Here is a 144,179-nt window from a genome sequence, read left to right as displayed (position 1 = left end):
CTGCCTATTTGGCTTTTCTCAACCAATGTAGTTCAGAACACCATGGTTCCTGAACAGTCGAGTCAACAGTTAGATGAGTCTAGAGCTGCCCACCAGCCTTCTACTTCCTATAATTCTTCCTCCAATCCTTTATCTTCAAAAAGTAGAGCTGGCAAAAGTCAAGCTCCCATGGAGAAGAAGGAAAAGAAGAAGAGAGAGAAGAAGAAGAAGGAGCCTAAGGCGACTGGGGGCAAGCAAAAGACATCTAACAAAAACCCACACACAGCACAAACCGGGCCTAAATCGCCATGTGTCATATGTAGAGGAGACCACTTCCATAGAGATTGTCCCAGTATTCCCCGGATACTAAGGGACTGGTCCCCTCGGTTGCATAATTCGGGAGCATCAACCTCTGACAGCCATGTTGAATGCTTACCGTCAACCAGCGAAAGTGAAGGTTCAAGACAAAAGGGAGGAGCTAGATCCCCCTGTAGACTGTGTGAAGGCGATCACGCCATCCACCGTTTTCCCTTCTTAGACGAAGCGAAGAAAGTTTTGGAAGATCGTCCGGTTTCACCGTTGAGACTTCCTCCTGGATACAAAAAACTCGTGCCAAGTCCTTCGTTGGTTGAAAACACAGCTGGCCCGCTCAAGTGGTCAGCTGAAGCGTCAGTCATTGAAAATGAACCTACTGAATCCAGACCAGACGAAAGTCTAAAGGTCGATACGGCAGTTGACCCGGTTCTTCCTTCAGAGGTTTCATCCTCAAATGACACCGTCACTGAAGATTCATCTTCAAATGACACCCCCACTGAAGAGAACAAGAATGACACCATCCAGATTCTTTTCATCAACACAGATTTTGATGAGCATCAGGGCAATGCGCCCATTCCTTTATCGCAGGAAGGAACATCGTCAGGGTCGTATCCGGCCGTGTATTCGGTCCCACCACCAAGCAACCTGGTTGTGTCCTTTGATTGGAACCAACTGGGCAGACCCCGGTTACCAGCCAGTATACCATTCAGAATCATAGTCCAAATCTACAGAATGGTAATGGATGGAACTATCATTGATGAAGGGGCATCTGTGAGTATCCTTTCCTCTGTTGCTTGGAAAGCACTAGGTTCCCCGGCGCTTTTGCCTGAGATAAGAAATCTCTCGGGCTTTGATAAAGGAACCAGTCGACCATTAGGGATCCTCCCCAATGTGCCTATTACATTGAAAGGGAAGACTATTCAAATGAACGTGATGGTCGTTCAAGGACCCTTGGATTATAACCTACTCCTTGGACGGGACTATATATATTGCATGGGAGCTATAGTCTCCTCACTCTTTAGAGTAATGTGTTTTCCACATGAAGGAAAGGTGGTCAAGCTCGTAGACCAACTTTCATTTCTAGGATCACGCATCGCAAATAGTCAGATACCAACCCTCAATGGTCTATTCACTCAAGAAATGTCTCCACCCCCAGTCCTCCTTCCCGATGAGTGCGAGTGATTCGGAAAGATGGGACTGGAACCCAGGGGGCATGCATCTTGGTCTGCTTCGGGCAGAGGAAACCCTAGGTATAAGGTAGAATTTCCGCGAAAGAATATGACTAGTCCGTACCCCATTCGTGGATGGAAGAGGGGTTGTTCTAGAATAGGATTCTTTTGTTAAGGTCAAGTGTTTGACAAAGGTCATTCACCATTGTCTACTATGGGAGGCAGTGCCGAGGAAGTGTTCAGTTTGAAAGATTAACAGAACAATCTTTGGGTAACCAGAAAGAGGTAAGCCTCACCCTTTAAAGCAAATGTTTTATCGGATAAGTAGGGGCAGCCTTGAAATTGTACTTTATACCTGGGGGCATGCAAACCTTTTGGAGTGCAAGCTAAGAGCGGTTATTTATCTGTTTTTAGGATTAGCCGTTTCCGAACTTGCATGAAGAAAGGATGAGAGGGAGCATAGCTTTGGTAAGGCGCAAGCTCTATAAAAAATGGGATCTTTCAGGAGACATTTCTTATCTTACGACTGGTATTTCGAGCAGTTTTAGCATAAAGTTCATGCTCGTTAAAAAATAAACGCAAAGATTCGAGCAGTTTTACCGTGGAATTTATGCTCGTTAAAAAATAGAAAAGCGTGAGCAAGGGTTTCCACCAGAGTTCAAGCTCATTAAAAAATGAACCTATCACGATAAATAACCATTGTGATTGTAAATTTATTATCCATAAAAGCCTTGGTCGTGTTTGCACCTGCCACCTCCATTCCATTTGGCCGATCGTTCACCTCCATATGATTGTTTACCCATTTTGAGGAACAGCTGCGAAGAGTGATTTCACTTAGCCGTCCTTGTGACACTGCCGTGATTGGAAAATTCCAACCTGTACCTGGAATCTGCTGTTATCCCTGTTTATCACTCATTCCTCAAAAGACGAGTCTTCTTTGAGCTCTTTTCAATTGACTCGTAAAATATGAAAAGTTTGCCGAGTTTTGGCCTTCCAGCTCGTTAAAAGGACCGGAAGAGCTATCCCTCCTCTAGATTTTAATCTTTTTGGACCTGAGGGATTATTGCAAAAAAAGTTCGAGCGCTTGTTTTATTCGGCTCGTTAAAGTTATCGAAAACTCATCCATTCTGTATTGTTTTATACTTTTTCGGACTTAAGGGATTAGATGACGAAAAAGGAATTTTGGAGTTAACTTTCTGTACCTTTTCAGACTCTCTAAAAATGAAAAGGACCGAGTTGTCTTTGTCGCTAGACTCGTTAAAATGATTAAATAGCGACAAACTTGTCTTTAGACGAGAACGAGTTTCCCTATCGCTAGGCTCGTTAAAACATAGCGATGGGCTTGCCCGAAGGGCAGGTTATAGAACAAGAATATGTTATCCTCCTCAAGCTTGACAAAAATAAAGAGGTAATGGTCAGAAATGACTGGGGAAAAATTGGGAGAACCTCAAAGCTTTAATGGTAGCAAGTCGCTCTTGAACATGACACTTTGTCCTCCGTATCACATCGGGTTGGGTTGTTTCATTCACCGGTCTCATCACCATGGTCTTCGCCAAACCATCCGTATTTGGGGTAATGCTACCGATCCATCACATCAGTGTCGTTATATGTTCAAGAGATGTTGTTTAGAAAGAGTCAACCGTGTCCCATCCACTGCCATACATTATCCTTCATCCACCCATGATCGCCACCCTGAATCATATCTCACAGATTGTTTTCACCTCCACTAAAATCATTAGCTCCGTTCCGTGTCACTGATGTGGGATTCATTAAGGCCCTCCTTTGACAGATCGCTTATTGTCGACTTCAGCTCATTATCCAAGAAGTTGATCTAGGAACACCCCCCCCCAGTACTTTGAAGCTTGCGTGCCTCAATGGCAAGTTTCTCACTTCCGGCGACAGGTATACATCAATGACCTTCGACCAGAAGATTTTGCGTGGTGTTCGACGCCAAGTCCTATATTCACACCACGTGAATTGTACTGTAGTACCTTGAGGGTCATTATCATTATCGATGATTCCTCTCGCGCTTGTTAACGGTTTACATTATTGACCGGTAATCAAGCGATGTCTTTCCATGTTCGACTTCAGCGTAATTCTCACATGGATCGACTTGTACTTAGAGTGAAGATCGAACAAGTTTGAAGACCCCGGATCTAGTTTCATCCATCCGGGCTGCGATATATATTCAGGAAATATAAAGACATTTGATATGTACATCATTACAGTAGATGATCATCCTACTCAAAGGATGATAATTTCAGCAGAGAATTATCATTCTACCATCAGACGGTCGTCTGTTATATGTACCAAAATGAATTTATAAAGCTGAGCATGGGAATGCCCGCCTCAGCTAGATCATGAAAGCAGAATGAAAAATAATGTATTGTATTGTATTTTATTGCAGGACACCTCTCAGCGATTGAATGAACTTCGGATCCTCCTGATAAAGCATTTCACCCAATAAACGACCTCATACTTTAGGGGGCAACTGTTATAGAAATTTTTGTGCCTAACAGCATGAAGCATGAAATGTCGATAATCTGAGGGATCCAAAGTCCCTAAACATGTTGTTCTTACCCCTAGAGGAACAAGGTCAGCAAACCACATCACTGAAAATCAGTTCTCCACCTGAAAACACTCAAAAACAAGCTATTTCTGGATCATGTCAGTTGCTCCACTGAGCATTTGCGCTGAATGTCAACTGCTCCACTCTGTACCTGCGCTGAATGTCAAAATGAATGAAGGCTACCTGCACTGGGAGAGATTGGCCAAGTGGCACAGTCATTCTGCAAGGTGTCAATTGCCCAGGAAGCTTCCAAACTGACACTTGGGTCAAGGAATTCGCCTTGTGATGAGTAAGAAGGTCTTGATCTCCAAGTGGAAGCAAGAATCTCCAAGTGGACTCAAGAACTGAAGAATAACTAAAGTGGGAGAGGACACTAGTCAGCTTCATGCCAGCCTCAAGCTGACTCATCCTTTCTCCAAAACTCCTATATATAGAGCTCTCTCATGAGGTCTAGGGAGGCTGGAATTTTGTGCAAGTAAGGAAGTGTTGTTGGTTTGAGTATAGAACTATTGGGTGATTTCCTTGAAGGAAGTGAAGAGGAGATTTCTTTCTGCTGGGAGGTGTTGCTGGATTGGGCCTATTATGGTTGTAACACTCTCAGAACTTTACTTCTTCCATTAATAAAGCATTTGAGGTTCTTCTATATGCATGTGTCTCTGTGGCGTATTGATGCTTGTATATTTGATTTATTCTAATCCTTGAATCAATTATGGATGTATGCTTCTTGTAGTTTCCTTTTCTTGTGCTTTTACAGGATCTTTGTGTAGCTGGGCCGGTGAAAGAGCAAGGAGGTAGGAGCAAGCAGCAAAGAGGGAAGATTGTATCAACCATTAGCGGAAGATAACGGTTAGTGGATCCTCTTTCTCTTCTCTCTCTCATCTCATAAAGAAGTAATCTTGAATAGCTTTGCATTCAGTTGTTGCTGAGGTACTATCACCCTTAGAGTGGGATAGGGTCATTCCGTATTGGATACTTTTCCCAACAACAGTCGGGATAGCAACCGTCCTAGTCTTGCCTTTAGAAGGTCAACCTTCAAATGATACAGTCTCCAAAGAGAATGAGAATGACACCATTCAAATTCTTTTTGTTAACACAGAGTTTGATGAACATGGGGGAAATCTACCCATTCCTTTACCACAAGAGGGAAGTTCCCCATTTCAAGAGATTCATCCAGCCATTTATTCGGTCCCTCGTCCAACCAATCTAGGCGTTTCCTTCGATTGCAATCTACTAGCGGGACCCCACCTTCCATCTAATGTACCATTCCGAATCATAGTACAAGTTTACAAAATGATCATGTCTGGCACTATCATAGATGAAGGGGCTTCCGTGAGTATCCTTTCCTCAACTGCTTGGAAAGCGTTTGGTTCGCCATTGCTTCTGCCTGAGAATCAAAATTTGTTAGGCTTCAACAAAGGAACCAGTCGACCGTTAGGGATCCTTCCAAATTTGCCTATAACTTTGAGAAGGAAAACCGTTCACTTGAACGTGATGGTAGTCCAAGGGCCAGTATATTACAATCTACTCCTTGGGCCTGACTACGTTTATAGCATGGGAGCTATTGTTTCCACACTCTTTCGAGCGATGTGTTTCCCATATGAAGGCAGAATGGTGCAGCTTGTCGACCAACTTTCATTTTCAGTTTCAAACACAGTTACGAGTCAAACGCCATCCCTAAATGGTCTCTTTGCATCAAGAATATCTCTTCAACGTCCAGTTCATCCACCTAATTACCACGAGTAATTCGTTGAATGTAATGAAGCTTAGGGGGCATGCACCCTAGTCTGCTTCAGCAGGTGAACCCAGATGAAAAAACAAATTTCCTTGTAGTTTATATGATCAGTCTAAAACGCCATTTCTGTGTAGGATATGGGATCAGTCTGAAACATTTATCTCCTCACACGTTATGTTATTGGAAGCTCACACCATTCACCTTTGTCTATTTCGATGGATAAAGCCAGGGAAGTGTTTTGTCTGCTCCGTAGACGAAATGATCTTGCTTAAATGCAAGAACTTCCATTAGGTAACTAGAAATTCTCGTTTTCTCAGCAGTTGGGGTCATGCAAACCTTTTTTATGCAAGTGAAAAGCAACTAGTTTAACTCTAACCTCGTAGTGTTTTAGCCTAACTTTTAGTTCAACTGCTTAGGTTAGGTGAAGTCTGATCCACTATTCACCTTTGTTGGTGGCATGCAGGCAAAGAAAAGGAAACATTTTATCTAAACTATCCTACCTATCCTCAGTAGTTCATTAACTCTTAGTGTAGTTATTTTTGTAGTTTGGTCATTCCCAGCCTGCATACAAAAGGCAATTAGCAAAGTTTCGCATGGGGCAAGCTCACTAAAAAATGAACCTACTAATAAGAGACATCTTTAAAAGATGACTGACATGAGCAATTTTACCGTAGGGTTCAATCTCGTTAAAAAATAAACCCACCACTGAGCATAGTTTCTAAAGATTCAAGCTCATTAAAAAATGAATCCACCCTTCATAAATAACCTTTGTGATTGCATTGCTATCAGCCTTTTGAGCCTTGGTTGTGTTCTTACCGTCACCTCCAATCTTTTGGCTGATCATACGCCTCCACTTGATTGTTTACCTTTTAGAGGAATAGCTACGATGAGTGATTCTATTAGCCACCCTTGTTACACTGCCGTGTTTGAGAAGTTCCAAACTTACCTGGAACCAGTTACTACTCGAAAACATCACTCGTTCCTCAAAAACGAGTCTCTTTTAAGCTCTTTTAGACTCGTAAAATATGAAAAGATTTCCAAGCTACTAGCCTTTCCAACTCGTTAAAGTAAGGGGAAGTGCCATCCCTCCTCTACATTTTAATATTTTTGGACCTGAGGGATCATTCCACAAAATGATCGAGCGCTTGTCTTTTTCGACTCACTAAAGCTATCGAAAAGTCATCCCTTTTGTATTATTTTATACTTTTTCAGACTTAAGGGATTATGCCATGAAAAAGGATTGCTAGAGTTTCCTTTCCATCTCTTTTCAAACTCTCTAAACATGAAAAGGACCAAGTTATCTTTGTCGTTAAACTCGTTAAAACAATAGCGACAAACTTTTCCATCCGGACAAGAGCGAGTTTCACCGTCGCTAGGCTCACTAAAACATAGCGACAAGTTTGCCCGAAGGGAAAATTATAGAACAAGCATATGTTATCCTCCTCAAGCTTGACAAAAATAAGGAGGTACTGGTCAGCAATTATTAGGGAAAAAGGGAAGAAAACTTGAAGAACTTCATTGGTAGCAGGTCGCTCTTGAACATGACACTTTCACTCCATCACCATGATTGAGTCGGGTTGGGTTATTCCGTTCACCGGTCACATTACCATTGGTCCCCCATACCATCCATTTTTGGGGTTAACACTACCAATCCATCTCAGTGTCACCAATATGTTCAAGAGAAGTCATTTAGAAGATTCATCACCCAGCTAACGCCTCATCCATTGCAATACCTTCACTCTCCATTTTTCATGATTGCCATTCCTAAACCTTGTATCATCAGATCGTTTTCACCTCCAGAAAATCATTTGCTTCATTTCGTGTCGTAGATGTGGGATTCATTAAGGCCCTCCTACGATGGGTCACTTCTTGTTGACATCAGCTCATTATCCAAGAAGTTGACTTAGGAACAACCCTTTCAGTACTTTGAAGCTTGCATGCCTCAATGGCAAGTTTCTCACTTCCGGCAACAGGTTTACATCAATGGCCTTCGACTGAAAGATTTTGCATGGTGTTTGACATCATAAAATCTCCAAGTCGAACCAAGAACTATCAGTGAAATGACACTAATAAAAAACCCAGAAGCTAACTCACCCCTCTGCAAATATCTATAAATGGATCCCTCATCTTAGAGATCCAGGGGGCTAGAATTTTGTAATTTGTAAGGAAGTGCTATTGGTTTCTCTCTGAGAAAAACATTGTATTGTTGGGTGATCTTGCTTTTCATGAGGTGAAGAGGGCTTTCATGCTAGGAGGATGATGCTAGATCAGACAGCTGGGTTGTAATCCTCTCTTCTACTATCAATAAAGTTATTTGAGTTTTCCTCCATATACTTGTGTATTTGTGAATCTTGCTATTTGTGAATGCAATTGTATGGTTAATGTATTTCTGATTCTGCATTGTTTATGGTATTATAGATCTCTATGCTTTGATGGTGTTTTGTTGCTTTGCCTCTACAGGTATTCTCTAAAGCGGGACAAGTAGGAAAGGAGTGGCAAGCTCTATCAAGGGAGAGAGGAAACAAGCAAGGAGCCAAGCGAAAGATTTAGGTTGGTGCTCTCTGCTTCTCTCTTATCTATCATACATAAAGGAAATCACAAGTTACTTTGAATTGTTTGTTTCTAAGATAGCTACCCATCTTAGTGGGACTAGCAGATCGTGAAGACACTAGTTTTCCCAGAAACATACATGGAGGATTTGTTGGTAACCATGAGGGAGCTCTCTCAATCTCTGATTTTGATGTCTTCTCTTCATCAAGTGCAGCCTATGGTTCTTTGATCTCCTCTTTTGAATATTATTCTTTTGGAGGTGGTCCTTCAATGATATCAATTTAATCTCTTTTTTGCAATACTCTTCCTGAGCTATGGTGAATACCATTGAGCTCAAGAGGAGTTGTTTGGAAGTGTTGTACCTCAGCATTGTAGATGGGTTGAGCTACTTCAATGTGTGGTTTTGGAAATGGTGGTACAGGTAGTTGAGTGGGAGTGTATATTTGGGATGGATGTGGATGAAATTGTGGTTGGGCAGGTGGTGAAGGCAGAAAAGCATGAAGAGAGTTGTATTGGGGCCTCCACCCCTGATGAGATGCAATCCATTGAGGCTGTGGCTGAGCATAGGATTGAAATGAATGGGTGGCTGGTTGGGCATGATATTGAGATGTGAAGGACCAAGGAGGAGGCATGGACTAGGAAGGATGAGCAGGGGGGCTCCAAGAAGGTACGGAGGTGACTTGGTTGGGGTTGTAGTATGCCTGAGATGTCGCATCCCTTGCTAGTATGGTCTAGGTCCATGCAGCATCTTTTGGTTTATGTAATAGATTTATTCAGTGACTCCTTTGGCCCCTTGGTATACAGCTTTAAGTCCGGAATGATCTTCTTCACAAACTGAACAAACCTCTATAGAGTTCAATGGCCATTCATTCCTAGGATGCCTTCTGGTGCATCTAGGACAAAACATGGCCAAAGCCCTCTCTGCTTCCTATTGTTTTCTTTGGATATGTAAGGTATCCATTTGCATGGCAAGAATCTGCAGCATCTCACTCTTGAAGTCTTCTAGCATGTTTCCAATTTCACCTTTAATGGATGAATTGGAAGAAGAGGTATTGCCCCCAACATTTCTATTTTCAGCCATTGGCTCCAAAGGAATGTTTCTTCTTCTTCTTCTCCCACCTATAAGTTTTTCAAATATGTCTGGCTGTTCACCTAAGGGTTCTTCTTGATCGCAGCCACTGAACAAGAGAGAAGGTTGGCTTTGTGAAGCAGTGGGGGTGTTGGGAAAAAATTTTCTTGAGTTATATCTATTCCTATGAGGCATGAAAGGAAATCTTTTTGGTTGGTTTTTATTTAATTTTCCCCACACTGATGGTAACTACAAAACTAAAATTGATTGAACAAAACAAATTGCAACTAACCGAAATGAAATTTGCAGAATTGAAGATGAAAGAAAGGAAATGTAGAACTGAAGGAAAAGGAATGACTAATCTACTTTTGTTGAAATGAAATTTGCAGAATTGAAAAGGAAAGAAAGGAAATGCAGAACTTGAAAGAAAAGAAAGGACTAGTCTACTTTTGCTAAAATAAACTATTAGCAGAATGTTGCAATAGGAAATAGAAGAAAGAAGTAATCACAGAATACTCTGACACTCCCCTGGAAACGGCGCTAAAAAAGTGGTGAGCACCAGTATTGCAGCAATAATGCTGCAACTACTGGGCTGCCTACTTTACTCTTATCAACCTGGTAGTTCGTAACAAACTTGGAAGCGACGGTGCTATATGCACAAGTACTAGTTCTTACTGCAAGCTGTCACTTGGTTAGCTGACGCAAGATCACTAGGAGCTCAAGCCAAATTCTATGGATTCCAAAAGAAGCTCTATATGTGATGAAAGAAAGGAAATCTTACTCTACAGAGGTTACTCTAATTGCAGAAATGGAAAAAGACTGAAATGTAAAGTAAACCTAGCAAACCCTACTTAACCAATTAATCCTAGTTTTGTAGAAGGAACTATGAAAACCATGAAATGAATGTCATTATATATTCAAGGAAGTAAACAACATCTAACTATGCTATTTCTAGAAATAAATAAGCAAAAAACATATTTTTGGATTTTTATGTATTTTTATGTGAATTTGACATGCATGGATTTTATTGTTTGTGGATGTGGCAGCGAATAGGTGGCATTGGAGTGTGGTTTTGGGACTTGAGAAGATGTGGGATGGTGTGTATGGCTCTTAGGATGTCTTAGGTGGCCTTCTAGAGGCTTTTCCCACACTCGGTCTTCAAAATAAGGCCTTCAGGAAAATCTACAAGAGGACACAGGGGATCTACAGGAGGTCTACAAGAGGTCTACAGGAGGATGGGAGAGTAGTTTTGAAGGTTTTGAAGGTGTGAGAGTGGGTGGAAAAGGTAGCTAAAGGTTGGGATGATGTGTTAGGGTGCCTAGGGTCCACTAAAGATCACTAGGAGAGGGAAAGATGATTGGGAGAGAGAGAGAAATCTAATGGAAAAAATGCAGAAAACTATGGTAGATTTGAGGTGAACTTTGGGCGACCTGTAGGGCATGGATCAGGGAGAGATTGTGATGGCTGATAGGCTGACTTGCTGTGAGAAGAGATCTGTTGCAAAAGAACTGGCAGTCAACCAATGAGATCAAGCAAGCAAGGAAATGAGTACATAAATAAAAATTAAAAAAAAAAAAATTGCATCAAGCTAGTCTAAATTATGAGCTATGGAAGTAAATGTTGAAAAATGCTACAAGGAGAGAAAGCATGAAAGAAGAATTATTGAAAAGACATAAATGAGCATGGTGGAAGAGATCTAAGGCAAAACATTAACCTTCTAACAAACTGCAAACACTAGAAATCCTATGGAGAAGGAAAATCTATGTTTTTGGGGCAGCAAGATGGTATTTGCCTCAGTTCATGGTCCCAAAGGGAGGAAAAGAGGCCAAGTCACTGTTGCTAGTCTTTTGAATCTTATTTCTATCACTTCTTAACCTGCTATAGAAAACACAAATGGAAACAACCTTCTCAATCACCAAAAGCAACCTATTCTTAACCAAGAAAGAAATTCATCTAACAACAACTAATCCATAAACTGAAACAAAACATATAAATACAAACAAGAGGAGCTTGGCTATTTGGATTGGACCCTAACCCAAGAGCTTCAGCCTTATGCGGTAACTTAGTGGTAACTCGAAGAGGATTTCATCTTTATTTCAAAACCATAGCAAAATTACATGAAACTGTCACAAGAAATAAGCTCAAAGTTGAGCAGAGAAAAAGTACAACAAAAATCCAAAAAAAATCCAACCCAAGTGAGGCCCTAGGCCTCTCTACTTATACAACTGAAGCTCCCAATATCTTCCTTAAAATCAGGGAGGCTTGGCTCCCAAAACTCGAGATAAACGTACATTATCCTCCACTTGCTTGGTTGCCTCCTAGTGCATTGATTTGGTTGTTTGTACTCCGATCTGTATGAAAGGGATTTCGAAGTGGGGAATAATAAGTGAAGGGGATTCCCTCCTATAAATCCTCTCCTTTTTCCACTCCGAATTATTGTTGCCAATTGTCCAGAATCTTTCACCTTGTCTTCAAAATTCAACAAAAAATTGCATTAAACACATATTAGACCTCATGGCATCATAACTAACTCAACTCACCCCATAAGCATAAATATAATCATATAACATGGAATAAGCTAAGAGAATGGTTGATTTAACTATGTTAGGAGGTAGAATGAGCCCATATAATTACCCATTTATGGGGCTCATCAGCTACTCAGATTCACCTCCTTCTACACTGATGTACAGATGATCTTATCATCCACGTATGAGTTTCTTTCAACTTGGTTGCTAGAATCAATGGCCATGAGATTCTTCTTCTTATTATCTTTCTTCTCGTTATTTAGGTTTATCTCTAGATGCAACTTCCATAACTTCTCATATGTATAGCCATCAATGTTGCAATGGTTGCAGTGGTTGCTAGGATCTTTGCACTGGTGTGTTGTGGCTGCCATCTTTTTATCTTTTCCCCCTTTTTTCTTCTTCTTCCCATCCTTAGAAGAATCTTCTTGCCCCTTTTTCTTCGATCCACTTGATTACATTCTTATATTTTTGGGCTTGAACAACATACCTTAATCATGTAGATGGCGGTATAGAACCCCCAAATACTTGAGGAGTACATTTGGGTTCTTTGGAGAGATGCCCAACATTATAGCCATCTTTCTGAATTATGTGGTGTACTCTTGCACGCTTTGGTCCAACTTTGCCTAAAGTAATGCCACCAGATCTATTGGTCTTCCACGTACCCAAAGGAATAAAATCGTGACTTAATGAGGGTTTTAAAATCCTCGCACTTAGTTACTGAAGGTTCTCCCTCCAACCTCATGGTTTTCGTGTGGCTTCCCACCAAGTCAGTACATGGCCCTCCGATTTTAGTCGTGCGACTAAGATCTTCTTCCCTTCCTCAATGTAATGGACACTGAAGTAAAATTCCAGTGGTTTAGATTTAGAGCGTTGGTCTCGCCATGGTATGGATTGATATCAACTATTGCTTCCAATTCAAACAGGGATTGGTTCACGACACTCGAAAGGTAATAATGTAAAATTAATGATGGTAAGGGTAATGATACTAAAAATGACAAAGATTACCATAATGGTAAAAGTAATGATGCTTTCAAGGTCTAATTATACATTATTATGGTAAAGTGAAGTGATTGTTCCTCAAGTCATGTCTAATTAATTACAAAAGTCATCCTCAACATGTGCAATATAAAAATTCATATCTAATGCCATAATGAGGAGAAAAATATGATGTTACAAAGGAAGCTACAAAGGAAGCTAAACAGGATGATAAAATGGATGTTAGAAACAATGCCATAACCAAGAGAAAAATAAGATGTTACACAAGAAGCTATACATGAAGCTACATCAGGAGCTAAAGGAGAGGTTAAACTAGCACTAAAGCTAGTGCCAAATAACATCAATCGTATGTGACCGGTGTAAAAAACACCAAAATTTGCACCATCGTGATAAATAGTGCTGGATTTTTCAAAAAGGTGGAAAAAAATACACTAAAACAACCAATGGAAGAAAAAAGGGGAGTTAAAGAGGAAGCTAATCACAGTGATTTGTTGTAGTGGTTGTAGCTATGATTACTCTATGGATGCTCAAAAATTGAAATTATTTCCTGCAACTTTGAAATATGTGGCCCTCCATTGGTTCATGGAATTTTGGATTTGACTCTTGGGATGATATGAAGAAAACATTTTTGAAGAAATATCAAGACTATTGCAAGGTCTAGGATATTAAAGAAGAAATCTTCAAATATTCCCAAGCATAAGATGAAAGTCTAGAGGATTATGTGGAGAAGTTCCAATATAATCTATAAAGAAAAACAAAATAATCTAGAACCATAAATTTTGTGTATCCTTTTTCTTAAAGGTATATAGGAGGATTACCTTGAAACATTAAACCTTCTGGGAGCACGAGATGTTTCTCTATTATCATATGAAGGTATTTGTGACCTGTGTAAGAAATATTCTAGAGGAAGCTCAAAATAAGGAAAGAGTTCTTAGGATGTGGTCTCTATAATTAGTAGGACAAGAGGGACTGGGGTGACTAAATCCAAGCTAGGGAACTTGTTACATAATTTTAAAACTAATATTCTTAGCACACTTGGCTCCCAATTAGACACCCTGCAAGCTAATGGTCAAACCATAAGTCAACTCTGGTTATAATACTTCAACCATACACAAAATTTGAAGAAGGATCATGGCAGCATCCAATGAGCATGGAATTAGATGAGAAGGATCATGGCAGCATCCAATGAGCATGGAATTAGATGAGAAGGATTTGGAATCGAAGGCTATGATGTTCCAAATCTAAATCTTCTCATGATTTTCTCTTATCGTATCAAATCATGAGAAGAATGGTTCCAAATTCAATTTAATCTCTTAGTTGTCAAAGTGAAAACTTGCTTCTCGGCTTATACTTCTTAAGGCTGTTATTCAACAAAAGACTATAAAAATCCTTGGAGCAAATAAATCGACATCATTATTCTCTTTTAAGTTTCTAATTATTTTCTATTGAAGAATTCGACATTTAATAGAAGATACTTTGTTCCTTTAGTGTTCAATGCATGGGTGAATAGTTTGATAATCGATTTCATGCTTACACTCAACAAGAGGATCCCCTGAAGAGTTGTGAGTTAGATTAGTATTTGGTTATGTTAGTTGATGATTTAATCCATGAATATTTTCTTTCTCGTTACCATTAATTAGATGTTTTCAATGGTATTTTGTTAAATGATCTCATGTTTGTTGTGATTTAACATTCATTAATTTGATAGGTCATGCGCTCATAAAAGACAAAAATATTTCCCTTTCATAGTTTACTTCTTTCAGTTGTTTTGTTTTCATTTCATGGGTAATGGAAAGATTGATTATAATCATAACTTCGCACATCAATAATCCTTCAAAGTTATATTTTAGATTGTCTTTTTCTAAAGCATTTAGATTAAGATTTCCTCTTCTGTTGAATATAATAGAGACCTCAATTTCCAAGAGTATTTAGAATATAATTTCAAGTTGTTGAAAGTAAAAATTGATTTAATTCTATTCATTAGAATAAATTTCTCAATTTAGTTCAAATAGAATATTTTTTAATTCTTGTCACAATAGATTAAGTTTAAATTCAGTTTGATAGCTAGAATTTTTAACTAATTTTTCCTTGTAGTTTAATTTTATTTCAAAAGAGTAATTTTGATGGAAATAACAGGTGTTTGAATGATAGGAGTTAATTTGGTTTCATTTACATTTTATCTCAATTTCATATCTTAAAATAGAAAATAGAACTCCTATCATATCTTGTGCACATGCACTTCACAAGTACACAAACCTTGGTTGACAATTACTGAAGAATTTTAACCATCAATTATTTACCTATCAAGCTCATTGCTCATGATGTCAAAGATCCCTGAGAAAAACTCCACGTACCAATCATCTGGAATTAGACTTTTGTTTTTCCACATATCCTCTCTTTTACCCAGAATTCACCTTTTTTCCTATTCAATATAGAAAAAAAAAATATTTAGCTTCTTCTAATAAGTATCCCCCCCACCCTCTTCATAATCCTCAAAACAATCTAATTCATCCTCCACAACTTTCGCAGTTTCTTCATCCCTCTTCTTCTTTTCTAAGGCCCATATAACAACAATTTTTTTTACCCTTTTCAAATTTGTTGCAATTTGTTCAGAACTTGTTTCCCTTTGGTTAGGATTATAGGGGTTCCAATTCTTGACAACCAACTCATGAAATAATTCATCTTTTGACTAGGAAGAATTAAATTTGAAGGGACTATTGGGTTTATTTTGATCCCCTTTAAGTTCTAAGAAAATAGTGTGATGGTCAGATTCACCTCCAAATCTTATCCATTCATGGAAAAGAGGAATTATTTCCATGAAACATTCTTGCATTAGAAATCGATCAATCTTTCTTGTCAACTTTGCTTCACCTAAACATTGATTTCTCCATGTTGGCATTTTTTTTTCCAAATCCATCTCACATAGCTTATGTCTCTCTAATAAATGTATAAAATACACAACTTACGAATCCAAATGTGCATGAGGACCCAAATTTCTGAGGCCCCTAGCGAAAAATTCATATCTCCCCTACAATACTTTCATCACTCATATAAGATATTGATATTAACACATCCTATAGCAAAAACCTATCCTGACAAGGGCCAGAGGTGTTTATCACCTTGATTCCCCTTAACCATATTCCCTTCCCTCAATGTCTCTTCAAGAAAAATAACATCTAGTTTAGTTGAATTCACCAATATTCATAGAGCCATTTTTTTGACAAACTAGTTAGACCCGTACAGTTAAAGGAGAAAAAAATAATAAGGATACATGATCGAGGGCTTGCAATGCTCTAAGAGCCCCAACAATCGATTTCTACTTCTCAATTGCCACATCTTGGTTGGCTTTCTGTTTATCCCTAGCCATAAAGGATCTCCTACCTCGCATATGCCCACCAAGATTTATTGAGGACAATATAACCATACCACCAACACATCAAAAAATGTCTCCTTTTGTATTTTGAGAATGGACATGGGTAAAGAAGGATCCAAAGGTCTGATTGAGCTAAACAAGATGTAGGCATAGGGGAGGGGAAACAAGTCGAGGATAGGGGAATGGAGCATGAAACCATATCTACAAGGGGAGAGGGAGGAAGAACCATAGGAACATCTACATATTGTGTTAAAACCCCAAAACCCATATCAATTGATCCTAGAGAATGTGTTAGAATATTAACTAAAAGTGAGGGAGAGAAATGATCTAGCAGAGAGGTTCCCGAATTGGGTGAAACACTATCTCGAACCCTCTGGGACCCCACACTAGACTGAGCTCCTTTTTCCACACCATCATCATCGATCTATGATGTAGGCATCTAATAATGTATCATTAGTCTAATGAAACCTCCCCTATCTTGCACCCCTTTTAAAAAATGAAGCTCCATTAGTTGCCCCATTTCGCAACCCATGACATCCAAATTTTTACCCATATAAGGAATTTGGAATTCCCTCAAGATGTGCCCAATCTTATGGCATCAGTGAAATTGGAAGGGTTAACCTTAATATTATATAGGTTGAAAATGAGTGTAGCCTTTGTAACTAATTATCAATTCTTTCAAAAAACCCTCTCTCGTATTCATGTTCATAAGAATCCTCACTGTCATATTTCTCCCATCAACCAAGAGAGACATGTCAGACTCTTGGAAATTTCCCAATTTGTTACAAATCCTTTCAAGTACATCTAACATCAACAACTAAGGAAGAATATTTGGCATCGTCACCCATACCAGGATAATGTCAACCTTTTCCCGACTAGCATGAAACATAGAGTTCCATCTCTTCATCACTATTGGAGTGAAGTCTATACTCCAATTTATACGAAGATCCTAACTTGCTACTTCAACAGAAATAAACTCAAACATAAACCATCCATGTGTCAGTATGCTCACATTTGGGGTGCCTTCCATGACTCCTCCCCATAATTTTTGGGTTTCTTAGATTTAATCAAGAATTGTCTTCCTCTTTCTCTACTGACCATTACCTTCTCTGTCATGTCCATTACTTCGTCCAGTAACACATCATCCCCTAGAACCATGTTTTTGTATGCCTCTTTTACTTTATAATCCTTTCCTTTCTTTCTTTTCCCGCTCGAATTGGGAAGGCCCCTTGAAACATCTGGCTCGCTTATGGTTTTTCCTCCACCACTTATTACACCATTATCATCCAACCCACATATATGCTCTATTATTTCTAGCTTGCAAAGGTTCTCATCCATATTATCCCTTCCGGGTTCATGGGAAGAACGGGGTCCTGACTTAGTTAGAGTCACCACCACCTTGCTTAAAACCCCTCTTTCTTCTCCCCTACCTTCATCATCATTGAGCACCTCATACAAGAATTGGGAAGGATCTTCTAACTGAGCCTCAAGAGTAAATGAGAAAGGATTCACAGTTCTATTAGGGATAAAATCCAAATATTTTGTTGCAGGGATGGGGCCATGAATTTATACACCCTCACAGACCACCTCCAAGTCATCTCCTCTAGGAAAATTCTTAAAAGTTGTCGACTACAAAACTATTGGGTTATCCCTAGTGAAAACCTTAGATGTTCTTTGTTCTCAACCTCTAGAAGCACATTATCCAAACATTGTTGCATTATTGAGTCGTCTCCCCTTGCCATGCCATCTATATTCCAAATTTCCACATCATTTGTTTGAGGTGGCTACTCCTAAAGATAGGACCCATCATTGGGGTTGTTTGAATAGTCCACTTGATATTCCATCTTACTGCATTCTCCAACCATTTTTTGCTTCCATAATCGCCTGTCAAAAGAAGACTATCTACATTTTCCTCAGCCTACAGATCAAAGAACCCTAGACTTCAAAACCCACCGAAAAACTGCAAAACCCTTTGCAAAACCACAAAGCTCCAAACTTCTTTATAGTTAATATTCAACTTACTTGTTTATATTAATTGAAAATTAGTAATGTTTTAATAGCATGAAAACAATCATATAGTTATGCACGATTGTGTGTTTTGATAAACGAAATTGTAGGTTACTTGAGTAAACCATATCCAAATAAATATATCGTTTATAATAAGTAGCATTGTTTTTATGGACATACAAAGAATACTAGTATGTCATTAGGCATTAATTTATGAATTAATTATTGTTCTCAAGATTACTATGATATGTGGGAAAGTAAAGCATGATGTACCATGTGTAAACTAGTTATTCAATCCCATAGCTCTAAGAACAGTAATGGTAGCAATGAATGGATTTAACTCATAGTTCTATTAAGTTGGTAAAGGTATTATTGACCATGTATCCTCTAAAACCTAGAATAGTAAAGAAACAGATTTGGTGTAGCATATGTAAATAGTGTTAAAGGATTTTGATTTCCTTAGATCCTACCATGTTTGAAACACTTGTTGGATTCATTCTTAATAATTTAAATGTGAAGGTCAATCTTTAAATTGTTATGATTTGGTTAGAAAAAATTATTATATGATATATTTGCTTAATTTACCATGCACTAAAAATCATAAATTTTCACATATATTATATTAATTTATGTTTCTCTAGGATTCATATTTTTTTTAATTAAATTTTGTTTTAACCAATTTTTTATTAATATTATAAAAAACTTATTTTTTTAAGTTAAGGTCATAAAATTTTAAATTTGATTTTAAATTTATAAATACATGTCATATAGAAACATTACTTATCGTAAAATATGCTTAACCATTTTTTAAAATTGAACAAATTCGAAATCTCAGACAATCCAGTTTAGCTTATTCTTATCTTCTGTCTTTTAAGATTTTGAACTTTGTACAACTAATCACTTCCAAAGAAAAATAAATTACAAAAACTCCATTATAATCAGTTGTTAAGGAAGGAAGACATGTATATTTTCAAAACTATATCAATCTATAGTTTTGGAAATATATAGTGGTGTGGCGAGACAGCTAGGGTTGAGACACATGGAAGAAAGGAAAGGTGGTGTGTTTATATAAAGAGTAGAAGTGGGAAAATAAATAAGAGGAATTAATGGAAATATATGGACCGGTGAGTTACTCTGAAATGGGATGGGATGAAATGTGTTGTTGAAGGCGGTTGAGTGGACCTAGTCTTTCCGTGAAGCATTACTAGGCATAACTTGTGCCCATTTCTTTTAAATTTTGTATACTTAAATGTTTTTATAAGGTCGTAGTCACTACCCGAAGGAATTGCTTGGAAAGTTATGAAAATTCCGGTTATATTTAGAGAAAATTTGATAAAGATTTTTGTAAATCCAAGTTATAGTTGTTAAACTTCAAAATTTTAGGTGTCCTAGACGTTTTTGATGGTGCTGAATCTATTTCCACTATCAAAAACACGATTCAAACACTGCCTCTACAAGATTTTTTGAATTTTTTTTGCCTGGATTCCGACCACTTTTGGCTGTCCGGGCAATTCCTCTGTCTAGGTAGACCACTCCTTTTTTAAGCAGTAGTCTAAAAATTATGCTTTTTTGGCCTGAAAGTTATGGAAATTCTGACCATATCTTCGATAAATAGGCAAAGATTTTTGTAAATCCAAGTAAAGTCTATCAAAATTCATAATTTTAGGTGTCTTAGATGTTTTTGATGGCGCTGAATCCATTTCCACCATCAAGCACATGATTCAAACATGGCATATACAAAAAATTTTGAAATTTTTTTGCCCAGATTCTAGCAACTTTTGGCCATACAACAATTCCTCTGCCTCAGTAGACGACTCCTCTTTTTAAGAGTAGAATTAAATGTTTCTAGTGATAATCTAGTAACCATATATTTCAATGATGTGTAATAAATGTGATCAGTTACATTAAGGATAAAATAAAGTGATTTTCTTCTCAAGGAGAGTTAAAAAAATTGTAAAACTTTGCAGATCTTTTCTTAAAAATGTGAAAAAAATTAAGAAATCCATCAAATTTAAACCGATGACTCTATTTTGAAATTCCAACCTAATTACACCTATTTGTATTTTATTTTTTTATATAAATAAAAATAAATATGGCATATTTAAATTTTTATTTTAAAATGTTAATTTTTTTAAGAGGGAATTTTTTCGGCATAAATCACATGATATTTCATTTGTCGCATTTCGAACCAATCAATCAGTGTGGTTAAAGAGTATTTTATATTTATATATTTAAAAAAAACTTGACCAGTTTAAATTTTTACTTTAAAAAATGATTTGGATGGTTAGAATGTAATAAATATAATTTTGAATTAAATTTGATTTTTTAAAATTCGATTCCGTTAATTCTGAGTTTAGACTTCTATTATCCATATTAATAATAACAAATTCTTTCGGAAACAATCACATAGGAGAAATTTCGTCGACGCATTTGAACCATCCGGTGTGGTTCATCTTCAAGACAAGATGATGAATTAGCTCTAGGCAATGAAATAAATAGATGAAGAGAGCAACTAATTAGCCGTTAGAAAAAACAGCTAGTTTGAAAAATATATTTATATTTATATTTTTTTTATTTTTTTTTGTTTAATTTTTGGTTGTAAGGAATTTTTAATTATTAATATTTTTATTATTAATTATTTAATATTATTATTATTGTTATTTATTTATTTATTATTATTATTTTTTGAATAAATCAGTTTAAGTTAAAATGCTATAATAAAATCAATAAAATAAATAAATAAATAAATAATAAATTAATTAGTATTATTTTTTTTTCTAAGCAACACTATCTATTTTTGTATTAATATTTACAGCTGAAACTTTACATTCGAGATTTCTTGCTGCCCATGTCCATGTGTGGCTCCATGGGCAGCTGTGACATAGTCCAAAAACCAATTACATCTCTGTAAAACCCACCAACAAAAAGTCCCTAAACATCTCTGTAAAAACCACCAACAAAAAGTCCCTAAACATCTCTGTAAAACCCATGCAGGGGCAGAGTTTGCCAATTGGATACTCAGACATCTACAGGGCATGTGGTTATGGCCCAAAACAAAAAAGCTACTATCCATATCGGAAGAGAAAACAAGTGACAGTGTTAGACACATAAGACCCAGTAACATCATTGAACAGAAAACACTAGAAAGACACATGACAACATGAGAGATAACAGAACCGACCACGATCCCACACGCGTCCAGGCAGAATGCGGGAGAGCCACCTGGGCCTAGTCCTCGGTCGCGTCTTCCTCTGGCCCGTCCTCTGGCTCAGCCTCACGAATCCAAGCCCAACCATGTCCCTCTGGTAAGCCGTCCATGAAGGCTGGCAATTCAGGTTCGCGCAAATGGCTGGATGGGTGGTCGTGCTCCCGCGATGCAGTGCCCCTTGAGCTTGAAGCCTCACCCTGTGGCCTCTTACCTTTGTCAACCACCCGACATTCTTCCGCCAGAGCCTGAGGCAATCTTCCTTCTTGCTCCAGGGGAATTCCCCCCTCGTTGTCCAAGGGATTTTCCATTGCAGGTGGCCGAGGCAAGCCATCCTCATTCTCCTCAGGGATCCTGGTGAATAACACAGATATGTGGGCATTGATACCCAAATTTTCTCTGGAATTGCCCAGTGTGAAAATGACTGAGCCAAACGCAGGTAGCCTTGGCTCGCCATTGTTGGACCCTCCAGCTTCCACAAATTGGCTAGCCTGCACAGGAGGATCTCCCACACGTCGATGGCAGTAACAACAGCAGCAGTGGTGATGTGAGTCAGCTGCAGGCCCGCGAGAGGATCTGGCTCGCCCTGAACCTCTGCCTCTACGACATGGCATTCTCTCCCGCACCATTCTTCCAGTAACCTCTTCCTCAGACAGAGTTCCCTTCCAATTCGGCTCAGGGTAGCAAACAAATGAATGCAGGCATGAACCAGGGAGGACCAGCAGTCGGCCAGCCTCCCCCAAATCAACAATAACCCCGTAATTCTCAGAATTCTGAGCATGAACACCATAGCTTTGGGTGTCAACTGCCCCCAAATCGCAGTTCTTATCGTCTCCCTCATTCTTTCGAAGTTCTCCCGCATTGAATGCGGCCATCAACCTCAGCTATGGTCCCTGCGCCTTCATTAAGGCTGGTATGCTACATTGCTTGGCGAAGGGAGGTGGCGGCGAGGAGCCTTAAAGAACTCCGTCCGTCGCGTGTCCTATCGGCCATGGCAAGTGGCCCTTCCTGGCTATGCGAGGTGGCACCCGCATCCGGGGAAATTAATTAGTATTATTATTTTATAGATATTATTTAATTTTATTATTATAATAAAGATATTATCTAATTTAATATATGTATTATTTAATATAGATATTCAAATAAATTATATATATATATATATATATATATCTATATATATATATATATATATATATATATATATATATATATATATATATATATTAAAAGATCAGGCCAGGGATCCAATATCTGCTGATGCTCCAACCATCGTCTCTGTTAAGGTTGACGGGCCTTTTTTTCAATTTCCAAGGCCTCTTTGAATTTACGATGATGAAATAGCCCACGGGGCTTTGGAATGACGGTGAATGGGTGCATTGTTAAGGCACTCCTTGTGATAGGTCACTGGTTCAAATCCCCTGTGGGTGCTTACCTACCCAAAAAAAAGAATTTATGATGATGAAAATGGTCAACCCTAGCTATGACTTTAGCCTCTTCTATACAAATGTGATGATTGGTCTTTTTAGCAAGTTCTGCCAAGGCTGAGGAGTGAGACCTCCCATGCTTGATGTCTGCAGCATGTTCACAAATCCTCTGATTTATTAATCGACCAGTCTCTCCAATGTAAGGAGTCTCACAGGAATAAGGAATAATAAAACTTCCTTCACATCCTTGGGGTCAACAGGATCCTTAACCGATCGAAGAGAACTTCGAATAGTGCGAAGGGGTCTGAAGGAAGAAGGAATATTATGTTTCTTCAGGATCTTTGTTATTTTGTCCATGGTCCCTTGAATAAAAGAAAGATGAACCCCATAAGTTCGATCTTTGGGATCAATCCTCTTTTTAGGACCTCTTTCCGCATTATGGAAAGCTCTCAAACCCTGGGATTTTCTATAACAATTCTTTTTAAACACCTTAAGGAGGTGGGTCTTTTCACCATCAATATGATTATCATTAGAAACTCGCAAAGCCCAAGTGGCTAAGGTGTTGAGAACACCTAGTTTCTAAGGTGGGAAATGGTGGGAATTAGCATGAAGATATTTCTTTGTGTGAGTTTTCTTTCGAAAAACTTGGTGAGAGAAAGAACCATCTTCCTTTTTTGAAATGAGAACGTCAAGGAAAGGAAGGCTACCGTCAACTTCAATTTCCATGGTGAACTTTATGGAATCTGACTGATTGTTAAGGTGATGGAGAAATAACTCTAACTTCTCTTTACCATGAGACCAAACGGAACAAGTGTCATCTACAAACATTTTCCACAACCTAGGTTGGAAAAGTGCCGATGAGAAGGCTTTAGACTCAAAGAATTCCATAAAGAGATTGGCAACCATAGGGGAAAGGGGGGAACCCATAGCAACACCATAGGTTTGTTCATAAAATTCGCCCTCAAAACTAAAGAAAGTAGAGGTAATGCAAATCTTGACTAAAAATATAGTATCTGGATCCATGATACGACTAACAACATCAATGGCCTCATTAATAGAAATATTAGTGAATAATGAGACCACATCAAAACTAACTAACATATCATTCGTATCAATTCTAATATCCTTTAATTCTTTAATAAAGGAGGACGAATCTTTAACGAAGGATTCAGTCCGACCAACAAGAGGTTTAAGCTTATTAGCAAGATATTTAGCGAGAAGATAGGTTGACCCTCCTATAGTTTTGATTATGGGGCGCAGGGGGGCCCCTTCCTTATAGATTTTGGGAAGATCATATATTTTATTTTAATTTTATAAATCAAATTTTCATTGTAAATATTATTTATAAATTTTGATTATATTAAGATCATCTTTAAAAAGTGAATTTGATTTTGAATATAGATTTAAAAGAATATTTTATAATACAATAAATTTTATCTTTAATTCTTTTAAATTATGTAAATTATTATTTTTGTTTCAAATAAATCTTAAATTTAAATGCTAATTAAATTCAAATATAATAAAAATTATTTTTTATAATTTATACTTTTAAAGTGAAAAGGATAATGATTAATTATATTTATTTCAAATAGTTGAAAGATAGTCCACAATGTATAGACTAGATTCTGATGGGATGTATTGTTAAGTTACTCTGTGATGTGAAGATTATTTGTTCAAAACTTAGTGGGCAAAAATCCAGTCATGTTAAGGATTGGTCATGTTAAGGGCTAACAAACAAAAAATTAGTTGAAATTTAATTATCATCCTCTCTATCCACATTTAATGAACCCGTGTCTTCACATCAAGGAGTGCCTTATCAAAGCACGACCCAAGTCAAGCCTAATTTAATCTCTGATGGAACTCACACCACTTGAAACAAAAAAACAAAAAAATTAGTTGAAAGATAATTATCATCCTCTCTATCCACATTTAAAAATTAGCTGAAAGATAATTATCATCCTCTATATCCACATTTAATGAACCTGTGGCTTCACATCCAGGAGTGATCACTGTCTATCCAAGACTCACTAGACAATTTGTATACCTATTACTTAAAACATAAGAACTTAAACATTTTATTTCTAATTCTAAATTTTATATTTTTGTTAATCATATATAATGGCTACACAGAGGTGGGTCACTTGTCCCACAATTTGGTGTTTGGCTTAAGTGTGACCTTAAAATTGGATTATATATCAAATTAAAAAAATTATATCCTCTCAAACATCTTAAATTTTAATTATTAATTAACATTACTTTCCCCTAGATTAGTTTGGATCACACCAATCCATAACATGAATGGATTTTTATCCATGGAGTTCTGAACCAATGACCTTCGCATGAGCAAGTGACATAACAATACACCTAATCGTCATCTATTCTACACCTCGTGGGCATTTTTTTTAAATTGCTTTTTAAATGCATGAAATTGTTATTTTTAATAATAATTCTACTTTCAAGTATTTCAAACCTAAGCTAATTATGTGATATTAATATAAAATACATGAAACTTCATCTATTTAAAATAGTTTTTATAAAAAGCTCTTGGGGCACAACTCTATTTGTGATGGTTGTGAAAATAAAATGTTATGTGGGAGGAGATTCTAGGTTCAAATTTATTTGATTCACCTGTGCCTATGGAAGGGGCATATATAGGCACCGAGAAGTTATAGTGGTAGCAGTTGGAATCAACCATGTGTCACATGAGAAAAATACCATCTAGTTTTGGGTCCCTCTAGATACAATATAATAATAATAATAATAATAATAATAATAATAATAATAATAATAATTATTATTATTATTATTATTATTATTATTATTATTATTATTATTATTATTATTATTATTATTATTATTATAAAATGGATTTTTAATTTAAAAATACCAAAATTTCTTTTTGTTATCTTTTTTTTGCTAATTTGTGTGAGATCTGAGATGATTACATGCTAAAACATTCGTCTTGAGAAACCACGACCCATGAGCATCTAAGTTGTCAAAATCACCTGGGTATGGAACCTAGGTATCGCACCTGGAATGAGCCACACCATCCCTTGATATGGATGGATTTTTCTCATAGAGTTTTGAATCGGTGACATTCACGTCATGGATTTCCTTAACAATACACCCTATCATAGCTAATTCGACACCCCATGGGCTTGTCTTTATTATTTTAAATTACGGGGAAAAAATATCAATTTATTAAACATTTAAATTATAACAAATATCCATAAAATTAAGAGTTATAAAGTTTTTTTTTTTGGAGATTTGATATTCTGTTACTAAGTCAATAAATTATATCATGTACAACTATACAAAGAGCTGTGTTGTCTCAGTCTATCACTAGGGAAACCAAAATGGCGATGAAAGAGCAATGTTTTTGTCCAAAATTTTACAACCATTATGCAATGTTTATATTGTTGTTTAAATAGAGAGACATAAAACATAACAAATAACATATAAAATCTCAAATATGAGAAACTAATACCAAAACTAAAATCATGAAAGCTATTAGGTCGAGCCTAAGACATCTATGGGTGCCATAGGAGTGCCAGGGGAGGTTGGTCCCTTTCCTTTAATTAATAGTGCTTCGATTCTTGCAAGCCTTAGGGTCATGTCTCGATGTTCTAAAAACATGGCTTTGTGCTCATCCTATATGTTGTCCTGTTAGTGAGACGGATATCACTTGGCTTCATTCCTTTCTAGAAGATTTTTTCTAATTAAAGTCTTCATACTCCAGTACAACTCTATTGTACATATGTAAAGGCTCTACCTCCCATGGGTATGTCTATGATTAGGAATCCAATTAGCCACATAATTCAAATCTTCTAAATCAATGTGATCCTCCCTTTCTACTGGGGCTTTTGAAGAGGCTTGGCGAGCTCTTAATTGAATTTAGTTTGGAGAGAAGTCATGATATTTTTGGGCGACATCATGAGCTCATTGGCAGCCACTTGAGTTACCTTACCCCTGAGAAGAGGAGCCATGTTAACACCTAGCACTAGAAATAGTGCCAGAAATTGTTTCTTCCCTTATTGCTTTCGTTGTTGCATCCATTTGTACTTCTAGTTTTTCTCCCAGTTGTGCTTCATGTTTTGATTTTGGCATGGCATAAAAAATAGCTTCTTTTTGGCTTCCTAATTAACACCAAGTTATGTTGCCATAGTAACATCAAGTTTTCCTTCCAACATGGCGTCGCTTATTGCATCTAGCTTTGCTTCCATTATGACATATTCTTTAGTTTCTAACATAGATTCCATTATTTCTTCTTGGTTTTCTACCTAAATGGATTCCTTGTTTGCTTCTTTGGGAATGCTAGGTTTGGCTTCTAATATTGATTCCATTATTACTTATTTGTTCGCTGGCTGGATTGATTTTGTTTTTGCTTCTCAGGTAACGACAAGTTTTTCTTCCACAATTACTTATTTTTTGGCTACCAGAATTGTTTTTTTTTACTTCTCAGGTAATGCTTGGTTGGGCTACTAGTATTGTTTCCATTATTAATTCTTAGTTTACAACCTAAACTGCTTCTTTTTAAGCTTCTTAGGTAAGGCTAAGTTTTTGATCCAAGATATCTTATGGTGTGATTCTAGTTTAGCTTCCATTGTTGCTTCCTTTTTTCTTCCAAAACTGCTTCCATATTAGCCTCATGGTTTGATTCATGTTTAACACTTGCATTTGCTTATTTTTTAGGTCCAGGGTGCCTCCTTTTAAGGTTGGGTTTTTCTTTTGAAGTAGCCTTCAATTTTTCTTCCTATTAAGTAACCAATCTAGCTTCCTATTTAGATCTAGTAATAACTCCAAGTATGGCTTCCAATTTAATGTTGACTTTTACTTTCATTTTACATCCACATTTTTCTTCGATTTTAACAACTCATGATGTTTCCTTTATAGATTACATTTATCAATTTAATATTTTTTATTTCAATTAAATTATTTAAGTATGTCATGTCTCTTAAATAACTTATATGATTATAGAGTAAGTCATATTGCATTTGAAATATGTTATAGCATACCACTTATAAATATTTTTTAGGGAAATGGACATTCATACAAACTAACAACATTTTTTTAAACTATAATCGATATTTGTATATTATTAATAAACAAAATTTCTAGTTATGACTAGCTACACATAATGAAAGTCTAGATTCACATCATAGATATTTCTAGATTAGAGCTCTTTTAAGTTTCTTATAGTTACAACCATACCATAGCATTAGAATAAAATAACAATATAATTTCTTTTTAACTATAACTTGTATTTTTATATTATTAATAAACAAAGTTGTTGGTCATGACTAGCTACACATAATGCAGGCATAGATAATGCATGTCCAAATGATAATTCAAAATTATACATGTCAAAATGATACAATTCAATATGGTACTATGGGTGAAAATGACACATATGATAATAAACATGAAAAGAGGCATCATAACAATTTATCAACAACGATACATAATGGTGTCTACATGATTAATGCCACTGGATACTACCAGCAGATTGATCGTCATCATCATCATTATCGTCATCATCATATCTATCATCATCATCATCATCATCATCATCATCTACATCATCATCATCATCATCATCATCATCATCACCGTCATCATCGTTATGGTCTGCCTTAGTGTCCTTTCCATCTACCTCATCGCCTTTGTCTCGAATGTTTGAACCAGGCCCTACATAATCTGATTCAATTTTAGGATCATATATATCTTCTGGAAGACCTATGTTCCATAAAAAGAAAACATTTAAAATGAAAATTTATTATTTATTTCATGCAATATTTAATATTTATGGTATATTTCTAATATTAAAACATATCAAACGGAACCATAATCATATTACATCATATCAAAGTGCACAAATATACCATAATACAATTTCAATTAAGTTACAACTAATATGTCATTCCAATGATCTAAAACATGCAAAAAAATTAATAAATGTTAGTAAATTGTGGAATGGTGCCATACCTTTCTGTTGACTAGCTTGTGTGTTGTGTGGTGCTAGCCCATTAGGGAATTTTGAGGTCTAAAATGGGCCTCTCAAGAAAAATGTACAACAAAAATAAACTTTATAAGAACCAATAGGATTCAAGATGGTGATGTCAACCATGGGGGATGATGATTCACCATTTTTTTAATAAAAAAGTACAAAGATTAAAAAATAATAAAATAATACAACTACTTTTTCAACTCGTATTTTCAACTTATCTCCCTAAGTTTTTACTCAAATTTCGAGCGAAAATACTCGTTGGATGCAAAATTTAATTCCTCATCCAAGGAGTACCAATGTTGCATACTTTCAATGCATCCTACTAGATGAAAAATGAGAAATACATGAAAAAATGTGATTGCAATCACATTTTTCATGTATTTCTCTTTTTTCGTGCAGCAAGGTCCATCAAAAGTATGCAATGTTATGAAACCAGCTCACAAAAAGATAGAAAAGATAGATCAACGCCTTAGAATTTAGCCTCTTCAAGGGGGCAACCTCCTTTACATTACATAAATGAATGATTCTTTGATGATTCAAATGACGAAACCTCCTTTCTATATATAGGAGTCTAAGGAGTCACAATATAACCCATCCGACCTAACAATAATAATATAAAGGCACAAAAATAACAATAGAGGGATTCTATGGGGCACAGTAATAACAATATGGGGAAAATAGGGGCACAACAATATTAATAAGGGATACAACTACAATAGTAATGGGGTAATCACTAGTATTATAGGGACCTAACATGCAACATGGGTACTCATTGGAGGAGGAACCAAATTATGCATCCAATGAGCGTTTCCAATTGAAATTCGAGTAAACCCATATGGATATACATTTAAAATACGAGTTGAAAAAATAGTTTTGTCTTTTTTCCCTCTAAAATTTGATGATGTAATCTAATCCTATTTTATTATTTCCACTATTATTTTATAGTTTCCTTAGGAGGCCCATTTTAGACCTCAAAAATCCCCTAATGCCCTACTAGGAAGGAAGGGTCCTCCTTCTGAGTAGGGATCATTGGTTAGGAAGGTTCTATAGTTGTTTGATTTTTTTCCTCTCATTTATAATTCATGTTTCAGTATTGTTATTGTTATTATTAGTCTTATTGATTCTTTAATGATTGCATAATCCTAACCTTTGTATTGTGTAACAACATAGGTCCTAGATCAGTCCCTTTTTTAGTGTGATAGTTATTTACTTCCCATTACAGTTTGATGGTGTGTTCATTTCATTTGAATGTTAATTTTAGAATTTGTTGAGAGAATGGTTTCTAGGAGTTCTCTTCTTTTTTGAATAAGATTGACAATGTGACATAGTGGTTTTATTCTGCATTATGTGTTTATTCTTGAGAGTGTGAACAAAGTTTGAGAGTGTAACATCCAAAGTGTTGAATCGTTGAGAGTGTGATTAAAATGATTGAGATCATTTTCCCTCGCATATATTTTTCATAATATCCTTGAAATAAAAAATCCTACCCGGATTGAAAATCAATGTGAAGAGTTGGAACTATTGCTCTGAATTAAAAGGATAATTGTTCTACCCAACAGCAAGTTGAAGCAAAACCTATGCACAACTTTCACAGAATGCAAATCGAAGCAAAACTTGGAATGTCATATGAAATCATAAGAAGAATTATTTAAAGGTCAGAGTAAATTTATAATAATTCAAAAGTGTGTAAATTAATTAATTACATAGTCTACAAATTGAATCAATCAAATTGACCAATAAAAGAAGTATGGGCATGCATTTTAATGAAGCACAGAAATTTTGGCTTGTTTCACAAAAATCCATCCTCAACTTTCATTTCAAGGCCAAATTGAATGATTCAACTTTGAGATTATGGTTTTACTCATAACCAACATTGTTTTTTCACAAAGAAAATTTTTTTGTGCAAGAATATGCCAAATTGGAAAGATTTCATAGGGTTAAATTCAAGGTTTGTGTGCCTCAAATAAAAGCACGTCGGGACTTGTACTTAATTGACTATACGATAATGATCATTACAACCTAAATATAAGGCCATTTTATGCAACATTGAAAAGTTTTTTTCATAAAACAAATGTTATACACTGAAATCAAAGTCTGTCAGAATAGCAATTTATCGTATCTAGCAATGATCATAGTTGGAACAAATATGCACTCCCACGCCAAACCAATTACACTCTTGGTAATGAAATTTGAAATGGGACATGACTGGAAAATTCCTAACCTTAGTATATAACCTTGCATCATGTATGACAAATATCCTACATAACTATATTTCCCATTTATACACAACTTTGACATAAGACAATTCAAAGCAAAACATAGAATCTTGTATGCAATTTGAATTCTAAATATTTAAGCTCAAAGTAAAGATAAAACAATGAAAAAGTGTGTAAAATCATTAAATAAACAATCTGTAATTTTAATCAATCATATTGGCCAATAAATGAAGCATGTCCATGCAGTTTAGTGAAGCAAGGAAATTCTGACCAGCTTCACAAAAATGCATGCCCAACCTTCATTTCAAGGCCAAATTGAATGATTCAACTTGGAGTGTACTTTTTTACTCATAGTTAACATTAATTTTTCACATAGAAAAATTTTCTTGTGCAATAATATTTCAAATTGGATCAATTTTGTATGGTTAAAGTCAAGGTTTGTGTGCCTCAAATAAATGCACACTAGGACTTGTACTTAATTGATTGTGAGATAATGATCATTCTAACCTAAATATAAAACCATTTATGTAACATATCATAGTAATTTTCATAAAGGAAATGTTATACACTGAAATTCAAGTTTGTTAGAATATCAATTGATCATATATGCTAATGAGCATAGTGTCACATGGAATAAGTCGATCTTGCGGACAAGATAGACTTCCTAGAATCTAAAGAAGACCTAATGACAAGCAAACCAACCAGACACTATCTTTCTCTAAATATGCTTTTATAAACAATGGCAGAAAAGTGTTTTTAGGGCCTACCTTAGGTCCAACGCAAGTTTGTGGATGCCCTCGCTCCTTTGATCCAAATGAGCTCCTTTGTCGCGAATCTGCAAACACAAACAAGGTAAAAAAATTAAATAGCACCTGAAAGGCCAATATCATAAAACATATTTAACATGAAAGTCAAGGAGTCCATGAAACAAATAACATAAGATACTTGTTGAGAAAAATGAGTTTGATTGTATTAATTCAAAAGAAGAAGAACTTTACAACCTTTGCCTTGACGCTGTACAAGCTCCTCCCAGGGTCCAGGAAGAAGTCTCCTCTACTTTGACAAGTTTCACTCACTTCCTAATGAAGCCAAAAAGGTATGTGATCTCTTCTCTTAAGCTCAACTAGGAAGTCTTAATTTCACTAGCATTTACCCTCAAAAATGTTCAGCTTCTAACCTCCCCAGCAACTAGCCCAATTCCTGTATTTATAATGCAATGGAGGGAGGTTACTAGGTCCTCCTTCAAAGGGATAAATCCCTCCTTCAAAGGGATAGCTCCTCTCATCAAGGGATTAGCTCCTTCTCTTTTGGGATGCATGAACCACCTCAGAGCGAACAATCCACGTCAAAATTCCTTCTAGAATCCTCTAGAATTAACCCAAAGTGATTCTTTTAAGATAAATCTTGCGCCTTTTGACTTTCACAGGGGTCCGCACCCACATCGTTAGGGACAGAGCGGGTGGGTCCGCAGTTTTTGTAAACAAAAGGTGCGGGACCGCAGGTGACAGTGAGAGAATGTGCGGAACCATAGTTTCATTGATTTTCAATGTCTTTCTCCCATTTTCAAAGCTTGACTTAAGAGCTGAGGTCTGAGACTTGCTTAGGAGGAGAGTACAAGTGATGATAGACCCATACTGACTGCCAATAATCATGGTGACAATATTTTTGTGTAACAGATTGCCCCCTAAAGTGTGAAGTCTGTAGTAGATGAGGATTTCATTGATCATTTAGGAAGAGTGAAGTACTTTATCATTTCGAGGATCATCTTGTGGAGAGCCCGGTTGGAACCTGTAAAAACATTCAATGCAAGATATATATATGAGATCATATCATCGCTGAGGTAGGCATTCCCATACTCAGATCAAAACTAACTTAGAAAACTAACTACTGCTCTGATATAGGAATGATCTTGTAAATCATCACAAGTATAGACTCATGTGGACACAGTATGGACGCGGCCATCTATTTATGAATAGTCCATCATATAATGAATACAAAATTCCTCGCAGCCTGGATTGTGGAAACTAGATCCAGGGTCTTCATTTCTACTTCCCGAAACAGTACAATTCTATCCATGCGAATGAATGTGTTGGAGTCGAACATGGTAGAAACCACTTGATTACCAGTCAATGATGTAAAGTGTTAACAAGTGTGAGAGAAACCACCAGTGATGTCAATGGCTCTCAAAGTACCCAGTACAATCCATGAAATGTGAATAAATGTGTTGATGTCGAACATGTCATGGAATCCTTTGATCGAAGGTCAATGATGCAACCTGTCGTCAAAGGCAAGAAACCTGCCATTGAGGCATGCAGATCTCAAGGTAGTGACGATTTCTAGATCATCTTTCTAGATAATGAGCTGAAGTCAATAGAAAGCGATCCATCGCAGGCAAGCCCACAACACGAAACCATAGATCAAGTCGAAGAAATTTAGTTACAAAGACTGACTCAGGGATGGTCAAGATGGATGACAGATATTTTGCAGATGAATGGCTTATTGGCAGTGATCTCTTGAACACATAACGACACGACAGATGGTTTGGTGACAATTGACCCAAAGTTAATACCCAGAAACCAGCTGAAGAATTTCAATGTGGTTTGATCAACTGTTAGGCAAAGGATTTCCCAACCCAAGTGAATAAAAGTATCGTGTTCAAGAGTGGTTACAAAGTATGACAAACAGGCTCATTTTTCTCTCTTTTCCTCCACCATTTCTGGCAAGTACCTCTTTATTTTTGACAAGCTTGAGGAGGATAACATATGCTTGATTATAAGCTCATCCTTCGAATGAGTCCAACTTAGTTTAAATTCAAACCCTAAGAAGGAGTGGTTCGTTCCTATTTGTAATTGAACAGGTCCTTTACTGTGAAATTTTAACGAGTCCACTATAGGAGAAACTCGACGTTTTCCAATTTTAGAGAGTCTGAAAAACTTAAGAAGACTCCAGGGTTGACCTTTTTTGTAAGTTTGTGTCTCCCAAGCCCGAAAAAGTATAAAATAATACTTGAGAGAACCGCTTGATCTTTACGACCAAGGAGTACTTTTTGTAATTAGTGCCCTTGATCCAAAAAAGTAAAAAGTGATCAACGACACATCGTTTTATAACCAAAATCGAATTTGAAATGACAAAAATCTGGCAATCTTTTCATGTTTTTACGGTCGGAAAAGAGCTGTAAGTGGACCGTCTTTTAGTTCCATTTTAACGAGTTTAAAAGAAAAACTCGGCGATCTTTTCATGTTTTAGGAGTTAGAAAAGATCTTAAAGGTGACTCTAAGGTTTCACTTTTTTTGTAAGTTTTAAAGAGTTCAAAAAAATGATAAAAATGTACTCATATGGCCAACTTTCAATTTAATTTACGAGCAAGAAAAGATGGAAAGAACTCGGCATTTTCATTTGTTTTACGAGAATGAAAGATAGCAAAATAATATCGGGATTTTCATGAGTTTAACGAGTCTTGAAAATAATTGAAATTGACTCGAGATAGGTTTCATTTTCGCAAAAGCTTGAAACGGAGAAAAACTATGCTTCAAAGTAGTTTCATTTTCACACAAGCTTGAAACAGAGAGAAAACTGTGCTTGATGCCCCCTAAGCATAACTGCTAGAGCGCATTCCCCCCAACTTCATTTCATTCAACTAAGTACATTAATTAATAGCTCAATGGAATGAAGGTTTAGTTACGAGATCATTTGAAAGACTCGACCTAAAACTGTAAGAAAATTATGCAAAAAACTGAAATAACTAACCTGAATATACAACTTAACATTTATGAGATCTAGTCAAACTCTCGACTCAATTAGAGGAGGATTTGTTTCATTTTTTAAAGAGCTTGACACAGGAAAAGAACGATGCTCAAATTCAGTTTCATGTTTACGCAAGCTTGAAACGAAAAACTATGCTTGTTATAAGTTCACATGCCCCCAACATAATGACGCAAATCAAGGTACATGCCCCCCAAGCTTCATTGCATTCAACTAGGTGGATGAAATGAAGGTTTACTTTCGAAATCTTGGAAAGACTCATGGGAGTTGTTTCATTTTTTAGTGAGGTTGAGACAGGAAAAGAATTATCCTCAAAACCCTTGTTTCATTTTTAAAACGAGCTTGGCACAAGATAAGAAACTATGCTCATAACTACTCTCTACAATCTACCTAACATGGAACTATACTCTAAAAACCTTGATTCATTTTTTAATGAGCTTGACACAAGACAAGGAACTATGCTCTCTCACTGATTCATTTTTTAACGAGGTTGACACAGGAAAATAACTGTCCTCAAACCTAATTCATTTTTTAACGAGGTTGACTCAGTAACAGGAACTATCCTCTGACCAACTGATTCATTTTTTAACGAGGTTGACACAGGAAAAGAACTGTCCTCCAACTTGATTCATTTTTTAACGAGGTTGAAAAAATAATAGGAACTATCCTCTGACCAACTGATTCATTTTTTAACGAGGTTGAAAAAGGAAAAGAACTGTCCTCATGGTAGCCTGTTTCATTTTTTAACGAGGTTGATACAGGAAAAAACTATCCTCGCGGACACCTGTTTCATTTTTTAACGAGGTTGGCACAGGAAAAGGAACTATCCTCTTGACTCACGGATCATGGCTTCCAACTGGAAGAAAGACATGTCAATGGACACACCTTGATCATGGCTTCCAAGAGGTCTTCATCAGAAGGAAGAATAGTTCTCTGGAAGGAACACATGTCAAGGGACTCAAAAGTGATAAGAACATCGTGTTCAAATAATCCCATAGAGTTTTCCATGTCAATTACCGGATCTAAATCAAAGGAAGATGAGCAAACAGTGAGAGGCTCACTTACATTGGTAACTGAAAACATGGGACTAGTTGCCACATAATTAACCTGTGGCGGGGTAGATACCATTTGAGAATCAGGAACATTTAGGGCTGTCATACTATTGCTAGTTGAAACAAGACTAGGGAACGAAAGCTAGTCGACAGTCACAATATTTCCATTGTGAGGGAAATACATCACGCGAAAGAGCGTCGATACGACAACTTTCATTGCATAAACATAGTCTCGCCCAAGGAGTAAATTGAAATCCAAGGGACCTCGAACTACCATAAGATCAATACAGATAGTTTTACCTTCCAAGGTAATGGAAAACTTAGGAAGGATCCCTAAAGGTTCACTAATGGTTCTGTTAAAAGCTTTCAGATTCTACGTAATAGGCGCAAGCTGAGGGGAACCCAAAGCTTTCCAAGCAATTGAGGATAAAATACTAACAGAAGCACCTTCATCTACCTGTGTGCGATGCATGTCCCTACCACCAACCTTGACAATGATTTGGAAAGGGGTGGAGGAAGGAAGACAAGGTTCTGTCAATCTATTCCAATCAAAGGAAAAGACCTCAGTACTTGGAGGGGGTTCTAAAGAAACAGGTGAAATGCCCCCCGACGTAGAATAATCTGATGTAACAAAAAGAACCTGAGGGTATGAAGCTCACTCTCTAAAGGGAAAGTGGGATCGACCGAATGTGAAATTGAATCGACCACTTGATCAACTAATGAATCATCAACCTGAGTGACATGAGTTTCACTCTCCAATGGAAGAGTGTGATCGACTGTACTTGAAATTAGATCAATCACTCCATCAGTTGACGGTAGGTTGGGAGAAAGTTTACGATAACCAGTTGGAAATTCTTGCTGTGGAACAGTAAGGTTTTCCAACAATTTTGAGGCCTCATCCATGTGACGGCAAATGTGAGTTTGATGACTCCCTTTGCATAACTTACAAGGAAACCTAACTTTACCCTTTTTCCCAGGAACCTGACTATCACTGGTTGATGGATCAATGGAAAGTTGATGAGATTTTTCTAACCATACTTCCAAGACCTTTGGAATACCAGGACAATTGATAAGGAAGTGGTCACCCTTACAAAGCCTGCAAGGGTACTTGGGTTTACGATGCATGTCAGAGTTTTCCTCAACACAACTAACACTTACATCCATGGTTGGTTGGTTGACTTCTTTCTTATCTTGCTTCTTGTTCTTCTTCTTCTTCTTCTTCCCTTTCTTCTTCTTCTTAGCCACCTGGTTACTAGCATCAAGGCTTTTACCAAGCAAAGAGGAAGAAATGGAGGAAGAAAAATTAGGCGAAGAAGGTAAAGAGTCAACAGAAGGTTGGTGATGTTGAGATGGTGAACTCTGTTGAGGTGAAGCATTCGGTTGAGGTGGAACAATTGGAGTATTTGGGGCCAACGAAGTTGAAAATAACCATATCGGTAAACCTATTGTAAATCCGGGTAATGACAAAGTACCCATGTAAGGAGGACCAACATTTCCAAAGTAAGGAAAAGTACTAGGATTCTCATTAAGAGGGGTTCCTTGGTTGGTAAATTCCAAAACATTTTCCATTATATTCAACTTCAGTGAATTTTATTAACAATTTAAAACTAAAATTAACAATTCGCAATTCACACTTAATAATTAAAATTCACAATTCACACCTATGGTCTCTAAAAGTAAAAACAAACAAATTAACATGCACTATCAAATCTAGGAGTCAAACCACACACAAATAGTAACTTTTTGTACCGAAAACACTAGTTGGTGATGAAATCCAACGTCGCAGAATTCAATACAGAAATGGCGGTTGGAACAGTTACCCTGAAAACCTGCTTAATGAATAGACTGGCACAAGTTCCTCCACTAAACCGTCTCGAGTGAAGAGAACCCCCAGAAAATCCAAGTGAGTCTAGCCGATGTCTGCTCCAGGTATAGTGGGATCTTCCCTCCACCGTCACCTTAGGAAAGAATCCTATAAAATATGGTCACTAAGGTTACCAACAGAAACAAATATACCTGGGGGAACAGTCTACAATCTGATACACATGCAAGGGCAAAGTAACAAAGCTCAATCCCCTTGAAGGCCCCTTAACATAATCCAAGGTTTACCAACAGGTGACCCCAGGCTCCTCGACAATGGTTAATCCGAGGTTTACCGTTTTTAATACATGAATATCTTCTATCGTTCCCAATGAGGAAGGATTGATTACCTCACTAGTTCATATATGATCTCGTGCTTCTCCTTTAAGAGGAGCTTCCCCAAAGCATAGATGCAACAATTGGATTTTTCTCCTACCGCAAGATACAGCTACTTGTTTGTTTTACTGTCTTGGAGAGTTAACTAAAGCCTATTCCAAGGCACTAGCCTAAGCTAGATTGGTGGAAAGAGCCCTAAAAATGTAAAAATTACTAGATGAATTTTAATTAAGCGCTGTGTTATTTAGGTTGTTATTACTCAAAGGGGTAAATGGATACGAAACCAATGGTGTTATTACTTGACTCAAAACTGAATGCAATCGAATATGATAATGTAATCCTTTCAATTCGATGAATCCTAACTAAAGTAAGGGGAGAGTTTCCATTCACTTCCAACAATGCAAAAAATTGATCACTAAGAGAAAATATAACAAATTCTCTAATGCACTAATTTCATCAAGAAAAACTAATGCAAATCAATTCCAAAATAGTTTTTATTTTTTTTATTTTTTTGTAAATTCAAATCAAAGAAAATTGATCTAAATCTACGATTGATTTTTCAGAATATAAACTATGCAATTGTAATCTATGCACAATTCACTTGAAAAGTATGCAAATGTAATCTATGCACATTTTTCATTCATATTCTGAAAATGAGAATTCTAATTATGCAAATTTGATCTATGCAAGAGAATTCTCAAACACAAGATGATTCTAATGTAATCTAAGAATCAATCAAGTGCAAGTCAAGAAAATTGGGTGAGTTCCAAAGATCAAAAAATAAAAACACTAAAAGGCGATTAACACGCATACACAATTTAGGCCCCCCCCCCGACGAATGAGGGGGAATTTTTTTTGCAAAAACAAAAGCAAAAATATGCAAAATTGTGAAAAGACTGAGACAAACCTCCAAGTAATGACCAAAGGAAATCAAATTAATAATTTCTCAAAAAAGAGACTCAAAACACCCAATTGATAAAAGCTTAAAACAAGAATGCCAATGGAATTAACCTAAGAAAAGCTTCTGACAAGTTATATGCAGGTCTGAGCAGTGGATAATAAATTCTAAAAAAAAACTAAGCTGATTGACAGAGGAAATCTTAGGTTTTTCAAAATTTTGACAGGGTCTGCAGGCCCACAGTTGACACAGGTGCGGTCCCGCTCTGTGCTAAAAGCCAGGCTGCGGATAAGTACGCACTGTGTCAAACGGCTAGGGTGCGGTCCTCTCCCAAAGCTATGAAAAACAAAAAATAACCCTGGATCTACAAACTCTACCCAATTTTACACACAACAAGCCAAAAACAGAAACAAAAAACAGTTTCTCAGGTCAAAGTAAAAACAAGGAAAACAATCAAGTCCCCAGCGGAGTCGCCATTTTGTCACACGGAATAAGTCGATCTTGCAGACAAGATAGACCTTCCTAGAATCTAAAGAAGACCTACTGACAAGCAAACCAACCAGACATTATCTTTCTCTAAATATGCTTTTATAAACAATGGCAAACAAGTGTTTTTAGGGCCTACCTTAGGTCCAACGCAAGTTTGTGGATGCCCTCGCTCCTTTGATCCAAATGAGCTCCTTTGTCGTGAATCTACAAACACAAACAAGGCAAACAAATTAAATAGCACCTGAAAAGCCAATATCATAAAACATATTTAACATGAAAGTCAAGGAGTCCATGAAACAAATAACATAAGATACTTGTTGAGAAAAATGAGTTTGATTGTATTAATTCAAAAGAAGAAGAACTTTACAACCTTTGCCTTAACGCTGTACAAGCTCCTCCCAGGGTCCAGCAAGAAGTCTCCTCTACTTTGACAAGTTTCACTGACTCCCCAATGAAGCCAAAAAGGTATGTGATCTCTCCTCTTAAGCTCAACTAGGAAGTCTTGATTTCACCAGCATTTACCCTTAAAAATGTTCAGCTTCTAACCTCCTCAGCAACCAGCCCAATGCCTGTATTTATAGTGCAATGGAGGGAGGTTACTAAGTCCTCCTTCAAAGGGATAAAGCCCTCCTTCAAAGGGATAACTCCTCTCATCAAGGGATTAGATCCTTCTCTTTTGGGATGCATGAACCACCTCAGAGCGAACAATCCACGTCAAAATTCCTTCTAGAATCCTCTAGAATTAACCCAAAGTGAGTTTTTTAAGATAAAACTTGCGCCTTTTGACTTTCACAGGGGTCCGCACCTACACCGTTAGGGACAGAGCGGGCAGGTCCGCAGTTTTTGTACACAGAAGGTGCGGGACCACAGGTGATAGTGAGAGAAAGTGCAGAACCAGAGTTACATTGATTTTTAATGTCTTTCTCCCATTTTCAAAGCTTGACTTGAAGAGCTGAGGTCTGAGACTTGCTTAGGAGGACAATACAAGTGATGATAGACCCATACTGACTGCAAATAATCATGGTGACTATATTTTTGTGTAACACATAGTCAGAACAAATATGCACTCCCAGGCCAAACCAATTACACTCTTGGTAATGAAATTTGAAATGGGACATGATTGGACAATTCCTAACCTTAAGATATAACCTTATTATCATGTTTGACAAATATCCTACATAAATATGTTTCCCACTTATACACAACTTTCACATAAGGTGAGTCGGAGCAAAACTTAGAATGTTGTATGGAATCATAAGTACAAATATTTAAACTCAAAGTAAAGATATAAAAATTCAAAATTGTGTAAAATCATTAAATAAACAATATACAATTTTAATCAACCAAATTGGCCAATAAATTAAGCATGGGCATTCATTCTAGTGAAGCAAGGAAATTTTGGCTTGCTTCACAAAAATGCACACCCAACCTTAATTTCAAGGCCAAATTGAATGATTCAACTTAAAGAGTATTTTTTCACTCAAAATTAACATTAATTTTGCACATAGAATTTGTTTTTGTGCAAGAATATGCAAAATTTGATAGATTTCGTAGGGCTAAAGTCAAGGTTTATGTGCCTCAAATAAATGCACCCTAGGACGTGTACTTAATTGATTATGAAATAATGATCATTCCAACCTAAATATAAAACCATTTTATGAAACATAGAATATACATTTTCATAAAGCAATGTTATACATTGAAATCCAAATATGATGGAATAACAATTGATCATATCTTCCAATGATCACAGTTGGAACAAATATGCACTTTCATGCCAAACCAATTACACTCTTGGTAATGAAATTTTAAATGAAACGTGATTGGACAATTCCTAACCTTAGGATATAACCTTGCATAATGTTTGAAAAATATCCTACATAGCTATTTTTTCCCACTTATACAAAAAATTTCACATAAGGAAAGTCCAAGCAAAACTTAGAATGTTGTATGAAATATGAAGTTTAAATATTTAAGCTCAAAATAAAGATATAGCAATGTAAAAGTGTGTAAAATCAATAAATAAACAATATATAATTTTAATCAATTGAATTGGCCAATAAATGAAGCTTGGGTGTGCATTTTAGTAAAGCAAGATAATTGTGGCTTGCTTCACAAAAATGCACGCTCGACCTTCATTTCAAGCCAAATTGAATGATTCAACTTGGAGAGTAATTTTTTACTCATGGGTAACATTAATAGAATTAAATATTTTTAATGTTTAGCATGTAGGTTTGTGTTTTTCAAAAATACTCCAAATTTCATGGATTTCAAAGGGTAAAAGGCAAAGCTTATATGCATAAATGCACATGAGGAATATTTCAGAACAAGGTTATGGAATATGAAAAATAAAACTTGAATTTTAATAGTTGAAACTTGTAGTTTCTTGGTTGAAATGCTATAACTAAAGGTTGTATGACCTAATTTTATTAGTAATTAGGTTTAAATGTTGCCAAGGGATAGATAAGGAGATAACACTCAGGATTTGCAAGGTCTATTTTAGGGTTTTTCTATATTGTACATTTGTTTTAGAGTTCTAAGTTTAAGATTAGGTCAAGTCGCCTAGTTAGGGTTTGAAGATAAATAAGTAAGGAGAATGGAGACAATATAATTTGTAATAAAAGGGTGGAAATTAGGTATGCACCTGATATTCATGAAAGTAGACAAAAACTTGAAAAAATGGAAAAATCAAGAAACTTGGCCATGTGGCAGGGTGCAACAAAAAATGGATGTTGAAACCCCGATGGTAAAAGAGAAGATTTTTGAGAGGAATTCTCCTAAGCTGATGGTTGTTGATATGTTGTTGATGAATGAAATCTTTCAGTTGTTGGAGTTATTAGCACGTTCACTTCTACTCATTTCCCTCATCATTGTGGACATTCGAAAAGTAGTAATGAAGCGAAATTCACAATATACTCGAAGGAACTCTATGCTACAACAGTTGGTACATAATCACTGGTGTTGTTGCTAGTGTGTGCAATACTACTTGTAAATGGTCGTTTCTATGTGTGCTTTTGATGCTAAAACCTTAGGGAAGTATTGTGGTGTAAGTTTGATTCTAAAACATTAAGGTAGTATAGTGGTGTTGGACAAAGATTCATCTACTCAATCTGCAGAAGGGAGAACATACAATAGAAACATAATCAACATTCAATCACATGAACACATTTTTTACTAGGAAACCCATCTGGAGAAAACCCCCCCTCTGTTTTTATTATATCATATAAGAATAATGAAATATTACAATTAAAGCTTCAATGATTGAAGCTCCCTTTGCAGTGCAATACTAATCTCTCTCTTAAGTCTACTTTGTCCAATACTTAGGAAAAATAGGCTTTTGCTTCCTCCTATTTCCTTGCACAATTTTCATCCTAAACAATAAGGAAAGCTCCTATTTCCTTATGTAATTCCTAAGGGAAGTAGCTCACCTACATCAAAACAAACTCTATACACTCACTAGTTTACAATAATAATTACAATTTGCCTTTTCCCCCCAACTTCACTAGGGAATTCGAATTGCATGCATGACTAGGGCTATTTGTAGTAAATGAACTAGTTAACTTAGATTTAATTGAGTTTGCAACAGTTACACTACTCAACTGAACTCTTAATTGACTCTATTCTAGACTATAGCTTATTCAACTATCAAACACTAAAGATAACACAATTAGACATCTAGAACTTAGCCATCAACTTGTACACAACTCCACTATTCTCCCACAAACTCAAATTGACTAGATTAACTAAGTGATTTGGCCATACCACTCCTGCTAACTACCTAATGATTCATCTCACTTGAGGTTTAATTCGGATTTCCTCATTTGACTAAGGCATAAATCAAATGAAGCCTTTTCTTGCTACAATTTAACACTCCCTCTCAACAAGTAAAGGATTCTGAACAACCCCAATATTTCTCCTGTGGAACTCAAACTTGCCTCTTGACAAAGCCTTTATCAAGATGTATGCATCTTGCTCCTCTGTAGGAATGTATTGTAACATAAAAATCCTCCTCTATACACAATCTCTCAAGCAATGGTACCTTATGTCTATATGCTTGGACCTATCATGAAACACTGGATTTTCAGAGAGTTTTATACAACTCTGATTTTCATAGTGGATAAATGTAGGCTCCATCCCCTGATTGAAGAGAACAACCAGGATCTTCCTCATCCAAATATCCTCGCATGTTGCTTGACTAGAATCCACATAGTCACCCTCTATTGAGTTGAGTGTTGTAGATCTTTGTTTATTGCTTTACCAGGAAACTATTGTTGACCCAACACTGAAGACTGCTCCTGATGTGATCTTCCTATATGAGGGACTCTGTGCCCAATTTGCATATGTGAATCCTTGGAGCTTCACTCCATTAGTTTTCCAGTACCATAAACCAAATTTCAAAGTCTAATAATATATCATATTCTAGTTTGATGAAACTTCCCCTATCTACCACCCCTTTCAAAAAATGAAGTTGTATTATTTTCCCCTTTTCGCAATCCATGACATCCAAATTTACCCTTATAAGGAATTTGGACGTCCCTCAATATGTGCCCAGTCTTGTGGCATCAGTGAAATCATAAGGGGTAACCCTCATAATATATAGGTTTACAATGAGTGTAGCCTCTATAACTAATTATCAATTCTTCCAGAAACCCTTCTCTCGTATTCATGTTCATAAGAATCCTCACCCTGATATTTCTCCCATCAACCAAGAAAGACATGTCAGCCTCTAGGAAAGTTCCCAATTTGTTACCAATCCTTTTAAATACATCCAACATCCATAATTGAGGAAGAATACTTGACATCCTCACCCATATCGAGACAATGTAGACCTATACCCTACTAGGATTAAACATAGATTTCGATCTCTTCATTACTTCTGGAGCGGAGTCTATACTCAAATTTTTCCAAGAACCCAATTTTCTACTTCAACTAACATGAACTCAAACATAAACCAGCCATGTGTAAGCATGATCATGTTTGGGTCACCTTCCATGATTCCTCCCCATACTTTTTTGGGTTTCTTATATATTCAGTTGATAATTATCTTCCTCTTGCTCTTCCAGCCATTACCTTCTCCGTCATATCAATTACTTCATCCAGTAACACATCATCCCCTAGAACCATGTTTTTATATGCCTTTTTGACTCTATACTCCTTTCCCTTCTTTCTTTTCCTACTTGAGTTTGCAAGGCCTCCTAAAACATCTAGCTCACTTAGGGTTTCTTCTCGACCACATGTTGAACCATTATCATACAACCCAAATAGTTTCTCTGTTATTTCCACCTGGTGAAGCTTCTCATCCAGATCATCCATCCCAGTTTCATGGGAAGAAAAGTGACCTGACTCAGACAGAGTAACCACCACCTTTCTTAAAACCCCTCTTTCTTCTCCCCTACCTTTATAATACATAGGAGTGACCCTTGGTTTCATATTCCAGGCGGTCCCTTGGACTCCCTTTGGTTGTTCAGCTTCCACACCAACCCTTAGAGGATTAGGTGTCACATTACCCCCCTTAATTTGAAGGGTTATGTATGAGTCCAAGAAGATAGATGCAATACAAAATGTGAAAAAATGCATGGCAGCACTAGGCTGAATGTGCTCTCTGAAATGTTGGTATCAAGGGAGGTGGTTTAAGGATGACTGATGAGCCCCAAAAATGGGTAATTTTATGGGCTCATTTTGCCTATTATTCTCATTTAATCTACCATTATCCATATTTTTATGCATGCTTTTGAATATATTTATGTTAATTGAGTGAATGGGAATAGTCACTTGACCACAAAGTCTAATATGTGCTTATTGTAGATTTTTGGATAGTTTTGGATCAAGATCAGGCATTTATGAGCAGATTGGCAGCCAAATACAAAGGAACAAGGCTGAGGATTTATAGGATGGGTGTCTCTTACACTAATTGGCCCCTTCCTCGAGTTCTCCACCATCAGCTCGAAGTTCAACAGCCCACCAAAGATGATTTCAAGGGGCAGCCGAGAAAGTCTAGTGAAGTGGCTGATTTAACTGCAGTTTGGGGCAGCCAAGCTCCTAAAGTTAAGGTGGACTGTTGGGAGTCCTCGTTTGCATAAGTAGGAATGTTTCAAGCCTTGGTAGTTTGGCTATTGAATAGTTTATTTTCTCACCTTAGTGTAGCTCTGCATCAGCTCATTTTCGAGCTCTTTCTATAAACCGTTTTGTGACATGATTATTATTTTTTGATCAATGAAGATGAGTTCTGCTTTGCACCAGATCTAAGATTTCTTAGGAGGATGTAGCTCTTGGGGTTGGGCCCAACCCAAGTGCTAGTACCTCCTTTGTGTACTTTTATGTGTTTTTCTTGTAATCATAGAATAATTTCTGTTATATAGGTTGAATCTTGCTTTGTTACTTAGGTTGTTTTTGATGATTAAGATAGTTGTTCATTCTTCAGGTTGATTTGATGTTTGATAACAGAAAAGATCCACAAAAATGCTACCAAGCAACCCTCGATCTCCTTTCTCCCTCCTTGGGACCATGAATTGAGACCAAGGCACACTTGCTACCACAAAATATTGTTTTTGCCTTCCAATGCAATTGCCAGTGTTAGGTTTTAAGTTGGAAAAGTTGATATCAGTTGTGTGTCATGCTTAGATCTATTTTGGCTTAGTTTCCATAGCTTTCTTGCATGATTTCCTGTTTATAAACTTATGTTCATCATGTTTCTGGTTTTTAGGTCAGATTAGGTCAGGATAGATAGATCTCTGTTTTTTTAGTCTTTTCTTGAATCATTTTCAGAAAGAAGTGTGCAGAGCACCTCTAAGACACCCCAACCCACTCTTCCTCCATCATACAACCGGCTCTAGTCTCTCTCCCAAGATTTCCTTCACCCATTCGCCATAGTTTTCCAACTTGCCCTAATTTCTACATTTTTGTGCAACATTGTTCTCTTCATCTTTGAACACTTCCAACCATATTCTTCACTCCTGAGCTTCATCTACCAGATCCTAGATCCCTTAATATCCTTATCCATCCTTCATTTCCACTTTCCCACCGTTTTTTCACCCTCAACCCTCCAAAAACCATTTTTGGCCTGTTCCTATAGAACTTCCTATAGAATTTCCTGTAGATCCCCTCCAGACTTCTTGTAGAAGTTCATGCGAGAAGTTTTTCGAGATCTGGTCACTATGGAATTCTCCAGAAGGGTTCTAGAGACCTCTTAGGCCCTCTTCTCACCTTCCCAACCTCCTGCAAATGCCCACTCCATTTCCTTTTGCCAATAAATCTCTGCACAGTAAAAAATATTTAAAACAAAAGCATAATAATTCTGCATAAAATTAATCAAAAATACAAAAAGATGATTTTTCCATATTTTCCTTCAGAAGTAGCTTAACCACATGCATATTACCTTTTCAAGAGTTAATGGCATCCATTTTAGCAGCTTTCATCTCCTTCCTTGCACAAGTAAGTTTAGTCGGTAAAACTAGGGTTTTCTAGGGTTTAAGTTTCCTTTCAGCTTTTATCTCCTTTCTACAAGTAGACTAGCCTCTTTCGAGTTAGCTTTTCTCCATCATAGTTAAAATCTTCTTCTGAGAACTCATAGAATTTGGCTTAAGCTCCTAGCAAACTTATGCCAGTTGATCAAGTGACAGCCTGTAGTAAGAGCTAATACTTGTGCATATAGCACCATCACTTCCAAGTTTGTTACGAACTACTGGGTTGATAAAAGTAAAGAAGGGAGTCCTAGGAGTTGCAGCATCATTGCTGCAATACTGGAGCTCACCATATTTTTGGCACCATTGCCGGGGAAGCGTCAGAGTATTTTTTATTACTGATTTTCTTCTATTTTCTATTGCAACATTCTTCTAAGTAGTTTATTTCAGCAAGAGTAGAGTAGTTGTTTTCCATTCTACAATTTCATTTCTGCAAAAGTAGATTAGACATTTCCTACTTTCATTTCATTTCAGCAAGCGTAGACTAGACATTTCCTGCTTTCACTTCAATTCTGCAAGCGTAGCTTAGCATTTCAATTCTACAATTTCAATTCTACAAGCGTAGATTAGCATTTCAATTCTGCAATTTCAATTCTTCAACATAGATTAGTCATTTCCTGCTTTCATTTCAATTCTGCAATTTTCATTTCAGCAAGGTTTATTTTAGTTAGTTGCAATTTGTTGTTCAATCAATTTTAGTTTTGCAGGTACAAGCAGAAAAAACAAAAATCAACCAAAAATATTTCATTTCATGCCTTGTAGGAATAGAGACAATTCAGGAAAATTCCTACCCAACACCCCCACCACATCACTTAGTCACCCTTATCTCTTCTTTGGTGGAAATGATCCAGAAGAACCTATAGGTGAACCTCCAGAGATATACGAAAATCCTATAACAGAAGAAGAGCAAGAAAACATTCCTCCTGAGACCACGGCTAAACACAGAAACGGTATAGGAAATGAGGAGAGAATAGAAGGTGCCTTTCCCATCCAAGAGACCAATGGGGACACAAAAATGAAAAACATAAGTCCCTCAACCTTACCTCACTTCCATGGATTGACCACTGAAGACCCTGATACCTTCTTGTTTGAGTTTGTTGTCCTTTGTCGAACTTATGACTATGCAGAAGATGAGCAAAAGTTGAAACTATTTCCGTCTACCCTCAAGGATGCAGTAATATGCTGGTTCATGGAGTTACCTAAAAACAGTATCACAACTTGGGCTCAGATGCAGAAAGCCTTTAACAACAAATACCGAGATTACTGTAGGTCAAAGGAAACAAAGGGAGAAATCTTTCAGATGACCATGGGAAGTGATGAATATTTAGAAGACTATGAAGAAAGGTTCCAACTCAGTTATAAAAGGGTCAGGGGCACACTTGACCCCGAATCTCTGAAGCTGGTAATGCTCCGAGGAGTCCTTGAAGACCTTCTAGATACCCTCCATTTGCTGGCTGGGGGAGACATCTACCAGCTACCTTATGATGACATAAAGACTGTGTTTAGAAACCATTCTAGGGCAGCCTGGAAAAGAGGTAGGAGGAGTCAAATTTTAGCCAATACAACCTTATCCAAAAACGAGTTTGCATATCAGATGGAAGACCTCAAAAGTGAGGTGAGACAGGCCATTGCCATGAAAATGGATACCTTCCAAATCCAACAGAAGCAAGAGGAAGTTGAGAGGGCTTTGGCCATCTTTTGTCCTAGATGCACTAGGAAGCATCCTAGGAATGAGTGTCCATTGCACTCCATAGAGGTGTGTTTCATTGGTGAGGCAGACCACCCCAAAAATCAGTGCCCATCCTTACCTGGATTTAAAACTGTGTACCAAGGGGCTGAAGGAGCCACTGAACCACTCTACTTCATGAGCCAAAGGAGGCCATATGGACCTAGTTTTTACCAGCAGGGAATGTAAGGGACATCCTAGACTTATTACAACCCCAATAAATCCACTTACATACCTTCTTGGGGTCCCCTTGCTCATCCTTGCTGGTCCACACCCCCTCCTTGGTCATATCCACATCAATACCATACTCAACCTGTTGCTCATTCATTTCATTCTCATGCTCAGCCACAACCTCAGTGGAATGCACCTCATCAGGGATGGAGGCCCCAATACAACTCTCCTCCTGCTCTTTTGCCTCCACCATCTGCTCAACCACAACCATTACCTCCTACTTCTCCAAGACAACCTCAGATACCTCCTCAACTGAATCTGAACCCCAATAACAGATAGGCCCAGCAGGAAGATACTGGAGAGACAACATGCCCTACCTATGCTGTGGAGATTCAGGGGATCAACCTACGATCTGGGAAGGTCCTCCTAGACAGCCAACCTCCTCCTAAGGAGGGTGAAGAATAGAAATAGGAAAGTGAACCCAAAGCCATTCCACCCTTTCCCGAGAGACTAACTAGAACCATGCAGCCAAAGCCAGAAGAGGTTGAACTTCTGGGAGAACTTAAACAATTATGTGTAAAAATACCACTTCTCCAAGCCATAAAAGATGTACCAATCTACAAAAAATTGATCAAAGAGAAGTTTTTCAGGCACCTAGGTAGGTGCAAGAGAGATGCCCCAAATATCAATGTCATAGGACAACTATCTGACCTAATGTTGGGACAAGTAATCTATCCAAAATATCTGGATCCTGGGAGTCCTGTAGTTGATGTCCACATCAATGGCAACATAATCCCCCACACCCTGATTGATCTAGGGGCTACCATTAATGTGATGACCAGGGACACTATGCTTAAACTCAACCTTCAAACTTCCCTAAGAAATACCTCAACAATACTATAGTTGTCAGATCGCTCCACTGTAACTCCTGAAGGGATTGTGGAAGATGTCATGGTCTCCATTGATTCTTGGGAGTACCCTGCTAACTTCTTGGTCCTTCAACCAAAGGTAAAACTCACTGGGTACCCCCTCATCTTGGGAAGGCCTTGGTTAGCTAATGTAGATGCTTACATCAATTATCAAGCTGGGAGCATGACCATTAAGAATGGGCATATGTCCAAGTAGATAGTCCTATATCCTCCTGTCCAACCTCTACTAGAACATGACTTACATCTTTGGTTGGAGGAGGAAGATGAAGATGAAGTATACTCTGCACCATTGTGCACAGTGGAAGCCACCAGGGGAGGTCCTCAAATCGAGGATGATCTTATTGAGAATTTGATTCAAAATCCACCTCCCAGTGTGCTGCCATTAGAAGAGTTGGTAGAAGAAACCCAAGCTAGTGCTTTAGTGGATCTTTGTGGGGCTGATCCGACCTCTCTCCAAGTTAAGAATGTAGAATTTGGCCCTGAAAGAACCTTGAAGATCAACTCGTCCCTATCCCCCTCTCAGGAGAAGGAGCTATGTATCTTATTGAACAGCCATTTCGATGCTTTTTCTTGGAGCTATAAGGAGATGAAAGGAGTCCACCCTTCAGTTGGTACCCATCACATTTACATTAAAGAGGATTGTAAAACAGTGAGGCAGCCTCAAAGGAGATGAATCCAGCCCTTAAGGACATTGTCAAAGAAGAATTCCAAAAGTTGCTGGATGCAGGATTCATCTACCCCATCTCTGATAGCGAGTGGGTTTCTCCTTTGGTTCTTGTGCCCAAGAAAAACAGGAAGTGGAGAATCTGTGTAGATTATCGAGAACTTAACAAAGCTACCAAGAAGGACCATTTCCCTTTGCCTTTCATAGATCAAGTGTTAGATGGCATAGCAGGGAAGAAGTTTTTTTCCTTCCTAGATGGGTTTAGCAGGTAGAATTAGATCCAAATTAGCCCGGAAGACCAAGATAAGACCACTTTCACTTGTCCATGGAATACCTTTGCCTACCAGGTCCTTCCCTTTGGGTTATTCAATGCTCCTATCACTTTCTAGAGAGTAGTACTGAGTATATTCGCTGAGCTAGTTCATGATTCAGTGGAAATCTATATGGATGATGTTACCCCTTATGGGTCCAACTTCGAAGAAGCATTGACTAACCAGGGAAAAGTATTAGCCAAGTGTATTGAAATGAACCTGTCCCTCAGTCCAAAAAAAATGTGAATTTCTAATGACTGAAGGGACCATGTTAGGTCATACAATTTCTCAGCAAGGATTACAGGTGGATCCCAACAAGATTGCTATCATCCAAGGGTCCCACCTCCTCAAAAGGTAAGAGATATTCATAGTTTCCTAGGCTTAGCAAGACATTATAGAAGATTCATCAAAGATTTCAATAAGTTAGTCTCTCCATTGTTTGGTCTTTTGGGGAAAGATGTTGAGTTTATATGGACTGACAACTCTCAAGAAGCTCTAGATGCGTTGAAAGGTAATCTAGTAACTACCCCAATCTTGAGAGGTCCAAATTGGGCCCTACCTTTCCACATTCACACAGATGCCTCGAACAAAGCCATAGGAGCAGCCTTAGGACAAGTTTAAGAGAAGCTACCATATGCCATATATTTTGTCAGTAAAAACCCGGCCAAGGCAGAGTTAAACTATACTGTAACCGAGAAAGAGCTCTTGGCTATAGTCCATTCCCTAAACAAGTTAAGACACTACATCACTGGCTATCAAACATTTGTGCATACTGGTCATCCTGAAATTGGGTATTTGATGAATAAACCTGATGTAAATGCTCGTATCATTAGATGGTTACTTCTATTGCAGCAATTTGATTTGACCATTGTGGATATGCCAAGTAAGGAAAATGTTGTTTCTGATTTTCTGTCTAAACTAGATTTGCCTACAGGTGAAGAAGGGATGGTGGATGATCAAATGCCAGATGAACACCTGTTTTCTATTTTAGTACTCTCTCCATGGTTTTCTGATATAGAAAATTATTTGGTTTCAGCTCAGTTCCCGCCATACCTGTCCTCAAAAGAGAAGAGCAAGATTGTGAGGAAAGTGCCCCATTCACTTGGATTGGGGGCAATCTTTTTAAACTTGGCCCAAATCAGACTTTGAGGTGGTGTGTCAGGGAGGAGGAAGTTTTCGACATCCTCCTAACCTATCATGATGGGCCCTGTGGGGGCCACTTTGCAGCAAATAGGACTGCTTTTAAGATTTTGCAGGCAAGCTACTATTGGCCGACTCTTCATCAAGGTGTCAGAAGATACATCAACCAATGTGACTGATGTCAAAGGATGGGGAAACCGACTCCAAGGGATGAGATGCCCCTAAAACCTCAAGTGACTTTCGAGCCATTTTAGAAGTGGGGCGTGGACTTTGTGAGTCCTATCAACCCTCCTTCAAAATAGAAATATTATATCATTGTGTGGACAAACTACCTGACGAAGTGGGCAGAAACAAAGGAAATCAAGGCAGTAACAGAAGAAAAAGTAGCTGAGTTTTTGAGGGAAAATATCTTCTACAAGTTTGGCTACCCAAGAGAATTAGTCACAAATCAAGGAAGTCAGTTTACCGCTAACCTGATTGAAGACCTGCTCATTCATCACAAGATTAAGCACAAAAATTCCACCCCTTATCATCTGCAAGCAAATGGATAGGTGGAAGTCACTAACAGAGCTTTGGAAGAGATTTTGACTAAGGTGGTGAGCATCAGCAAAAAATATTGGGCAGACCGATTGGTTGATGCCACCTGGGCCTATAACACTACTTGGAAAAATACAATAGGTTTCACACCCTATGAGCTGGTCTATGGCAAGAAGGCTTTGCTGTCCATGGAATTTGAATATAACACATTGAGGTTGGTAGCTCAGCTGGACCTAGATCTCAGCCATGCATAAAAAGAAAGATTGCTTCAGCTAAATGGATTATATGAACAGAGAATGTAGGACTTCTCCACTCAGAGGTAGTCCAAATTCAAAGGAAAAATGGCATGACTAGCACCTCAAAGAAAATCAATTTCAGCCAGGAGATTGGGCACTGTTATATGATTCAAGATACAAGGATTTCAAGGGAAAGCTGAGGACAAAATGGTTGGGACCATATAAAGTGGAGAAATGCAATGACAATGGTTCAGTCCTTATTAGGACCATTGATGAAGAAGCCATCCCCATGCTCATCAATGGGCATCGATTGAAGATCTACAGGAAGCCCCTTTCCAAGAGTTCATTGAGACTCTTGGTAAATCAGTATTGGTAGTGGAGCAGGTCCATGTCTCCACTCCACCTACACCATGAGCAAAAAAAAAAGAAACAGAAAAAAGGAAAAAAGAATAAAAGATCCTTGGGTGAAATCCTCTTGGAGGCGCCCAGGGCAGACAGTGAGGGTGAAAACCTCATGGAGGCACCCCAGTTGTCTCAGACTAAGGAAAAAAAAGAGAAGAACAAAAAGAAAAATGAACCTAATTTCTATTGAATAAATTGCAGGTTGCAGGAAGGTCATTACAGGTTTTAGGAGGATCACACAAGACACAGACAGAAGACATGACAAGGCTGCATGCATCCCTCAAAATCCATTCCTCCATGACCCTTACCCTTTCTTAAGGCTTGGTCTCATTCAGGCTAAGATTTCACCTTCTACAGGAAATTTTGTATCTTCTATAGGAGGATCCTGTAGAATCTACAGAAAAGCCAAAATCGATCTCAGAAGAGGACCCGAGGGTTGGGAATATGTATATGAGGCCTGTAAACCTCCATGCTTCCATACATCACCATATGTTTCCCTTTTTCCATCTCTGTACACCTCCATGGAGCATTTTTATGTCCCTGCACAGTCACACACAGAAATCGTATTTCCTTCATGCTGCAAACAAATTTTTTATATGATGAATCAAAGCAGTATTTTTTTTCACTCACCATACCTGATACCTTCCATCTAGATTTGTTATTATATGAGACCCTTGTCAGCATTTGCAGCCCTTCTCGTTTTAGCTCGAATTTCAGAAGGAGAAGCGTCTGCAGGAAATCCTACAGGATTCCTGTAGCAGCTGATCCCTCTGAAAGACATACTCTAAAGACAGGGACAGCAAAGTATGGTACATGACACATGCATGGAGCTCTATTTGAACATCAACAACCACCTGAGGCTGAGCATGCAGAGCGCAAGAAGCTATAACAATGAAAAAAAGGGTTCCAATATCCGAAATATGCATAACACGGCCGCGACAGCACAGGTAAGTGCCTAAACCCATTCCTCAATTACATGAATCATATTTTAAGGTTGCGTGACTATGGGAATGGTTCGGATTGAACTAAATTGGTGGCTAGGTAAGTAGCCACCCTCAGACAGTTACACATCCTTGTGGCATCCAAACGAGCCCCGTCAAATTTAAAACTGCTGGTAAGATACACAGCCAGCACATGTGGTATGTCCATTCAGGAAGAAATATTCGGGACTGGTAGTGGTGGCGGCAGATAAAGGGAGAATGGAGGTGATGGTGGTTAGATGGCATGTAGAACCATTATGACCGTGACATCAGATCAATGGTCTGGCTCGGCCACCTCATCTCCTCACCACGAATCACGCCCGCAGTTAAAAGGCAACTCAGTCGGAACATTCACCACCCTTTGTTCATTCTGCACTCATGACGTTCCCGACTGAAGTACACATCTAACACTTCCAGAGCAGCTAACCATTCGTCCTCTGCCAGTTTTCTGCTTGTTTTTGAAAATTTTCTGCCTATCGGGCTCTGCAGGAAGCACAGTTTCATTCTACAGGAACCGAGAGATTTCTACAGGAAGGGTTCTACATGAAAGGTAGAGTACAGCTCTGCAGAAAGGAACCCTGGGATTTTCATCGAAATCCAAGCTCAAAACAAGGTAGGCTCGGGAAAAAATCTCTGTGCATGATTTGTTTGAATGAGGTGGTGAATCGAACATGACAATAGATTGAAAAAGAGAGTGAAAGTCTGTTTGTGCATTGAAAAATTGAAAGTTTGCCTGCCTACTTCCCTGAGTCTACATAGTTTCTTTTTCTCTCTGCATCTGAAATCTCCTCATCCTTTTTCAAATTCTTCTGCAAGAAAGATACATTGTTACAAGGAAAAGTGTCTTCTCAGAACTGCTTATCCCACTAAGGTGTGACAACTGCCTTAGAAACAGACAAGGTAATGCTACTTTCGTTTTTCCTTTATGAAGTATAGATAGAGAGGAACAAAGAAGACCAACCTCTGTCTTGCGCTAATCTCCTAGTTCGGTTCCTCTCTTCTTTGATAGTCTTTCGCTACTTGTTCCCTTGCACGCCCAGCTTCATAGAGTACTTGTAAGATCACAGTAGCATAGCACTATACAAAGACATGGATCTATAATCATAAACAATCTAGGATCAGATGTAAATTGACCATACAAATGCAGCAAACATGAATGACACAAAAGTATGGAGGAAAACTTGAATAGCTTTTATTGATAAACAAGAAAAATCCAAGAGGAGTTACAACCAGTTGTTCTTACCCAGCATCAACCTCTCAGCAAGGAAGCCCCTCTTCACCTCATACAAAGCTTAGATCACCCAACAATCTAATGTTTGTCTCAAGAAACCAACAACAATTCCTTACAATATGCAAACTTACAGCCTCTGGATCTCTGGGATGAGGGATCCATATATACATATCTGTAATGGAGATGAGTCAACTTATGATTTTATTAGTGTCTTCTCTCTGATAGTTCTTTCTTCCACTTGGAGATTGATGATCGCTTACTCATCCTTGGTCGAATTCAGAGAGGCAAGTGTCACAGGAGAAGTTTCTGGAAGCTTCCATTGCCTCTCCACCTCGCGGAATGACACTGCCATTTTTCATTTCTTGCCTATCGCACCCCATAGAAGGGCTTTTTGAATTTCAACGCACCCTCACAGTGTACTTAGGTGAGATGCAATGCACCTGGCCTGTGGAGCAGCTGAAATGATCCTGTTTTGACCAATTCTGAGCAGTTTTTCATGGAGAACTTCTAGGAGAATCTGTAATCAGTTGACCTTGTTCCTTTAGGGATTAGAACAACACTTTTAGGGACTTAGGAACCCTTGGTTTATGGACATTTCATGCTTGGGGTTGTAGGGCCCAAAAATGTCTATAACAGTTGCCCCCTAAAGCATGAGGTCGTTAATCTTTTGATGTCGGGTGAAATGCTTTATTATGAGGATCCGAAGTTATTTCAAGCTGGGAGGAGACCTGTAATAAGATACAATACAATACATTATCTTCATAATATTTTCATGATCTAGCTGAGGCGGGCATTCCCATGCTCAGCTTTATAAATTCATTTTCATGTACATAAGACAGACAATCGTCTGAGTGAGACTGATGATTCTAATAGAGCCATCATCCCTTTGATTGGATGATTATCTGTGCAACAATGATGTACATTTGATGTCTTTACTTTCCTGAATATATATCGCAATCCGGATGGATGAAACTAGATCTGGGGTCTTCAATCTCGTTCTATCTTCACTCGAAGTACAAGTCTATCCATGTGAGAGATGTTCTGAAGTCGAACATGGAAAGACATCGCTTGATTACCAGCCAATAATATAAGTTGTTAACAAGTTGTTATAGACATTTTTGTGCCTCACAGCATGGAGCATGAAATGTCAATAATTACAGGGATCCTCAATCCCTAAACATGTTGTTCTTACCCCTAGAAGAGCAAGGTCAGCAAACCACAGCACTTCCCATCAGTTCTCCACCTGAAAACACTCAAAAACAGGCTATTTTTGGATCATGTCAGCTGCTCCACTGAGCAACTGCGCTGAATGTCGACTGCTCCTCCTTGTACCTGCGTTGAAAGTCAACTCCAATGAAGGCTACCTGCACTGGGCGAGATTGGCCAAGTGGCACAGTCATTCTGCAAGGTGTCAATTGCCCAGGAAGCTTCCAAACTGACACTTGGTTCAAGGGATTCGCCCTGTGATGAGTAAGAGGTACTTGATCTCCATGTGTAAGCAAGGATCTCCAAGTGGACTCAAGAACTGAAGTTTAACTAAAGTGGGAGAGGACACTAGTCAGCTTTATGCCAGCCTCAAGCTGACTCATCCTTTCTCCAAATCTCCTATATATAGAGCTCTTCTATGAGGTCTAAGGGGGCTGGAATTTTGTGCAAAGCAAGGAAATGTTGTTGGTTTACAGTTAGAGCTATTGGGTGATTGCTTTTATAGAGGTGAAGAGGAGATTTCTTGCTGCTGGGGAGGTGCTGCTGGATTGGAGCCATTGATGGTTGTAACCTTCTCAGAACCCTTTTACTTCTATCAATAAAGCTTTGAATGTTCTCCTATATACTTGTATTGCATTGATGTATTGTATTTACTTGTATATCTGATTCACTCTAATCCATGCATCAGTTATGAGTACATGTTTCTTGTAGTTTCCCTCTCTTGTTTGTGCAGGATCTTTGTGTAGCTGGGCCGGCAAGGGAACAAGGAGCTGGGAGCAAAGGGACGAAGAGAGAAGACAAGATCGACAAAAGCGAAGGATATCGGTTGGTCAATCTTTTCTTCCTTCTCTGTACTTTCATTAAGGAAAATATCAAAGCTTTACTTTCAGTTGTTGCTAAGGAACTATCACCCTTAGAGTAGGGATAGGGTCATTCCGAGTCGGATACTTTTCCCCACAAAAAACTGGCGACTCCGCTGGGGAGCCTAGTATCTTGTTGGTGTTTGTAGTATCTTTGCTATTCATTTCCTGAACCAAAGAGTACCAAATCGAAAAGCTTTTGACTATATCAAAAGCGAAGTAGAGGGCCTGCTACTCTTGCTCATTTTCTGAGCAGATTCATGATTTGAAGAGCTGATCTACAAAAGACTCTTGTACTCTTTGTGATAGCTTTTCATCCTCTTGATCATCCCTTAGCTTGTACTTGACCTATAGCTTTTTATTTCAGCAAAAACAGTGAATTTTTGAGCTTTTTATGACCCGGAAATCCTTGTAAACGCAACTCTCGTGTCTCAGTGCAGGCTGTCCACAGGCAGTCTGCATTTCAGCATAGGTACTCCCTTCGGGAACTGCGCTGAGAGTCAATTTGACAGACCAGAGCCTGCGCTGATCCAGTTAGGCTATGTCTTCCTGAGGTTTCCCACTGTGTCTTAGCCCTGTTTTCACTGTTATTTTGCTGTTGATTGCTTGTCATTGTACTTGCTGTAAACCAACTTTCCTTGACATTATTCCGCCTCAGTTGTGTGATGAAACTGTGATTGTTCTTTCAGTATTTCTTACTTCAGTTACAGTTTCCCATTGTGAAAAGCGAACCAGTATAGCTGTGGCCTCTTAGATCCTGAACTGTAAAAGTGTATTTGTGATCTTAGGAGCTAGTTTTGTTACTGTTCATGGTTGTTTCAGTTTGTTTGTTTTTCATTTTATGGTTTGAATCTATACATTTCCAGTGTCTAAACAAGTCAATCTTAAGGTGTCTTTTGATTTTGGACAAGCTTGTTTATTCTCGCTTGAAATTAGATTCAAAATTATACAACAGTTTCCTTTCTGTCTTACATCAACATTAAGGAAAAAGAAAAGAAATATCTGCATTGTGCATTTTGCATTTGACTGTGTGCTTGACGATTTAGGAAAATTTGCATTTTAGTGTGTGTTCTATGATCTGTGAGAAAAGTTGATATCCTCTTTTCCCTCAGTAGATTAAGGTTTTCAAAGTTGAAAGATTGAAAAGTTTTGCTTCTCATCTTAGATTGCATTTAGGAAGTTGTATATATACATCTCGTGGTGATCCTTAAAGGAAAACTGCTAAGCAAGATCAACATTAAAATAAATCCAATTTACATAACAACGCTTTGTAACATAACGCAAACATTTAGAGGTCTAGGTAGAGACGTGTTCCGGCGTCGTTAAACGTAGTGACTGTCGATCTCTACGAAGGTGGGTGATTCCTCCTGAGAGTCGGTGGCACTAATACGGACTTGTGCTCCCGCGTACCGTCGCGTATATTGGGAGACCCCTATAGGCATTTATCCTTTATCCTTAGGAAGCCGTGTCGACCGCCCTACTGATCGCGATGCAGTGAACACAGCATTCACGAAGATCGACCACCCGTACCGTAAAACGTATTCTGTGGTTTCGCGAAAGGTTTGGCACACCCTCTGCCTAGATCTCCAGAGCAGTTTCTTTTGGCCTTTTTCAAACTCTATAACTGAAAAAGTCCAACCGAGCATTTGTCACTTCGGGCTCGTTAATACATCGAAGGTGACTAGAGTCATCTTTAGCTTTTTCTCGACTCTTAAAACATGAAAAAGCAAGTTTGTGTCTAAAAGCGTCGTTAATAAAATTTATTTTAAGCGGAACATAATCACCTGTTATTCCCACGTTGATCTTTCAGTTGAAAAGTATGGAGCCCACCAACCAAGGAAGCAACCTTGGCGGAAGTCCAAATCCCTTCTCCTCTTGGGGAGATGTTGGTGCGCCTCATATGGCAACATTGTCACTTCCAGGATTGACAATCGGCCTACCTGTATGGCTCTTTTCAACTAATGTAGTCCAGATCGCCACTAATCCTGAGCAGTCGAATCAACAGTCAGAACAGTCTAGAACTACCCACCAGCCTTCCACTTCTTACAATACTTCCTCTGATCCTTCATCTTCGCAAGGTAGAGCTGGCAAAAGTCAACCTCCTAAGGAGAAGAAGGAAAAGAAGAAGAAAGAAAAGAAGCAGAAGGAGCCTATGGCGAAGGCAACTGGGGGCAAGCAGAAGACAGCTGACAAAAACCCACACACTGCACCGACCGGGCCTAAATCGCCATGTGTCATTTGCAAAGGGACCCACTTCCATCGTGATTGTCCTTGTATTCCTCGGATACTAAGGGACTGGTCCCCAAGGTTGCACAATCCGGTAGCATCAACCTCTGATAGTCATGTTGATTGCAGTCTGTCAACTAGCGAGAGTGAAGGACAAAGAGGGAGACCAAGATCACCCTGTGTATTGTGTGAAGGCAAGCATGCCATCCACAAATGTCCATTCTTAGATGAGGAAAAGAGAGTTTTGGAAGATCGTCCGGTTTCACCGTTACGACTTCCTCCTGGATACCAAAAACTCGCGCCTAATCCCTTGATAGTTGAAAATCCAGCTGACCCGCCCAAGTGGTCGGCTGAAGTGTCGGTCATTGAGAATGAACCTACTGAATCCAGACCAGACGAAAGTCTAAAGGTCGAAACGGCAGTTGACCTGGTTCTTCCTTCAGAGGTTTCATCGTCCAATGACTCTGTCATTGAAGACCCATCTTCAAATGACACCGTCGCCGAAGAGTCATCTTCATGCGACACCCTCACTGAAGAGAATAAGGATGACACCATCCAGGTTCTTTTCATTAGCACCGACTCTGATGAGCGTCAGGGCAATGCACCCATTCCTTTATCGCAGGAAGGAACATCATCAGGGTCATACCCGGCCGTATATTCGGTCCCACCACCAAGCAACCTGGTTGTATCCTTTGATTGGAATCAACTAGGCAGACCCCGGTTACCAGCTAGTATACCATTCAGAATCATTGTCCAGATCTATAGAATGATTATGGCTGGTACTATCATTGATGAAGGGGCGTCTGTGAGTATCCTTTCCTCTGTCGCTTGGAAAGCACTGGGTTCCCCGGCGCTTTTACCTGAGTTGAGAAATCTCTCAGGTTTTGATAAAGGAACCAGTCGACCATTAGGAATCCTCCCCAATGTGCCTATTACATTGAAAGGGAAGACCGTTAATATGAACGTGTTGGTTGTCCAAGGACCCTTGGATTATAACCTACTCCTTGGATGCGACTATATTTATTGCATGGGAGCGATAGTCTCCTCACTCTTTAGAGTAATGTGTTCTCCACACGAAGGAAGGATGGTCAAGCTCGTAGACCAACTTTCATTTCCGGGATCTCGCATCACAAATAGTCAAATACCAATCTTAAATGGTCTGTTCACTCAAGATACGCCTCCACCCCCAGTCCTCCTTCCCGATGAGTGCGAGTGATTCGGAAAGAAAGACTGGAACCCAGGGGGCATGCACCCTAGTCTGCTTCGGGCAGAAGAAACCCTGGGTATAAGGTAGAATTTCCGCAGAAGAATATGACTAGTCCGTACCCCATCCGTGGATGGAAGAGGGGTTGTTCTGGAATAGTATTCTTTTGTTAAAGTTATGTGTTTGGCAAAAAAGTCATTCACCTTTGTCTAAAGAAGTGGGCAATGCCCAAGTAGGAATTCCCTTATTGCAACAAGTAGTAATCATCTTTTGGGGAAAAGCAAGCCTCACCCATTAAAACAAATGTTTTGAAGGATAAGTAGGGGCAGCCTCCAAAGAAGGAGATTCTATTGTTGTGATAGAGGGTAGCCATCTTTGAGTAACCCAATGATAGACATCGCCGAAGAAAGAGATTGATTTGCGGCAGCAAGTAGAACCCTCTTCGGATAATAAGTAAGAGATGGCGGTATCTCGAAATTATACTTTATACCTGGGGGCATGCAAACTTTTGGAATGTGAGCGAGGGACGACTATTTATTTTTTTTAAATTTTTAGGTCCTCCCTTTAAACCTGTAGGTCTAACCCTTTAAACTCGTAGGATTAGCCGATTCCGACCTTGCATGAAGAAAGCCTGTGGGGCAAAGGTAAAAACTTGCCAAAATTGGAGCATAGCTTCGTGAGATAAAGCTCCTTAAAAAATAGCTATCTCACAGGACGCGTTCTTATTCGATGACTGGTATATCGAGCAGTTTTAGCACATAGTTCATGCTCGTTAAAAAATAAATGCAAGATCCGAGCAGTTTTAGCACATAGTTCATGCTCGTTAAAAAATAAACATAAGTTTATGAGCAGGCTTTCGTTTAGAGTTCAAGCTCATTCAGAAAAAATGAACCGGTAAATAACCTTTTGAGATCGTAAATTCATCAGCCATAAAAGCCTTGGTCGTGTTTGTGCACCGTCACCTCCACTTTTCATTTGGTCGATCATTCACCTCCATTTGTGTGTTTACCTCTTTTGAGAAACAGCTGCGAAGAGTGATTTCACCTAGCCATGACACTGCCGTGATTGGAAAATTCCAACCTGTACCTTGAATCTGCTGCTATCCATGTTTATCACTCGTTCCTCAAAAGACGGGTCTTCTTTGAGCTCTTTTCACTGACTCGTAAAATATGAAAAGTTTGCCGAGTTTTGGCCTTCCAGCTCGTTAAACGACCGGAAGAGCTATCCCTCCTCTAGATTTTAATCTTTTTGGACCTGGGGGATTATTGCACAAAAAGATCGAGCGCTTGTTTTGTTCGGCTCGTTAAAGCAATCGAAAATTCATCCCTTCTGTATTGTTTTATACTTTTTCGGACTTAAGGGATTAGATGACGAAAAAGGAATTATGGAGTTAACTTTTTGTACCTTTTCAGACTCTCTAAAAATGAAAAGGACCGAGTTATCCTTGTCGTTAGACTCGTTAAATTCATTAAATAGCGACAAACTTGTCTTTAGACGAGAACGAGTTTCCCTATCGCTAAGCTCGTTAAATCATAGCGATGGGTTTGCCCGAAGGGCAGGTTATAGAACAAGCATATGTTATCCTCCTCAAGCTTGACAAAAATAAAGAGGTACTGGTCAGAAATGACTGGGGAAAAATTGGGAGAACATCAAAGTTTAATGGTAGCAAGTCGCTCTTGAACATGACACTTTTCCTCCGTACCACATCGGGTTGGGTTGTTTCATTCACCGGTCTCATCGCCATGGTCCTCGCCAAACCATCCACATTTGGGGTAATGCTACCGATCCATCGCATCAGTGTCGTTATATGTTCAAGAGAGGTCATTCTGAAAGTGTCAACCATGTCCCATCCACTGCCATACATTGTCCTTCATCCATTCATGATCGCCACCCTGAATCATATGTCACAGTTTGTTTTCACCTCCACTAAAATCATTAGCTCCATTCCCTGTCATTGATGTGGGATTCATTAAGGCCCTCCTTTGACGGATCGCTTCTTGTCGACTTCAGCTCATTATCCAAGAAGTTGATCTAGGAACACCCCCATCAGTACTTTGAAGCTTGCATGCCTCAATGGCAAGTTTCTCACTTCCGGCGACAGGTATACATCAATGACCTTCGACCAGAAGATTTTGCGTGGCGTTCGACGCCAAGTCCTTTATTCACGCCACGTGAATTGTACTGCAGTACCTTGAGGGTCATTATCATTATCGGTGATTCCTCTCGCGCTTGTTAATGGTTTTCATCATTGACCGGTAATCAAGCGATGTCTTTCCATGTTCGACTTCAGCGCAATTCTCACATGGATCGACTTGTACTTAGAGTGAAGATCGAAAGAGTTTGAAGACCCCGGATCTAGTTTCATCCATCCGGGCTGCGATATATATTCAGGAAATATAAAAGCATTTGTCATGTACATCATTGCAGCAGATGATCATCCTATTCAAAGGATGATAATTTCAGCAGAGAATTATCAGTCTACCATCAGACGATCGTCTGTTCTATGTACCAAAATGTATTTATAAAGCTGAGCATGGGAATGCCCGCCTCAGCTAGATCATGAAAACAGAATGAAAAATAATGTATTGTATTGTATTGTATTACAGGGCGCCTCCTCAGCACTGGAATGAACTTCGGACCCTCTAGATAAAGCATTTCACCCGATAAACGGCCTCATACTTTAGGGGGCAACTGTTATAGACATTTTTGTGCCTCGCAGCATGGAGCATGAAATGTCAATAATTACAGGGATCCTCAGTCCCTAAACATGTTGTTCTTACCCCTAGAAGAGCAAGTTCAGCAAACCACAGCACTTCCCATCAGTTCTCCACCTGAAAACACTCAAAAACAGGCTATTTTTGGATCATGTCAGCTGCTCCACTGAGCAACTGCGCTGAATGTCAACTGCTCCTCCTTGTACCTGCGCTGAAAGTCAACTCCAATGAAGGCTACCTGCGCTGGGCGAGATTGGCCAAGTGGCACAGTCATTCTGCAAGGTGTCAATTGCCCAGGAAGCTTCCAAACTGACACTTGGTTCAAGGGATTCACCCTGTGATGAGTAAGAGGTACTTGATCTCCATGTGTAAGCAAGGATCTCCAAGTGGACTCAAGAACTGAAGTTTAACTAAAGTGGGAGAGGACACTAGTCAGCTTTATGCCAGCCTCAAGCTGACTCATCCTTTCTCCAAATCTCCTATATATAGAGCTCTTCTATGAGGTCTAAGGGGGCTGGAATTTTGTGAAAAGCAAGGAAGTGCTGTTGGTTTACAGTTAGAGCTATTGGGTGATTGCTTTTATAGAGGTGAAGAGGAGATTTCTTGCTGCTGGGGAGGTGCTGCTGGATTGGAGCCATTGATGGTTGTAACCTTCTCAGAACCCTTTTACTTCTATCAATAAAGCTTTGAATGTTCTCCTATATACTTGTATTGCATTGATGTATTGTATTTACTTGTATATCTGATTCACTCTAATCCATGCATCAGTTATGAGTACATGTTTCTTGTAGTTTCCCTCTCTTGTTTGTGCAGGATCTTTGTGTAGCTGGGCCGGCAAGGGAACAAGGAGCTGGGAGCAAAGGGACGAAGAGAGAAGACAAGATCGACAAAAGCGAAGGATATCGGTTGTTCAATCTTTTCTTCCTTCTCTGTACTTTCATAAAGGAAAATTTCAAAGCTTTACTTTCAGTTGTTGCTAAGGAACTATCGCCCTTAGAGTAGGGATAGGGTCATTCCGAGTCGGATACTTTTCCCCACAACACAAGCGCGAGAGGAATTATCGATAATGATAATGACCCTCAAGGTACTGCAGTACAATTCACGTGGTGTGAATAAAGGACTTGGCGTCAAACACCACGCAAAAACTTTCGGTCGAAGGTCATTGATGTAAACCTGTCGCCGGAAGTGAGAAACGTGCCATTGAGGCATGCAAGCTTCAAAGCACTGAATGGGGTGTTCCTAGATCAACTTCTTGGATAATGAGCTGATGTCGACAAGAAGTGATCTGTCACAGGAGGGCCTTAATGAATCCCACATCAATGACACGGAAAGGAGCAAATGATTTTAATGGAGGTGAAAATGATCTGGTGATATAAGGTTTAGGGTGGCGTTCATGAAAGAATGGAGTATAAATGTATTGTAGTGGGTGAGACACAGGTGAATTCTCTGAATGACTTCTCTTGAACATATCGGCGACACTGACGTGATGGATTGGTAGCATTAACCCCAAATGTGGATGGTATGATGGGACCATGGTGATGTGACCAGTGAAAGAAACAACCCAACCCGACTTGGATGCAGAGTGAAAGTGTCATGTTCAAGAGCGACTTGCTACCAACAAAGTTTCTTCAAGTTTTCTTCCCAATTTTTCCCCAGTCATTGCTGACCAGTACCTCTTTATTTTTATCAAGCTTGAGGAGGATAACATATGCTTGTTCTATAATTTTCCCTTCGGGCAAACCCATCGCTATGTTTTAATGAGCCTAGCGATAGTGAAACTCGTTCTCGTCTATAGACAAGTTTGTCGCTATTAAAATTTTAACGAGTTTAACAACAAAGATAAATCGGTCATTTTCAATTTTAGAGAGTCTGAAAAGGAACGTAAAGGAAACTCCAAAATTCCTTTTTCGTCACTTAATCCCTTAAGTCCAAAAAAGTATAAAACAATACAGAAGGGATGAATTTTCGATACTTTTAACGAGCCGAACAAAACAAGCGCTCGATCTTTTTGTGTAATAATCTCTCAGGTCCAAAAAGATTAAAATTTAGAGGAGAGATAGCACTTCCGGTCCCTTTAACAAGCTAGAGAGGCCAATGACTCAGTAATCTTTTCATATTTTATGAGTCGATTGAAAAGAGCTTAAAGGAGACTCGTCTTTTGAGGAACGAGTGATAAAATGGGTAGCAACTGATTCCATGTAAGGTTTGGAATTTTCCAATCACGGAAGTGTTACAAGGGTGGCTAACATGATCACTCTTCGCAGCTGTTTCTCAAAATGGGTAAACAATCAAATGGAGGTGAATGATCGGCCAATGCAAAAGTGGACGTGACGGTGCAAACACGTCCAAGGCTTTAATGGTTGAAGTATTGCATTCACGATGGTTATTTACCGAAAATTGGTTCATTTTTTAATGAGCTTAAACTCTGGGGGAACATGTGCTCACTACTTATGTTTATTTTTTTACGAGCATGAAGTCTGCACTAAAAATGCTCGATTAATCCAGTCGTGTGATAAGAATGTCTCATATATAAAAACGACAACTTTTAGAGTTTTGCCCCACATCCTTTCTTTATGCAAGTTAGGAAACGACCAATCCTACGAGTTTAAAGGGTTAGAGGACCTACAAATTTAAAAAATAAATAGTCGCTCTTCACTTGCATGCCAAAAGGTTTACATGCCCCCAGGTATAAAACAGAGTTTCAAGGTTACCCCTTCTTCTTTCCGTTAAAACATTTGTTTTACCGGGAGAGGTCTACCTCTTACAGGTTACCAAAGATTGTTCTATTTATGGCGTAAAAAAAACACTTCTTCGGCGATGTTTCTCTAAATAAACAACGGTGAGTGGCGATACTTTCCAACCCACATAACTTTGACAAGAGAATCTTATTCATGAACAACCCCCTCTTCCAATCACGGACGGGAGTACAGACTAGTCATATTTTCTCGCAGAAACCTACCCTATACCTGAAGTTTTCCTGCCGAAGCAGACCAGGGTGTATGCCCCCTGGGTTTAAATCATGTCCACCGAATCACTCACGCTCATCAGGCAGACGGACTGGAAATTGAGACATTTCTTGCGTGAAAAGACCATTCAGGGATGGTATATGACTATTTGCTATGTGTGACCCGGGGAATGAAAGCTGTTCTACGAGCTTGACCACTCTTCCTTCATGCGGAAAACACATTACTATAAAGAGTGAGGAGACAATCGCTCCCATGCAATAAATATAGTCTCGTCTAAGGAGTAGATTATAATCTAGGGGTCCTTGAACTACCATTATGTTCATTTGAATGGTTTTCCCCCTCAATGTTATTGGCACATTGGGAAGGATCCCTAATGGTCGACTGGTTCCTTTATCAAAGCCTGTTAGATTTCTCATCTCAGGCAAAAGCGATGGCGAACCAAGCGCTTTCCAAGCAGTTGAGGAAAGGATACTCACAAAAGCCCCTTCATCTATGATGGTACCAGCCATAACCATTCTATATATTTGAACAATGATTCGGAATGGTACATTAGCTGGTAAACGGGGTCTGCCTAGTTGATTCCATTCAAAGGAGACAACTAGGTTGCTTGGAGGTGGGACCGAATAGACGGCCGGGTATGACTCTGACGAACTTCCTTCCTGTGGTAAAGGAACGGGTAAATTTCCCCCATGTTCATTGGAGTCTGTGCTTACGAAAAGAATTTGGATGGTGTCATCCTTGTTCTCTTCGGTGACTGTATCATCTGAAGATGGAAACTCTGAAGGCAAGATCGGGTCAACTGCCGCCTCGACCTTTTGACTTTCATCTGGTATGGGTTCAGATGGTTTGTCTTCAATGATAGATGCTTCAGCCGACCACCTGAGCGGGTCAGCCGGATTTTCAACTAGTGACGGACTCGGCAAGAGTTTTTTATATCCAGGAGGAAGTCGTAACGGTGAAACCGGACGATCGTCCAAAACTCTTTTAGCCTCGTCTAAGAAGGGACAATGGTGGACAACGTGATTGCCTTCACACAGTTTACAAGGAAATCTATATTTTCCTTTTTGTCCTGGGGCTTCACTTTCACTAGTCGACGGTGTGTTTTCAACATGATCATCAGAGGTTGACGACACCGGGTTGTGCAAACGAGGATACCAGTCCCTTAAGATCTGAGGGGTGCAAGGACAATCTCTATGGTAGTGGTCTCCTTTGCAAATGACACATGGAAATTTAGGCCTGGTCGGTGCAGTGTGTGGATTTTCGCTAGACGACGCTTGTTTGCCCCCATTCGCTTTTGGCTCCTTCTTCTTCTTCTCTTTCTTTTTCTTTTCCTTCTTCTTCTCAGGTACTTGACTTTTGGCTTTACCAGCCCCATCAAGTGAAGAGGAAGGAGGAGAGGAAGAATTGGAGGAAGTATAAGGTTGGTGGGTAACTCTGGACTTGTCTAGTTGCTGACTCGATTGTTCAGGAATTGCGGCGTTCTAAACGACAGAGGTTGAGAAGAGCCATACAGGCAAGCCGATCATCAGTCCTGGAAGCGACAATGTGGCCATATGGGGTGCACCAACATCTCCCCAAGAGGAGAAGGGACTAGGATTTCCTCCAAGGGGAAATCCTTGGTTGGTGGATCCCATTTTCTCAACCCAAGATCGTCGTAGGAAATGGTAATGAATATTCCATTTAAAATAAATTTCAGACGCTTTGACACAACTTGTTTTTTCAATTTTTAAGAGTCGAGAAAAAACAAAAGACGACTCTAGTCTCCTTTGATTTTTAATGAGCCTGAAGTGACAAGTGCTCAGATGGACCTTTTCCGTTAAAGAGTCTGAAAAGGAACGAAAGGGACTGCTTTGGAAATCTAGGTAGAGGGATTACCAAACCAATCGCAAAATTACAGAATACTTTTTATGGTACAGCAGTCAATCTTCCTGAATGCTGTGTTCAGTGCATTGCGATCGATAGGGCGGTAGCCACGGCTTCCTATGGATAAAGGATTAAGCCTATTGTGGTCTCCCAAAATATACTCGACGGTATGTGGGAGCACAAGTCTGTACTTGCACTTATCGTCTCAAAGTGGAGGAATCACCCAACCATCAGTGAGAACAACAGTTACCAGGCTTTACGACGCCGGAATACGTCTCTAGCCTAGACTTCTAAATGTTGTGTGTTAGGTTCCAAAGCGTTGTTAGATTCATTGAATTTATTTTATAGTTGATCTTGTTTATGAAGTTTTCCTTTCAGGTTCATCGCGAGATGTAGATGTAATTCCTAAAATGCAATCTAAGATGATAAAAAATCTTTTTATCTTCTTTGTGCAATGAAAATCCTAGCTACTAAGGAAAGAAAGATAGAATTATTTCACAAAGAGCAAAGAGCACACTCTAAATGCACTTTCCTAAATCAAACCAATCAGACTGTCTAAGATCAAATGCACATGCATGTATTTGTTTTCGACTTTCTTAGTATATGAATGATAAGAAGAAAGTTGATGCACAAATCTGAATTTCTTTCCAAGCGACAAATATCAACAAGTTTCTTTTCGAAATAAAAAATGGAGACGATCACAACATCTTACAATTTTGAAATGAATACTTGTTTTGACACTAGAAAAATTACAAACTCAGACCAAAAACAATAGTAACAAGATAATCAACTATCAACAGCAATCAAAATCTTTCATATGATTGAAATCGACACTTGCGACAGTTTCAAATCAAAGGACGACAGTACGATTACGCTACTTTTGCAAATGAGAACTGAAAATGACTCAACAAACACATAAAAAAATTTACAGTTCTTTTGTACAAAGGAGGCGGAATAACAGCAAGGAAAAGGGGTTTCAAAAAAACATATACTGATCACAAGCAGCAAAATTCAGGAATAGAACTGGAAAGAATGAATCACAGAAACCAACTCTGCATAAAGCCTAGTCTGATTAGCGCACCTGTAACACAGGGAATTTGAAATGCAGCGCACCTTCTACACTCAGGAAGTGCGCTGAATTTCAGATTCTCTTAACAGTACCTGCGATGGGCCAGAAACAAGACTTTGCTTGGGTTCCGGGTCACAGTTTGCAGTTCAGTTCATGGGTTTTGCCTGAGCAAAAGGTAATCACTAATTCAACAATCAGGGGTAGATCTAATGAGGATCTAAGAGCTATCACAAGGGCAATCAGGGAGTTTGTGAATCAGTTGTTTAAATCATAAATAGATCTCGTAGATGGACTGAAGTAGCATTTATCTACTTTGCATTTGCTATGGCAAATGCAATTCGAATGGTACCTGTAAGTTTATGAAATAGACAACAAGGAAGATAAACAAACTAACTAATTCGTCCCTAGTGGAGTCGCCATTTTGTTACAGGGAAAAGTGTCTACTCATAACTGCTTATCCCACTAAGGTGTGATAGCTGCCTTAGAAACAAACAAATTAAAGCTACTTTCGTTTTTCCTTTATGAAGTATAGATAGAGAGGAACAAAGAAGACCAACCTCTGTCTTGCGCTAATCTCCTGGTTCGATTCCTCTCTTCTTTGATAGTCTTTCGCTACTTGTTCCCTTGCACACCCAGCTTCACAGAGTACCTGTAAGATCACAGTAGAATAGCACTATACAAAGACATGGCTCTATAGTCATAAACAATCTAGGATCAGATGTAAATTGACCATACAAATGCAGCAAACATGAATGACACAAAAGTATGGAGGAAAACTTGAATAACTTTTATTGATAAACAAGAAAAAGCCAAGAGGAATTACAACCAGTTGTTCTGACCCAGCATCAACCTCTCAGCAAGGAAGCCCCTCTTCACCTCATACAAAGCTTAGATCACCCAACAATCTGATGTTTGTCTCAAGAAACCAACAGCAATTCCTTACAATATACAAAATTCCAACCTCTAGATCTTTGGGATGAGGGATCCATATATAGATATCTGTAATGGAGATGAGTCAGCTTATGATTTGATTAGTGTCTTCTCTCTGATAGTTCTTGCTTCCACTTGGAGATTGATGATCTCTTACTCATCCTTGGTCGAATTCAGAGAGGCAAGTGTCACAGGAGAAGTTTCTGGAAGCTTCCATTGCCTCTTCACCTCGCAGAATAACACTGCCATTTGTCATTTCTCGCCCATCGCACCCCATAGAAGGGCATTTTGAATTGCAACGCACCCTCATAGTGTACTTAGGTGAGATGCAACGCACCTGGCCTGTGGAGCAGCTGAAATGATCCTGTTTTGACCAATTCTGAGCAGTTTTTCATGGAGAACTTCTGGGAGAAGTTGTAATCAGTTGACCTTGTTCCTTTAGGGGTTAGAACAACACTTTTAGGGACTTAGGAGCCCTTGGTTTATGGACATTTCATGCTTGGGGTTGTAGGGCCCAAAAATTTCTATAACATACATGCAGCAGTAAAGGCCAGCCGGTGTGTGTGTGTGTGTGTGAAAAAACGAATGTGCATATCTATCTACATGCTGAGAACAGAACCTGTGTCCTTATCCTCTGTTCTGTATAAAAATTCTTTCTTTTCAAAAACAAAAAGTCAAATTCAGGGTGAGAGTAGTTTAAAACAAGGGAATTATTTCCATTTGATGTTGTAAAAAAACACATGGGAAATTCCTTCTTAGGTTCAGGAAAAACCGATTTTAGTTGTCCTCTGTTTCAGTGATTGACTGTTTTTTTTTTCCACCTAAGCATTTCCTTTTCTGGTTAAAACACAAAAAGAGCACTCAACACCATGCCAGGAGGATTCATAACAAAAGAACCCTTAGACTCTAGCAAATTGCACAAGCACCCTGAGGTGGTGGACCTTTTCACCAGAGCAAACTAGATATCCTTCTTTGACAGAATTTTGGGTTATGATGAGGAGGTAACTGAAGAGCTTTTGATGTCCCTAAGACCACATTCAAAGACACATGCCACAATTAGTTTTAGGGGTTTGACCCTAGAACTTAAACCTCATCTCATCCGTAGAATTATCGATCTACCACTGGGGCTCCCTTGGAGCAAAGAGGAGAGATCATTGGGACAAGTTGCTAAGAAAACATTTTTCTGCCTGAGGAGCATCTTGTAGAAGATAAAAATGGGGACAGAAGGACAAGGTTGCCTCCTCTTTGGAGTGAAGTCAGTTATCAAATAATGAAGTATATCACATGTGAAGGGAGGTTCATCATCATTTATGGATATCATTTCAGGTTGTTACATGAATTAAGGTATGGGATAGACTTACTGTCACACGGAAACTGTCAAGGGTGCGGACACGACTGAGCTTCCTAGAAGTCTAAGACATTCTAATGACAAACAAGACAAAAAGGAGTGATCTTTCTCTAAATACACCTTTTATAACATGAAAACTACAAGTGTTTAGGCTTACCTTATTCCAAAACGCTGTTGTTGAAGTCCGTTCTTGACGATCCGGATGAGCTCCTCCTTCAAGTCAATTCCTGCAACCACAAACAATCAAACAATTACCAAGCACTTGCATTTCATATAATAAAACATATATCCAACATGCAGACCGAGGAACACATGAAATAACTCATTAACATAAGCTATTGAGAAAAATAAACCAGTTTGTATTAATAACGAAACAAAGAAACTCTTACAACCTGGCCTTGGTGTTGTGCAAGTTCCTCCCAGGGTCCATCAAGGGTTTTCCTCTTCTTTGACAAAGCTCACCCTCTCCCAAGTAGAATCAAGTGAAGACAATCTCTCCTCACAAAGGCTCTAATGGAAGACCTAAATCCTGCAGCATTTACCCAAAGAAAATGTATAGCTCCAACCTCCTTTCCTCCTGGCTCAATGCCTTTATTTATAGTGCTGTAAAGAGGTTATTCTGGTCCACCATCAATGGGATCATCCCCCTCTTTGGGTGGGATAGCTCCCTTATTGATGGGATAAGACTCCCCTTAATAGAGATACATGAACCAACTGGAGGCGAATCCATTTCATCAAACCGACCTCTAGAATGTTCTAGAAGTAACCACAAGTAACTTTTTCAAGATAAAACTCGCGCATTTTGTCTTTTACAGAGGGACGCACCTGTCCCTTTACTTACAGAGCGTCCATGGACGCAGTTTTTGTGAACAAGGTCCGCGTCCCCGCAGGTAAGACTAGAGAGAACCTGCGACCCCAGAGATAAACATGATTTTTACAAGACTTTCTCTCTATTTTGAGTTTGAGATGGATAACAGAGGCATAGACTTGCCTAAGAGGGTAGCATGACTGTTGATTTGAGCCATACTAACTGTAAGTAGTCAAGGTGACATTTTTTAGTGTAACAGATTGCCCCCTAAAGTGCGAAGCCTGAAATAGAATAGGGTTTTGTAATTCTAGGAAGGGTGAAGCGCTTTATCATTTCAAGGATTACCTTGTGGATGGCCTGGTTGGAACCTGCAATTTTCAACACAAAATACATGGATAAGAATATATCATCACTGAGGTAGGCATTCCCATACTCAGATTCAAAACTTTAACTAATGAACTAACTACTCTGATACAGGAATGATCTTGCAGTACATCATTTTAATAGACTTTTGTAGACACAGTATGGACGCAGCCATCTGTTTATGATGAGCCTACATAGATAATGAATACAAAACTCCTCGCAGCCTGGATGGTAGAAACTAGATCCAGGGTCTTCACTTCTACTTCTCGAATTGGTACGATCCTAGCCATGTGATTAAATGATTCGATGTCGAACATGGTAGAAACCACTTGATTACCAGTCAATGATGTAAACTGTTAACAAGCGTGAGAGAAACCACCAGTAATGTCAATGGTCCTCAAAGTACCAAGCACAAACCGCGAAATGTGAATAGATGTTTTGATGTCGAACACTTCACGGAATCCTCTGATCGAAAGTCAATGATGTAAACTGACGTCAAAGGCAAGAAACCTGCCATTGATGCATGCAGACTTCAAGGCACTGTCGATTTCTAAGTCATCTTTCTAGATAATGTGTCGATGTCAATAGAAAGCGACCCGTTGCAGGCAAGCCCGCAACACGAAATCATTGTTCAAGTTGAAGAAATGTTGCTGTAAGGACCGACTCAGGGATGGTCAAATGGATGACAAGTATTTTGCAGATGAAAGTTTGTTATTTGCAGACCTCTTGAGCACATAACGACACAACAGATGGCTTGGTGACGAATAACTCAAAGTTAATCCCCGAAACCCAGTTAAAGACTTTCAAAGTGACGTGGTCAACTGTGAGGTGAAAGATTTCCCAACCCAGGTGAATAACAAGTGTCGTGTTCAAGAGCGGTAATAAAGTTTCTCTGAGACAAAAAGTGACAAATAGGTTCATTCTTCTCTTTTTCCCCCACCATTTCTGGCAAGTACCTCTTTATTTTTAACAAGCTTGAGGAGGATAACATATGCTTGACTGTAAGCTCATCCTTCGGACGAGTCCAACCTAGTTTAAATTCGAACCCTAGGAAGGAGTGGTTCAATCCTGTTTGTAATTGAACAGGTCCTTTACTGTAAAAATTTAACGAGCCCAGTATAGGAGAAACTCGGCGTTTTTCATTTTTAGAGAGTCTGAAAAAACTAAAGGAGACTCCACGTTGAACTTTTTCGTATATTTGTGTCCCTCAAGCCCGAAAAAGTATAAAATAATACCTGGGGGAACCGCTTGATCTTGCGACCAAGGAGTACTTTCATATTAGTGTCGTTAATCTGAAAAGTAAAAAGCGATCAAGGACACGTCGTTTTATTTCCTTATCGAGTTCGAAACGACAAAAACCCGGCAATCTTTTCCTGATTTTGCGGTCAGAAAAGAGCTAAAAGGGGACCGTCTTTTGATTCCGTTTTAACGAGTGAAAAAGAAACACTCGGCGATCTTTTCATTTTTTAGGAGTCAGAAAAGGGCTTAAAAGATGACTCTGCAATTTTGTTTGTGAAAAGTTTACAATTTCCCTCGAAATCCCTCTGTCCTGCACAAAAGCGACCCATTACTCATACCTGTTTAAAATAGGCAAAAATACATTCAAAAATATCTTTTCATGGTAAAAAATGAACTAATTCATCCAAAAAACCTATAAAAAGAGCTTTTACCATGTTATTTTTACCGTTTCACTGTTGAGGTTGAAAAAAGGGCTTTTGACAAGAAAACTTCCCGTGGTTGCTGCGGAAAATCTGACCGCTGGAATCGAACGCCGTCTCATCCAGGTATTTTACACATCCTACTCTGCATTTCTATCCATTTAGAATCAATTTTTAGGCTTTGGTTTTATTTTTTGGGGGGGTTTTGGTTTTGGAATGCGCCTCTCGGCGGACGCAGGTGCCCTTCGGGTGACCTGCGTCCCCCGACTTTTTCTCTTACGGGAAAACAGTCGGAAGACGCAGCCCGCCTTCAGGCCAGCTGCGTCCGGGCGCCCTGTGCAACAAAGCCGGGGTGCGTCCTCCGAGGAACGCGCATTTCAAAACCCCAACTCTCTCAAAAAACCACCAAAAATTCCCAAATTAATTTCTAATGCTATTTTTTGATATGCAGGTACTAATCATGTTAGACTGGAGAGAAAGAGAGCACGTAGAGGAAGATGAAGTTGCAATAAATCATCAACCTTCTCTGGATGCCCTAAGAGCATGCGGTTTATACAAATATTGGACCATACCGGGCATGAGGGGCCAGGTAAGATTCTTGGAATGGCTGGTTGAGCGATGGAACGTACAGGAACAATGCTTTTACATAGGGGGGCACCAGCTCGAGATAGAGCCCTCGGATGTATACTTTCTCACTGGCTTGCCAAACAGGGGTGAGCAACTCAACCTTGCGGGGACTAGGCCGGGTGGCCAATCCCTTGATAGTCTCCGCGAGACTTGGTGCACACCGGGAGCTCACCATTCAAAAGGCATAGAGATAAAACACATCACTCTGCCGGAACTCAAAGTCATAGCGTTCACGGTTACCAGAATTTGCGGCGCGGCCGCTTTACACATTGATTCCGGATCCCAAATGCGGATGGCAATTGACTGTTACCAAGGCACCATTTTCAACTGGTGTGAAGCTGTGTCGGCTCATATGAAGAGCCAACTAACCAAGGCAAGGAACGGACGACTAAAGACCTTTGGATATGGGCCTATAGTCGTGAGCTTTGCCTTGGAGAGAATTCCATTGCTGATCCCTCAGCAACTCACAGTTGATATTCTGGGTCCTCAGCAGCCAAAGCTGATATGATGGGTTGCGGTAATGGGCCGACATCCTGACGAGGGCGCGACAGTAGTTCGATTCTCAGATAGTTATTTTGACTGGTTAGAGAACCAGCTTTTTGTGATACAGGACTTCCCGTATGCCGGAACAGATTTCAGAGGTGATCCGGACATGGTTCTTCCACAGGGAGAACAATGGGATGACAGAGGTACTTTCTATTTTCACAAGTTTTCTAGTTATGTATTTTTTTTGTATTTTTTATATATATCGTCTCAACACTAATAGTAAATTCCTCAAAATGCAGATGTTGGCCCACAACGTCCAGCCAACCTCCGGCCTTATGATAGACTACATCTAGCTGCACCGGCACCGGCCCCACAGGATGCGACGGCAGAAGTACTAGCCGACTTGGAGCATGATCTAGAGCGTCTCACGGCAGATATACCCGAGACTACTATGGATGATATTCCAATGAGGCTTCAGCGCTTCGTGGTCGCGGTCCCTGGACCATTTAGAGGTTTTTTACGTAAGGTAGCCCGCGCAGTGGTGTCGTACAGAGAGCACCACCAGTGATTGACTAGTCACTTTTGTAGTCACATGTGACATTTTGCTTTTTTTTGTACTATCATTTTGCCGATCATAAGGTGTTTTAAACCTATGATCGAAGACGATGTATATATTTTTTGACACACTCCTATCTATATATATCACTATTTTACCGGCTTATTTTGTTTAACATATGTGATGAAATGTTTTTAAATTTACTTGCATGATTATCGTAAATATCTGTCTAACATTCGAGAAGCAATTGCATCTGCTAATGTATTCAAAGACCTCGGAATATGTTGATATTCAATGTAATCAAATTCACGTTCCAAGAGACGCACTCTCAAAAACAACCTTAACAACACAGGATTTCTAATGGCATAAACTCTATTAAGCTGTAATACAACAAGTTCAGAATCTAACCTCACTATCAAACGTCGAATTCCAAATGAAATAGATTCGGATAATAATTCAACCACTGCACTGTATTCTGCAATGTTATTCGTTGTTTGACCGAGGCTTACCCCATGCATAGAAACTAACTCGTCAGAGGGTGAATAGATAACCCAAGCTGCGGAAGAGATATTCCGTGTACTACGACAAGCACCATCAGCAAATCCAATGTATGTTTGGAGAGGCGTCGACATCTACAATATCAAGAGTAAAACCAAGATGAGCCAAAATAATGACGACAAACCACACTTAGCTAAACTAAGCACACTGACTAAACTAACACACACTTGCTAGCTAGAAAGAAAATCTAACCTATCTAAAAATTTCTCCATACCCATCATTTTAAGCATAATACCTCTTTAGGTAAAGTCCATTTCTGGGTTTACCCAAAGAGTCCCCATCAAAATCAACTAACTCATAAGCCCCTTTTGCTAGCTTGCGCTTTACAATGTAGGGCCCATGCCACATAGGAACGAACTTTCCGGCACCTAGCTTATCGTTAGCTTGATCATATAATAATACTAGGTCTCCTTCTGAAAAACTTCGAGGGGTCACATTTTTATCGTACTGAGCTTTCATTCGTTTCGCGTGAGTCTCGATAGCTAAAGTAGCGTCACGTCGAGTCTCATCTAATTTAGCTAAGTATAATAACCGTTTCTCCTCTGCGGAAGTAGCTGGAAGTAATTCGACAGCCATTTGAAGTGATGGGATTTCGCATTCAATAGGTAACACAGCTTCTAAGCCATAAACTAGCTGAAAAGGGGTGAAACCTGTTGAATTTTTCACTGAAGTTCGATATGCCCATAGCGCCGAAAATAACATGTTATGCCAATTCGTTCGATGGATACCAATGATCCGCCGAATCATGACGACTAGAACTTTGTTGATTGACTCAACCAAACCGTTGGCTTGCGGATAATAAGGAGTAGAGCTATCGTGCCGCAAACCAAGCTGGCTTGTAAGCTCGGTCATCATGACATTTCGAAAATGGCTCCCATGATCAGTAATGATTGCTTGTGGGACACCAAACCTAGTTATGATATGATTGAATACGAAAACTGCAGCTGTCTTGCCGCTTGCGTCGAATGTAGGCATCGCCTCGGCCCATTTTGTAAAATAATCAACCGCGAGGATGATATACGCATGCCCCCCGGCCGAGTGAGGGTTACAAGTAATAAAGTCAATGCCCCATTTGGCGAATGGACCAGCGGCAATTATAGGGTGGAGAGGAGCAGGTGGAGCGCGCATCTTTCGATCAAAAACTTGACAGTTGTGGCACGTTCTGACAGCAAGGATACAATCTTTAAACATAGACGGCCAGAAATAGCCAGCGCGCAACACCTTCTGAGCTGTGGCATACCCAGACATATGACCGCCACATGCTCCAGAGTGACAGTCATTCAAAACTCTCTCAGCCTCTTCGTGAGTTAAACAACGTCGAAAAACTAAGTCTGCCCCCCGGCGATAAAGTGTATCTCCAATAATTCTGTATTGCTGGGATCGAAACCGAATTTTTCGACGGTCTTCCTTGGAAGCTTCAGGCCGAAAGGTTTGGGTTTGGAGATAGATGATTATATCCCCATACCACGGATCTAAAGTGCTAATAAGAAACAAAGATTCGTCCGCGATGGACTCCTCTGCCACAGTCTCTGTGTCAGCACTCGGGAAATCACACATTAATTCCGCAAAAACTAAAGATTTCTTAGACTTGGACTTCTCGAACTCCAAGTCGAACTCTTGCAGGATAACAATCCATTTAGAGTACTTGCCCCCTAGCAGTTGTTTTGTCAAAATATAAATCATAGGGTTGCAATCCGAAATAACGGTAGTCTTGCGGAGAAGAATGTAGTGACGAAAACGCTGGACAGCTTGAACGGCTGCCAGGGCCAATTTCTCCACATGTGAATATTTTAACTCAGTTGGGTTTAAGGTTCTGCTAAGATAATATATCACATGCTCTGTTTTGAATTCATCTTCTTGAACTAACACCATTCCAATGGTGGAATGCGAAGCTGCGAGGTATAAGAAGTAGTCCTGGTTGTAGTTGGGAGGATGCAATAACGGTGCATGGGTCAACGCGTGTTTCAATGCATCAAAAGATTGTTGGGCAATCTCGTCCCAAAAGAACTGTGCGTTCTGTTTCAACAACCGTGTAAAACCCTTAGTGACCTCGGCGTAGTTCGGGATGAATCGTCGTAGAAAGTTTGCTTTCCCTTGCAAACTTTGGAGTTGGCGCAAACTCGAAGGAGGAGGCAATTTGATGATAGCCTCGACTTTCGAGGGATCGACGCGAATGCCGGTTTTTGAAACAACAAATCCCAGCAATCGACCTGTTTCTATACAGAAAACACATTTGTGGGGATTCAACCGAATTCGATAATGCCTACACCTCATAAAGATTGCTCGTAGGTGGACAAGGTGATCAGCTCGTTGCAAAGAATGAGCAGGCAAATCATCGAGATAGGGTTGCACAATGTGCTTGATGTCATGAAATGCATAAGACATCGCCCGTTGAAAAGTGGCCCCGGCATTCTTAAGTCCAAAAGGTAATTTGCAATAAGCAAATGTCCCCCATGGACAAATGAATGCCGTTTTTGGTTGATCGGCAGGTAGAATATTGATTTGATTATAGCCTGAGAAACCATCCATGAAGGAAAACATCTCACTTCCGGCACAATCATCAATGATTTGATCGATATAAGGCGTAGGATAGTTGTCTTTTGGACAAGCCCGATTGATATCCCTATAATCGATACAGATTCTTATTGTTCCTTGTTTTTTATTGACGGGAACAATATTCGATACCCAATCCGTTAACGGGATCGGATAAATGAAACCTGCTTTCAACAGCTTTTCGACTTCTGCTTTGATTGCAGCCGCTTTTCGAGGGTGGATCTGACGCAACCGTTGCCGAATGGGTTTAGCATCCGGGTAGGTTTTGATTTCATGAACAACAATGGCAGGATCAATTCCCGGCATTTCCTCGTAAGACCAGGCAAACACGTCGCGGAATTCTTGGAATAGGGCCTTGTAAGTTTGGATTTCCATTTCAGTACAAGCGGCACCTATATGAACGTTCTCCTCGATTCCGGGCTTCACTGAAATGTCAATGGGAATTGTACGAGAAATATTCCCTAAATTCAGCTCTGAATCAGAATGTTTCGTTGGATCCTGAGCGTCTTTGACATATTCAGCGGTAAAGATAGATGAAAAATCATTTTCAAATGCATCATCCTTAGGTAAAAACGAAGATCTGTGATGGAGATCTTCCCATGGTAGATCATCTACGCTTAGGATTTCCCGAAGTTGTTCGTCAGATGACACTTCTTCGGGAAACGTTATCCGTTCTAAGGGTGAAGTGAAACGTGACTCTTCACTGACCACATTCATTTGGTCGGTTGAATGAAAATCGGTAAAAGACATAAGAGCTTCATAAGCAATCTCATACGGACTCAACGGCATAACATCACCGAGTGAGTCTAGCTCAGAGTCAGAGGGAACATACCAAGGATCATCGTGAATAATGTTTTCTGACGTGATCATATGAATTGTTGCGAATGAAGGGTCTACATTGAGTGGAGGGAGAGGAAAAGTTCCCAGTAAACCGGAATCCTTAACTAAACCTACACCAATGTCCCTATAAGGGATTGTCGTTTTTCCGACATGCTGGATAGTTTCTAAAGAGGTTGGGTCGGATGAAAAGTATGTCAGCTGATCAATAGTCACGATCTTACCGTTATGTGGAAATTTAATGACTCTGAAGACCGATGAAACGATCGCTGTCATAGCATATGACCAACTTCGACCCAAAAGAAGGTTGTAGTCTAGAGGGGCATCAACCACTTCCACATCCAGACTAACGGTTTTACCTTCGACCCCTATAGGTAATTCTTGTAGAATACCAAACGGACGGAACCCACGGCCATCAAAGGCCTTAAGGATGGTGGGGGATTGGTTCAATGTAGGAGAACCAAGCGATCTCCAACATTGAATCGACATAATACACGTAGAAGCTCCCTCATCAATCACAGTCCGATGAATAGGCCTGTTTTTGACTATCACTGGAATTTGGAAAGCCATTTGATGGGGGAGACGTGGTGTACTATTTTCTAGATCAAAGATCATTAGGTTCGGGTCCTGAACATCGACAGCTCCAATAGCCGACAAAAGCAATTTCCGTTGCGCTGGACATGATTGCAGCACTTCGAGTGCCGACATTGCTGAAGGTGAAACAGCTAAGTCTTCAACAATGTTGTAATTCTGGGCTGCTCTCGCATGTGGATTGAAAGCAGACCTTCGAAGTACACCCTTGGCGGGCGGCTTTATCACTAAGTCCGGGTTAGGTTTTTCGATCTGTAGTGGATCGGAACCAGGAGCTGAGGTTGATGGGTTAGAGTGAGAAGATTCTGCTTCCTTACCATCAACAGGAGCCTTACTACCATAATCTTGCGATCGAGTCGCAATCCTGACATGAGACATCATCAAAATGGGTTCTTCACTGGCATTCGAAGAAGAACCTATCATCTTATTTTCCTGCTCTGGAAATGGATTCTTTAACACAGCAGGAGTCGGAGAACCTTTGACTATTTTGACTACCTCGGCCCGATGAGGGCAGTCTCTTGTAAAATGATCTTCTTCACAAATAAGACAAGGATAGCGAGGTTTACGTTTCTCGTCATTGGCTTCCGACTTTTCCGTTTTCTCCTTTGGAGCCTTGTCTGCTTTAGCCTTCTTCTTTCCACCGTTTTTGGATTTGGCCGTAGATGACTCTACAGCGTGAATGTCGGCGGTAAGTTCAGGAGGAGAAGACTCTCCTGTCGGAGAATCAGGCAAAGTGATAATTGGAGTATTGGAGGCCTTGGAAGACTTCTTCTTACTCTTCGTAGTCACGATACCGATCATGCCATCAGCGGCATGAGATCCCGAAGGAGCAGCAGCGATTTGGTTTGACTTGGGAAGATCCGGAATTTTTTCATGTAACGTACCCGACTGAGTATAAACCAAGTCAAGGTACTGTGCCTGAGCAATGACTTGCTCCTCAGTAACTACTTCGGCCTTAGCGACATCTTCAGTAATTCTAGGTAATAACGATTTGACAAACCATTCAGCTAAGATTTGGTCTGGGATAAAAACTTTCACTAATCTCCTTCGACGTCTCCACTCATGGATGTGATCAGAAATGTACGTGGACGTCGATTGTTTTAGCGAAGTTAATAACTCAGTACCATTGTCGTATCTGACTGGTAACTGAAAATGAGTTAAGAACGAGGTAGCTAACTGACTAAAGTTGTAAAAAGAGGCCCGTGGTAACTCAATGTACCACTTGGCCGCGAGACCAATGAGTGTACGCTGGAAAAGACGTAAACGGATAGAATCATCTAGATGGAATTTGATGCACACCAGAGGTGGTAAGTCATCACGTGATTAGACGGATCCTCTCCAGACTTCCCCTCGAACTTGGGTATATCGCTGGGCAACTTATTTGGCATTGGCGGCCAAAACGGAAGATATTGAATTGGATCGTTCGTTAGGCGCGTCAAGTCGGGTAAATCTAAAGTTGCAATAAATGGTAACTGCCGGTTAGGATCTCTGAAACTCTGAGTCACAATACCAGCCCCAGGAGGAGGATATCCAGGATAACTAGGAACAGGATTCGCATTGGGGATATTGTATCCTCCTGGAAAACCAGGATTAACCGGACCGTACTGGGGTTGTTGAGGTGGTTGATAATTGTACCCAGGATACGGTTGATACTGGTAAACCGGTTGTTGGGCAGCTTGCCCAGGTTGATACTGTCCCTGGTACGGAGGTTGAACAAATTGAGGTTGAGTAGTAACAACCGTACTAGTACCAGGTTGGCCTACAGGCATCTGGACTGTGGTTTGAACCGTGGGTCCAGACAACGGTACAGATATCTGAGGAGTGGTAACAGGGACAGTAGAACTGGAGCTGCCGATACTCCGGAAGTAAACATGGTAGATGAAGCGGTAGTTGCTACAGCCGTGTGAGGTGGAGTACCTGGTGCAATTGGCGGCTGAGTAACTACCGAAGTTACAGGGGTCTGAACACTTGACTGGACAGGTTGCGGTTGCTGGGATGGACCAGGAACTGCAGGTTGTCCTGCTTGAGGTACCGACTGCATACTTGGTTGCAACATCTGTTGACCCTGTGACGGATCCCATGTTAACATTCCAGGGTATTGACTCGTAACAGGTTGAGGATACTGAGAGCCATAGCCGTATTGAGGATAGGGTTGATAACTGTAAGGTGCAGTCCCATATGATTGCCCTTGAGGTGGTTGATAACCTTGACTAGGGTATTGACCCGTAGGTTGATAACCTTGAGGTAAATACGAATACTGGGGTTGACCTTGACCTTGAGGTTGGTAACCTTGAGGTTGATACCCTTGGGGTTGATACCCTTGGGGTTGCCATCCTTGAGGTTGCCATCCTTGAGGTGGATACTGATACTGAGGTTGACTTTGGGGTACAAATTGAGGCTGGGTTTGATACCCTTGGGGTTGCCCCCCAGTCGCAAATGAAGTACCTTGAGGTTGCCCCCCAGGTATAAACGAAGGTTGCCCCCCAGGCGGTAATTGGCCACCTTGAGGTTGGTTAATGGGAGTTGAACCTGACATCATATAAACGTCACCTATACTCAATGGTACATTACCACTGTTTCCAAGTAATAACCCATGATCAACAGGTTTAGGAGATGCTCCCACAAAGGTACCAGAAAGTGATTGATACCCAGTAGGAACAGAAGGACCGCCATGTAAAAATGATTCAGGACTTTGTGAAAACACAGATGACTGACCAGACATATTTACAGGAGAATGAATACCTCTAGGTGGAACCGGAGTACGAGGTGTAGAAAAACCTACTGAGTTGTCTAACAAATTGGTTAATGCAAGGTACCAAGGTTCAGTTCTAGGAGGACTGTAGAATATGGATTCACGCTCCCTTAAATCAAGGGTAATTAGATCTTCAGAATTAGAAACGCCTATTTCTTCCTCTGGAACAAGTTCTTCTATGGCAATTAATCCAACAGGAAGATTTTCGGTGATAATTCTTTCTATTCTTGGTGAATCAGGAACACTAGGAGTTGGAGTAACAGGTTCTGAAATTTCAGGTTCTTCGCCTGTTTCACTGGCAGATGAAAAACTACCAGCAAGCTCGGAAACTTCAACAGCTTCGGGATTGTAACCTGTTTCTAAACTTTGGTAATACGGATGGACTACCAAGGAAGATTCTCCTTCTTCCGGTGATCCTACTCTACTGCCACTAGGAGGAGTTACAAGGACCTTTAACCCTTCTAAATGACCTGGGTCGTCTCGAGGAGGGGATCCCCTAAGTCTACGGGATCTTCTCAACAATTCGGCCACAGACACAACTTCAGGAGACTGGCCCGCAATTCGACGGGACCTTCTCGGTGATTCCGCCACAATTAAAGATTTTAACTACAACACACGAAAACAAAATAAAAAAGTTCAAATCAAACCACCTAAAGTCTTCTAAAGAACCAATCAATTTTGAAGCATACGCCTAAATAATCTAGAGCGTCAAACCATACACAAACAGTAGTCTTCCGGACCAAAAACGCTAGTTGGTGATTAAGCCCAACCTCGCAGGATTCAGTACAGAAATAGTGGGTGGAACAGTTACCCCGGCAACCTGCTTAATGAATAGACTGGACCAAGTTCCTCCACTTTAACCGTCTCGAAGTGAAGCGAACCCCCCAGAAAATCCAAGTGAGTATAACCGACGTCTGCTCCAGGTACAGTGGGACCTTCCCTCCACCGTCACCTTGGGTAGAATCCTAGATATTATAGCCACTAAGGTTACCAATCACAACAATTACACCTGGGGGAACAGTCTAGGCTCCAACAGCACGCAAGGGCAGAGTAGCAAGCTCCAATCCCCTTACCGGCTCCTTGATAACAATCCAAGGTTTACCGATAAGTGACCCCAGGCTCCTCGACAATGGTTAATCCGAGGTTTACCGTTTGTAATACGTACTGTCTGGCGTCGTTCCCAACGAGGGAGGAATGATCCCCTCACTGGTTCGGACACGAGCTCGTGCTTCTCCTTTAAGAAGAGCTTTCCCAGAATGTAACTGAAACAATTGGATTTGTTCTACTCAAGATAGACTATCTGTTTGGTTTTGTAGTCTTGGAGAGTTAAGTACTCACCTACTCCAAGACCCTAGCCTAAGCTATGTTGGTGCTTCAGAGCCCTAGAAAAATAAAGATTACTAGATTGATTTTAATTTAAGCGTTACTTTTAAGGTTGTTTCTTAAGTCAGAAGGTGATGGAAGTGAAACTAGTGGTGTGTTGACTCGACTCGAAACCACTACAAAATGCACCTAGAATGATTTATCCACTACTTTACTTTTCGATGAATTGCTTTAACTAAAAAGTTGAGAGAATGCAAACTTTATAAAAGCAACCTTTTAATTGAAAACAATCAAAGAAATATTTCGTTTGTCTTTTCCAAGCATAAAAACATAACTTCTCTTTACATGCACGAAAAAACTCTTTTCTTCTTTTGAAAACAAAAAGCTACTTGAAACAAGACTTTCAAGAAGATGTTTTTGTATTTTTCTTTTAATAAAGCAAGTAAATCTAATTTAAACAAAAAATCAATCTTAACAACTCTTAAAATCTATGAAAATGCACACATAAGCAAACTAAAAGTAAATTTACCCTAAGCAATCTTAATGAGGTCAAAACTAACAATGATTATTTCTAAGGTGTTTTACTTGATTACAATCAAATCAAGGGCTAGCTTATTGCAGAATCAACAACTAGCCAAAACAAACTTCTAATCTTTTTGTTCTTTTTAAAATGGAAATCAATACTTCATAAACAAGTAATTCGAAAATTGACCCAACACAACTCAAATGGCAAGTTGCACACAAAAGGAGACTTTACGACAGGCCAGACTTCTAAGAAGGTTGACTAACCAGAGATATCTAAGGCTGGACAACTTTCTAATAGCAAAGTCACTACAAAGCCTTTCCAAAAATCAAACCCTAGGTCAAAACTTCGTTGAAAACCACTAAAACACTCAAAGCTCACAAAACTAGTTTAGGTGAAAATTCTTGACAGGGTACTAAAGGATCTGGGCGGAAAACACTAAGGAAAAACAAAATCTAAGAGCAATTTGAAGCAAAAAAGGAATTTTCTCAAGTTTTACAGGAAGACGCAGGCAACCTGTTGTCACAGGTGCGGCCCCGCTCTGTGCAGACGGCAACAGCGCGTCCAAAGACGCACTGTGCAGTACTAAGAAGGTGCGTCCGTCTGGAAAAATAGAGAAAAACCAAATCTAACTAAATCTAAAGCTAAGCCACCCAAATACTAATTCGCACAGTCAATAACCAGAAAACAAAAATGATTTTCTCAAAGCCAAGTTCATATAAAGGAAAAGACTTTCTCATTAATGGCTCCCCAGCGGAGTCGCCAATTTGTCACACGGAAATTGTCAAGGGTGCGGACACGACTGACCTTCCTAGAAGTCTAAGACATTCTAATGACAAACAAGACAAAAAGGAGTGATCTTTCTCTAAATACACCTTTTATAACATGAAAACTACAAGTGTTTAGGCTTACCTTATTCCAAAACGCTGTTGTTGAAGTCCGTTCTTGACGATCCGGATGAGCTCCTCCTTCAAGTCAATTCCTGCAACCACAAACAATCAAACAATTACCAAGCACTTGCATTTCATATAATAAAACATATATCCAACATGCAGACCGAGGAACACATGAAATAACTCATTAACATAAGCTATTGAGAAAAATAAACCAGTTTGTATTAATAACGAAACAAAGAAACTCTTACAACCTGGCCTTGGTGTTGTGCAAGTTCCTCCCAGGGTCCATCAAGGGTTTTCCTCTTCTTTGACAAAGCTCACCCTCTCCCAAGTAGAATCAAGTGAAGACAATCTCTCCTCACAAAGGCTCTAATGGAAGACCTAAATCCTGCAGCATTTACCCAAAGAAAATGTATAGCTCCAACCTCCTTTCCTCCTGGCTCAATGCCTTTATTTATAGTGCTGTAAAGAGGTTATTCTGGTCCACCATCAATGGGATCATCCCCCTCTTTGGGTGGGATAGCTCCCTTATTGATGGGATAAGACTCCCCTTAATAGAGATACATGAACCAACTGGAGGCGAATCCATTTCATCAAACCGACCTCTAGAATGTTCTAGAAGTAACCACAAGTAACTTTTTCAAGATAAAACTCGCGCATTTTGTCTTTTACAGAGGGACGCACCTGTCCCTTTACATACAGAGCGTCCATGGACGCAGTTTTTGTGAACAAGGTCCGCGTCCCCGCAGGTAAGACTAGAGAGAACCTGCGACCCCAGAGATAAACATGATTTTTACAAGACTTTCTCTCTATTTTGAGTTTGAGATGGATAACAGAGGCATAGACTTGCCTAAGAGGGTAGCATGACTGTTGATTTGAGCCATACTAACTGTAAGTAGTCAAGGTGACATTTTTTAGTGTAACACTTACCTCCAGCCAGAAAACTGAGCATCCCATATTTCCCCCTTCAGTCCTTAATTGAATGTGGTACAAAGCTAAATGAAGGGGTCCCAGATCAGTTGGCCCACCATGGGCTCATCAAACTATTGGTGGAATATGATTTGCACACCTGTATTATCCCCATCTCTTGGGAAATCTTCATAAATATGTCCAGGGATGATGATATCAGAATTTTGGCTGAGAACCTCAACCTATCCAACAATGATGAAGGGGAGAAAACTGAAGAAATTGAGAAGAACAATGATAAGGGAGCAGAGGAAATTCAAGCAGAAGGAAAGACAGAGGAAGAACAGAAGGAAAGAGATGAATTTGACAAGACTGTTGAGCCTAAGATAGAGAGGGAGACAACATCACGAACATAGAAGGGAAAAAGGACACAAATTGGAAACAAAAAGGCCAAGAAAGCCCAAAAGAAGATAGCCACAGCTAAAGCCGGCACCCAACAAGAGAAGGAAAAGACACACCCTGAGATATCAGTGACACAAGCACAAACAGTGGGCATAGAGATTTCTACAGAAAGCGAAGGGAAAGAACAACAAGAAGAGAAATCCCCTGAAATGTTGGCATGGGAAGCAGTAGTTGTGCTTGCTGGATTAAGCACACATACATAACAAAAAGGAAAGAGAAAAAGGCAAACCTCCATGCGCTTTCAAGCCAGAAGAAGCATAAGGATCAAAGTGGGAAAACCCCAACCACCATCAAAGGAACCAATTGTCATTGAGGACACACCCACTAAAAAGAAGGAAGAGTCTCCTTCCAAGATATCCATCACCTATGAAAGAGGAAGCCCAAAAACCTCCACATGGAAAGAGAAAATTAAGTTGATGGATTCAAAGGCTGTTCTACAGGAAGCTGAAACATCTCTAGAGGAAACTCTAGCCAAGTTAAAAGAAACTGAGAAATTGGAAGAGGAGGCAGTGCAACAATCACAAGAAGTAGACAAGCCTGAGGAGATACTTGAACCAAGCCCTCAGCCTAGTTTGGGCTCATATTACAACTTGTTAGAAAGTGGGAAGATCATCCCACAGAAGTTTGTTGTACCACCTTTTCTTACATTGGAACAAGAATGGGTTAGGACTCACACTTGGATGAAAATTGCTAAATCCAAGCGAGTTGTAGACATAAGCCACCTGGAAGAACAGTTGAAAGAATTGAGAAGAGAGTTGGCCATGGTGAGGCACATAGAAAGTAGCAAAAGAGCCCAGCTACAAGAGGAGAATGAACTATTGAAAAGCAGTTGTAACTACATGAAGTTCATAAGGAAGACATGCTGCCCATTTTGGGAGGGAAACAACAGCAAGAAGGACCTGCAGCAGACAAGGAAACAACTGAGGAACAACAGAACAAGGGAAAATTACAAGCTGGTGTTCAGATGCTGACAAAACTGCTGCAAGAAAAGGAGTCTCAGGCAGCAGAAGAAATACAGGTTTTAAAACAACAGTTGTAAGAAAAAGAAGCCTAAATGGCCTGCATGGCCAGTTGGGGAGTAGAAGCCTTACAATGTAGGCAACCTACTAAGTCCTATGCATTATATCTTAAAGACAAATGGTTGTAATTTCAAATTAACGCACTGGCCCAAAAGGGCACCATTCCATTCTAGAATTACAATCAGTTTATGTATTTGTGTGAAAATAGCTCAGCTGAAGATAAGGCCAAGTTAACAGAATTCTATTTACACAACATGGCACTTCCAAATGTGAATCTATGGAACCCCAATGCTGCATTGGGAGATGTACAACTCATGGCTATGGCTTCTTGGTTAAGCCATGAGGAAAAGAGGGTAGTAGAAACTCGGAAGGTTATGGACAGCGAGCTAAGTGAGCCACTCATGATCAGGGCAGAACCAGAAGATCCCTCAGCTTTATTATATGCTTATCAACACCTTGCCAACAACCCTCAAGTTCTCCCAAATTATCTTGAAAGGAAATCTTAGGCCATTGCTCACTTTGAAGACATGGAAAGACTGTTTGGTGATAATTGCATTCATGCTTGCATAAGGAGATGGAACACATTGCCCCATAGTCTGAAAATAAGAATGTACCACTCCCCAACCAAAATGAGGGAGGCTTTGGCAAGAGTACCCCTTTACAAACAGTCAATGCAAAACCTGAAGGCCAACTGGATTGGCCTAAAGTTCAGTCCTCCACTACTCTTAGGGCTGTTAGAAGGGGTCAAGGAAGAAGAGGAACAAAGACAATGGGAGAAAATAGATAGAAAGGTAGAATTTCATGAAAGAGAAGAGGACATCACCTCAGAGGCCTGGGATGTCAGAGAGGTAGTCAAAGCAATCAAAGATGATGAACTAAATTAGTTGCTTAGAGGATGAGCAACACATTCAGCAGGGGGTGATGATGAGCCCCAAAAATGGGTAACTTTATGGGCTCATTTTTCCTATTATTCTCATTTAATCCACAATTCTCCATAGTTTTATCCATTATTTTGAATATGTTTATGTTAATTGATTGAATGGGGATAGTCACTTGACCACAAAGTCTAATACGTGCTTATTGCAGATTTTTGGACATTTTTGGACCAAGATCAGGCATTTATGAGCAGATTGGCAGCCAAATACGAAGGAACAAGGTTGACGATTTATAGGAAGGGTGTCTCCTACATAATTGGCCCCTTCCTCAAGTTCTCCACCATCAGCTCGGAGTTCAACAACCCACCAAAGATGATTTCAAGGGGCAGCCGATTAGGTCTAGTGAAGTGGCTAATTTAACTGCAGTTTTGGGCAGCCAAGATCCTAAAGTTAAAGAGGACTGTTCGAAGTCCTCGTTTGCATACGTAGGAAGGCTTCAAGCCTTGGTAGTTTGGCTATTGAACATTTTATTTTCGCACCTTAGTGAAACTCTACATTCAGCTCATTTTCGAGCTCTTTCTGTAAATAGTTTTATGACATGACTATTATTTTTTGATCAATGAAGATGAATTCCGCTTTGCACCCGCTCTGAGCTTTCTTAGGAGGTTGTAGCTCTTGGGGTAGGGCCCAACCCAAGTTCCAGTACCTCCTTTGTGTACTTTTATGTTTTTTTCCTGCAACCATAGAATAATTTCTGTTATATAGGTTGAATCTTGCTTTGTTACTTAAGTTGTTTTTGATGATTAAGATAGTTGTTCATGCTTCAGGTTGATTTGATAGTTTGATAACATAAAAGTATCCACAAAAAGGCTACCAAGCAATTCTTGATCTCCTTTCTCCCTCCTTGGGACCATGAATTGAGACCAAGGCACACTTGTTGCCACAAAAACACTATTTTTGCCTCAAAAACACTATTTTTGCCTTCCAATGCAATTGCTAGTGTTAGGTTTTAAGTTAGAAATGTTGATATCAGTTGTTTGTCATGCTTAGATCTATTTTGGCTTAGTTTCCATAGCTTTCTTGCGTGATTTCCTGTCTATAAACTTCTATTCATCATGTTTCTGGTTTTTAGGTCAAATTAGGTTAGGATAGATAGATCTCTATTTTTTTAGTCTTTGCTTGAATCAGTTTCAGAAAGAAGTCTGCAGAACACCTGTAAGACACCCCAACCCACTCTTCCTCCATCATACAACCTGCTCTAGTCTCTCTCCCAAGATTTCCTTCACCCATTCGCCATACTTTCCCAACTTGCCCTAATTTCTACATTTTTGTGCAACATTGTTGTCTTCATCTTTGAACACTTCCAACCATCTTCTTCACTCTTGAGCTTCATCTACTAGATCCTAAATCCCTCAATATACTTATCCATCCTTCATTTCCAATTTCCCACCATTTTTTCACCATCAACCCTCTAAAAACCATTTTCGGCCTGTTCCTGTAGAAATTCTATAGATCCCCTGCAGACTTCCTATAGAAGTTCACACAAGCAGTTTTTCAAGATCTGGTGACTGTGGAATTCTCCAGAAGGGTGCTAGGGACCCCTTAGGTCCTCTTCTCACCTTCCCAACCTCCTACAAATGCCCACTCCATTTCCTTTTGCCAATAAACCTCTGCACAGTCAAAAATAGTTAAAACGAATGCATAATAATTTTGCATAAAATTAATCAAAAATACAAAAAGATGATTTTTCCATATTTCCTTTTCAAGAGTCAATGGCATCCATTTCAGCAGCTTTCATCTCTTTTCTTGCATAAGTAGGGTTAGTCAGTGTCGTGGCGGAAAAAGTCATTTGGGCGGACACAACTGACCTCCCTAGGAGTCTAAACTCTCTAGCGACAAACAAGACAAAATGGAGTAATCTTTCTCTAAATATACCTTTTACAACATGAAAACTACAAGTGTTTAGGCTTACCTTATTCCAAAACGCTGTTGTTGTAGTCCGTCCTTGCCGATCCGGATGAGCTCCTCCTTCAAGTCAATTCCTGCAACCACAAACAATCAAACAATTACCAAGCACTTGTATTTCATATAATAAAACATACATTCAACATGCAGACCAAGGAACACATGAAATAACTCATTAACACAAGCTATTGAGAAAAATAAACCAGTTTGTATTAATAACGAAACAAAGAAACTCTTACAACCTGGCCTTGGTGTTGTGCAAGTTCCTCCCAGGGTCCATCAAGGGTTTTCCTCTACTTTGACAAAGCTCACCCACTTCCAAGTAGAATCATGTAAAGACAATCTTTCCTCACAAAGGTTCTAATGGAAGACCTAAATCCTGCAGCATTTACCCAAAGAAAATGTATAGCTCCAACCTCCTCTCCCTCTGGCTCAATGTCTTTATTTATAGTGTTGTAAAGAGGTTATTCAGGTCCACCATCAATGGGATAATCCCCCTCTTTGGGTGGGATAGCTCCCTTATTGATGGGATAAGTTCCCTCTTAATAGAGATACATGAACCAACTGGAGGCGCATCCATTTCATCAAACCGACCTCTAGAATGTTCTAGAAGTAACCACAAGTAACTTTTTCAAGATAAAACTCGCGCATTTTGCCTTTTACAGAAGGACGCACCTGTCCCTTAACATACAGAGCGTCCATGGACGCAGCTTTTGTGAACATGGTCAGCGTCCCCGCAGGTAAGGCTAGAGAGAACCTGCGACCCCAGAGATAAACATAGTTTTTACAAGACTTTCTCTCTTCTTTGAGTTTGAGATGGATAACAGAGGCATAGACTTGCCTAAGAGGGTAGCATGACTGTTGATTTGAGCCATACTAACTGTAAGTAGTCAAGGTTACATTTTTTAGTGTAACAGTCACTAAAACTAAGGTTTGCTAGGGTTTGTGTTTCCTTTCAGCTTTTATCTCCTTTCTACAAGTAGACTAGCCTCTTTTGAGTTAGCTTTCATCCATCACCATTAAAAGCTTCTTCTGAGAACTCATAGAAGTTGGCTTAAGCTCCTAGCAAACTTGTGCCAGCTAATCAAGTGACAGTCTGCAGTAAGAGATAGTACTTGTGCATATAGCACCGTCACTTCCAAGTTTGTTATGAACTACTGGGTTGATAAAAGTAAAGAAGAGAGTCTGAGGAGTTGTAGAATCATTGCTGCAATACTGGAGCTCACCATCTTTTTGGCGTCGTTGCCAGGGAAGCGTCAGAGTATTTGTGATCACTGCTTTTCTTCTATTTTCTACTGCAGCATTCTGCTAAGTAGTTTATTTCAGCAAGAGTAGAGTAGTTGTTTTTCCATACTGCAATTTCATTTCCACAAAGTAGATTAGATATTTCCTGCTTTCCTTTCATTTCAACAAGCATAGACTAGACATTTCTTGCTTTCACTTCAATTTTTCAATTTCAATTCCGCAAGCATAGCTTAGCATTTCAATTCTGCAATTTCAATTCTACAAGCATAGATTAGCATTTCAATTCTGCAAGCGTAGATTAGCATTTCAATTTTGCAACATAGATTAGTCATTTCCTTCTTTCATTTCAATTCTGCAATTTTCATTTAGCAAGGTTTATTTTAGTTAGTTGCAATTTGTTGTTCAATCAATTTCAGTTTTGCAGGTACAAGCAGAAAAAATAAAATAAAATAAAGTCAACCAAAAATATTTCATTTCATGCCTCGTAGGAACAGACAAAATTCAAGAAAATTCCTACCCAACACCCCCACCACATCACTGAGTCACCCTTCTCTCTTCTTTGGTGGCAGTGATCCAGAAGAGCCTTTATGTGAACCTCCAAAGATATACGAAGATCCTATAATAGAAGAAGAGCAAGAAAACATTCCTCCTAAGACCATGGCTGAACACAGAAATGGTATAGGAAATAGGAGAGAATAGAAGGCGCCTTTCCCATCCAAGAGACCAATGGGGACACAAAAATGAAAAACGTAAGTCCCTCAGCCTTACCTAACTTCCATGGATTGACCATTGAAGACCCTGATACCTTCTTGTTTGAGTTTGTTGTCCTCTGTCGAACTTATGACTATGCAGAAGATGAGAAAAAGTTGAAACTCTTTCCCTCTACCCTCAAGGATGCAGCACTACGTTGGTTCATGGGATTACCTAGAAATAGTATCACAACTTAGGCTCAGATGCATCAAGCCTTTAACAACAAATACCGAGATTACTGTAGGTCAAAGGAAACAAATGGAGAAATCTCTCAGATGACCATGGGAAGTGATGAATCTTTAGAAGACTATGAAGAAAGGTTCCAACTCAGTTATAAAAGGGCCAGGTGCACACTTGACCCGAAATCTCTGAAGTTGGTTCTGCTCTGAGGAGTCCCTGAAGACCTTCTAGATACCTTCCATTTGCTGGCTGGGGGAGACATCTACTACCTACCTTATTATGACATAAAGACTCTGTTTAGAAACCATTCTAGGGAAGCCCGGAAAAGAGGTAGGGGGATTCAACTTTCAGCCAGTACCACCTTATCCAAAAATGAGTTTACAAATCAGATGGAAGACCTCAAAAGTGAGGTGAGACAGACCATTTCCATGCAAATGGATACCTTCCGAATTCAACAGAAGCAAGAGGAAGCTGATAGGGATTTAGCCATCTTTTGTCCCAGATGCACTAGGAAGCATCCTACGAATGAGTGTCCATTGCACTCCGTAGAGGTGTGTTCTGTTTGCAAGGCAGACCACCCTAAAAATCAGTGCCCATCCTTACCTGGGTTTAAAGCTATGTAGCAAGGGGCTGAAGGAGCCACTGAACCACTCTACTTCATGAGCCAAAGGAGGCCACATAGACCTAGACCTTACCAGCAGGGAATGCCAGGGACATCCCAGACTTATTACAACCCCAATAAATCCACTCACATTCCTTCTTGGGGTCCCCTTGCTCATCCTTCCTGGTCTGCACCCCCTCCTTGTTCGTATCCACCTCAATACCATACTCAACCCGCTGCTCATTCATTTCATTCTCATGCTCAGCCACAACCTCAGTGGAATGCACCTCATCAGGGGTGGAGGCCCCAATACAACTCTATTCCTGCTCTTTTGCCTCCACCACCTACTCAACCACAACCATTACCTCCTGCTCCTCTAAGACAACCTTAGATACCTGCTCAACCAAACTCGAACCCCAATAACAAACAGGCCCAACAAGTATATACCGGAGAGGCAACATGCCCTACCTATGTTGTGGAGATTCAGGAGATCAACCTACGATCTGGGAAGGTCCTCCCAGATAGCCAATCTCCTCCTAAGGAGGATGAATAAGAGAAACAAAAAAGTGAACCCAAAGCCATTCCACCCTTTCCTGATAGACTAACTGGAACCACGCAGCCAAACCCATAAGAGACTGAACTTCTGGGAGAACTTAAACAGTTATGTGTAAAAGTACCACTTCTCCAAGCCATAAAAGATGTACCAATATACAACAAATTGATCAAATAGAAGTGTTTCAGGCACCCAGGTAGGCGCAAGAGAGATGCCCCAACTATCAATGTCATAGGACAACTGTCTAAACTGACTTTGGGACAAGTAATCTGTCCAAAATATCTGGACCCTGGGAGTCCTGTAGCCGATGTCCACATCAATGGCACCATAATCCCCCACACCCTGATTGATCTAGGGGATTCCATTAATGTGATGACCAGGGACACTATGCTTAAACTCAACCTTCAAACTTCCCTAAGAAAGACCTCAATAATACTGCAGTTGGCAGATCGCTCCACTGTGACTCCTGAAGGGATTGTGGAAGATGTCATGGTCTCCATTGATTCTTGGGAGTATCCTACTGACTTCTTGGTCCTTCAGCCAAAGGAAAAACTCACTAGGTACCCCCCCATCTTGGGAAGGCCTTGGTTAGCTACTACATATGCTTACATCAGTTGTCGAGCTGGGAGCATGACCATTAAGAATGGGCATATGTCCAAGCAGCTAGTCCTATATCCTCCTACCCAACCTCTACTAGAACATGACTTATGTCTCTGGTTGGAGGAGGAAGATGAAGATGAAGTATACTCTACACCATTGTGCACAGTGGAAGCCACCAGGGTAGGTCCTCAAATCGAGGATGATCTTATTGAGAATTTGATTCAAAATCCACCTCCCAATGTGCTACCATTAGAAGAGTTAGTAGAGGAAACCCAATCCAGTCCTTTAGTGGATCTCTATGGGGCTGATCCAACCTCTCTCTGAGTTAAGAATGTGGAATTTATCTCAGAACGAACCTTTAAGATCAACTCATCCCTATCCCCCTCTCAGGAGGAGCTATGTAGCTTATTGAACAGCCATTTGGATGCTTTTTCTTGGAGCTATAAGGAGATGAAAGGAGTCCACCCTTCAGTCTGTACCCATCACATTTACATTAAAGAGGATTGTAAATGAGTCAGGCAGCCTCAGAGGAGAATAAATCCAGCCCTTAAGGACATTGTCAAAGAAGAACTACAAAAGTTGTTGGATGCATGATTCATCTACCCCATCTCTGACAGTGAGTGGGTTTTTGCTTTGGTGCTTGTGCCCAAGAAAAACAAGAAGTGGAGAATCTTTGTAGATTATCGAGAACTTAACAAAGCTACCAAGAAGGACCATTTTTCTTTGCCTTTCATAGAACAAGTGTTAGATGGCCGGGCAGGGAAGAAGTTATTTTCCTTCCTAGATGGGTTTAGCGAGTATAATAAGATCCAAATCAGCCCAGAAAGACCAAGATAAGACCACTTTCACTTGTCCATGGGGTACCTTTGCCTACCAAGTCCTTACCTTTGGGTTATGCAATGCTCCTGCCACTTTCTAGAGAGCAGTACTGAGTATATTCGCTGAGTTGGTTCATGATTCAGTGGAAATCTATATGGATGACTTTACCCCTTATGGGTCCAACTTCGAAGAAGCATTGACTAACCTGGGAAAAGTTTTAGCCAAGTGTATTGAAATGAACCTGTCCCTCAGTCCTGAAAAATGTGAATTCCTAATGACTGAAGGGACCGTGCTAAGTCATACAATTTCTCAGCAAGGATTACAGGTGGATCCCAACAAGATTGTTATCATCCAAAGGGTCCCACCTCCTCATAAGGTAAGAGATGTTTTGAGTTTTCTAGGCTTAGCAGGATATTATATAATATTCATCAAAGATTTCAGGAAGCTAGCCTCTCCATTGTTTGGTATTTTGGGGAAAGATGTTGAGTTTATATGGATAGATGACTGTCAAGAGGCTTTGGATGTGTTGAAAAGTAAGCTGGTAACTACCCCAAGCTTGAGAGGTTCAAACTGGGCCCTACCTTTCCACATTCACACAGATGCCTCAAACAAAGCCATAGGAGCAGCCTTAGGACAAGTTGAAGAGAAGCTACCGTATGCCATATATTTCGTCAATAAAAACCTGTCCAAGGCAGAGTTAAACTATACTATAACTGAGAAAGAGCTCCTGGTTGTAGTCCATTCCCTAAACAAGTTCAGACACTACATCACTGGCTATCAAACATTTGTTCATACTGATCATGCTGCAATTAGGTATTTGATGAATAAACCTGATGTAAACGCTCATATCATTAGATGGTTACTTTTATTGCAACAATTTGATTTGACCATTGTTGATAAGCTAGGTCAGGAAAATTTTGTTGCTAATTTTCTGTCTAGAATAGATTTGCGTGTAGGTGAAGAAGGGATGGTGGATGATCAAATGCTAGATGAACACCTGTTTGCTCTTTCAGTAATCTCTCCATGGTTTGCTGATATAGCAAATTATTTGGTTTCAGTTCAGTTCCCGCCATACCTGTCCTCAAAAGATAAGAGCAAGATCATGAGGAAAAGTGCCCCGTTCACTTGGATTGGGGACAATCTTTTTAAACTTGGCCCAGATCAGATTTTGAGGTAGTGTGTCAGGGAGGTGGAAGTTTTTGACATCCTCCTAACCTGTCATGATAGGCCCTGTGGGGGCCACTTTGCAGCAAATAGGACTGCTTTAGGATTTTGTAGGCACGCTACTATTGGCCCACTCTTCATCAAGATGTCAGAAGATACATTAGCCAATGTGACTGATGTCAAAGGATGGGGAAACCGACTCCAAGGGATGAGATGCCCCTACAACCTCAAGTGACTTTCGAGCCATTTGAGAAGTGGGGCATGGACTTTGTGGGTCCTATCAAACCTCCTTCAAAACAAAAGTCTTATATCATTGTGTGCATGGACTACCTGACGAAGTGGGCAGAAACAAAGGCAATCAAGGCAGTAATAGAAGAAAAAGTAGCTGAGTTTCTGAGGGAAAATATCTTCTATAAGTTTGGTTACTCAAGAGAATTAGTCACTGTTGAAAAGTGTGCAACAAGAAATGCTTGTTGGGAGTGCAACAAGATGATGGAGCTTAGTGAAAAGAGTCGCCTTCACTAAGTGGGCCCGCAGGCTATTTTTGGCGCAAGTCTATTTTTTGACTATGTCTATTTTTAGACATATGGATCATGTCTATGTTTATGGATGATTGATCAAGTTGGGAAAAATAGATGGACTTCTATTTTTGATGAAAGTGTGAGTGATCACAGTGTGAGTGATCAAAGTCTATTTTTAGACTGGCTGTCAAAAATAGAAAAGTCAAATATTATTATCTCACAATAATATTTGGACTATAAACTTGATCTTATTCTCTTGGAGCACTTGAGTTTGAGCTACAGAGGTGGCACATGCAGCTGTCAGAAGGAAATACGCTTTTCTTATGAGTCAGTTGAGTTGTTGCATGCATGACTTCAGTTAGAACTCAAGTGAGTTGAGTTTAGTGGACTGGAGGTACAGTTGATGGAGTTGTGTTCAGTTTGACTTAGTTAAACTAGTTGTAGTTAGTCTAACTGCAGATAGACTAATGATGAGTTGTTAAACTAATTATTAACTCATAATACAACTAAAGCATACATCAGTTAACTCATTTGCATGTCAGTTCATGTTCAGCTCAACAGGGACAAGTGGTAGAGAATCAGATTGCTATCAGTTGTGACTATAGTTGTGCATCAGATCTTGCACAATCAAGGGATTGAGTATGCCAATGAGTTTGCTCACGTATTTGGCCCACATTTTAGACTTTGCTCACGTCCACAAAGAGTGAGTGACTATTTTGCAGGTGAAAATCGAGTTTGGGAAGCTATTCTCATCAGTTCTTGAGCAGGTATTGAGCAGTGGAGGCAGGAAAGCAGTGCAAGAGATTTGGAGATCAGATCTGAGCTGTATTGTGTGTAACAGAGGTGGAGATACTTGTGAGAAGTATTATGCTTTGTATTGTTACATGATTCAATCAATATAATATACAGATAGTTGGGGTTTTTTAGCGAGATGCTTTCCCCGGGATACATACTGTGTTTATGAGTTTGATTGATGCTTCTATGTGCGCCTGTGAATGTTTCTGCTTCTGTAAATTGATGATCAACGTAGAGGAGATTATGTATTATACATGTTACGCTTATAATTGTATGATCAGGATAATCTCTATGAATATGTGTTAAATTATTCAAAATTTCTACATGGTATTGGAGCTGCTTGATTTGTAGAAGAGATTTTTACAGGATATCAAGCGAGGATTGATCATCAGATCTACTATTCAGGAAGTGTTTACATTCTATTTCTCTAGGCAGAGCATGTAATCAGGCCAGCTAGCCTCTGGATTCATCCTTCCTTTGGAAGGTGAAATATCCGGTAAAAGCCCATACAGTCAATCTCTGTACGAGAAATATTTTGTTCTCACGAATTCTAGATCGGAAGCGGTTGAGTTTTGAGCTGGTGGAATTTGGATATAATTCCAAAGCAAGAGATAAAACTCAGAAACATTCAGTTCGAGAATGGAGATAGTATGCCCCAGTATCTCACGAGGTTCACTCGGTGTCGAAATGAGCTGGGAAGTGTGGGGGTTACTGTTGATGATGAGGATGGTGAGTCTAAGACTCCTTGACCTTCCTAAGAGTTGGCATAGCTACCAGGACTCAGTGAATGGAAGGGAGAAACTGCCAAATTGGGAACGACCATGGTTGGATTTGATGCAGGAGGAGATTAGACGGTGCACCAGAGACAGTTCTTCATCCATGCAGGATGAGGAGAACTGTGCCTTAACGAGTAAGGTGAAGAAGGGGAAGGGGAAGGTTTCTCTTTTCGAATCCAGTTCTTCCAATGATGGGAAGAAGGTTGACAAGGCGAAGGTGAGATGCTTTCGTTGTCATGAGTTGGGTCATTATGCTACTAATTTCCCAAAGAAGAAGTCCAAGAAGGGATCTGGGGAAGGATCTGAAGGTGAGGCAGCCTCACTTGCTTCACAGTTTGAGTTGGACTTCACACTCTTCGCATGCATGGTTTCATCCATGGTGGGAAGTGGTTGGTTTCTTGACAGTGGAGCTTCTTTCCACATGACCGGTGACAAAAATTTGTTCAGTACTTTGGAGGAGAAAGATCTCCAGATACTCATAGGGATGGGTAATGATGAGAAGTATAGTGTCTCAGGTGTAGGCACGGTTATTTTTCAGAGGGAGCATGGAGCTCGCCTTACCTTGACCGATGTCAAGTATGTACCAGGACTGAAGAGAAACTTGGTGTCGATCGCGATGTTGGAAGATAGAGGATATGATGTGGTCTTTAGTAAGGGAAAGGTTTTCCTTAGACACATCATCACTAGACAGGTGAAGCAGATTGGTTCACGGGTCAAGAACCTATATGCTTTTGAGGTTCAAGATGCATGCAAAGCCTTGAGCAGCAAGGCAACTGATGGAGACTTGGTGGTTGAGAGGGAGCGTATATTACCTCTCAACATGCAGAGCCAGAAGAAGTCTCAGACGATTGTGGAGGAGCCACGATTGGTGCAGCAGCTTCAGGAGATTGTGGAGGAGCCACAACAGGGGAAGCTGAGAGGAGATCGAGTAGAGACATCTACTCATCCAGAGACCTCCAGTAGGGGGAAACTTCAAGCCAGGTGGGCTGAGGGATCGCATGCAGCCATACCTCCAGGTAGGAGGTGGGGTGATGTGGATTGATTGTCCCAAGGAGGAGGGGCAGGATCCTTGAGGTACCCAACCTCTTGGATGAGACCTTGCTACGGGAGCCCCGATGTGTAGTAGCAGGAACTGACTGATTGGGTAGAGACAGATGCCGATGGAGCGGCAGAGAGAGTGACAGTGCAGGGAATCCCAGCACAGCGCATAGCTAGCAGGCTGTAGCAATGCGAGATGCACAAGTGTTTTGCACAGTGCTAGGTGGCACAGAGAGGTGTGCAATGGTGCGAGATGCATGGAGATGTTGCAGTAGCGCAGATGTCAGAGAGGGAGCACTTGTCAGCAGCAGGTAGAGCTTCAGCATCAGAGGGTGTTTCTAGCCCAACAGGGAGGTCAGTTGGGAGGTGTAGTGCGGATGCAATGCTGGGAGATAGAACCAGCAGTAACACGGATGCAGTCAGAGATCAAAGTGACAGAGGCTAGATCAGTCAGATACTGAAGAGCACAGAGAGGCAGAGTTTCAGTCGACAGAGGCAATAGCATTCAAAGACTTTGATGACAGAGCAAGTGGACCGGCCAGATGTGTTGCATGGAGAACATTCCAGAGTTACAGGATCGGGTTTGAGAGGAAGCCTTTCTTGTTGAGAGGGAGTGTTCAAAAGTGTGAAACAAGAAATTCTTGTTGAGAGTGCAACAAGATGATGGAGCTTAGTGAAAAGAGTCGCCTTCACTAAGTGGGCCCGCAGGCTATTTTTGGCGCAAGTCTATTTTTTGACTATGTCTATTTTTAGACATATGGATCATGTCTATGTTTATGGATGATTGATCAAGTTGGGAAAAATAGATGGACTTCTATTTTTGATGAAAGTGTGAGTGATCACAGTGTGAGTGATCAAAGTCTATTTTTAGACCGACTGTCAAAAATAGAAAAGTCAAATATTATTATCTCACAATAATATTTGGACTATAAACTTGATCTTATTCTCTTGGAGCACTTGATTTTGAGCTACAGAGGTGGCACATGCAGCTGTCAGAAGGAAATACGCTTTTCTTATGAGTCAGTTGAGTTGTTGCATGCATGACTTCAGTTAGAACTCAAGTGAGTTGAGTTTAGTGGACTGGAGGTACAGTTGATGGAGTTGTGTTCAGTTTGACTTAGTTAAACTAGTTGTAGTTAGTCTAACTGCAGATAGACTAATGATGAGTTGTTAAACTAATTATTAACTCATAATACAACTAAAGAATACATCAGTTAACTCAGTTGCATGTCAGTGCATGTTCAGTTCAACAGGGACAAGTGGTAGAGAATCAGATTGCTATCAGTTGTGACTATAGTTGTGCATCAGATCTTGCACAATCAAGGGATTGAGTATGCCAATGAGTTTGCTCACGTATTTGGCCCACATTTTAGCCTTTTCTCACGTCCACAAAGAGTGAGTGACTATTTTGCAAGTGAAAATCGAGTTTGGGAAGCTATTCTCATCAGTTCTTGAGCAGGTATTGAGCAGTGGAGGCAGGCAAGCAGTGGAAGAGATTTGGAGATCAGATCTGAGCTGTATTGTGTGTAACAGAGGTGGAGATACTTGTGAGAAGTATTATGCTTTGTATTGTTACATGATTCAATCAATATAATATACAGATAGTTGGGGTTTTTTAGCGAGATGCTTTCCCCGGGATACATACTGTGTTTATGAGTTTGATTGATGCTTCTATGTGCGCCTGTGAATGTTTCTGCTTCTGTAAATTGATGATCAACATAGAGGAGATTATGTATTATACATGTTTCGCTTATAATTGTATGATCAGGATAATCTCTGTGAATATGTGTTAAATTATTCAAAATTTCTACAGTCACAGATCAAGGAAGGTCGTTTACCTCTAACCTAATTGAAGACCTACTCATTCATCACAAGATTAAGCACATAATTTCCACCCCTTATCATCCACAAGCAAATGGATAGGTGGAAGTCACTAACAGAGCTTTGGAAGAGATTTTGACTAAGGTGGTGAGCTACAGCAGAAAAGATTAGGAATATCGATTGGTTGAGGCCACCTGGGCCTATAACACTACTAGGAAAACTAAAACAGGTTTCACACCCTATGAGCTAGTCTACGGGAAGAAGGCTTTACTGTCCATACAATTTGAATATAACACATTGAGGTTGGAAGCTTAGCTGGGCCTAGATCTCAACCATGCACAAAAAGAAAGATTGCTTTAGCTAATGGATTAGATGAACATAGAATGCAAGCCCTTCTCCACTCAGAGGTAGTCCAACTTCAAAGGAAAATATGGCATGACCGACACCTCAAATAAAAGCAATTTCAGCCAGGAGATTTGGCATTGTTATATGATTCAAGATACAATGATTTCAAGGGAATGCTGAAGACAAAATGGCTGGGACCATATACAGTGGAGAAATGCAATGACAATAGTCCAGTCCTTATCAGGACCATTGATGAAGAAGCCATCCCCATGCTCGTTAATGGGCATCCATTGAAGATCTACAGGAAGCCCCTTTCCAAGCAGGAGTTCATTGAGACTCTTGGTATATCAGTATTGGTAGTGGAGTAGGTCCCTGTCTCCACTCCACCTACACCATGAGCAAAAAAAAAAAACACAGAAAAAAAGAAAAAAGAATAAGAGATCCTTGGGTGAAAACCTCTTGGAGGCACCCAGGGTAGACAGTTAGGGTGAAAACCTCTTGGAGGCACCCCAGTTGTCTCAGACTAACAAAAAAAAATGAACCTAATTTCTGTTGAATAAATTGCAGGTTGCAAGAAGTCGTTACAGATTTTAGGAGGATCGCAAAAGAAACAGACAGAGGACATGACCAAGCTGCATGCATCCCTCTCAATCCATTCCTCCATGACCCTTACCCTTTCCTAAGATTTGGTCTCATTCGGGCTAAGATTTCACCTTCTATAGGAAATTTTGTATCTTCTACGGGAGGATCCTGTAGAATCTATAGAAAAGCCAAAATCAATCTCAAAAGAGGAACCAAGGGTTGGGAATCTGTCTATGAGGCCTCTAAACCTCCTTGCTTCCATCCATCACCATATGTTGCCCTTTTTCCATCTCTGTACACCTCCATGGCACTTTTTTTTATGTCCCTGCACAACACACATAGAAATCTCGTTTCCTTCATGCTGCAAACAATTTTTTTTTATGACGAATCAAAGAAGAAGTTTTCTTCACTCACCATACCTGATACCTTCCATCTAGATTCTTTATCAACCAAGACCCTCGTCAGCAGTTGCAGCCCTGCTCGTTTTAGCTTGAATTTCAGAAGGAGAAGCGGTTGTAGGAAATCCTACAGGATTGTTGTAGCAACTGATCCCTCTAAAAGACATACTCCAAAGATAGGGACAACAAAGTATGGTACATGACACATGCATGGAGCTCTATTTGAACATCAGTAATTGCCCGAGGCCGAGCATGCAGAGTGCAAGCAGCTACAACATGAAAAAATGTGTTCCAACATCCGAAATATGCATAACACGACCGCGACTACACAGGTAAGTGCCTAAACCCATTCCTCAATTACATGAATCATATTTTAAGGTTGTGTGACTATGGGAATGGTTTAGATTGAACAGAATTGGTGGCCCGGTAACTAGCCACCCTCGGTCAGTTACACATCCTCGTGGCATCCAAACGAGCCCCGTCAAATTCAAAGTTGCCAGTAAGAGACGCAGCTAGCACTTGTGGCATGTCCATTCAGGAAGAAATATTTGGGACTGGTAGTGGTGGCGGTGGATAACAAGAGAAGGGCACTGATGGTGGTTAGACGACATGCAGAACCATTATGACCATGACATCGGATCAACGGTCCAGCCTGGCCACCTCATCTCCTCACCATGAATCACACCCGCAGTTAAGACGCAGCTCAGTCGGAATATTCACCACCCTTAGTTCATTCTGCACTCACGATGTTCCCGACTGAAGTACGCATCTACCACTTCCAAAGCAGCTTACCAATCGTCCTCTACCAGTTTTTTTCCTATTTTTGAAAATCCCCTGCCTATCGGTCTTTCCAAGAAGCGCAATTTCATTCTACAGGAACCAGGAGATTTCTATAGGAAGGGTTCTACATGAAAGGCGGAGTACAGCTCTGCAGAAAGGAACGCCGGAATTTTCGTCAAAATCCAAGCTCAAAACAAGGTAGGCTCAAGAAAAACTTCTCTATGCATGATTTGTTTGAGTGAGGTGGTGAATTGAACATGGTTGTAGATTGAAAAAGAGAGTGAAAGTCTGTTTGTGCATTGAAAAAGTGAAAGTTTGCCTGCCTACTTCCCTGAGTCTACATAGTTTCTTTTTCTCTCTGCATCTGAAATCTCCTCATCCTTTTTCAAATTCTCCAATAAGAAAAATACATGCAGCAGTAAAGGCCAACCAGTGTCTGTGTGTGTGAAAAAATGAATGTGCATATCTATCTACGTGCTGAGAACAGAACTTGTGTCTTTATCCTCTGTTCTGTAGAAAAATTCTTTCTTTTCAAAAACAAAAAGTCAAATTCAGGGTGACAGTAGTTTAAAATGGGGGAATTATTGCCATTTTATGCTGTAAAGAAACACATGGGAAATTCCTTCTTGGGTTCAGAAAAAACCGAATTCAGTTGTCCTCTGTTTCAGTGATTGACTTTTTTTCTTTTCCACTTGATCATTTCCTTTTCTGGTTAAAACACAAAAAGAGCACTCAACGCCATGCTAGGAGGATTCATAAGGAAAGAACCCTTAAACTCTAGCAAAGTGCATGAGCACCCAGAGGTGGTGGACCTTTTCACCAGAGCAAACTAGATATCCTTCTTTGACAGAATTCAGGGTTATGATGAGGAGGTAACTGAAGAGTTTCTTATGTCCCTAAGACCACATTCGAAGATACATGCCACAATTAGTTTTAGGGGTTTGACTCTAGAACTTACACCTGATCTCATCAGTAGAATTATCGGTCTACCATTGGGGCTCCCTTGGAGCAAAGAGGAGAAATCATTGAAACAAGTTGCTAAGAAAACATTTTTTCTGCCTGAGGAGCATCCTGTAGAAGATAAAAACGGGGCCAGAAGGACAAGCTTTCCTCCTCTCTAGAGTGAAGTCAATTATCAAATAATGAAGTATATCACATGTGAAGGGAGGTTCAGCATCATTTATGGATATCATTTTAGATTGTTACATGAATTAAGGTGTGGGATGGACTTGCCTCCAGCCAGAAAACTGAGCATCCCATTTTTCCTCCTCCAATCCTTAATTGAATGTGGTACAAATCTAAATGAAGGGGTCCCAGATCAGTTGGCCCACCATGGGCTCATAAAACTGTTGGTGGAAGATGCTTTGCACACCTATACTATCCCCATTTCTTGGGAAATATTTAGAAATATGTCCAGGGATGATAATATTAGAATTTTGGCTGAGAACCTCAGCCCATCCAACAGTGATGAGGGGGAGAAAATTGAAGAAATTGAGAAGAAAAATGATAAGGGAGCACATGACATTCAAGCAGAAGGCAAGATAGAGGAAGAACAAAAGGAAAAAGAGGAATTTGACAAGACTATTAAGCCTAAGACAGAGAGGGAGACAGCAGCACGAAAAGAGAAGGGAAAAAGGACACAGATTGGAATGAAAAAGGCCAAGAAATCCCAAAAGAAGACTGCCACAGCCAAAGCCAACACCCAGAAAGAGAAGGAAAAGACACACCCTGAGATATCAGTGACAAAGGCAAAAATAGTGGGCATATAGATTTATACAGGAAGCGAAGGGAAAGAAAAATAGGAAGAGAAATCCCCTGAAACATTGGCAATGGAATCAGCAACTGTGCTTGTTGCATTAAGCACACTTACAAAACAAAATGGAAAGAGAAAAAGGGAAACCTCCATGCACTTTCAAGCCAGAAGAAGCATAAGGATCAAAGTGGGAAAACCCCAGCCACCATCAAAGGAACCAATTGTCATTGAGGACACACCCACTAAAAAGAAGGAAGTCTCCTTCCAAGATATCCATCACCTATGAAAGAGGAAGCCCAAAAACCTCCACATGGAAAGAGAAAATTAAGTTGATGGATTCAAAGGCAATTCTATAGGAGGCTGAAACATCTCTACAGGAAACTCTAGCCAAGTTAAAAGAAACTGATAAATTGGAAGAGGAGGCAGTGCAACAATCACAAGAAGTAGACAAGCCCGAGGAGATGTTTGAACCAAGCCCTCAGCCTAGTTTGGGCTCATATTACAACTTTTTAGAAAGTGGGAAGATCATCCCACAGAAGTTTTTTGTACCACTTTTCCTTGCATTGGAACAGGAACAGGTTAGGACTCACACTTGAATTAAAATTGCTAAATCCAAGGGAGTTGCATACATAGGCCACCTGGAAGAACAGCTGAAAGAATTGAGAAGAGAGTTGGCCATGGTGAGGCACATAGAAAGCAGCAAAAGAGCCCATCTATAGAAGGAGAATGAGCTACTGAAAAAGCAGTTGCAGCTACAGGAAGTTCATAAGGAAGACAGGCTTCCCATTTTGGGAGGGCAGCAACAGCAAGAAGGAACTCCAGCAGACAAGGAAACAACCGAGGAACAACAGAACGAGGGAAAATTACAAGATGATGTTGAGATGCTGACAAAACTGCTACAAGAAAAGGAGTCTTAGGTAGTAGAAGAAATACAGGTTTTAAAACAACAGTTGCAAGAAAGAGAAGCCCAATTGGCCTGCATGGCCAACTGGGCAGTAGAAGCCTTACAATGTAGGCAACCTACTAAGTCCTATGCATTATATCTTAAAGACCAATGGTTGCAATTTAAAATTAACACATTGGCCCAAAGGGGCACCATTCCATTCCAGAATTACAATCAGTTTATGTAGATAAGGCCAAGTTAGCAGAATTCCATTTACACAACTTGGCACTTCAAACATCAATCTATGGAACCCCAATGCTTCATTGGGAGATGTACAACTCATGGCTATGGCTTCTTGGTTAAGCGATGAGGAAAAGAGGGTAGTAGAAACTCGGAAGGTTATGGACAGCGAGCTAAGTGAGCCACTCATGATCAAGGCAGAACCAGAAGATCCCTCAACTTTAGTATATGCTCGTCAACACCTTTCCAACAACTCTCAAGTTCTCCCAGATTACGTTGAAAGGAAAGCTTAGGCCATTGCACACTTTGAAGACATGGAAAGACTGTTTGGTGATAATTTCATTCATGCTTGCACAAGGAGATGGAACACATTGCCCCATAGTCTGAAAATAAGAGAGTACCACTCCCCAACTAGAATGAGGGAGGCTTTGGCAAGAGTACCCCTTTACAAAAAGTCAATGCAAAACCTGAAGGCCAACTAGATTGGCCTAAAGTTCAGTCCTCCACTACTCTTAGGGCTATTAGAAGGGGTCGAAGAGGAAAAAAGACAATCATAGGAAATAAATAGAAAGGCCGGTTTTCATGAAAGAGAAGAGGACATCACCTTAGAGGTCTGGGATGTCAGAGAGGTAGTCAAAGCAATCAAAGATGATGAACTAGATTAGTTTCTCAGAGGATAAGCAACACTTTCAGCAGGGGGTGATGATGAGCCCCAAAAATGGGTAACTTTATGGGCTCATTTTTCCTACTATTCTCATTTAATCAACCATTCTCCATAGTTTTATGCATTCTTTTGAATATATTTATGTTAATTGAGTGAATGGGAATAGTCACTTGACCACAAAGTCAATTATGTGCTTATTGTAGATTTCTAGACTTTTTTGGACCAATATCAGGCATTTATGAGCAGATTGGCAGCGAAATACGAAGGAACAAGGCTGAAGATTTATAGGAGGGATGTATCCTGCACTAATTAGCCCCTTCCTCGAGTTCTCCACCATCAACTCAGAGTTCAACAACCCACCAAAGATGATTTCAAGGGGCAGCCGACCAGGTCTAGTGAAGTGGCTGATTTAACTGTAGTTTTGGGCAGCCAAGCTCCTAAAGTTATGGAGGACTGTTGGGATTCCTCATTTGCACAAGTAGGAAGGCTTCAAGCCTTGATAGTTTGGCTATTGAACAGTTTATTTTTGCACCTTAGTGTAGCTCTGCATTCAACTCATTTTCAAGCTCTTTCTGTAAACAATTTTGTGACATGACTATTATTTTTTGATCAATGAAGATGAATTCCACTTTGCACCAGCTCTGAGCTTTCTTAGTAGGCTGTATCTCTTGGGGTTGGGCCCAACCCAAGTGCCAGTACCTCCTTTGCGTACTTTTATGTGTTTTTCTTGCATTCATAGAATAATTTCTGTTATATAGGTTGAATCTTGCTTTGTTACTTAGGTTGTTTTTGATGATTAAGATAGTTGTTCATGCTTCAGGTTGATTTGATAGTTTGATAACAGAAAATATCCACAAAAAGGCTAGCAATAAATCCTTTATCTCCTTTCTCCCACCTTGGGACCATGAATTGAGACCAAGGCACACTTGCTGCCACAAAAACACTGTTTTTGCCTTCCAATGCAATTGCTAGTGTTAGGTTTTAAGTTGGAAAAGTTGATATCAGTTGTGTGTCATGCCTATATCTGTTTTCGCTTAGTTTCCATAACTTTCTTGAGTGATTTCTTGTCTATAAACTTCTGTTCATCATGTTTCTGGTTTTTAGTTCATATTAGGTCAGGATAGATAGATCTCTATTTTTTTAGTCTTTGCTTGAATCAGTTACAGAAAGAAGTGTAAAAAACACCTATAAGACACCCCAACCCACTCTTCTCCCATCATACAACCTGCTCTAGTCTCTCTCCCAATATTTCCTTCACCCATTCGCCATACTTTCCCAACTTGCCCTCATTTATACATTTTTGTGCAACATTGTTCTCTTCATCTTTGAACACTTCCAACCATCCTTTTCACTCCTGAGCTTCATATACCAAATCCTAAATCCCTTAATATCCTTATCCATCCTTCATTTCGACTTTCCCACTGATTTTTCACCATCAAACCTCTAAAAACCATTTTCGGCCTGTTCTTGTAGAACTTCCTGTAGAATTTCCTGTAGATCCCCTGCGGACTTCCTGTAGAAGTTCACGCGAGTAGTTTTTCGAGATCTGGTCACTATGGAATTCTCTAGAAGGGTGCTAGGTACCCCTTAGGCCCTCTTCTCACCTTCCCAACCTCCTGCAAATGCCCACTCTATTTCCTTTCGCCAATAAACCTCTGCACAGTCAAAAATAGTTAAAACACATGCATAATAATTCTGTGTAAATTAATCAAAAATACAAAAAGATGATTTTTCCATATTTTCCTTTAGAAGTAGCTTAACCACATGCATCTTACCTTTCAAGAGTCAATGTCATCCATTTCAGCAGCTTTCATCTCTTTTCTTGCACAAGTAGGGTTAGTCGATAAAACTAGGGTTTGCTAGGGTTTGCATTTCCTTTCAACTTTTATCTCCTTTCTGTAAGTAGACTAGCCTCTTTTGAGTTAGCTTTCATCCATCATAGTTAAAAGCTTCTTCTACGAACTCATAGAAGTTGTCTTAAGCTCCTAGAAAACTTGTGTCAGCTGATCAAGTGACAGCCTGCAGTAAGAGCTAGTACTTGTGCATATAGCATTGTCGCTTCTAAGTTTGTTACGAAATACCGGGTTGATAAAAGTAAAGAAGGGAGTCCCATGAGTTGTAGCATCATTGATGCAATACTGGAGCTCACCAATGACCACCAACACTGGAATGCTTAGTGAAGTTCCCAGAACTCTTTCATTTCTAGCAAGAAGCTGAGGTCTTCTTCTAGAGGAAGTGCTCCTAATGTTTTGAAGAGGGAAACCTTCAACCATGAAAGGGAGGTCTTAGCCTGCATAAAGGGAAAACCTCAACCTGAAAAGGGGGGTCTCAACTTGTGATGGTTTAAGGATTATCACTAACTCTGGAATGCTTAATACAATTCCCGAAACTCTTCCAAGACTGGTAAGAAGCTAAAGTCTTCTACTAGAGGAAGTGTCCTCAATTCTTTGAAGAGGCATCACTAACTAAAGCCATGCTCAGGGGCATCTTTCTCTCTGGCTACAACTCTGAATCTGGTATGGTAGGTTGTCTCTCAGGCTTGCTTGATGTGGCTTTGAAGCTTGTAGATGACCATCACTTCCCCCCCTGTCAGATACAAGGTGAGATGACGGAGAAACATCAACTGCAAGACTGTTCAATACTCTAGAAAAAGTTCGTACATATGAATGAAATATATTCTTGGTTGTTGATGCCTATTGCCAAGAAGCGATCCATCCAAGATGAATCTTTGTTCTTGCATGAGGCTTGTTTTTTAGGCATCTATTTGAAGAATGGCTGGTATTATGACAATGCTTACATGGATGTTGATCAAAACAATGATCTTTCATATGGCCAACTCAGTCAGAGTGTTGGCATTTCAAAATCTGTTATTGTTATTGTGGAAGAGGAGCAGAATCTGGAACAACTGAAGTTGAAATGTCATGAAGGAATCAAACACTCTGAAATTGAATGGGCTTTGAGTAATCTGGAATATGAAAGGAAACCTCCTTATCATATCCAAGAAGTGTTTTGTTCCTATTATGGACAAGCTCTTCCCAAGGTCTGATGATTGGCTTGGGAAGTGCAGACTAAATTTCTTCTTTTGCATGCAAATTTGTTGTTTCATTAGGCATTGAATGTGAATCTTCCTCAACCTTAGTGATTTTATCATCTTCTAGTTGTTGATGGGTGTTTTTTTTATCCTTTAACAGAGAATTATTTTGAGCAGAAAACAATTTATAATGACAAATTTGTTGAAGCTCATCTCATTGGAACTAAGATTCTAGTTTCAAAAAATCAATATTTTCTTGTGCATTATGTAAGTATGTTCAAATATCAACAAGAGAAGCTTTGTTTATTCTTACTGTATCATGATCAGAGGAATGTATGAGAGTTTTTAAGAACTCTAATACTTCACCAATTTTGGCTACCTTATCCATTTTCAAAACTACACTTTAAACTGATCACAACTATAGACCCATATAATTCAGATATTAGTACTTTGAAGACGAATTTGGCTCTTTATGGGTCTCATCCATTTTATATGGACGTGAGAGCAAGAGGTGTTGCTCATGGGGTTTTGCTGCTAAATAGGAATGGCATGGATGTTAAATATGGGGGATGTTTCTTGACATATAGAGAAAATGGGGGAGTCTTGGACTTATATTTTTTTGCAAGTCTTTCTCTTCTTGTTGTTGTTCATGTGGTCTTTTTGCATTGGTCATCCTACTCCAATTCCATCTTGGTATTTCGGTATTTCCTCATCTCTATCTTGTGAATTTCATTGATATTTTGCAAGTTCTTTCCAGTTTATTTCTTAAAGAGGCATTTGGTAGTCCCACTCCATGTTTATGATGTTTATTTGTTAGTTTTTGTTTTGATTTTGCATTGGCAAATGTCACGGTCTGAAAGTAGCCCCTGCATATTAGGGGTCCACACTCTTTTAGGAATTCATGTTTCTTGAAGACCAAAGAATTTATCAATTCACACTCTTCAGAAGGATCCAGGGGGTAGATGGTGAAAGCTCATTACTCTACCCCTGCATTGTCTTGCAAATAGGGTTGCTATTACCCATACTGGCATCGAGGCATTGATTCGGTCCCTTCTTTTCTAGTTTTTCCTAAAACTCCCTTACATATTTTTTTCACAATACAAGTAACTCATTTATCTTTATTGTGAATTTCAGTATCTAATTATTTTTTCTCCATGAAAATTGTTGCAAAAATCATCCTACTACTACCCCATGATAAATGGGGTATACCTCTCATAACTGTTTGAGAGATCATCTCTTTATTTCATTACCATCAAGACTATCAACATTAAATTACACCATGAAATGTTCTTCCCATGATAAATGTGTTAAACTACCCCAACTTAGGGGAGAGATCACACCTCTATCTCTTAATTGCTTGAGAGATGATATCTCTATTTCATAATTGCTTGAGCTAACCATGACCAAGACCATCAGGGTTCAATTACACCATGAAATATTCTTATTGTATCACTACTCTTTTTGCTATTACATTATAACATTTAGTCCTATTCACCCTTCAAGATTTTCCTCATGATAACGCCTTAGTATGTTCGGGTAGGTTTCGAGATGGGCAGATAAAGTTATGTCAGTATTTTGATCTTTGATTAACAAGATGAGGATGAAAAAGTTATGTTGTTATAGCTACTCTGAACGTGGGATCACATTCCTATCGATATATATTCCCAACCAGAACCTCGCTCTTTACATGCCTATAATCAAATACTTTTGGTAATGATGGGAGTTACCCACAAAATGATTCACTGATAAATTATAGCTTGGTTTGTAGCGATGCCAACACCACCATATGGGATGATCCCCCTTATCAAATCAATTCTTCTAGAGCATTTCATTGGGTATTTAAGTGATCTATAGGCTCCTATCATTATTTACAGTCATAGCTTTTTGATATGTTATATTTTTCGTATGATATTTTTGTGAACATTCTACAAAGACAAATTATAAATCTAGAATATATGTTTATTTTTGTGTTACAATCAATGACACTAGATATGTTGAATATTATATCATTTGTAAAGAGTCTTTATATTATTAATACAAATCCCTGTTGCTTTGTTCTTTCCTGAAAACACAGAAAAGAATAATCAACTACCTACTTTATAATCCTACAATCCTACAAGTCAAAGCCAACTTACTATTGTAGTACTACAATTTTCAAAAACAAGTTACCTCTATCTCTCAATTTCTTAAGAGATGATATCTCTATTTCATAATTGCTTGAGCTAACCATGACCAAGACTATCAGGGTTTAATTACACCATGAAATGTTCTTGTTGTATCACTACTCTTTTTGCTATTACATTATAACATTTGGTCTTATTCACCCTTCAATCTTCTCCTCATGATAATGCATAAGTAGGTTCAAGTAGGTTTTGGGATGGGAAGATAAAGTTTTGTCGGTCTTTTGATTTCCAATTCACAATATGAGGATGACCAAGTTATGTCGCAATAGCTACTTTGAACATGGGATCACATTCCTATCCATATATATTCCCAACAAACCTAGTTGTTTACATGCTTGTAATCAAATGCTTTTGGTAATGATGGGAGTTGTCAGCAAAATGATTCATTGATAAATTATAGCTTGTTTTGTAGCAATGGCAACACCACCAGATGGGATGATCCCCCTTATCAAATCAATTATGCTGGAGGACACAGAGCATTGGGTATCAGAACCATTGCTACTACTGTAGCTCATTGGGTATTTAAGTGATTTACTGGCTCCTATCATTAGTTACAGTCATAGCTTTTTGATATGTTATATTTTTCATATGATCTTTTTGTGAACATTCTACAAAGACAAATTACAAATCTAGAATATATGTTTATTTTTGTGTTACAGTTAAAGACACTTGATATGTTGAATATTATATCATTTGTAAAGAGTATTTATATTATTAATACAAAGTCTAGTTGGTTTTTTCTTTCCTCAAAACGCAAAAAAGAACAAGCAACTACCTACTTTATAATCCTACAATCCTACAATTCAATGCCAACTTACTATTGTAATACTACAATTTTCAAAAGCAAGTTACCAGGATGATTCACATGTTGTCCCGTGGATTGCTATAATCCTAAAGTTTTCAAAATTTTATCATTCCCGACACTTATTGACTCCCAATAATACTCCATTCACATCAGCTTGTTGAGTATATCTTGATTTTTTAATTGGCCAAGGTTTTTAAAAATGCTAATCTAGGTAAATCGTGCACCCCAACAATATTATCACTCCCAACAATTCACATGCGAAAATCATTCGTGTAAAACATACCTACAACAAAGATTAGTCATTTTTGTCAACAATGAATATAGTGGTTAAATAAAATAAATCCAAACACCAGATATGGATTGATGGTGAGAGGAGGTTGATGAAAGTAAAATGTGATGGATGAAACTTGCCAATGGATTCGATGCCGAGACAGCTAGGGTGCCCGCAGTTCTGATCTGCGGCACTTCTAAGGTTGAACTACTTGGGTTTTGTTTTCCACTTCCTTGGATTCTAGCTGGTTTGGATTTGGATTCTGCTTTGGGCTCCAAGACATTTGGCCTTACAGTCAATTCCTCTTCTGATTTCTGAATGGCGGCGGGGTTTTGATCGACTGTTTTCTCTGCCATGGTAACCTCCTCAACAGGACTGGAAACAATCATAGCATCCTGTCTAGCTTTCAACCATTCTTCGCTTGCAATCAATCCAGGTGGTGTTACAGCAACCTACACAAACAAACAATACATCAAGGGATTACCCCCATAGTCAGTTTGTAAAAGCGAAGACCTAGAAATCAAAATATGCTAAGGCTTTCTTGCAGATTAAAAGGCTTACTGAGACTCTGCGGCTGGGTTCTAGATCTAACCTTCTGCAGCTAGATCTAGATCTATATCCAATCTTCTTTGTGGCTAGGTTGCAGATCTAATCTTCTACAACTAGATCTAGATCTAATCTTATCTTCTGCCTTATTTCTTTGCAGTTGGGTTCTACGGGCAAGTAAAATATGGCTCCCAGCTTTGCGAAAATAGCTGGTGGCTCAGTTCTGTCTACTTTTGGAGGGAAAACTCCTACCCATATCGTCAGTGAAGCCCCAGCTCCCACTATCCAGGTGGTCTAGGCCTCACTCGATGAGGCTTTGAAGTTTTCCGAAAGTGCCCTAATCTGTTGGTTCAATGGTTTTTGGCTGCGGCTGATAGCTCTCCACAATTGGATCTTGGAGGTATGGAAGCTTGTAATTTCTTATGAAATTAATATCTACCCCTATGCTAGGGGTTTCTTTATAGTAGATTTTGAAAATCCTGAAAGCAGACAATGTATTCTAGATTTTGGCCCTTGGTTTTGGGAAAAATCAGGCCTATTCATGAAGCCATGGAACCCATCATTCGATCTGTCAATAGTAGTCATAACCTCAGCACCAATTTGGGTGAGATTGCCAAGTCTACCCTTGCATCTCTGGAATCTCTTGTCGCTAAAAGCCAATGGAAATGCAATTGGGGAATTTTACTGCAAGTGCCTAGAAATAGAGGAATATGCCAGAACCACCTATGCACGCATCTGTGTGGAAATGGACTTCAGCACTAAATTCCCAGCTAAAATAAACCTAACAAGTAAAGACTATGTGTGGAACCAAAAACTCGCTTATGAAAGTGTCCTCTTCAGGTGTCGATCCTGCTTTGAGACAGGCCATCTAACCAAAAATTGCCCAAAAGCCTCCGAGAAAAATTCTGCTAGAAAAAACCACCACAGATCTACATGGTGGGAAGGAGCAAAAAAAGAACACTACATTGTCATCAAAGAAGAATACTCTAGAGAAAACTTTGAATCACAAGAAATTGGGCAAGAAAGAGACAACTCTCAAGACAAGCAGGGAGAAAGCCCCACCCAACAACAAAAAAGTGAACTCAACAACCCCTCAAGCATCAACAGTTATGAGGATTCGAATACCACACAAATAAAATCTTCATTTAACAGCAAAGCAGATCTCCTAGACCAAACTTGTTCTCCAACTACCTTCAGAAGGATGAACATAATAGATCATGAAGCTAAGACACCAATGTCCCAAGAACTAGAAGAGATGAAGAAGATGCAAGATAAAGAAAGTTGGAAGACGTAGAGAAAAAAAAGAAAGCTATAGCACAAATCTCACCAAGAAAGATGAGGAGCTAGATAATTAAAAACTAAGAAAATTATAGGTCTGATAGACCAATTTGGTCTCAGTGGACGTTAACCATCATCATCATCATCATAAAGAGTCAAAGTGAGCAAAGAAATTATATTTTTTGACTGTTCATAAACCTCTTTAAATTTTAAATCTATATTGTGTTTATACATAATAATAATTAGATTCATTTCTAAATAGACCTCACATTAGATTAAAAGTGTTAAATGTTAAACATTACATGTTAAATGTTTACATTTACATTTAAGTTTATGTTTACATGTATGTTTGCGTGCTTACTGAGATCTACCTCCCATAATCTACACCCCATACTGGGTGTAGAGCATTTCTGTGTGCAATTAATTTTTTTTTTCTTAATCCGTATATTTATTAGTTAAAACATAAAAATTTAAATGCTTTATTTCCAATTCTCAATTTTATTTTTTTATTAAAAAAATAGAATATATCCTTTCAAACTTTCAACTATTAATGAACATTGTTTTTCCAACCACTTGTTAACATGACTAGATTAGTTTGGATGATAGAAAGCTTAAGGTTTTAAGTGTTTATGGTACTTATTATAATAGAATCGAAGTTTAAGGTTGATAGAAAGCATAAGGTTTTAAGTGTTTATTGTATTTATTATAATAGAATTTAATTGGACAATTTAAATTATTTTTTCTAAGTTGTGTGAGTTCTAACATGACTCCACGTTTAATCTTTGTTTTGGGCATATAAGTCATTAAAATCACATGGGGATTGTACCCAGTCTACATCACACCAATCCTTAACATCAATGATTTCTTATCCATAGAGATTCATTAAAATCACATGGGGATTTCACCCAATATACATCACATCAATCCTTAACATGAATGGATTTTTATCCATAGAGTTTCGAACCAATACACTTAATCATCATCTATTCTACAAACATGAAATTGTTATTTTTAATATTAATTATACTTTCAAGTATTTCACACCTAATTTAATTATGTGATATTAATATAAAATACATGCAATATCATTTATTTAATATAGTTTTATCAAAAACTTTTGGGGGACAACTCAATTTGCAGTGGTTGTGAAAATAAAGTGTTATGTGGGAGGAGGTTTTAGGTTCAAATTTCAATTCACATGTGCTTATGGAAGGGGCATACATATGCACCTAGAAGTTATAGTGGTAGCAGTTGAAATCAACTCTTTGTCACATGAGTACAATACCAACCAAATGTGGATTCCTTTATATAGAAAATAATAATAACAGTAATAATTATTATAAAATAGATTTTTAATTGAAAAATAGTTATTTTTTTGTTTTTTTTGTTTAATAAGTTGTGTGAATCATGAGATGACTACATGCTTAACCATTGGCTTGAGAAACCATGATCCAGGGGCATCTAAGCTATCAAAATAACCTGAGTATCACACCTAGCTTGAGCCACACCCCTTGACATGGCTGGATTTCTTTCCCATAGAGTTTTAAACCGGTGACCTTCACATCATGAATTTCCTTAATACTACACCCTATCACCACCTATTCTACACCCCATGGGCTTCTTTTTATTATTTTAAATTACAGGAAAAAATATCAAATTATAAAACATTTAAATAATAACAAATATCCATAAAATTAAGAGTTATAAAGTTTTTTTTTTGTAAGCTTGATATTCTATTATTAATTAAATAAATTATATCATGTGCAACCATACAAAGAGATCTTTTGTCTCAGCCTGCCACTAGGGAAACCAAACTAGTCGTGAAAGAGAAAAGTTTATGTCCAAAATTTTACAACCATTATGCAATGTTTATATTGTTGTTTAAATAGAGAGGCATAAAACATAAAATATAAAATATAAAATCTCAAAGATGAGAAACTATGGTCAAAACTAAAATGATGAAAGCCATCAGGTCAAGGCTAAGACATATATGGGTGTAGCACGAGTGCCAGTAGAGGTTGGTCCATTTCCTTTAGTTAATAGTGCTTCAATTCTTGCGAGTATGAATGTCTTGTCCCAGTGTTCTAGAAACATGGCTCTATGCTCCTCTTATGTGTGGTCCTTCTAGTGAGACAAATATCACTTGGCTTCATTCCTTTTTGAACGAGTTTCTCTAACTAAAATCGTCATATTCCAGTAAAACATTGTTGTACATATGTAAAGGCTCTGCCTCCCATCAGTATGCCCCAAATTAGGAATCCAATTAGCCACATATTTCAAATAATCTAAATTAAAGTGATCATCCCTTTCTATTGGGGCTTTTGAAGAGGCTTGGTAAATTCTCAACTGGATTTAGTTTGGAAAGGAGTCACGATATTGTTGGGCAGCATCATTAATCTAGGTGGATGTTGGTGGCCACCCTCCTATTCCACTTGGAACCCCACTACTATTTCTTTCAGTTTTTCAATTTCCTTAATTGTAGCACGGTTTACTATTTTTAGCAATTTTTCAGGTCCTGAACTTTTGGAGTCGTTTTCAAACCCTAAACGATGTTTTTTGGGAAAACCGGGGCAAACATGGCTCCCTAACCACGGATAAAATTTGTAATCCTTGGATAGATCTTTCTAACAATATATTGTGTGTGTCAAATGGAGATTGCATGCCAAAGTTATGACCCCGAGAACTTAATGTACCAATTTATCCAAACAGGGCCCATAGTTTTGGCCTTTCATCTCCTAGGGTTAGTTTTTTCGATGTTTAGGGTTTTCCATTATTTCTCAATAATAAATAGGCCTCCAAGCTTCATTGTAACATAGTTCAGATGTATGTAACCGCCACATCTCTTCTCAAAATAAGCTACTATTGCCCGAGCTAGTCTTATTTCCATCATTTTTGTAAGCATATTTCAAGTTTTTGATATTAATAAAATGAAGTGTTATTTATGCTACATCTTTGTATTTATGGCTATATCTGTAATTTGTTGAATTCCTTTTTATGTTCGGATTAATGGTATCATAGCAGTATACTCTTTCTTTATTTTTATTTTTCTTTGCATGTCCCCAATGAGGTCAGGATATAAGGAATTAGGGCTCAAGTTGGTCAAACCTTTGCAATACTAGTTTTGCAAATCCCAACAGCCTCCCATGGCGGAAGAGGAGAAATATGAAGGAGTAGGAGATCCTTTCAAAAGCTTGTTCGAAAAAGCCCTTGAGCGACAGAAGAATGCGATGATGGACATTTTTTCATATATCCTTCAACAACTACCCAATTGCGATGCATCTCCTTCCAGTAGCTACTTTGGAAACACCACACCCTTTAAGGTACAAGTTAACTTTGACATCCCCATTTTTTAGGGTCATATAGATGTGGATGTCGTAGATAAATGGTTAAATATGCTAGAAGGATTTTTTTCTGTTCATGATTTTTCTAGTCGGGAAAAGATTACTTTTGCACTTCTCAAAGTCACCCCCCACATCAAAAACTGGTGGGAAACCTATTGTGAGAAGAAGGATGAAAGTACACCCTCAATATTTTTAGCTGCACCCACTTGGAATTCATTTTGGGATGCCATCAAGGAGAAGTACTACCCTGTCGGGAGATATGAGAATAAATATAGAAAGTAGACCATGCTGCGGCAAGGAAGGGACCAAGAGATGCCAAAGTTTACCAATGTTTTCCATACCCTTTGAATGAATTTGGGTATCAAGCATTTTGAGCAACCATTGGACTCAATTACCACAGCTACCTAAATAGGTACATCTAAGATGAGATGGAGTTCTTGGACATCTCGTCACTTGATGTGGCGTACCGATATGCTGTCAAGGTTGATAAAAAATTAAAAAAAAAAAAGTGAGACTTTGGATCTACAAATTTGTATAAAGGGAAAGGCACCCCTAAACCATAGAGAAAAGGACAGAGCCAACGTGGGGAGACCTAGGATAACCCATTGAAGCTGCAAGAAAATAACAACACCATGAATACAAAGAACGACATGAGAAAGTGGTGTGAGTTCCATAAGAGCTCCACTTACAACACAAGTGAGTGTCGGGCAAAGTAGTCATTTGTGGTTGAGATTAAGGCTTCTGAATTAGACACATGTTCCAACTTTGAGTCAGAACCCAACCAACAGACTAACAAAGGGAAGCAGATCATTGAAGGAGAGACCAATTCCACTTTAGCCACCACCAAGATCTAGATGATTGAGCTTGAAGATCCAGAGGAGGGGGGATGCCTCTTCCACTCACAAATGTGGGTGAAGGGTTCTCCATTGTAGTTCATTGTCGAAAGCAGGAGCCAAAAGAGCCTCATTTCAGCAGAGGTCGTGAATTGGTTGGGCCTACTGACTACAACACATCCACATTCGTACACCATCGGGTGGCTTCACCAAGGACAAGATCTCCACGCGAGCTAGTAATGTCACCTTCCCTATAGCATCAAGCGCTTCACAAATGAGGTACTATGTGATGTTGCTCCACTTGAAGTTTTTGATGTATTATTAGGACAACCATACTTGTGTAAGTCACATGTTGTATATGAGTCTAGACCTCGCTCCATTATTATTTATTTGGGTAATAAGTCATATAGGATACCAGAGGTAGCCCCACCTATCATCATCTCTTTGATCTCTACTAATCAATGCAGCAAGATCATCTCCTAGACTAGGAAATTTGTTTTCTTTCTAATTTTCTCTCTAAGTAAGGGGAAGATCATAGCCACATCCATAGCCCCCGGGAAGGGTTCCCCCACACAGCAGAGGTAGGTAGATGCAGTCATGGAAGAATACAGGGACATCTTCTCCTCACCCACAGGGGTACCCTTGCACTGTTAGGTCAAGCATTCGATCGAACTAACTCTTGAGGCACCTCTACCTAACGGGCCGATATATCATCAATCTATTTTTAAAAATGAAGAGATCAAGTGAAAAATCCATAAGTTTCTACAAAAAGGACACATATAACCAAGTTCCTCACCTTATGGGAGCCTGATTATAATTGTACAAAAGAAGGGTGGGACCTGGAGGATCTACATTGATTATCGTGCACTAAACAAAATCATTGTCAGGAACAGGTATCCAATCCCATGGATTGATGACCTTCTGGACCAACTCAAGGGGGGCCAATTATTTTAGCAAGATTTATCTGAAGTCTGGTGATCACCAGGTTCCAATAGAGCCCATAGATGTATGGAAGATTGCCTTAAAATCCAAGGAAGGCATTTTTCAATGGTTGGTTATGCCCTTCGGATTGACAAATTCCCCTACTACTTTTATGAGGCTAATGGATGACATCTTGCGACCCTTCACCAAATCATTCATGGTTGTTTATCTAGACAACATCCTCATCTTCAAAAAGAGTTGGGAAGAAAACTTGCAACACATTCGCGAGGTCCTTCAAACCCTTCGACAACAAAAACTATGTGCCAACTTGGATAAATGCACCTTTGGCATGAGTCATGTCCAATATATGGGTTACATCATAGATGAGTGTGGTGTGAATGTGGACCTGACCAAGATCCAATTCATTTGGGATTGGTTAGGCCCGACAACTCTAATAAAGCTTCGCAACTTTTTGGGCCGTGCAAATTTTTATCGGAGGTTCTTGTTGGGATTCTTCGATATCACTTGGCCCTTGAGTCAGATAACTAAGGGTGGGGCGAAAGAAATTTTTTCCTGGTCCGAGACCCAACAGAAGGCTTTCATTGAGTTGAAGCACCCTCTCTGCTCAGCATAGATACTTACACTACCATACCTGCAGAAGTCATTTGAAATTGAGACAAACACCTCCGACGATGTTATTGGTGTGGTCCTCACCCAGCACGGGCATTTAGTGGCCTATCATAGTGAGACACTTTCCAATACAATTCGAAAGTACCCCACCTATGATAGAGATATGTATTCCATCATGCATGCTTGCCGGAAATGGAAGCATTACATTTTGGGAAAGGATATGGTCATCCACATCAATCACCGACCTCTTTAGTTTATACAAGCACAAGGGATGTTGCAAAATGATTTCCATCATAATTGGTCTACATATTTGCAACAATTTCACTTGAACATTAAATACAAAATGGTTAGCACCAATCATGTTGCAAACTATCTTAGTCAGCCCCAGTTGCAGTGCTAATTGTTATTCTCAACTCTTATGGCCATAAGACCTTTGGATGGTTGCAACTATAAAAAAATTATCCAAAGTTTTCCTCCACGTACCAAATGATAGTATATGACAAGAAAGTTCTTGATTTCCACCTCCACGATGCATTATTATGCTTTGTGGGCCACCTTTGTGTTCCTTTAAGCAAGCGTCCCAATCTTAATTGGGAAGTGCACTACAGTCGGATCGCAGGACACTTTGGTGTGGAGAAAACTATGGTTGTACTATAAAAGTAATTCTATTGGCCAAAACTATGACTAGATGTTGGGAAATATATCAGATCCTACACCGCCTCTATCATCGCTAAGCCAACCATCAAGAAGCAAGGAATGTACACTCCTTTGCCTACTCCCATCCAACTGTGGGAATCCATCTCCATGGACTATATGTCTGGCCTCCCTTCTACCAAGCATGGTAATGACTTTGTATTTGTGGTCATGGACAGATTTTCTAAGATGGCTATATCGGCAGCCTGCAAGAAGAGTATGATAGGATAGGACACTGCCAACTCTTCTTTGAATGAGTGTGAGTACATTTTGGGATCTCGCAGACCCTTATATCAGATTGTGATAGTAGATTCCTAAGCAAAGTTTTCTCAAGCCTCTGGACACTATTGGACACCAAGCTTACCAAGTCAGCTGCATTCCATCCAAGACTGATGGCCTGGTGGAGGTTGTCAATAGGATGGTTGTGCACATACTCCACATGTACAACTCCAATCATCCACGAGCTTGGGATGAGAGTCTTTCCTATGTGAAACATAGTTATAAAAAATCTCTCCATAGCTCGACTCGTCGCAGTCCCTTTCAAGTGGATCTAGGATTTCAACCATTTTGGTTGATTGATGTTGTCATGCCTCATGTGACTACATAAACAGAATCCACACATGTATTTTATGAGGCTGATAAAGTGACCAAATTTATTAAACGCATCCAACACATCCACCAACAGGTTCACAACATCTTAGAGAAGTAAAATGCCAAGTACAAGTAGTGACATGATAAACATCGGGTGTCACACAAGTTTCAAGTGGGTGATAAAGTTTGGTTGCATCTACAGAAAGAACAACTTACTAGAGCCCATTGAAATATCAAACCACTCTGATATGGTCCTTACACCATTACCAAGGCTATGTGAAACAATGGTTTTGATCTCAGAATTCCCCCATTCCTTGGAATGCACCCAATGTTCAATGTGGATAGCCTTCGACCATACTTCCCACCATTACTAGACACATTAGACACTGTAGAACAGCTCACACCGACAAAGTTAAACCTTTACCACATGGAACAAGCCACAACTAATCAGATTATGGACACACAGATCAAGAACACTCTTGAGCAGAAGATCCAACTATATTGGGTTGTCAAAGCTAACCAACTCCTCCACTAAGGCAAGTGGCTCACCAAGGGCGAAGTTCAACAGCAGTTTCCCCATCTCATTGAGGCAATTGGGACCATTTCTTCCTACGGGGGTAAGACTGATCTAGGTGGACGTTGGTGGCCACTCACCTATTCCACTTCGACCTGCACCATTGTCCCTTTCACTTTTTCAGTTTCCTTAACTGTAGCACAATTTACTATTTTTGGCCTTCTTTTGGGTCCTGAATTTCTAGAGCCATTTTGAGGCCCTAAATGACGTGTTTTGGGAAACCAAGGCAAACTACTAACTCAAAATTTGTAGTCCTCAAATATATATTTATAACAAGGTATTTTTTGCATCAAACGGAGATTGTATGCCAAAGTTATGACCTTGGGAAGTTGATGTAACAATTTACCCAAACGAGGCCCATAGTTTTGGTGTTTCATCTCCTAGGGTTAGTTTTTGGATGTTGAGGGTTTTCCATTATTTCTCAATAATAAATAGGCCTTCGAGCCTCATTGTAACACAGTTCAGAGGCATGTAGCTGCCACATATCTCTTCTTAGAGATAAGTTTTGAGGCCCTAAATGACGTGTTTTGGGAAACCAAGGCAAACTACTCACTCAAAATTTGTAGTCCTCAAATATATATTTATAACAAGGTATTTTGTGCATCAAATGGAAATTGTATGCCAAAGTTATGACCTTGGGAAGTTGATGTAACAATTTACCCAAACGAGGCCCATAGTTTTGGTGTTTCATCTCATAGGGTTAGTTTTTGGATGTTGAGGGTTTTCCATTATTTCTCAATAATAAATAGGCCTTCGAGCCTCATTGTAACACAGTTCAGAGGCATGTAGCTGCCACATATCTCTTCTTAGAGATAAGCTACCATCGCTCGATCTAGTCTTATTTCCATCATCGTTGTAAGCATATTTCAATATTTGATAATAATGAAATGATGTCTTATTTCTGTTGCATCTCTATATTTATGGTTATATCTATAATTTTTTTCATTCTTGTTTAAGTTTAGATCAATCATGAGTTCATTGGAGGCCACTTAAGTTACCTTACCCTTGAGAAGACGAGCCATGTAACCACCTAGCGCTAGAAATAGTGCTGAAAAATATTTCTTCCATTCTTGCTTCCATTCTTGCATCCATTTGTGGTTCTAATTTTTCTCCGAGTTGTGATTTATGTTTTTCTTCTAGCATGGCATAAAAAATAACTTACTTTTTAGCTTCCTAATTAACACCAATTTATGCTTCCACAGTAACGTCAAGTTTTGCTTCCAATATGGCATCATTTGTTGCATCTAGATTTTCTTCGATTATGGCATCTTCTTTAGCTTCTAATATGGCTTCCATTATAATGTATTTTTTTGCTTCTAATATTGCTTCAATTATTGCTTCTTGGTTTGCTACCTAAATGGATTCTTTTTTGGCTTCTTTGGGAACTCCAAGTTTGGTTTCTAATATTTCTTCCATTATTACTTCTTTGTTTGCTACCTAGATCACATTTTCTTTTGCTTATCAAATGATGTCAAGTTTTACTACCATAATTACTTATTTTTTGGCTACCAAAATTGTTTTTGTTTTTTCTTCTCAAGTCACACCCAGTTGGGCTATTAATATTGCTTCCATTATTACTTATTGGTCTGCTACCTAACCTGCTTCTTTTTTTGTTTCTTAGGTAATGCCAAGTTTTTCTTCAAAGTTTGTTTATGGTGTGCTTCTAGTTTGGCTTCTATTGTTGCTTCCTTTCTTGCTTCCAAAATTTCTTCCCTGATAGCCTCATGATTTGCTTCATGTTTAGCACTTGGGTTTTCTTCCTTTTTGGGTTCAATGTTTGTTTCCTTTTAGTGTTAGGTTTTCCTTCTAAAGTAGCCTCCAATTTTGCTTCCTATTAATCAACCAATTTATCTTCCTATTTAGAGCCAGTAATAACTCCAAGTATGGCTTCCAATTTAATGTCAAATTTTGCTTCCATTTTATAGCCACATTCTACTTCCATTTTAACAACTCATGATGCTTCCTTTATAGCTTCCATTTATCAATTTAATATTTTTTATTTCAATCAAATTAGTTAAGTATATCATACCTCTTAAATAACTTATATGATTATAGAGTAAGTCATATTGCATTTGAAATATTTTATAGCATACTACTTACAATGAGTTTTTAGGGAAATGGACATCCCTACAAACTAACAACATTTTTTTAAACTATAACTGGTATTTTTATATTATTAATAAATTAAATTGTTGTTCATGACTAACTAGACATAATGCAAGCCCATATTCACATCATAGAGATTTCTAGAGTAGATATTTTTCAAGTTTCTTATAGTTACATACCACTCCACAACGTTGGAATAAAATAACAAGAGAATTTTTTTAACTATAACTTGTATTTTTATATTATTAATAAACAAAGTTGTTGGTCCGCGACCAGCTACACATAATGCAGGCCTAGATAATACATGTCCAAATGATATAGCTCAAAATAATACAACTCAATATGGTATTGCAGGTGAAAATCATACATATGATAATAAACATGAAAAACGACATCATAACAATTTACAATGATCCATGATGGTGTCTATATGATCAATGTCACTAGCTACTACCAGTAGATTTCTCATCATCATCATCATGTCTATCATGATCATCAACCTCATGATCATCATCACTACCATCATGATTGTGGTATGGCTTGGTGTCCTCTCCATCTACCTCATTTCCTTTGTCTCGAATGTTTGAACAAGACCCAACATAATCTGGATCGATTTCAGGATTAACTAGATATTTTGAAAGACCCATGTAATCAAATATAATTCACACAGGAAAATGATGTTCTGAGAAATTAGTACTCTTAAAAGTTTCTAGGAAATCTTGAACCGATCTGTAAACTGTCGTGGATATTCCATTGGACAGTTCGTCACAACAAATCTGATAATATTATATTAAAAATATGAGATTCTACACTATTACAGTTTTATTTGATTTCTAGATCTGTAAAAGTAACTGTAATTAGTGCATGCATGTAAAATTAAATCAAGAAGAAAAGTAGAGAACTAAAAAATAAGCTCACACGTACATAATAGACAAGATGTTCTCTCTGGGAGACCCTTTTGGGAGAAAACGTAGCTAGAATGTGAGGTCGCTTCACTCTCTTTATTTGTCTGCAAATATGCCTACAGATACAAAGAAGTAATGTATGTGGCCTGTGGGCTGCTACAGTGCACATCCTCTCTGTGTGATCTACCTCCTATCTCTCTTGGCTATCTTTTCTCAACTATGGAACAAAATGCTCTCGAAATAAATGGAATGCCTCTACCTCTTAGTTATAACATAGCCTAATAGCCTACTAGTGGTTAATTTTGATTATATCAACTCTTATCTAGAGTTACAAAATAGAATCCTATGGAGTCTTTTACATCAAAAACATGTGGTTAGCCCCTTTTCCATTAATAATGGGGTTGATGTGGCATCCCCCTAAACTATAGGTGTGAAAACATGAAGCTCAACTTCTGAGTGGCAGAACGTTTGCATACAAAATCTGATTAATGTGATTCTTGCTCCATTGGAAATCTTTCTATGTGTATAATAGAATGAAAAGGTGCTACGCTTGGGCGAGAAAATTTTACCACGAAAAAACATCATTTGATGCCTCAAAACACACCCAGAAGGTTTCAGACCTCATTTTTCCAAACTAGGTCCTGCTAGTAAAAAGGGTCCAGTGAGCTGATTCCTCCATTTTTTCCACTCCAAATGCATCGATATGGATGACAAACAATATAATGATCCAATATAGATCACACCTCCTTATTTTTGGAGGCTTTTGGTCCCCAAAAGCTTTTACTGAATGCGATGAGGAAATTTTCCTCCACCTTCTCTCTGGTGTACCATTTAGCTTTTCCTGGAAGTTGTCCCTTCAACCCAATTGGCCAAAGGTCTTGTTTCCCTTGTCTTGTATTTCTAGACCTCTTCTAAAAAATTGTAGCTTCAGTCAACTCTATCTAAGCATTTGGTGCCAAATCCTCCACAGAAGGTAGGACATGTTCCTCTTGCTAATCTAGCATGGAAGGCTCATAGAGTTTCAAATTATCCAAATTTACAACTGAGTAAATGCACATATATGGTGGTCAAATGAGTCGATAGGAATTATCACCAGCCTTTTCCAGTATCTGAAAGGGACCATACATTAAAGCCTTGGTTTTCTTACCAGGCGCCTACAACCTATCCTTGTCTCACACCTTGAATGATTTCTCTATTCTATGTTGATCATGCCTGGCCTTATACTTCACTTGTGACTTCTACAGTGTTTCATATACCTGTAGATGGACCTACCTGATCTTCTCTATAAAAATTTTAGCCCTCAAAGAATCTCCTGTAATTTCTTCCTTCACTCCTCCTTGCTTCCCATATGCAATATCCAAAGGTGAAGGTGGAAAATATCCAAAACAAGTTTGTAGACTGCTCTATTATAAGAATGTTGTACATATACCATACTTTCATCCCAGGCCTTCGAATGCTTTTGTTTATAACCCCTAAGAAGCTACACCAAAGTCATATTGACTACTTATGTTTATCCATCTGTCTGTGGATGGAATGTTGTAGATCTCTTCAACTTTGTGTCCATCTTCTCCCACAATGTAGTTAGGAATGAATTGAGAAATCTTGTATCCTTGTCTGAAATGATGCTCCTCGGTATCCTAAAGTGTACCCAGACCTCTCTAAAGAACAAATTTGTTGCTTCTTGTATTTTGATGGTATTTTTACAGGGCATCATAACACACATCTTGTTGAACCTCTCAACTACCATGAACAGGTAGACATGTCCCTTCTTGGTTGTCGACAAACCTCCCACAAATACCAGGGAAATGATTTCCCAAGGACGAGTAGGTATCGGTAAGGGATTATACAAACCTTATTTCTTGTTGCTAGGCTTATTGGTACAACAAATCATGCATCATCTTATGAATCTAGCTACTTGTTCATGCATCTTGGGCCAATACACATACCTTTGCAAGTTAGCCACTATCTTCCCTACACTAAAGTGCCCTACAACCTTCGAGGTGTGGGCCTCTCTAATCAGCTGGAAATGCTCACCTTTAGGAACACATATCTTATTGAATCTACAGAGTAACCCATCCTAGAGATGGTAGTCAACATTGTTTTCCCCATCATGCACATGACTCTGAATCTTCAACTACTGATACACCTCCTTGAAGTCCTCATATTTTGAATATGTCTCTCTGTATGCATCATGGGTGAAAAGATCCATGTGCATAGGAGTCCCCAAAGTTGTAATCTTTGATGTGGGTGGCCTTGAAATCATATCTACCAACTTTTTTGTGTTTCCCTTCTTATACTTGATCACCAAATGAAACTATTGCAAAAACCCCATCCACTTTTAGTACCTGGTCTGTTGTAGCTTATTTTGGGCATGTAGGTACTATAACAGATGGTGATATGTGTGGATTATTGTCTCCTTTACCATTACATAGTACTTCTACTTCTTCACATCTTGAACCATGGCATAGAGCTCCTTGTCACAGGTAGGGTAGTTAAGAATTTCCCCATGAAATAATTCAAAATGGTAGAAAATGGGCCTTCCTCCTTGCATCAAGACAACTCCCATAGCATACCAACTCGCATCTGTCTCCACTTCAAAGGGTCATTGCAAGTTTAGTAATGCCAAAAATGGTGATTCACTTATCTTCTTCTTTAACTCATCAAAATCCTTCTACTTCCCTTTCCCCACTAGAAACTCTTGCCACTTGTTGTTATGGCGTAGAGTAGTGCTACTACCACTGAAAATGAGGCTATGAATATTCTCAGGTACTGTGCTACTCCAATGAAACTCCTAACCTCGGTAACATAAGTAGGCACCGGCCATTTCATGAAGCCTCCATCTTGGAAGGATCTATTTTCAATTCTCCTCCACCAATCACGTATCCCAAATACACCAAGGACTGCTGCACAAACTCACACTTCTTGAAATTTTCTACTAGTTGCTGCTTCTTCAATGTTTCCAACACCTGCGTCAAATGTGAAATATGCTCCTCCCAGGTAGCACTATATACCAGTATATCATCCATATAGACAATAACAAATGAAGCTATAAAAGGGCACAATTCATCATTCATTAATCTCATAAGTGTAGTTGGTTCATTACATAGGCAAAATGGCATAACTAATCACTCATAGAAACCTTGTCTGGCTTTGAAGGCAGTCGTCCATGTATCTTCTTCTTTGGCTCGAACCTAGTGATATCCAAACTTCAAGGCCATCTTGGTGAAATAATTTCCTTGCTGTAATTTATCTAAGAAACCATCTATCCTCGGAAGGGGGTATCTATTCTTGAGCATGATTTACTCAATGCCCTATAATATATACACATCTGCCAAGTCACATCCTTCTTTGGCACAATGGAGATGGGTGACCCACATGGTGTTGTACTCGGTCGAATGATACCGTGTTCCAATAGTTGTTGCAACTGTTTCTTCACCTCACTTGCTTCTATAATAGACTACCTGTACAACCCAATATTTGGCAATGGGGAGCCTAGAAATAGTTGGATCTCGTGCTCCACTTCTCTCTTAAGGAGTATTGCTTTAGGCTCTTGGAACACATCCTTGTATGCCTGTAACAACTCCCCCAATTGTTTTTTTGTTTCTTAGTACACCCCTATAGGGATGCATTTCCTCTTATTGACACCTCTATAGACTAATTTTCTCTTAAAAACAATAAAACATACTTCTTGCTATAATTGATCAATTTCTTGGCTTGGTTAGCACTTACTAGTGAATATTTTTACTTGCCTTTGTGCATGTTTATCATGAATTATTTTCCATCCTTTATGAGATCGTACTAGTTAGCTCTCCTCATGAATATTACATCATGCATGTACATGTATGGACTCCCAAACATGACTCCACATACATCAAGGGGAACCACATCTAGATCTACTTCATCAATAAAATCAGCATTGATAGCAAATCTAATTTTATACTATTTTTTTACCTTCATCTCTCAATTCTTACGTGCCCATCCTAGTGGATATGGGTTTGGATGATCATGAAATTCCAACCCCAACTTCTTGACTAGATTTGTTGCAATGAGATTTACCTGTGATCATGAGTCAAACAAAGCATCAATATTCGTCTACTTAACTTGTATCTTTACATGGAAGAGTTTTATCATTTATTTATCTTCGTGTTACTGAAGGCTACTTAGATTCACCTCCTTCTGCACTGACATACAGACAATCTTCTCATCCACATATGAGTTTCTTTCAACTTGGTTGCTCGAATCAGTGGACATGAGATTCTTCTTCTTATTATCTTTCTTCTTGTTCTTCGGGTTTATCTCTGGATGCAACTTCCAGCACTTCTCATCTATATGGCCATCAATGTTGTAGTGGTTTCTAGGATCTTTACACTGGTGTGTTATGGTTGTTTCCTTTTTATCTTTTCCCCCCTTTTCCTTCTTCTTCCCATCCTTAGAAGCATCTTGTTGCTCCTTTTTTTTCAATCCACTTGATTGCACTCTTTTTAGGCCTATGTTCTCTAGGTATTATGCTTATACACAAGCCTCGTCTATAGTTTTGGGCTTGAACAACATCACTTAATCATGTATATAGCGGTCCAGATTCTCCAAATAATTGAGGAGTACATCTGGGTTCTTTGGAGAGATACCCAACATTATAGCCATCTTTCTAAATTATGTGGTGTACTCCTGCATGCTTTGGCCCAACTTTTGCCTGAAGTAATGCCACCGGATCCATTGGTCTTCCACGTAACCAATGAGATAAAACTATGACTTAATGAGGGTTTTAAAATTCTCCCACTTAGTCACTGGAAGTTCTCCTTCCAACCTCATGGTTTTCGTGTGGCTCTCCCACCAAGTCAGTGCATGGCCCTCCAAATTTAGTCGCGTGAAAGGGATCTTCTACCTTCCTCGATCTGATGGACACTGAAATAAACTTCCAGTTGTTGCAACTAGTGGTTTAGCTTCAGAGCATCATTCTCACTATGGTATGGCTCAATATCAACTTTTTCTTCCACTTTAAACAGGGATAGGTTCACAACACTTGAACTGGGTTGATCTTTTCCAGGTTCTTTCTTCGGTTGGTTATTTGCATCTTCGCGATCTCCTGACCCCCCTTCTGATTCGTCCTATGCATTTGAACCCCCTTCTTCTCCAAATATCCACATCTTATTACTTAGGGCCACAATGATAAGGTTGACATTATGGTTTATATCCGCAACTTTTTCTTTGAGCTGCAAAAACCTCACCTCTGGAGGATCATGAGGTTCATTTACAGATTCGAGGTCCATGATTAAGCTTTTACAATTTTTTGGCCTCGCCGATCTAGATCCCTGCAATCTCCACAAAATACCCAAAGAAAGTTTATCTAATACCAAATGATCCATTAACTACCATGGATATTCCATTGGATGATTCATCACAATAGATTGATAATATTATATTAAAAATCTGAGGTTCTACACTATTACAGTTTTATTTAATTTCTAGATCTGTAAAATTAACTGTAATTAGTGCATGAAACAAAAAAGTAGATAATGACAAAATAAGCTCACACACACATAATACACAAAATATTCTCTTTGGGAAACCCTTTTGGGAGAAAACCCAGTTGGAAGGTGAGGCCTCTCCGCTCTCTTTCTCTGTCTGGAAATATGACTACATATACAAAGAAGTAATGTTTTTGGCCTGTGGGCTGCTACAATGCACATATATTCTCTGTTTGATGTACCTCCTATCTCTCTTGTCTATCTTTGCTCAACTATGGAACAAAACGCTCTCGAAAGAAATGGAATGCCTCTACCTCCTAGTAGCCCAGTTATAACACAACCTGATAACCTGCTAATGGTTAATTTTGACTACATCAACTCTTAACTAAAGTTACAAAATAGACTCTTATAGAGTATTTTACTTCGCAAACACATGGCCAGAACCTTTTCCATGAATAATGGGGTTGAAGCGGCATCCTCCCAAACTATAGGTGTGAAAACATGAAGGTCAACTTCTGAGTGGCATAACTTTTGCATATGTACTCTGATTAATGGGATTCTTTCATCGTTGGAAAGCTCTATGTGTGTAGAATAGCATGATAATATGCTACTATTTAGCAAAAAAAAATTACCCCTAAAAAACGTTTTTTGATGCTTGAAAAAGCTCCCGGAAGGTTTCAAACCCTGCTTTGCCAAACTAGGTCCTGCGAGAAAAAACGGTCCTGTGAGCTAATTCCTCCACTTTTTCAACTCCAAATGCATTGAGATGGATGAAAAACAATATAATGATCCAATTTAGATGATGAAATTTCCTTGTAATATATTTTTGTTTCTCCTTAAGGGTTGTTAATTGAAAGTGAAAACATTTTTCATGCAAATATAAACGATAAGATGGAGAAGGAAGTCTACATCTTAGTAGACCATCAGTAATCTCATACATAAATTCCTTCTCTTTTTGTATCAGTTTCACATCTTCTTGCAATTCATTCACTTGTATTATTTCCTACTTTCTCTCTCTTTGAACCCTCACAACATCTTGAATTCTTAACTTTTCAGCCCATTCCTTCTTAAGACTATTGACTATCTCCTCATGTTGTTTCAGAAAAATAACTTTGTCTTTAGGGAATGTTGCTAACTTCTTCCAAATTATTACATCCCTAAGTAAAGATGTTGTTCTCAATATTTCTCCATATTTTAGTTGGGGTGTTTCTAATTTTGTTATAGTTGCATACTCAACAAGCTCTTCATTATCCCCTTTCTCCTCTTGTTGTTTTATCTCATTTGCTGGTTCTTGTGTAACAACAACATCGTTGATAGGTTCTTGTGGAGAATGAGTCAAATTAATTTCAGTTTGCCTTGTTTCTTTTGTTGGTTCTTGTGTAAAAGTAGCGTCAGAAATAGGTACTTGTGGAGAAGCAAATTGTTTTTCTTCTCCCTACTCTGCTTCGATTATTGGTTCTTGTGTAACAGTGGTATTGTCAACAAGTTCTTGTGGGGCAATAGGTTGAAGTTATTCATTTTTTCCTCTCACTTGAACTCCTACTGAGATGGTAATAGCTTCTACAACTCCAACTTCCTTAAAAATTTCTTGACGCCCCTCACATACTTTCATGGTTGTTTCAGTGGATGATGGTATTACTACTGCTTCTGATAACATGTCTAACCCATTTTTCTTCTTAAATTACAATTGTTCCTTAACCATGACAGGTTGTTTTCTTAAATATTCATTTTATTTTTTTCAATTTTTCAATTTGATGGACAAGGGTGTTGATCTTAGTATTACTTAATAGAGGGGCCACCTCTTGTTCTTTCAAATATTTTTCTGCTACTAGTTCTCCTTCCTTATGTTGTTCATCAAATTCTTCCTTAAAATCTAGTGTAGCAACAAAGGCTTCATGCATAGAAGCACCTTCCTCTATAGGCTCTTCTTCTTCTCTCTTATCATGTTGTTTCTCAGGCTCCCCTAATTCATCTGCGACGGTACATTTTTTAGGTGCTGGAGTAGTCTCTTGTGTAACATCCTCTCACACTCTTTTCTTAGGGTTCCTTCCGCCAATCGGTTTCTCCAATTTTCTCTTCTTTACCTTTAGCTATCCTCAGGCATCCTTGGTTTTCTTAAGAACCTTTCTTTCTTTAGTTGTTGGCTTAGGTATTTTTGTCTCAGTAATTTCTTCTTCTCATTATTCTTCTTCTATAGGACACCCATGATAGCTATTTTTCAATGATCCACTTGGACATCTCCACAAGCTCCTATATTTTTCTCCCTTTCCTTTTGACGATGTACAAAAAAAGTCTTTACAAAGCTCCATCTTTTAGGGTTTCGATAACCAAGTCTAGAAAATACATCGTCCCTACTTTTTACATTAGGATGTAGTTTTTTTTCTCCTAGGTGGTATAGCAGTCCTACTTTAAGGAGTTGCGGCTGCTTTACTTGCAGATGTTGTTTCAGCACTCTCATTGTGCTCCTCACTTTCATCATCCTTTGCATCTGCACTTGATTTCACTAATAGATCATCCCATGAACTCCCATGCTGCTATAGTGAGTGAATTATGACCAAATTGATAAGTGCATGATTAGTCAAACAAGTTTTTGAGTGGTTTTCCTCTCACATTGCCTATGCCATGTGTTCTAGCAACTTCAACAAATAGTAAGGGAGATTTATCGAATTCCTTGTCCTAAGGTTTGCCAACAACTAAGCTTGATAGTTGAATGCAATCCCAAAGCGACCCACATCCTCCCAAGGGTGGGGAAGGGATGTTTTGTAAAAACTCATACCCTTAGTTATCAATTCCTCTCCTTCTCGCAAAAATTCACCCTTAGCTAAAATCACCACCTTTCTTGAAAACCACTAATCCCCTCTCTGTGGCAGTTGTGTTACTCTTGCAATTACCTCCTATGTAACAATAATTATAAATCCCTTGATTTCAAAGTACTATCCAGTTAGGGTCTATGCAAAATCTAGAGCAACCAACTCAATAAAACCTTGCAATTTCTCAAAATAACTCAACCACCCTGCATTTAAAAAAAAAAATCCACAACTTTCAGGTGTTGTAACAACATTTCAACATAATCAAGTTCATGTCTTACTGTTGCTCCTCCTAGGGCTGGCTAAAAATGTCAACGCTTAGCACTACTAAATACATGTTACAAATTTTCTTTGGAATACACAGATGCTTGTTAAGGACAAAATGTCGAGACACAACAATCACTCCCCTTTTACCAAATTGGATCTTTTAGTTCTCATGAGAAAATACTTCACACAGTTTCATCAATTTCCAAAACTGACAATAAAGGTAATAATGTAAAATTAATGATGGTAAGGGTAATGATACTAAAAATGACAGATATTACCATAATGGTAAATGTAATGATGATTGCAAGGTCTAATTATACATTATTATTGTAAAGTGAAGTGATTGTTCCTCAAGCCATATCTAATTAATTACAAAATTCATCCTCAACATGTGTAATAGAAAAAATCATATCTAATGGCATAATGAGGAGAAAATTAGGACATTATGAAGGAAGCTAAACATGATGATAAAATGGACGTTAAAAATAATTCCATAACAAGGAGCAAAATAAGATGTTACACAGGAAGTTAGACATGAACCTACATCAGGAGCTAAAGCAGAGGCTAAATTGGGCACTAAAGCTGGTGCCAAATAATGTTGACAATATATGATCGATGTAAAAAACACCAAAATTTGCACCATCCTGATAAATAGTGTTGGTTTTTTCACAAAGGTGGAGAAAAATTCACCAAAACAGTCAATGGAAGCAAAAAGGGGACCTAAAGAGGAAGCTAATCACAGGGATTTAGTGTAGTGGTTGTATCTATGATTACTCTATGGATGCTCAAAAATTGAAATTATTTTCTGCAACTTTGAAATATGTGGCCCTCCATTCGTTCATGGGATTTGGGGGAAAGTCCATTTGACTCTTGTGATGATATGAAGAAAACATTTTTGAAGAAATATCAAGACTATTACAAGGTTTGAGATATTAAAGAAGAAATCTTCAAAAATTCCCAAACAGAAGATGAATGTCTAGAGGGTTACATGGAGAGGTTCCAATATAATCTATAAAGAAAAACAAAATAATCTAGAACCAGAAACTTTGTGTATCCTTTTCTTAAAGGCATATAGGAGGATTACCTTGAAACATTAAACCTTATGGGCGGAGGAGATGTTTATCTATTATCATATGAAGATATTTGTGACCTGTGTAAGTAATATTCTAGAGGAAGCTAAAAATAAGGAAAGTGTTCTTAGGATGTGGTCTCTATAATTAGTAGGACAAGTGGGGTAGGGGTGACTAGATCCAAGCTAGTGAACTTGTTACATAATTTTAAAACTGATAGTCTTAGCAAACTTATCTCCCAATTGGACACCCTACAAGCTAATGGTCAAATCATAAGTCAACTATGGTTATAATACTTCAACTGTGCACAAAATTTGAAGGAGGATCATGGCACCATAAAGCGATCATGGAATTAGATGAGAACAATTTGGAATCAAAGGCTATGATGTGTGAAATCTAAATCTTCTCGTGATTTTCTCTTTCGGTATCAAATCATGAGAATAATGGTTCCAAATTCAATTTAATCTCTTAGTTGTCAAAGTGAAAACTTGCTTCTCAGCTTGTAATTCTTAAGACTGTTACTCAACAAAAGACTATAAAAAGCCTTAGAGCGAAGCAATCAACATCATTATTCACTTTTAAGTTTTGTAATTATTTTCTATTGAAGACTTTGACATTTAATAGAAGATACTTTGTTCCTTTGGTGATCAATGCATCGGTGAATAGTTTGATAATCGATTTCATGGTTACACTCAAGAAGAGGGCCCCTTGAAGAGTTGTGAGTTAGATTGGTATTTGGTTATGTTAGTTGTGGATTTACTTCATGAATATTTTCTTTCTTTGTTACCATTAGTTAGATGTTTTCAGTGGTATTTTGTTAAATGATCTCATGTTTGTTTTGATTTAAAATTGAGTCATTTGAATAGGTCGCGTGCCCATAAAAGACAAATATATTTCCTTTTCATAGTTTACTTATTTCAGTTGTTTTGCTTTCATTTCATGGGTAATGGACAAATTGGTTATAACCATAACTTCGCACATTAGTAATCCTTCAAAATTATATTTTAGATTGTCTTTTTTCTAAAGCATTTAGATTAAGATTTCCTCTTGTTGAATAGAATAGAGACCTTGATTTCCAAGGGTATTTAGAATAAATTTCAAGTTGTTGAAAGTCAAATTAGATTTTAATTCTATTGATTAGAATAAATTTCTCAAATTAGTTCAAATAGAATATTTTTTAATCCTTCTCAGAATAGATTATTAAGTTTCAATTCAGTTTGATAGCTAGAATTTTTAATTAATTTCACCTTACGATGGCAGAAATAAGTCAACGTTGTGCAAAATCTGAGAAAAATAGACATTCTTTTGAATATTTAGCTCGTGAATTAGTCCTTCACACAATAATCACAACCGTGAATATTAATTATTGGTTCCTGATTTTTCGAGTCCGCCGCCAGATGGGCAGAGCGGAAATAATTCCAATGTTGGATATGTCATGTCCGCCACGAGATGAACGGAGCGAAACGAACATGAATGGTCGAAAAACAAGCAATGCTCTATCCTTAAATTCTTAGATAATATCCACAGAAAAGCTCTTAATTCTTTATACTTATTTGCGTTCCTAGTACTGATAGAGACAGAGATGGAGATGTATTCATGAACAATTTTGAACTCCAGAGTGCAGTTCCCTTTGAAGCTGAAAGTTATTTGTTTGGGGGTAGAATTGCACCCAACCTATGTCACATTAATTCTGAACATGTCATAGTAATCCTTAACATGAATGGATTTTTATCTACATAGTTTGGAGCTGATGACCGTCACATGACAATGTGCCTTAACAATATACCTAATCGCTATCTATTCTACTCCCCGTGGGTAATTTTTTTAAATTACTTTTTAAATGCATGAAATGGTTATTTTTAATTTTAATTCTACTTTCAAGTATTTAAAACCTAATTTATTTATGTGATATTAATATAAAATACATGCAATTTCATCTATTTGAAATGGTTTTTATAAAAAGCTCATGAGGGACAACTCAATTTGCAATGGTTGTGAAAGTTAAATGTTATGTGGGAGGAGGTTCTAGGTTCAAATTTCAATTCGCATATGCTTATGGAAGGGGCATACATATGCACCTAGAAGTTATAGTGGTAGCAGTTGGAATCGACCCCTTATCACATGAGTACAAGACCAACCAAATGTGGATTCCTTTAGATACAAAATATTAAAAACAATAATAATTATTATAAAAAAGATTTTTAATTTAAAAATAGATTTTTTTTTACTAATTTATGTAAATCCTGAGATGACTACATGCATAGTCTTTGGATTGAGAAACCACGATCCAGGGGCATCTAAGCTATCAAAATAACACGGGTATCACCTGGCCTGAGCCACACCCCTGGATATGGATGGATTTTTTTCCCATAGAGTTTCGAACCCGTGACCTTCACATCATGAATTGACTTAACACTACACCATATCACTGCATATTCTACATCCCATAGCTTCTTTTTATTATTTTAAATTACACAAAAAAATATCAATTTATAAAACATTTAAATTATAAAAAATATCCATAAAATCAAGAGTTACAAAGGTTTTTTTTAAGCTTGATATTCTATTACTAAGTCAAGAAATTATATCATGTACAACCATAAAAAGAGCACTTTTGTCTCGGTCTACCACAAGGGAAACCAAACTAGCAGAAATTATATCATTTACAACCATACAAAGAGCTCTTTTGTCTCAATATACCACAAGGGAAACCAAACTGGTAGAAATTATATCATGTACAACCATACAAAGAGCTCTTTTGTCTCGGTCTACCACAAGGGAAACCAAACTCGCAGTGAAAGAGAAGTTTTTGTCCAAAATTTTACAACCATTATATAATGTTTATACTGTTGTTTAAATAGAGAGACATAAAACTACAGATAACATAGAAAAGCTCAAAGATGAGCAACTAAGATTAAAACTAAAATCATGAAAGCCATTAGGTCGAGGCTAAGACATATATGGGTGCAGCATGAGTGCCAGGGGACATTGGTCCCTTTCCTTTAATTAATAGTGCTTGAATTCTTGCGAGTCTTAGGGTCATGTCCAGGTGCTCCAAAAACATGGCTTTGTGCTCCTCCTATATGTGGTCCTTCTAGTGAGATAGATATCACTTGGATTCATTCCTTTCTGAAAGAGTTTTTCTAATCAAAGTCTTCATATGCCAGTACAACTATATTGCACATGTGTAAAGGCTCTACCTCCCATGGGTATGCCTGGGATTAGGAAGCCAATTAGCCACAAATTTCAAATCTTCTAAATCAAAGTGATCCTCCCTTTCTATTGGGGCTTTTGAAGAGGCTTGGTGATTTCTCAATTGGATTTAGTTTGGAGAGGAGTCATGATATTGTTGGGTGGCATCATGAGCTCATTGGAGGCCACTTGAGCTACCTAACCCGTGAGAAGAGGAGTCACGTTAACACCTAACACTAGAAGTAGTGCCAAAAATTGTTTCCTCCATTCTTACTTTCATTATTGCATCCATTTGTACTTCTAGTTTTGTAACCATTGTGCTTCATGTTTTCCTTCTAACATGACATCGAAATTAGATTTTTTTTTGGCTTCCTAATTAACACTAAGTTATTACAAAATCATTTAACACCAAATTATCCCAAATAAATATGCCAAAGTCATTTAAATTTTTATTTTAGAAGGTTAATTTTTATATGTAAAAGAGTATTGTATATTTATATATTTGAAAAAAAACAAACTTAGACGCAGTGATTTAAATTTTTAGTTTAAAATTTTACTGAAAAAATGAATTGGACAAGTAGTATGTAGTAAATATTATTTTTAACTAAAATCAATTTTTTAAAATTTGATTCCGTTAATTTTGAGAAAAATTATGAAAATTTTTAAAATAGTATATACTTTTTAATATAAATTAAATTTACACTAATGCTTTTTATTATTTATTTTAAATTTCATCAATCAAATTTGCATTATAAATATTACTAATCAATTATTATTAATAATATTATTATTTTTTTTAATTTTTTAATTATTTTAATTAAATATTAAATAAATTATAAATATAATAATTATTTTTTTAATTTATATTTTATATTAAAGTGAAAAGGATAATGATTAATTAGATTTATTTCAAATAATTAAAAGATAATTATTATCCTCTTTATCTACATTTAATTGAACAAGTGATAAGACAAACTTAATTATAATAGTGATAAACTTCATTATAATAATGTCAACCAATAATGTCAACCAGTAAAAAAAAAACTCCCATAAAATAATCATTTTATGATTAATTAAATAAGTATTAATTATTTTTTCCTTAATACATATTACTTAAAACATAAAAATTTAAATGTTTTATTTCCAATTCTGAATTTTAATTTTTTTTTTTAAAATAGAGTATATCCTCTCAAACTTTTAACTATTAATGAACATTGTTTTTCCAACCACTTGTTAGCATGAATAGATTAGTTTGGATGATAGAAAGCTTAAGGTTTTAAGTGTTTATGGTACTTATTATAATAGAATTTGGATGAGAAAGCTTAAGGTTGATAGAGAGCTTAAGAACTTTTAATTATTAATGAACATTGTTTTTCCAACCACTTGTTAGCATGAATAGATTAGTTTGGATGATAGAAAGGTTAAGGTTTTAAGTGTTTATGGTACTTATTATAATAGAATTTGGATGAGAAAGCTTAAGGTTGATAGAGAGCTTAAGGTTTTAAGTGTATAGTATTTATTATAATAGAATTTGATTGGACAAATTTTTAAATTAATTTTTTTTCTAAGTTATGTGAATTTAATATGATTGTATATTTAATATTTGGTTTGACAAATCGCAACTCAGGGCATCTAAGTCATTAAAATCATATGGGGATTTCACGAGTCTGCATCACACCAATCTTTAACATGAATGAATTTTTATCCACATAGAGTCATTAAAATCACACGGGGATTTCACCCATTCTGCATCACATCAATCTTTAACATGAATGGATTTTTATCCACAAAGTTTTGAACCGATACACCTAATCGTCATCTATTATACCCCCATAGGCAATTTTTTTAATTACTTTTTAAATGCATCAATTGTTACTTTTAATATTAATTCTACTTTCAAGTATTTCAAACCTAGTTTAATTATGTGATATTAATATAAAATACATACAATATCATCTATTTAAAATAGTCTTATAAAAAATATATTGGGGACAACTCAATTTGCAATGGTTGTGAAAATAAAGTGTTATGTGGGAGGAGGTTCTAGATTCAAATTTCTTTAATTCACATGTGCCTATGGAAGGGGCATACATATGCACCTAGAATTTATAGTGGTAGCAGTTGGAATCGACCCCTGTCACATGAGTACAAGACCAACCAAATGTGGATTCCTTTAGATACAAAATAATAATAACAATAATAATTATTATAAAATAAATTTTTAATTTAAAAATACCAATTTTAATTTTTATTATTTTTTTGTTTATTAAGTTGTGTGAGTCCTGAGATTACTACATGCTTAACCTTTGTCTTGAGAAAGCACAATCCAGGGGAATCTAATCTATTATAGTAACCAGGTTATTACACCTGGCCTAAGCCATACCCCTTGACATGGTTGGATTTTTTCCCATAGAGCTTCAAACCAGTGATCTTCACATCACGAATTTCTTTAACACTACACCCTATCACCACCTATTCTACACCCCATGGGCTTATTTTTATTATTTTAAATTATAGGGAAAAATATCTATTTATAAAGCATTTAAATTATAACAAATATCCATAAAATTAAGAGCTATAAAGTTTTTTTTTGTAAGCTTGATATTCTATTACTAAGTCAAGAAATTATATCATGTACAACCATACAAATAGCTCTTTTGTCTCGGTCTGCCACTAGGTAAACCAGACTGACGATGAAAGAGAAAAGTTTTTTGTCCAAATTTTTACAACCATTATGTAATGTTTATATTTTTGTTTAAATAGAGAGACATAAAACATAAAATATAGCATATAAAAGCTTAAAGATGAGAAGTTATGATTGTAACACCCCCTCCCAGGTCTACCCAAACTAACCATGCCAACCAGGGTAAACATGAGGATAGATGCTACTACAATCAGATTTTATCTCCTATGTCACCTTAAGGAAGTGGAATCGACAAAACATCACATACAGTTATCCAACATCACCAACAGACCCCTATGAGACAAACCAACCACTCAAACAACCTATCCTTGGGTCCCACTACTATTTTGCAGCTCTTATGCCTCATTCTCTCTCATGCTATGGGAAAGGGAGTGACCAGTAACCTAAAGTCGCTCTCACAAGCTGGCCTACCAGTGACTGTGTCCAAAATTTTGAATTTTGTGCCAGCAACCCCGAGATTTAAGCCACTTTTCTGGACCAGAATCTTGGCCTTTGCCCAAAACTTGTTGTAACTTCCATAATTCAGTAAAGACATGATAAAAATGTTGATCAATCAAAAATCACCCTCAGCACTAGGCCTGAGCATCCCTAACCGAGACTGAAATTCTTTCAAACACTTGGCATCACTACAACCTACAAGTATATCATACAAGACAGAGCATAAATGACTAAAAAAACTTATCAAACATAACCAGAAGCATCACCTCCTTCTCCATTGAACTACTACATCATCAATTAGGTCTTCCATCCATTCTTTTAACAGTTACAAGTAAATATATGAATTAACCATGACATGAACTAGTCATTCAACCATGCTTATAACCAGCATAAAACCATATAAATATCAGAGATATGAAAACCATTAGATCCACATATAAATCAATGAAAAAGTAATAGAACTTAGCTTTTATTAATCATAGGAAAATTCGACCAAGTTTGGGACTTCCGTGTACCACCCAACCATAAACATGGTTGAACCAAATCTCTCTTTCGGCCAGTCACCCCCATGTCATATTCCAAGCATGAATATCGGATCTCACAGAAAAACCAAGAGAATCCAAAGGTTAAACCACCTCCACCCTCATCCAACTGTGATCACACCAAAATCAGTGCTATGATCAGAACCGAACAAAATTTAAAATGTCATTCAGAATACATCACTATCCTTGAGGAATTTTCCGTCTCCTTCTCTCCCAAGTTTTTATGCAATCCAAATCCGAATCACTAGGCCCTAAAATGATACTTCTCCCTCGGGATTTACTGTTTATCTTGTTGAGAAATGGATACAAGAAATTCCAATTAAAATTGTCTTTGAATTAAACTGAGAATTAAAATCAAATTCTATTCTCATAGCAACTTGTAAATAGTTAATTAAGTTTAATTAACTTAATTAGCTTAGGGATTTTTAGTTGGAAGTCTTTCAGTAGTCATGTATATGTTCTCCCTAAATTTTAGGGGTCTAGTACAAGTTTAAATTAAGTCGTAATTAGATAACTCAATTTACTAAGTTATGGTCAATTAAATTAGTTCTAACTGTTTTTGGAACTAATAAAAGACTAATAGTTAGCTGGTGAACTAGTGCATCCACAAGTGTTACTCTAGTTAATTGAATATTCCCTCATGAGAAACTCATACATGTCAATTCAGAGAAAGACCTGGTTGAGAGTAGAGTGCAGGGATAGTGTACTATCAATTGTATGATTTACTGAGTTGTAAATATCATGCATGCAGTCAGGAAAATGACCTAATTTAGGATTGCACTATTTTGGAAGCATGAATTCCCTTTAAACATGGGCTATTCATCCTAGGAATTGTGCAAGAGATTAGGAGCTTGGCAGGCAGTGGAAATTGGCTAAGTGTTGGCTAATAACGAGCTTGTGTGGTAGAGAGTTGAGCATAATTGTGCAAAATTGTTCTTGTGAGAACAAGCTTTGTATCTTCACTCATATTTCTAATTTAATACAACACAGATAAGTGGGGTTTTGAGTTGT

The sequence above is a fragment of the Pinus tabuliformis genome, chromosome 2_2 (genome assembly GCF_031772625.1).
Source record: "Pinus tabuliformis cultivar Carrire ecotype Pingquan chromosome 2_2, CPIR1, whole genome shotgun sequence".
Taxonomy (NCBI): domain Eukaryota; kingdom Viridiplantae; phylum Streptophyta; class Pinopsida; order Pinales; family Pinaceae; genus Pinus; species Pinus tabuliformis.
Note: the sequence above shows the minus strand (reverse complement) of the source record.